Source organism: Zootoca vivipara, chromosome Z1, assembly GCF_965207765.1.
Source record: "Zootoca vivipara chromosome Z1, rZooViv2.hap1.1, whole genome shotgun sequence".
NCBI lineage: Eukaryota > Metazoa > Chordata > Lepidosauria > Squamata > Lacertidae > Zootoca > Zootoca vivipara.
Window position 1 is genome coordinate 3,051,059 of NC_142583.1, and position 144,179 is coordinate 3,195,237.

Consider the following 144,179-nt stretch of genomic DNA (forward strand, 5'->3'; position numbering starts at 1 on the left):
CTCATTATAACAATACCAATTTATAATACAATTATTAATACCAATAGTTCAAATACAAAATTGCAAAATTTAGATAAAGTGGCCCCCCGCATGGTAGATTTGATGGTTTGATTATTTTCTTTATTTCTGCATTCCAAAATCTTATTTATTTTCATTACAGTCTGATCATAATCATAATCCCTTATACAACAACTGCAATATTAATAACTTCTATTCGCGTTGACACGTGATTTATAAAACTGCAAGTGAGGAACTCAAACTATATTTTTGTTCTTTCTGTGTGTGGCAATTATTCTGTCCGTGGTGTTTCTTCCTGTCCTTGTAAGATGTTATGTCTTTCTTTTCCCCAATTGCTGCTGTTATATGTCATGCCTCTGTCCCGTGCTTCATTGTTTCGCAACTTTAAGAACTGCAAAAGTCACTCTGTCCCAGTAAATAACCTGTTTTCACCATTTCCCCTCTCAGCCTGGGAAGAAGAGTGGTCCGTTGAACTGCAGATGACTCAATAAAGAACCTTGGCAGTTCACAGACTCCTTTCATCCTTCCTTCCAACTGAAGATATATGAGCAATTATACTTCCAATTAAATAAAATTAAGTCCTCTTAGCATTATTAAGTTCACTTTGTAAATAATAAAGGATGGGAAAAAGTCGGCTCTAAGTTTCCATTGTGAACCCTTTGCAAAGTAAAGCTTCCTTCCCTTCCCCCCCTTTTTTTACACGCACAGGGTTGACCCTACCAGGTTTTTATTGGGCAAGCTGCCTCATGTTGGATACTTCCCCAATGCCTTAGCCAAACCTACTCTTTCCTGTAATCAATAACGTTGTGGCCTAATTCAACCCAATACCAGCCTCCTGTGTCCATTCTTGTGGCCCTCCCTTTACCTGCCATAGCCATGATGCGACTGCAGTGGCAATGGATTCTGATTTTTAAAGGAAACTAAGCAGAGTAAAATTGGGGGAGTATTTTGAAGTGTTTGTGGAGGATTTGATGTGGGCATCAGCCTGGAACAAACTACTTAATGCAAACTGAAACAAATGAATATGTCCTGTTTGGCTAGGTGGTCAAATCTCAACGAAAGGTTGCAGCACGATATATTGCACAGTGTTAAAAGTAGCAGAGCTTCAAATACTATAGAATAAAAGCCCATTATTTAATGTGATTGCTTCAGAGTTAGCAGTCTAAGTCTCTTTGGACTCTCAGCTTTCCCATTTTGATTAGGATTCGGATAAAAAATGATTTAATTAAGGAAAGCCAAGATTCCTAATTCTGTTCCTCTTATGAAAAAATAAACCCTTTAGTACTTTGATCCTTGACCTGTATTCATACAATAATTTCCACATCATATTTCTGCACAGAGCTCTCTAAGGAGAATCAGGTTAATACTCTCCCCAACAAGAACCGTAGTGGCATTTAATTATATGATAAATTATGGAGTATTTTATATGAACCTTTGACACTTGTTGAAGTTAGGAAAGAGAAATGTGTGTATAGTATCACCAGAGCACATGAAGTAACATTGCTTAGGCAGTGGTTAGAGTTTTAAAAATATTTCTAAAGGTAACATTATTTTTGAACTTATTGTCACTGAATTTCCGGTAGCTGTGATGCTTTTGCTGTGTGCCTGGAGCCAGTTGTTTCATATTCCAGCTCTAATCAACCAGTCCTGGCAATCAGTGTTTCACTGTTTAACAGCTTAGTAGTGAAGCCAATATAGGGTAAATATTCTGCATGGTGTGTGTCCTTTGAAATGTCTTTGAAATGTCACAAAGTGGTCCTGCTCACCCCAAATTTCTTTTAAAATAATAATAATATTTTACTCTTTTTCCATATTGAAAGTTACATTTGTTACTCAGCAGTTTTATTCCAAGGAGCATAGTTCTTAAAACTGCTGCTAATAGGAAAGAAATTCAATATTTATTTGTATTTCATTGGAGACTGCCAATTAGAGCTTCATTGCATTCTACGAACATTAAAAAATGTGCTTTATTTTAATTGAAAATGAAGTTTCAGCAGCAGCTAATTCTGATGTTAGAATTCTGAGGATTTATAGGCTGGAAAAATATTTATAGTTCAAATTCCTGGATGCTTTTCCTTCTTTTCCATTATGCTGGCTTTCTGTTAACATTTCAAATTCATTAATAAAGGTGTGGATGAAAAATATTTGCCAGTTTCAAAATACTCATCCCTACGAGATTCCATTAGTACTTCATTTGTAAAAATAAGAATACAAATGTTTGGGGACACTAACAGTAAACAGTGCATTGAATAATGACAAATATGTTAGATTTTGAAGTATATGGGGGCAAGGAGGTGTCTATTTTGAAGCTCTGTAAGACACCACATAAAACAACTACAGCAGCAGCGCAAGCTGAAATGTGAAGTGTACCTGGAGCAGGTGACATCAAAGCAGTCCCATTACAAGTGTGTTTTTCACTGTTTAAGGGAATCACAAACAATGAAAGAGTGAATGCCATACAGCCTATACATTCTCATACACACAAATGGGGTCCTCCCTAAAAGAGGGCATGTGTTGCGGTGAGACCTGGAGACTGACACCCTGTGTTGTGGGTGGGTAAGATTGGTCAGCCACAACACCCGATTGGTAGGTCCCTCAATGTTGGGGTTCAATCTGGCCAATGGGCGCAGTCCAAACTGATCAAGGGACCTCTATATTCGTATGCACGTGACCCAGAGCTTCGTCTTTTGGTGTGTGCATTCGGAACATCCGCCCACCTCTCCCTACTTTTAGGGCTTGTTGCGCTTGACCTTCCTATGCCATCATGTGTCGCCTGTTGTTGGGACAGGGGCATGGCAGTAATTTTCCCCACTTGGCTGATTGTCCCGTGCCATTTGGGTTTCGCCTGTTGCATAGCAAATCATCACAACTTGTAAGGTTGCGGATAGGCTCTCGCCATCCCTATGTGAAGGGTATTCCGTTAAAGGAATCCAGGGACTCAATGGTTTGGTCAACCCTGTGAGGGGGTTGTGCCCATGCCAGAGTCCAGGGGGACATCTAGGTGGTGGACATAGCCTGTTCCCGGCTTTCCGCCTATCCAGGTGTTCACCCTCGGCTGACCTACGCTGGTGCCCTGGGTCAGCGCTACCTGCAATGGTGCAGGGAGCTAGTTGAACCAGAGCCTATGCAACCATTGGCTTGCTGTAATCAATAAAGTTGTGGCCTAAATTCTGCCAAAAACCAAACCAAAATTTGAGTCATGTGTGAATTAATTTAGGGGGGAGGTTTCTGGGTCTGAACACGCAAACACACACACACACACACACACACACACACACACACACACTTTAACCACTGAGCAGTGCAACAGCCATAAACCCCATCCAGAAGTTAGTGCTTTTTTTGTCTCTTCATTGGCATATGTATTGGTTTCTGTATAACTGTTACCACCACAGCATAATGTGGCATTATAACAATATAAAGAAATTAAGCTCCCCATTTGGTAGAACACAATTAAGGGGAGGTCTCCCCTCCGAATACCTTTATGTGTGGGTTAGGTAAAGTTTTTCATCTGGTCAAATATTAAATGGACTTGAGGTCTCAGCATTGCTGGTAGGTAGTAAATAGTTAATTTTCCCCCTTTTATAGCCAGAATTATTCATTACATTTGGCTATAAAAAGCATAACAATCTCTGTCAGCTTCCATTTACAATTCAATTGCTTCTTTTCCCTAAAGCCCTTTAAAGTGCACAATACTCAAGCACCTGTATTTTAGTAACGTTGGAGGGAAACAGGGGAAAATGCATGTCCAGAGCAAGCCAAAGTTCAATGTATCAAGTTCACACGCTGTGTAAAATTAGCACTTGTGGGCTCATTGCTAGTTGGAACAGGAAAATCAGCCACTTATGGCAGCTGGGAGGCTGTTGCCATAAGGCAAACGTTTCACCCTGTAATGCTGTGGCTTTTGCTGATGGAAAAAAATGGGGAAAGATTTGGCAGATCCTTTCCCCTCTGTTTGTGCACCCATGCCATAAAATTTGTACATAATAGAGCTGAAAGAGAACATTTATTCCAACTTGGCTGGAAACAGATGATAATGGAGTGTTGGAGGTAGTGATGGAAGTGAAATTTAGATCTGGACGGCCTGTGAAATCAAGTCTCCAACATCTCCTAGAAATATTTTGTGAGCTGTTTCCCAGGCTCCCCTGCAGCATTTCTGAGCATGCTTCCAGCTTCTAAGCTCTAGCAATGAGGTCTTGGATACTTAAGAAAGCATTCTATGTGAATCCTCCTTGTGGCTCTCACTGCCTTTGGAAAAGCAAGCTGCTCTGGGTCAGGTAACCTTGCTGAGCTTTCTCCGGAACACTGCAGAACCCCCTCCCCCGAGAATTCTCTGTGAAATCAAAGCGGGGGGCGGGGGAGAAAAACTAATTATGGAGCTGGTGGGAGTGGTATGCTTGTGATATGCATACTCATCCTGCTCTCCATAGCTGCCAAGTTATCCCTTTTTTAAAGGGATTTTCCCTTATGCTGAATAGGCTTCCTCGCGAGAAAAGGGAAAACTTGGCAGCTATGCTGCTCTCATCTCCATTGTTTGTGGTTTTCTGCCTTTTTTCAGTGTTTCAAAGACTTGCAAAGTGTGTTTGACAAGCGAGAGTGTACACTATGGGCAACTTTGCCGCCACCATATCACCATCAATTCTCTTTTTAAAAAAGTATTAAAATCTTTTGTCTAACACTTTGTCTCAATCAAAGACCACAGAAGTTCTCCATATCAAGAAAGACAAACAAAATAGCAATTAATGAGATATTGACTTGAGGAAATGTATGAACCTAGGAGAAAGAGTGCTAGTTCACACGCGAATATTCATCTCTTGCTAACAACAACATTAATTGCATGTGTGAGTTGGGCACTACAGACACCACCTCTTGCAGAGGCATAAGGAAAGGGATGGATTTCAGCAGTAGAAGCAAACCAATTCACATATAATGTCCACATGTTTTTTTAAAAATCATTCTAGAGAACTAAGATGAGAAGCATTCATACCAAGCTTCAATGCCAAGATGAGGACTGATGGGATACCTCTGACTTTCCTAGTTAGCTCTTCCTTGTCTAGGCACAAATAGAAGCCCAGCTTCTTAGTGTGTCTCAGGCCTGAGCAATCCAGTGGCTTCATACGTGTGAAGCTGGTGGTAGTATGATTCAGTTCTCTTCTATACCAAATAGTTTCAACAAGTTCCTAGCCTCAGTTGGATGGAGGGTGAGAAAAGCTGTACCCCATTACAATACAATTTTTGCAGGCAAAGGATCCCTGTCTTCTTTTGACTCTTGCAATCTTTTCCTCTTTAATGACTTGCTTTTATAACAAAAAAAAAGCAATAACAACAAAAAGAGAATGGCTGTGGTGCTACTGATACAATCCACTGAAAGTCACTCATGACCAAGTTGTCTGATCCACCATCAGTGTTCTAGACTGACCCCTTTGGCTTATGAAAAATACTACAGTGCCACGTGTACCTTATACCAGTGGCATATCACAGGCTGTTTCAGGTAGCAACAGCATCCAGATTTACTCCATTGCTACACCCAACAGCTGACAAAATAAGCAGTGTTCAGATGAACAGCCTCATGTTCTGATGGAGAAATGAAAGGCACAAATACAGGATGGGAGACACCTGGCTTGAGAGCAGTACATGTGAAAAGGATCTAGGAGTCCTGGTAGACCACAAACTTGACATGAGTCAACAGTGTGATGCAGCAGCTAAAAAAGCCAATGCAATTCTGGGCTGCATCAATAGGAGTATAGCGTCTAGATCAAGGGAAGTAATAGTACCACTGTATTCTGCTCTGGTCAGACCTCACCTGGAGTACTGTGTCCAGTTCTGGGCACCACAGTTCAAGAAGGATATTGACAAGCTGGAACGTGTCCAGAAGAGGGCAACCAAATTGGTCAAAGGCCTGGAAACGATGCCTTATGAGGAACGGCTTAGGGAGCTGGGTATGTTTAGCCTGGAGAAGAGAAGGTTAAGGGGTGATATGATAGCCATGTTCAAATATATAAAAGGATGTCATATAGAGGAGGGTGAAAGGTTTTTTCCTGCTGCTCCAGAGAAGTGGACACAGAGCAATGGATTCAAACTACAAGAAGGAAGATTCCACCTAAACATTAGGAAGAACTTCCTGACAGTAAGAGCTGTTCGACAGTGGAATTTGCTGCCAAGGAGTGTGGTGGAGTCTCCTTCTTTGGAGGTCTTTAAGCGGAGGCTTGACAGGCATATGTCAAGAATGCTTTGATGGTGTTTCCTGCTTGGCAGGGGGTTGGACTGGGTGGCCCTTGTGGTCTCTTCCAACTCTATGATTCTATGATTCTATGACTACACCAGCCATACTGGTGACTACACAGAGCACTGGCACACACATCAGAGGTGCCCCCCATCAGCTTTGCCTACAGCCAGCATGTGTGAAGCAGCTCCAGAAGCACACCAGCCTTTACACATACAGTACCTCTAGGTAAGGACTGCTGTTGGACCGATTGGGATTCCCCTCATGTTGAATCCTATTTCTCACACTGGTCCAATTCATGCCTGTAGAGAATGGCTTGTGTGTGCAGCCCTACTCATGCATGTTCCAATGTACACCCATAATTTGGATCTGCTTCAAAATCACCAATAAGGGTTGAAAAATGTCTCCATTTCTTTAGATCTCTGAAATCAGGAAAATGTCTCTGAAACAAAGAAAGGTATCTATTTCTATAGGTCCCCTCCCAACCAAATTATACTATTGTAAATACTACAAAATAGTAATTCTACATGACATTTTTATTACCTGCTTAACATGTCAAGTGAAACATTTTATTGGATTTGGTGTTATTTAAACACTTACCCAGTACTCTTCAGTCCCATGATTTCAAATGTGTATTCTGGCTATATTAAGCAAACATTTAAGATAGAGCTGGAGTATGTGTTGGTTCTTTCCGTTTTAAGTGTTTAATCTGTAATAAACATTCAGTATGCTGGAAATGCAGTTCATATATATTATTTTATGTCTTAAATACTGAGTGTATTTTTTAATTCCCTTACTTTAGTTGGTCAGGCTTTCCAACTTTCATTTTTCAGTTTTTAACTTTCCCTCATGAAAAAAAGTCTTGGCATACAATTTACTTGCCCAGAAGTAGTTGAATGTTAAGAAAAAATTGTTTCACCTCCCCACCCATTTTTCCTCTGCAGAGTAGAAAAGGAAAGCTTAACAGTCTGTATATAATTAAAAAAATGGATTATGAGGAATTGTTTAATTTTAGGCAGAGAAGTACAATTGACATTTCAAAAGGAGGAACCAGCCACAATATATTAAGGGGTCACATTTGCTAAAGAAAATTCATTAGTATAAGGCAAAGTCAGAGCAAAGTCTAAGAGTTTAGAACATATGGTTTGGCCCCAAATTTGGTGCTTCTGAAAACTGCCCCTGCCTCAGTACAAAGCATCCACTAACCATTGGGATATTTTCCAAAAATCATTTTAACAGAATTGACTAAAACTTGTAGGCACGCTAAGCCCCTAAAAAGAATGAATAAAGCCAAATTATAGATGAATAGGTTCAGGATATTAAGCAGTGCTAGTGTATAAAACACATAAAAGAACAAATAGGTTCAGGAAATTAACAATGCTAGTGTATAAAACACATAAAAAAAACACAAATGGCATAGTTACAGCACAAAACTTTTTAAAGAAAAGGCTTTTGTCAGGTCAACAGTAGAAAAGAAAGCTGTATAGGAAGCCCGAATTCTTTACTGGTGAAGTCTGGACTTTAGTATCTACCCCAGTGCTGTCTACCCCAGAAATCAACTGGAGAACCCTGGGCCAAATTCTGCCCCAAGATCTATCATTTCCTTCCTGGTTTCCAGAGTATATAGAGATGGGACCATACTTGGCCCAGAGAAGTAATAATACAGTGGTAACTTGGTTTATGAACACAATTGGTTCCGGAAGTCTGTTCATAAACTGAAGCGAACTTTCCCATTGAAAGTAATGGAAAGTGGTTTAATCCGTTCCAGACGGGTCCGCGGAGTACTCAACCTGAAGTGTACTTAACCCGAAGCACGGGTGTAAATGGTTCCGGAAGTCTGTTCATAAACTGAAGCGTTCATAAACTGAAGCGAACTTTCCCATTGAAAGTAATGGAAAGTGAATTAATTTGTTCCATATGGGTCCGCGGCGTTCGTGAACCGAAAATTCGTAAACCGAGGTGTTCATAAACCGAGGTTCCACTGTAGGGGCTTTGTCTTCTTCCTTGTTTCTTCCCATAAGGTGCTGCTCATCTGCTCATGGCTCATCAATATGTCAGAGGCTGTTACTAGAGATCCTCCAGAGAATGAATGAAATTTTACATACCGTTAGTTTACATAATGAACAGACCTGCATGCAAATTTTTGCACAGACAGCTTAATTTTTAAAATAAATTTTATATGATAGGGTTTTGGTTATATATATTTTTCTGTGCCATCTGTCTATAATGCCATCTTTCAGCCTCACTCTTGTTTTTACCATTGCTTTCTGCTCAGTCTCCTCTTCTTTCATTGTAGCTTTAAAGGCCACCCAATTAAAAATGAATCATACAAGTACAGCTTTCAAAACATGCATGGAGAAATGACAGATCAGCAGCTGGTGGGAGGTAGTGGCAGTAATTTCACAGAGTCTAATTTCAGACTTTTGATCTATGTACTCATGTAGGGGTGAAACTTGCAAGGCCTCCTCAAATGTACAGTCTGAAACCATTTTATTATTTTTAATGCTGGTTCAATACCATTCCCTTGCATTTAAAACAAAAGTTTGGCATCTTATTGTTTTACATAATCTAATGTTGTACTACATTTTAAAAATATATTTTTGCACAACATTTCAAAGCCTCCATAGCATATTTTCTTTTTTAAAAAATATTACCTAACCCCCCTGGTTTGAAATATGCTTTAATTTGATTAACATTTTATGCATCATTTTGTAGTCAAAGTTTTAGAGCTACAGAAAAGGCATCTGATGACTTCCACATTTCTATATCTGCTTTTTTTATTAGTATGTGAAATATTTCTGTGGAAGATAGAAATATAGAAGGGAGGTAAAATAGTAGAATTCCGTGACCATTTTACAGGGACAAATATCTAACAGCTGTTTATTTCCTTGAAGTTCTGATAGAATCTAAACTGGGAAAAACTGGAAATATGGCATGGGTGTGCAAAAAATGGACACAAGCACAGGAAGACTCCACTTCAGGGATTTTTGTTGTTGTTAAGTGCTGAATCTCTGCTGTTCTTTCTTTATCTAGCTTTATAGCTCTCACTCTGCAGAGTCTTTGCCTATTCTTGTCTTGCTGCATCTAGCAATGCACACGATCCACCTGCGTTGTACGTTTAGCATGAAGGTGCGAAGGGGGGTTCTAAATGTGCTCGCTTGAATCTTCTTATGAAATTCTTTGAATCATGGTGAGGGCTTGAAAGTGGCAAGTTAAACCAATGGTATATGCAGTGGCATCACAACGGGGGGAGGCAGGGGGCTGTGCCATGTCTGGGGGGGGTGACAAGAAGGCACCCCGCGGGGGCTCGCAGGGGCGTGAGCAGCCATCGCGCCGCCACAGCCGCATGTGGAGGATCCCGCCGGTGGCAGCAAACTGCTATGTACAGCACATGTGCGGCGTTGCATGCATGTGCTGTACATAATGACACCGCACATGTGCTGTACATAGCGGTTTGCCGACGGCGCCACTCGAGCTCCGTACAGACAGCGGTGGGATCCCTCTGTCGCCACTACAGCCGCATGTAGAGGATCCTCTGTTCGTGGGTGTAGCGGCGACGGAGGGATCCCGGCACCATCCGTACGGTGCTGGAGTACCGCCACCGGCAACCCGCTATGTACAGCGCATGTGTGGCATCGCTACATACAGTGCATGTGTCGTACGTAGCAATGCCGCACATGCACCCTACATAGCGATGCCCCATCCCGGGTGTCACGACGCCTTCGTTTCCCCTGGGTATATATACTGAAATGGCAAAACTGACAATGAAACTAAGTAGAAAAGACGACAACAAATTCAAGGAATAACAACAACAACAACAACAACAACAACAACAACAACAACAACAACAATTTATTTATACCCCACCCATCTGGCCAGGTTCCCCCAGCCACTCTGGGCGGCTTCCAACAAAATATTAAAATACAGAAATCCATCCAACATTAAAAGCTTCTCTAAACAGGGCTGCCTTGAGATGCCTTCTAAAGGTCTGGTAGTTGTTGTTCTCTTTGAAGAACAAGGAAGAATGGAAGATGTTTATTGCATATTTACAGAAGCACTGTAGAATAACTTGTAATTTTGTTATGACTGGATAATAAGTAATTTAAATAAGATTTTAAACTGAGCAATGGCACGCAGTACATTGATAAATAATGGGACCAAGGAAGACACTAGAGGGAAGTCAATCTGTTTTGTTTTGTTTTTGTTCTGTCGTTTTTATTGTTTTTATTTTTTGTTGTATTTGGAAAATTGACAAACTGTTATTTTTAAAGGGGGGGGGAGAATGTGTTTTCAGGTAGACACACTTCTCAGCTCTTCTCCGGCCTTTATGTTATACATGCAAAGGTTGAGTGTGGAGCCGGGTCACCTGGAGCCCGCGAACCCTCATTTTTTGCCCTAATGTGTCCTGGTGGAATGCCTAGTTTCTAGCTGCTCCTGGCTCCGTTACATTAATCCCCGCTGACCTGGGATTGGACTGGGTTGAGTGAAGTTGCCTTCCAGCTTCCCAGATGCATTTGGCTGCTGGCTACTGCTGGAAGCAGAATTTGGGGCCAAATAGACCACCATCCTGATCTTCCCTACATACAGTACTTATCCTGGAAATCACGAAGGAGCGTATGAAGGCCAAGCAAATTGTGTCTCATTGTGACATTGCCGACAACAGGCCCACAGATTCCCAATGTGCTTGTGAGGGTTATCAAGAAGGTACTCTTGGAAAGAGGAAATAACACAAAATGTATATCCAAGAAAGGACCTCTGCTCACATTATTTGACGCACTGGAGAGGTAAAGCTTGCAAAGGATTGGGCTTCACATTTTGTAACGATTTGTAACAAAATCCTTGTTTACGAAAAGTCAGGCTTTTGGTGGTTAAACCATTACTAATTCTTTGCAAGCCACAATTATAGTTTGGGCAAGAACAACATTGACTCCCATCCTACAGACTTACATATTGATGTTTTTTGTGGAGAAAATAGATATTTAACAGCAAAACATTCCCCCTTTCCTCATTCATTTTTTACATCTCTGAGGCCTGTTACTGAAGCATGTCTAATGGCTGGAGTCTGAGGAGATGAGGTGTTGAATTTCATGAAACACAAATATTTGCTTTTATGCTTCCCTGGAAAAAATGTACCAAACTGTTTTCGGTGTGAAACATTTAGGAAACCGACGGAAATTTAGAAGGGATGTGTAGGGTAATAAGGGCCTCTTAGAGAATCATGTTGTGTTCTTTAGCTTTCTGTTTGATAAACAAATAACGTACTATTTTTAGACATGGTTCCAAACTGTGAATTTTTTTAATTTATTAACATTGTATAAAATAAATGATGTATTAGGGTATGCCAGCTTCCCAAATGCAAGCTGTTTTAAAAAGCTGCCAGGCTTTTTATGAGGGAGCAGCCTCTGTTCTTGCTTCTCCCATTCTCCCATATAGATCAGTGGCTCTTTGTTCAGTTGAGAAATTCATCTTCAAAAGGTGCCAAATGTATTCTTACATAGAAGCACAACATGTCTTAAGAACTGTTGGTTTCATAGAGAGAGTGCTCATGTTTGTGCGTATCATATCATGATGGTTAGAGACAATATTGATTTTTCTTGAAGTTCTTTTCCTGAGGGCTGGTTTGTGTTTCCCAACCTCAGGCCCATGAAGACATGGGCGAGTTCAGAACAGAATTTGGAAGCTCTGCTTTTATTATCAAGGAAATGTAGTAGAGATGAATGTGCCTACGTTATGGGGGTCTATAGATAAAGTAGTATAAAATTGATATACATTTCCTCAGTAGACGAGTCGACTGCCAGCTTGAACCCCATAGCTACATAGGTCAAGTTTCATGGGATGCTGAGCCTCAGCGGCATAGCTGCCAAGTCTCCCGTTTCCCCCGGGAAATCCCCGTTTTTCCAGCTGTTCCTAGCTGAAAAAACGGATTTTTTTTGTTTTCCCCTGGTTTATTCTGGCGCAGCGGCCATTTTGGGACTGGATGGAGCATGCTCAGAAGTGACCAGTTTGCCCAGTTCCAAAATGGCTGCAGTGCGACTTCTGGCGCGGTGGCCATTTTGGAACTGGGCAAAGCAGCATCAAAAGTCACTTCTGAGCATGCTCCGCCCAGTTCCAAAATGGCGGCAGCGCTACTTCCAGTCTGCTATTTTCGGCCCGGTCCCTTATTTCTCTGACAGCAACTTGGCAGGTATGCTCAGCGGGTGCTAAAGGAACAGGTCACCAACACTAGGTATTCCCCATGGATGTTGGGGACATTGTAGAAACCTGGCCCTGCATGTCAAGAACAATACAACCAGTTCCCCACACCCAAATAGGCATTGGGCTTGAGTTTCTTGAGTAGCATTTCTCCCCACGCTGCCCCCAAATGCTGAAAAGTTGATGGGAGATTCAAAATCAGTTAGTGACATGTCATCGGAGGAGCTAGACTGTTCTTTGTTCATTATCAGACTCTTTTGGAAATCATGGTGACTTGAGCTTGATATATTCCATATTATTTTCATTTTTAAAATTAATCTTTATTACATTTTAAAACCGAAGACAGGAGTGCCTGGCGTGCTCTGGTCCATGGGATCACGAAGAGTCGGACACGACTAAACGACTAAACAACAACAACAACATTTTAAAACACATAAAAATGAAACAGCATTATACATGTCAAAGAAACAAACTGACACAACATAAGATTGGCAGATAATAAAGTACAGATAATAATAAAGAAAGGGAGAAAAGGTAACTAAAACAAAAGTATAATTATTTAAAACCAAAATCAATAAATCCAGAGCTCTGTAATGTATGCCTTATCCAACACATAGTCACCGTGCAGGTATCATTTCTCTTGGAATGGATGAGTTCAAAATAAATTAGAAAGTTTATACATAAAATATACATTAAAATTCTAACTTTTTTTGCTATTTTCAATACATCATGTGAGAAAGAAAGAAAGAGCCTATATCAACCAAACCTGGAAAAGGGGATTGTTCATGCTCTTCAATATTAGTAAATATTATAAAATCAGACCACAACATAGTAAGTCTATCTTTCCTAGTCTGAGCTTGTGCAATGCTCAATTTATTTGTTAATTTTTCTAATAATGTCATTTCCCATTCTAGTTAGTACCAGTTTTATAGAGTAGCACCGGAAAGTTCCTTCCATGCCTAACTAGAACAGTCCTTGCTCCTTGTAGGGTACGCCCAGCCATTTTTGTGTTTTGTTTTGGAGATGATAGTAAAGGTTGTGATCCAGATGTATTTATATATATATTTTTACAATACATTAATTTAGTTTATTTATTTAGACATTTCTTGCCCGTCTTGTGGTCAGTACATAATATGATACAACGATGAAGGACATGAATGTGTAGCAGACTGCAGAAATGTCAAATAAGGCTCTTCTATTCAAAAAGTTAACCCACAAGGTGTGCTCTTTGCTTTCTTCTTCGTGCCTCTCTGTGTGACCTGTTTTATCATGATAAAATGCTTTTTTGCTATTTGTTTTCATCTAGTCCACAAGTCCACTAGATTCTAACAGTGATAGTTACCAGAATAATTCTCCACACTCATGTTCTCTGTAAATGGGCTCCTGTGCCTTACTGTGAAAAATTACCTTTGGACCAGAAGCTGGACAATCTTTTTTGATTATTTATTTAAAGCTAAAAGCAGGAAATGATTCATTTGATTTCTGCCAATACTGGAGTGTTGCCACTTTTAGCTCAGGAAGGGTAGGCTTCCCTTGGCAGTCTTGACTTAGGTGATGATGAATGAAGTTCTATGTTTAGTGCTAGCTAGAATGTTAGAGAGTCAAAAAAAAGCAATCTTTCTAAGATGTTGTAGGAGAAATGGCTGTTGCAAGATTTTTAACTGGTGTCAGAGCAATGCACTTGTATTTACAGACATACAGTTTCCAAAAAGTTATGAAATACATGAATATTTTCTGTTTATCACAATTTGTGCCGAGCTCCTCTCACACTGTTGATTTCATTTTTGCTTTCCTCTAAAGTTGTGTGGGGTGAAGTTTACGTACATTTCATGGCTTAAAAAACACCAATTGTTTATTTTTGTTGAATTCACTGCGCTGTCTGTCAGTAGCACATTGACACCATATACAGGGGCGTAGGAAGATAGGGCAGTGGGGGCGGTGCGTCCCAAGCGACACAATCCCAGGGGCGCCATCGCCGCTGCCCGCCCCACCCCCAAAATGCATGCTCCGCCCCTGCGTGCAGCGCACCCCACCCCAAAACGTGTGCCATTCATTGTGCATGGCGTGCCCCGCCCCAAAATGCGTGCCACGTCATTGTGCACGGTGCACCCTGCCCCCAAAACACACACCATGTCATTGCGCATGGCGCGCCCCGCCCCCAGAACGTGCGCCACATCACTGTGGGCAGCGTGCCTACTCTCCACCCCTATATATAAAACTAGAATCTCCGACCATATATAATATAAAACTAGAATCTCCGACCATATATAAAACTAGAATGGTGTTGTATGTGCTTCAGATTGTCTTGTATGCTATCCTGACCCACAGGTAGGGAGACCACAAAAAAGGATAAACGCCCCCCCCCCAAAAAAAAGAAAAAAGAGAAAAAAAAGAGAGGAAATTCATCACCAAAATGAGGTAAAAAGATGACACAGATTTGCAGGTGCTAACTTATATGTACTGATCCGAATTTAGAAATAATCACTATAATTTAAATGCATATACCAGGGGTCTCCAAACTTACCTGGGCCTGGGCCGATGCCTCCAGCGCTGATTGCGTGGTGGGACGGAGCGCGCGCAAGCATGCACCCATACGATTTCTGGCGCAGTTTCATGTCACCAGAGTGTCAGAAATAGCTTGTGCGCATGCGCCAGCGTAATTTCCGGTGCACTTCCTGGTCGCCGGAACACCAGAAATAGCTTGTGGGCGTGTGCATGGGCCTCCTCCGACCTGGAAGTGTGCTGGAAATAACACTTGTGCATGCACACCAGCTATTTCCGATGCTCCAGTGATCCAGAAGTGAGCAGCCGCACTGCGCCGGTAAGAGTGAGTGGCAGCAGTGGGTGGCGGGGGTCACTGGGGGCCAGATAAATGAGCCTCGCAGGCTGTATCTGCCCCCCCAGGCCGTAGTTTGGGGACCTCTGGCATAGACAGTATGTCTCACAGGGTGTTAGGGGAGGGGTAGTACCTGTGGGTGGGGGGGCACATTGTGCTCCTTCTGGGGTAGTTTGTCTACCTTTGGTCACTACCCTGGACTCAGCTCTCCTGGAAGCTGTCAGCATGCGACAGCGGCCACACTATGGGAAACAGCTTCGATTGGCCAACTAAACCAGGTGAGGGTAGCTGATAGGTCTCAAGCCCTCACTGAGTTAGGGGCTCCCCCTGCATACGAAGAGAGGCTCTGGCATATTGAGCAGGCGAGACCAATAGTGGGTCCAATGGTCAAGAAAGCGGTTTCTGCATGTACTGTAGAGGGAGATGTAATTTGGACATGTGTGTGCTGTAAGCTCCTTTCCATTCTGCCCTGGATTGAGCAGTGATGAACCAAAAGAGATCCATTTCTGATCAGCCCAGACTCTGATGGGAGATCAGTTCCTGATCCAAAATGGATCTGGAAGGCAGATCCCATAAACCCAATATCCAGCAACCAGTGCTTTTTTTCCTGGGGGTGCTCAAGGGTACACAGCACTGGCACCTTTTCTTTCCAAATGTTAAACATGTAGCACTTACTGCAACAACTTCATGGTGAGCACTAGCGCACTTTTTTATTTAAAAAAGCATGGAACAACACTAGATTGCCCTTTGCCTCAGGCGGAAGAGATTAGTGGAAGAGTGCCTTGTGAGGATGGACAAATGTGGACCTCTCTCTCTCTCTCTCTCTCTCTCTCTCTCTCTCTCTCTCTCTCTCTCTCTCTCTCTCTCTCTCTCACACACACACACACACACATTTTGGACTGCAAAGCTTGCGCATGTGCAGGGAAATTTGACGAAGTGTATCTACAAACACTGCACCAACCTCCTTTTCCTTCAAAACATTTCTGAAGAAACCACCTATTCCCTTAAGCATTCAAGCTATGAAAACCAGAGGCCCTCTTTATATATATTTGCTCTCCTTAGCCCTGTGGCTGTGAAGAGTGAACTATTTTGAGCAAGGTATGCTAGGTTGGTTACATTTAACTGTGTGAAGCACAGTTGAAAAACAGGCTGCCCATTTCCAATTACCTGCACATTCCACAAAACCAAGAGTGTGTTTCCAATGTGCAGAGATGAAGGAACGCTAATTCAGTTTAAAAGACAGTCTTTATTAAAGATAAAGAATGTAAAACTGCCACAAGCACCCCCTCCTGCTTTAACAGCAGCAGTAAAATTGTTAAGGCTTAAAAGTATCTTCCTGACACAGCTACGTCTTACTTATTATCTTTCCCAGATACAATCTGTTCTGGAGCTATGTGGGCCTCGCAGTAAAATTGCTGGCAAAGGTGCCTGTGTTGTAAACAAAAAGAGGGAGAAAGCGTTACAGACACTTTCCTTCAAATATTGTTGCACTGTCTTGCTGTGTATCTGCTGGCTTAATCTGCACCGCTTTAATAAAAATTCTATCCCATAGATTTTCCCAGATGTACAGAGGGGATTTTGAGATGCCTCTAGAGAAATCATACTAAAAACATAAAGATAGGCAAATGGGGAAAGCCAAACATTATTACTACTGAATCCAGAAAGTCTGACAGAAACCGAAGAACAATAAACCACTCAGTTCATAAAGAGCCAAAGGAGACAGAGCAGGAGCTGGAAGGAAAGGGGGGGGGTTCAGAATATTTGGCAATAAGATCCATTTGTCACCAGACAAGCTCTTTTGGGATAGGACTCCAGTCCTTGTTCTGGAAAATGATGGGAAGCCCACTGTATCCATGGGACAAAAGGTGAAACATCAGCCAGAGGCTTTCCTTGTATTTGCATGTGTGTCAATAATTTCCCTGCTCCCTCAATTTACCTCCTTCCTGCCATGCTTTGTTCAAATTTCTTTGTTTCTTATGGGAAATAACCCATGGTAATAATAATAAAATGTGTGGAAGCTGTTCCTAGCTGTGTTTTCACTTAAAATGGATAGGGCACGAAAATCTTAATACAGGCAACTCTCAATTTCCACGCTTTCAATGCACATGTGACCCTCTTTGGCACTGGATGAGGGTGAAACGGGGGCGGACTTGCGCACACTCCACTGATGACTTGGAATTTAACCCTCACATAAATAGGGGGTTGCCTGTAGCCCAAAACCTTTATGGGAGATGGCAGCTTTTTTTGTAGCCCTATGGGCAATATTTGGCAAGCCTGCTATGCCACAAAACAGTAGGGCTTTGCTTTGTGGCTTCTGGAGAGACCCTGAGCCAGGTTATCTTTAGGAGGGCATTGGGCAAGGCATCTCAGGCACCTGCTACCATTTCGCTTACACATTCCGTTTGAATAATGCCCCTTGCTTTCAAGAGTCATGAAAGAAAAGTGGCTGGGGAATTTCATGACCCAGGTGACATGCTATTCAAATGGTCACTCCAGATACAAGGAATTCACAGGAGGGTGAGAAGGGGGGCAGGAGACCCACCCCTGATTTACATGTAGTTGGCATAACCAGACCATGCATGCACAGGGCAAGATGTATGCTTGTGCTCTGTGTGGACAATTGGGGTTCCTGCTTCTCATGATGATGTTAACAAGCCAGTGTGTGCCAACACTTTCTGTACATATGTAGGGCCTGTTGCCACAGCCAACTGAACACATGTAGAGCAGAGCAGTGCCAGCTCTTGTAATCCTACTCTCCCCCCCCCCCCGAGTATGTTGTACATTCATTGAACGCAGACAGAGTGCTGCTTGAATCTCCTGGCTGTCCCTCCCCCTCAGCAAGAAGTAAAAACTGGGGGTGGGTAACTGGACCGTTCATAAGGGTGATCAAAGGAAACATTTAAAAAGCAGGTTCTGAGTACAGTCATACCTCGGTTTAACTATGCTTCGGTTTGAGTACTTTCAGTTTAAGTACTCCGCGGACCCGTCTAGAACAGATTAATCCACTTTCCATTACTTTCAATGGGAAAGTTCGCTTCAGGTTAAGTGCGCTTCAGGTTAAGTACAGACTTCCGTAACCAATTGTGTACTTAAACCGAGGTACCACTGTACTCATGAAAACATTAAAAGCCAACTCACAGAAAATGGGTGAAGTAATATAAGCTTCACTTTCATCTGCTGGGCAGTATGGCACTCTGGAAAATAGGACCGGCAGAAGAGCATTACGTTCTCCATTGTGTTTCCCATTCATTTTAAGGAGTTCTCACGGGAGATCTTTCTGCTGAGGGTGTGCCCATAGAATATAAACAGCTATTTTTCAAACAAGTCCAATTATTTTCTCCACATCTGATATCCCATCACACACACACACAGTTGTATTCAATGCTAGTCATACTGAGAACAGATCCATAGAAATTAATAGACATGAATAGCTTGGGTCCATGCATTTCAGTGGGTCTACTCAGAGTAGCTCTTAGCTGGAGACAACTCCTACACTTCAAACATTCCTGTCCTTGTAACTTATATTTCAGAGTAGTCACTATGGAGCCTTTGCAGTTTGAATTGTTGCAGCATTTGTTCCTTTTACAAAAGGGTTCTGCTGAACGCTCACTGTTATTGTTGCTGAGTGTGCTTTACTGTGGTTTTACGACTGTTCCATCAAAAGAAAAGTTAATATGTCACAAAGGTTGCTATTTATTTTTTATTGCTTGTAGATATATTCTGTCATCCCTGTCGTGTTAGGACTAGGCAAACTGCCTAAAACACAACTTACATTGTTATTAAGCTGGTAACTTCTGCGTTTTCTTTGGCATTCTGAAAACACAGCACATGGAGAAGCAGAACCAGATGGGAAGCAGAATGCAACCTGCAAAACCATTTTGGGAAAGAGAGCAGCCATGAGATCATGCACTTCTGCAGAGAGCAGATGTTCCAGCAAGCCTGTGTGAGCTTTGGAGCTATCATGTCCATAAGGAATTTCCATATTAGTTAAAATGCTCTCACAGAGGTCTCATTCATTTTAAGGGGCTTTGTGCAGGAGAACTTCCAACTGGATTGCATATTTAGAAAATTTTTATTTCCTAACAACTAACTAGTAATTAAAATAATAAAAGCAATCCATAGCAATAGGTAAAGGTAAAGGGGGCCTTAAACCATCAGGTCCAGTCGTGCCCGACTCTGGGGTTGCGGCGCTCATCTCGCTCCATAGGCCGAGGGAGCCGGCGTTTGTCTGCAGACAGCTTCCGGGTCATGTGGCCAGCATGACAAAGCTGCTTCTGGCGAACCAGAGCAGCGCACGGAAACGCCGTTTACCTTCCCACCGGAGCGGTCCCTATTTATCTACTTGCACTTTGATGTGCTTTCGAACTGCTAGGTTGGCAGGAGCTGGGACCGAGCAACAGGAGCTCACCCCGTTGCAGGGATTCGAACCGCCGACCTTCTGATCAGCAAGACCTAGACTCTGTCATTTAATCCACAGCGCCACAGCTTCACTTAAAATGTATTTTCAGCATCTAGGATGACATCTTAATAATTATTTATAATTCTGGAATAGGGCAGAAATAGTCTGATATAGATGTACAGACATTTTTGTTTTATCATGCACTGATAAAGATTTTAATTATTATCAGCAGCCCTTTCCCATTTTATTGATTTTGCCATTTGATACATTGCCATTTGAAATATCAACACAATGCAAGGTGGATTTTTTCTTTGGACAGATGTCTTTAATGGATCTTCAGAGCAATAGCTAATATATTTGGGTTAAGATAATTGTTTGAAAACTCTAAAAAAATTGGGCTTTTGATAATTTAATACATATAAAACATAACCATTTCAAACATTAAAATACAAGGTTCTTTTGAACCTCTGGACCTCCCTCCCTCCATGGGTTCCATGTTTAAGTTTAAATTTGCTGCATCTTTTACCATTATCCATCTATTATATAACCATAATCACCAGAAATAATTCCACATTACAAGTGTCATTACATCCCTGCCAAAGATTTTAACTGTTTACAGTGGTCTTTAAAATAAATTGCAAATTTACTCCAGTTTTTAGAAAATACTTGATCTTCCTGGTTTCAGATCCTCTCCATCAGTTTTGCCACCTCCGCTTACTCCATCAGTTTCATCTGCCATTCTTTTGTTGGTATTTCTCCTTCCTTCCATCTCTGGGCTAGTAACGTTCTCGCTGCCATTGTTTGAGAACTTTCCTAATGTATCACAATGCAGCCTTTCCCTCTGGGGTTTTATCCTTCTCTCACGAATCCTATTCTCTCATGGCATATCCTGAGAGAGTGAATGTTTGTGTGGAGAGGTAGTCGGATTATTGCAGGAGCTGCTATGTGCAATTTATGCATGTTCTCTCTCTCTCTCTCTCTCTCTCTCTCTCTCTCTCTCTCTCTCTCTCTCTCTCTCTCTCTCTCTGCAATAGGCGAGAGGAGTGCTAACGTTTCTGTGTGAATGTATGTGAGGGAAAGAAGTCCAGAAGTTGAAAGATCTCAGAAGTAATTGCATGGCCAAACTGGGTAATGCGCAGAAGGCTGAGTGCAAGGGCTGGAAAGAGAGAAAGACCCTGTTTGTTTGAATGCTGAAGGAAGAAGCTGAAATCTTCAAGTAAGAAAAAACTAAGCCCATGCTTGGATAAGCATGTGAATGTAAATACATTGCATATATTCTTTAGCTATATGTTCAGCAAGTAAAAGCTTTTGAATATTTTAACAAGTGTTGGGACTTTGTTTTAATTTCAAGCAAAGAGCCACTATTGCACATGATTTGGTTTCCAATTTAGCTACTCTACCAATCCTCTTGGGGAGACTCAGATACATATCAAGTCCCCTTCTTTCAATAAAGAATGCAGGCCCTTGCTTGTCACAGTGACTGAAAGTATGCTACCTCACTCCTATGACTTTTGGGAATTTCTTCTGGGTTTTACAGGCTGCAGCTTCCTTTATCGTTTCCCACAGGAAACCTCTGAGTGCCACAGTTCAGTACTAAGACTGCACACCCTAAGCCATTTGTAGCTCAAAAATGCAGTTTTTTTGTAACATGGTATCAGTATCATTCTTGCTTTTCCTCACCACACTGTTTTCAGTCTTCAGATGGGTGGCTGTGGTTTATTGACATGCATTTGAAAACCCTCCCTTTGATTAGAGGACACATTTGTTAGGCCTTCTCTTGGTTTTTGATATATGCCCACTCACAACATAATGGACATTGCTGGGAATGCCTACATCTGTTCTCTACAGGGTAATGCAGAAGCAAATTGCAACATATTTTTGGAACGAAACCCGCGTGTTGAGAAGCACTTTTCAGGGGCAAAAAATATGTGGTAGTTCTAGAATGTGTGTGAATGAGGTAGAAAGAATAATAACTCCATCTCCCTTGATTCTAGAATAAACTGTCATGTGTACGCAGGCTTCGTCTGATCTCCAAGACAACAGCAGAATATTCTTCATCCTCAAAGAAAAGTGATAAACTCCACCAATCTACGGTATGCAGCAACACTGGAGGGGGGGGGAGGGAGACACCACGAAAGCTATAAAATGACTTGGAAGTTCACCATCTAAACAATTGTAGCTAAGCAGCAGAGCACGACATGAGATTATGTTCTATTTCCTGTACAGATGTTTAGCCATACCTCAAAAAACAGTGTTAGCTGTATAGCAAATGCACACATATAACACCAGTCAAAAACGTCAGTGTGTTGAAACCTACATAAGTCACTTAAAACAATGATGTAGCACCCACCAAAATGCCTTTTAACAGGAGTTTGGTTGAGACAAACTCTTTTTTTTGGCCGTGCCTCAATATACACTTTAACTCCAGCAGTGTCCTTCCATTCAGTAGAATGTAGTCTGTAAGTGACTGATCTCATGAAGGTGAGGCAAAGCTGGCCCTCAGTGTCAGAGGCCACTTTCAGAACCCCAGGACGAAACCCCAGGTGTCAGCCCTAAATGCTTGCACATGAGAAGAAGTGCTCCATTGTGATAGAACGTCTGCATTTTGCCCAGTAATTCAGCTGTAAACCAATTATGAATAAAAAGAAGAACGGGGGACTCAAGCTGATCTGGAGCAGCGTGAGAGCAAAGCTCAGGTCAGTGTATATAGCACTTCAGCTCTGTGTTTAAAACAAGAAACAAGGACATGGGGAATGACTTCTCTTTGCCCATCAAAGCACTTCGCATATTCACACTGTGATTTACACAAATATTTGTTTAATGAAGTATTGCAGTAGCAGTTAATATTTGTTGCTCTCCAAGAGGGCAGAGGAAGCAAAGATGAAAACCAACACCTCAGACAACGCGAGCAAACCTTTTGCCTCTAACAACCTCCATTTTAAGGTCCCCCATTGACAAGGGCAGAAACTGAAAACTCTGAACCCATGGCAGTTTTCTTACATTAATGTGAAAAAAGGAAGAATCAGGAATGACAAAAGCACACTTCCACAAAACTGTATATTCAAAGAACATTTTGATATAATATTCAATATTGTTAGCCAATAAAAAGTTAAAATAATACAAAGTCTAGAGTACTAAATTCTTATTTTCACTGGGCTTTGAGTACTGGACAATTGAAATGAGGAATTTGCCTTGGTGGTCATCCTATTTAGTTTTAAGTTTGTTTTCTTGCAGTGCAACACCTTAGTTGAAAACGAGGTATTGCAATGAAATCTGGTACACAGAGCAGAGCACATTGTGATTTTCAAAGTGAGGGGATACGAATGTTGGCACGTTAGAATGAAAGGCGATTTGCATTTTCAATATTTCCAGTTTGAACACCAGCTTAGCCCCCTAGTATAGATTTCAGTGTAGGGGAAGGAGTCGTGTAAAACGCACTGTATTGCAAGATCTCCCCTGAAGATTGAGATATCAAAAGTGAATGTGCATTTAGGGCATCATTCTAGGAATCCTGTTCAAAACCCCATTGCAATCTAGTTACAGGTAGGTAGCTGTGTTGGTCTGAGTCGAAGCAAAATAAAAAAAATCCTTCAGTAGCACCTTAAAGACCAACTAAGTTTTTATTTTGGTATGAGCTTTCGTTTGCATGCACACTTCGTCAGATACACTGAAACAGAAACAGTTTCAGTGTATCTGAAACAGAAGTATCTGAAACAGTGTATCTGAAACAGTTTCAGTGTATCTGACGAAGTGTGCATGCACACGAAAGCTCATACCATTGCAATCTGTCGGTCTATTTTCAAAGGAGCTAAGAAAATTGTGGATAAAAATTCCCTGGGTGTACACCCCAATGAAAGGGCATCACTACAAGGAGGAACCTGAATATAGTCACTACCTGTCAAGTTTCTAATGCTATAGTTCGGAAATAAGCACCCAGCCTGCCTAGAATTTTGCCCAGAACAAGTAGCATGAGAAGAAGCCTTTGGCAACTGGGTCACAGACGGGAGGAACTTTTTCTAAACTGATGCTAGAGCAGGGCAGCAGAGAGCCACAGGCTGTTTGGGTGCACCAGTGGAGTACCAGAGTGGACCCTGTGGTGCACTTGTGCAGCCCTGACCTTCCTGCAACCCTGCACACATCATCTCCTAACTGGCTCCTGCTAACCAGTTATGGCCGGCTTCTCCCTCAAGTGCTCTGTTTAGTCAGGGCCAGCTCACCTGTGGGTGGGATGAGGAAGCCACCTTGGGCGGCAGCAGAAGCCCAAATGGTGGCGCTCCTTTGTGTGGCCCATTGCCTGCCGCCACCAGCAAGATCTTGCCAAATTCTTGCAAGATCTTGCAGAGGACACGAGATCTCACCAGAAACCACTGCTGCCTCTTTGCAAGGACCGCTGCATGACCCAGGTAAGGGACGATTCAGTGGTGGTGGAATGGCATATTACCATTTTGCCTCAGGCGGCGAAAAGGGATACTCTGCCCCGTATTTAGTTTGATTTCTGCTGCTTGGTTCTGTAAACTAGACTGTAAGCCCACTGGGCAGGGCCTCTCTCTCATATCCTTTGACTGTGCATTGTATTTTCAGGCTCTTCAATAATAAAAAATTATAAATATATTATATGTCTTACCTTATGCTGCAGGTAAAGGGAAGGGATGGAGGGGGTTTCACTTGATCCTCATTTTTAAATGAACTCACCTAATCTGCATCTTCTGGATTGGAACATACTGTAATTATCCTTCAGATTTTGCATTTCTCTAAATTATGGAATAAAGATATTGATTTTTTAAAAGAATGTGTAAAAAAGTGCATACTTTAGGATAATTTTTTTTAGAAATATATACATTGAGATAAATTACACATTAAGAATGCATTAGGTAAGTATTAGGCATGTGTTTAAATACGATATTTGTGAGTCTCTTTAAAATAAAATAAAATTATATGGGTTTATGAATACACACATGCAAAATTGACACAGACCAGAAGCAGCATGATATGCCCCTTCCCTAGTTATAGGCTTGAATTACAGTAAAAGTCTGCTTGAATGCTGATTATATCTGAAACTGAGGGTCTGCAAACTTCATCACTGGGCATTGCTGAAAGCCTGGTGATAACTTGGGCATCTAAAGCTAGTACAAGCCTTTGGGAACTACTAAGATTTGACTGCAGGCTGACGAACAAACTGATGCTTGAGCAAATTGGAAAATATTCCCTGGTGTTTGGCACAATATAGACTAGCTACCATAAAACCCTTAATTTGTTTATACCTGCTTTAACAAATGTTCCACAGCATTTGCATTGTTTCTATGCCAGCTTCAAATTAGCAAACCATATTCTTTGTGTGCTCTCGGAAGTCATCAGCATTCCATTATATTCTGCATTGCAAAACCTAACTGCCTAAACAGCATCCATTTTTGCCCCAGAATTAATTGTGCAAATCTGTGCATGTATTTTTCCTTATTCGCCTTGCTCTTGTTGATGGACCAGAGGACCATGGTGTTGATGGGAGAGTTTCTCTCCAACACAAACACAGCTTTGGAATTATGTTTTGTATCAGGAAAGAAAACTCTCCCTGCCTGCCTGTGATCCCAATAAACAGTCAATCAATAAATAATTTTCACCATAACCCCACAATTTGTCAAAATGAGTCCTGCCAATTTCAATTTCTGCTGCTGTTGCTGCTGTGTATATGTATTTATGTATGTGTGTGTGTGTGTGCCTGCCATGCATCAGTTTTTTTAAATCTATAGAACTTGCTTAATATTGTACATGGTGCAGAAATTTAGGAAGGCACCTTAATCTACAATGTCCACACCTAGATCCCATGGGAGAATTTATAAGTGCTTTAACTCTTCTGTAAACCAAAGGGTTGTAAAAATATTATTTCTTTAGAATATTTCCAGACTATTTTTCATTAAAAGAGAAAATCTCAGGGGGCTTTACAGTGAAACAAAACAGTACAACAACACCCAAATTGCAGCATTAAGTCAGTTAATTTGGGTATGTCCAGGCAAAAAGATGAGTTCTTAGTCAGAATATAATAGGGTTGCCATATTTTGAAAAGCAAAAAAGAGAGGACACATTTGCCTAGAGATTCACGAGGAACTTAAACAACAACAGCCAACCTGCATTTTAAATTCTCTCTTGCCACTTTGGAAGGTATTGCTTTGAAAGTCAGACACCCCCCCCCCTGAAAAAATATGCCAGGCTTGCCTGCTGACTTTCAACCAGGGTTATGTCTAAGCCTCCCCACCTCAGCCTTCCAGACAACCGCCACTCCCTTTAAAAAGCGAGGCTATTTGGGGAAAGGAAGCTGCATGGGGAAATCGCTGATTAAGCATTTACGATCTGATCAGTGGTGCTGGCAAGGGCACATTTTGTGCCTGTGTGCCACATTGGGGGTGGCGGGGTTAGTATTTATTTTATTTTTCTTTATTTATTGAATTTATGTACCACCCTATACCCGAAAGTCTCGGGCAGGTTCACAGAACAAAATCAAAATATAAAACCACAAAATATATACGGTACATAAAAACAACAACCCAATAACACTCCCCCCTGCAACAAACAAACAAACACATTTTAAAAAGCGCGTAGGATGTCAATCAAATCAACCAAAGGCCTTGATAAAAAGGAACATTTTTGCCTGGAGCCTAACGGTGTATAATGAAGGGGCCTGGTGAGTCTCACCGGGGACAGCATTCCACAGATGGGGAGCCACTGCAGAGAAGGCCCTGTTCTCATGTTGCAACCTCCGGACCTCTCGAGGAGGGGACACACAAAGAAGGACCTCAGAAGAAGATCGAAGGGTCTGGATAGGTTCATATGGAAAGAGGTATTGCGGTCCTGAGCCGTTTAAGGCTTTTTAGGTCAAAACCGGCACTTTGTATTGGGCCCAGAAACTAATTGATAGTCAATGCAGTGGGACCAGGATCGGTGTAATATGCTCAAACCGTCTTGCTCCCGATTCCCTGAGCATGCACATGAAAAAGGGGGAGGCATGCAGGAGAGACACGCTTCCTCCGCTTCTTTTCTTTTCTTCCAATAAAGGTACTTTCCCAGCGATCAAGTCCTTGGACGTCTCACGCTCGATCTCAAAAGCACCATCCCACCTTGCTTGCTCACTTGCTCGTGGAGACTGTGGGCCAGACGTACTTGGACAGCAACAACAACAACAACAACAACAACAACAACAACAACAACAACAACAAAAACCCTGGACATTTTGCATAATTTAAAAAATCCACCCGGACAAAAACTTTAAACCTTAAAAGCAGGACGTATCTGGGGAAATACAGACATATGGCAACCCTAGAATATAAGCCTCTTTTCAGGTGCACCAAACTTTCTAAAATGAACAGCTCTGATTCTTATTCTTGTGATCTAATATTATTTATATTTTAAACATGTTTGCGATGTTGCTTTCTCCTATCCTTACACTGCCATATACTGTACTCCAGTTTTGTTTTATAGGAAGATTTTAAACTGATAAAGAAATAATGGTTATCTAATGGGAAGATTCTTAAACCTGAATGGTAAAACATTTGGCAGATTCTTTTTAGTCTGAACTGAAGACAGCACAAATGAAAAATTGACATGAGGAAAAACACAGGGATATTTATTCTCCTTTCTGAAATCCCTTTGATATTTGTGGTTTTAAAAGCTCAACTCTTTCTCTCTTGTTTCCCTGAGATATTGTATAACTCAATGCATCTATTCTCCCAGATCTCAAGGGCCTGGATTTACCCTAATCCTTAATAGAAAATGAAGTTGTTTTCATAAACCAAGGTGTATACTGACTCTTTCATGCTATACATCTTTCTACTCCTGTGGTCAACTACCTTGCAGTTATTATCGCTTATTTGTTCAAGTGGTGAGGAAATATTAAATATCACAAGTTCTCAGCAGAGACTGGACAGTAATTATCAACAGATGGCTAGCAGCAACAGAGCAAGGGAGATGGAGGGTGGAGGAAAGAGACCTTCTCACTCACAGACGCGTTGGCTACTCATCTGGCTAACTCAAGAGTCAAGTTAACTGCTCCACTATGTCTTTGAATTTACAAGTCTTTATTTTGTGATTAAGTAAAGAAAAAAATAATGTAGTGCTGTATTACTGGAGAAACCCCAAACTTAACTTATGCCATAGAGTAAGTTGTCCTACCAGGCTTAGTTCACTTTAGGAGGGACAATCCTTTGATTCCCTCCAGTCTACTTGATAAGCTCAACGTGTAAAGAGGCCTGAGCTGATTTCTCCAAACTGAGACTACATGGCCCTTACAAGTCTTTCTTGTGATCCCCAAACTAAGGCCCGGGGGCCGGATCCGGCCCAATCACCTTCTAAATCTGGCCCGTGGACAATCTGTGAATCAGCTTGTTTTTACATGAGTAGAATGTGTCCTTTTATTTAAAATGCATCCCTGGGTTAATTGTGGGGCATAGGAATTCATTCATATATATTTTTTTTAAAAAATATATTCCAGCTCCCCCCCACAGAGTCTGAGGGACAGTAGACCAGCCCCCTGCTGAAAAAGTTTGCTGACCCCGTCCTATACCAATAATTTGGGAACTTTCAGCACTGTAACAAAGCCATATTTCACTGCCTGTGTTTTCTGGCTGCTGTATGGGAAAGCATATGAATCTGACTTTTGGAGAGTTTGTAAGTAAATCATTCTAAACTTCCCAAACATGTGGTCTTTTTCTGTGTTAGGGGAAGAGGGGAACTTTGGAAGGAGCTTAGAAGGGCATATATTAAAGGCCTAACAGCCTATGTTTCCACAGTCCACGTTGCTGCATGTTTTGTGATTTTAAATCTGTTTGTTGCATGCTGTACACAGACATCCTGACATGAAGTTTCACAACTATATAAAATTGTATTAGAAATGGACATAGACACAACAAATGTAGTGTAAATGTGTGCAATGGAAGAAATGCAATAATTATGCTTGTTGTTGTTGTTAAGGCTCTACACAGCCACCACCCCCAGTTCAACCTGTATGGGAAAAGGGCTTTGAAACTGAAATAGAGGAAACAAGAATGAAACTCTTGCTTTGTTCCTTGTTACAGGTAGGTAGCCGTGTTGGTCTGAGTCAAAGCAAAATAAAAAAATTCCTTCAGTAGCACCTTAAAGACCAACTAAGTTTATATTTTGGTATGAGCTTTCGAAAGCTCATACCAAAATATAAACTTAGTTGGTCTTTAAGGTGCTACTGAAGGAATTTTTTTATTTTGTTCCTTGTGTTAGTCAACCAGCACCATTGGCTTCACCTCTAACCTACTTTCTTTCCACTCTTCCCTTCCAACCTCACTGAAAGGAGCTAGCTCGTACACCTTGAAGGCATTGTGCAGAGTGGTCTGTGATGATAGAATTGCAATAAATAAATCTGTAACCTAATAATTCCCATTTATTTCAATGGAAGAAAGGATTGAGGCATTTGGTGGCTCTGTTTAAGACAACTGGCTTTAAACCTGCTTGTGGTAAAGCCAAGTTTGTGGTCACTCTCAACAGTAGCTGCCATTTTGCTTGTCAGCATCCACTCATGATTTGGCATGTTTGTGATGCAAAAAAGAATCCAGTTTTGCTCACATTGAATGATTTGGACACTGGTTTCAATGAGCATGGAGCTGAAAATAGCCACCAAAAGTAAAGCAGCTTCATTATAATATTTCTGTTATACAGGTGAAACTCGGAAAATTAGAATATCTTCGAAAAGTGCATTTATTTCAATAATGCCACTTTTCATTTTTTCATTTTTCTTTTAATTTTTACAAATGCTTTTCTTTTGGAAATTCCACAGTAATAAAACAAATAGTTACAATAATACAAAAATAAACATTGCTATTACATTTCATTAATTCCATTCCATTTATAATTGACCTGCCTAACAACAAATAATTATAATTACAACAAATAAAGGCTTGACATATCTTGCATTGCATGTCATGCATCTCTCTCATATATTGGTTTCACCTTTTAAGTTGCGTTACTGAAATAAATGCACTTTTCGACGATATTCTAATTTTCCGAGTTTCACCTGTAATTCAACTTCCACCCAAGTACAAGAATGCAATTATATTCTGGATGTAGCTACAAAGACTACAAATATTCAGATTGTGATATTGGTAGCAAGTATCTGGGACAGAGCAGGTGACGGGCAGAACTGAATGCTTTCAAAATCAAGTAACCTAGACTGAGGGAATGCAGTAAACCTTTTAGCTTTGCAGATGGAATTACGAGATTCACAGACCGGAAGGATTCTGGTCCAGAACTTGAACATTTGTCATGGTAAAGTGGGGAATACAGAACTGGTTCGATCCCTGTTGGGCCTTGCAGGAAGCTGCAAGTAGGTTTGTTTCACTCACTTGTTTCATAGAATTGTAGAGTTGGGAGGGACCTTGAGGGTCATCTAGTCCAACCCCCCCTATGCAGGAATCTCAGCTAAAGCATCCATGATCAATGGCCACCCCACCTCCAGTTCCAAACTCCAAGGAAGGAGAGTCCACAACCTCCTGAGGGAGTCTGCTCCACTGTCAAACAGCTCATGCCGTCAGAAAGTTCTTCTTGATGTTTAGGAGGAATCTCCTTTCTTCTGACCTCCCTTGATTCGAACACTAGACTTCTGTTGGTGTAGCCTAGAATAGCATTCACTTTTTTTGCTGCTGTATCACACTGTTGACTCACGTGAAGCTTGTGGTCATTAATCATTCTAATGGCTAATCGGCTGGAAGAAAAAGAAATACTAACTGATTACTGGTGTAAAGGAAAATAAATATCGCACATACAAGGTCTGATTCCCCCCCACAAAAAAATGAATCGCTTTTGTCAGGTATTTAACTTAAACCAGCAAAACAGACCGTCAAGATGGAGCATTTAAATGGATGCCTGCAGCAATGGGCCATCAAAGACCTCTTTATTTGTTAAATATGGATTATTTAAAATAAATTACAGGGCACTTTCACTGAATAAACAGAGCCTCAGTGGCTGTGGCATGCTGTACATGCTTAATTGAGCCACAGAAATTCAAAATGTCTATGAGGCTATGTAATCGCCTTTGACTCTGCTGATAGGGCCTGATTCTCTTCAGCAAAAGCCAAGCCATTGAGAGCTGTGAGGCAGGATCGTCTGGAGGAATGTAGGCAGTTTTAATGTGGAATATAGATTTATAATATCTCAGAAATTACAGGGACGGAGTGTTCCCGGGTGAGAATACAAAGCACATTCAGAAGAGAAGGAGCCAGTGGCATATTGCATTTACTTCAGCTCAGTAATTTTAATGTGGGAGATTTTCAAGCAAGATTCATTGTAGCCTTTAAAAAATTAAAAGTGTATGGATGGGGGAGGTGTTGATGATGGAGGTGGGGGTATTTAAGAGCTTTCCCACCTCTTCATTGCAAAAGGAAATCTGGATGAGCCCTCAAAGGAGGCAGGAAACTTTAGCAACTTTTGAACCACTGACCAGAACTTCACCAAACCAACAAGCCTGAATAAATTATGTCAGTGGTTGGTGTTTTTGTTTTTGTTTAATCAAAACTGGAAAGAGATATATGATATGCTTTCATAAAAAACTGGGAAAAGAGGACCAAAGTGACAATTGTCAGAACTTTTAAAAGACTAGTCAACAGAAAATGGCTGAGAAGTTGTATACAAAATGCATAAGAAAAAGAATATCGGCTCCTGAGGGAAGAGTTTTGCCCCCTGAGGCAATGGTTTGTAAATAAGATGTGGTTCTCTTTACTGATACTATTTTAAATCTGGCTTATAATGACTAGACAGGGAGCACCTATTTCTTTGAAGTAGATTTACGCACTTGGCTAATTATAATTGCAGGATTAGTCCCTGGTTTACCCTGGCATTAAAATATGACTAGTAAAATGGGTGCATGCAGAACACATTCTGAATTACTATTTTAACCTTGGGCATGTGGTACTCATTTTGACAGGAGCTATGACCTCAAATAATATTACTCCCATTTGTCAATATCTTGGAAAAATGGTTTGACTTTGAGAAGCAGCTCCAAGGCTCTTTTAAATAACAGCAATTACTAGAAAGAATGATGTAGTCAACCACTTTAATAATGGCTGGGTACCTGGGTTTTCTCTTTGGAATTTCAACACTTAACAACTTTCTCTTTAAGCGAGCTAGAAATGTCTGGATTTGAAAAAAGTCCTTCACAATATGACAATGAATTGCCTCAGGAGGCCATCTTGTCATTTTGTATACGAAACAGAGGTGTGAGTGTCATAAATTGCAATAATTCAACAACATGTTTAAATCAGTAAGTTATTAGTTCACAATAATTCAGTAAGAAATTACAAATTAATATGAGGAGAGAATTGCCTTGGGTGGATACTAAAGGGGTATGCACTGGCTGCAAGATTCCGTTCAGATCCCACTTAGCTACTTTGGAAAACAGCCCACTCAAAAGGCTCTCCAGTTCAGCTCAAGGTCTGACTCTGTTTCAGAATAATGAAGCTTCGTTCCTCCTCCCACCCCCACTTCATAATGGGAAAAGCAAAACACCTATAACTTCTTTTTTTTGTTGTAACAGAAGTAGTTAAAATTTGCAGTCACAGTAGCTCCCTCAGAGTAGGTAAGGCCTGGGACATTACAGCGGGATTTGCTGGATACCTTGCTTGCTTGGTTTTGTTTTTAAAGAGAGCCACCTATAACTTTTCCATTTTTTTGGCAGAAGTGGATGAACTTTGTAGGGCTAATATAGCTTCTTGAGTGGGTGAATTCTGCCAAATTACAGAATAATAACTGCATCCCAGGGAGGTGCTAGTAAAGGAAGACCAGGAAAAGATGGGCAAATGCATTGAGGCATCAAGGGTAGGATGAAAGGGGTGTTCCTTAGACCAGCCTGAGTTACCGGGCTTTGAGTGTGTGTGTGTGTGTGTGATTTAGCTGTGGCAAATTGAAACTCCTCACATTTCAAACTGGGTTGTTAGGGGCAGTAAATACTGTTTCTTGATGATTTCTGCTGTGCCTCCCGTTGTCCAAAAGCTTCTACAATTGATTAACACACAATTTCTCAAAGCCAAACATTTAAACTGTAAAAAGAGCAAGAACAATATTGAGGAGTAGGGATGTTGCATTGATGAAAAGAAAGAAAGAAAGAAAGAAAGAAAGAAAGAAAGAAAGAAAGAAAGAAAGAAAGAAATCTTCATTTCCCAGGCAGACATCCTAAATACAGGTTAAGAAAACATAAAACTGCAAGACATGAAATATGATATAATTGGTTGATTTACCTACATCAGGAAACAGAGTTGGACATTAAAATTCTGGGACACAGTTTATGGAAAATAGAGGTTCAAAAGGACACCAGGGGATACAGAGCTATAGGGGCGAGGAAGCACGTTAATCCCAGCGAGAGGAGAGACATGGCTATCTAACTGCTACAGAAAAGGCAACTGATCGCACAGGCAGGGAAGGAACCTGTGAAACAGTTACGAGATGCTTACTGGCCTCCAGAGGGTGATGACAAAAGGAAATCAGAAAACAGATAAGGAAGGCCTGTGGAACTGGTTGGAATACATGATTATAAATTGGGAGACAGGGGAGTATCCATTTACAATGTAACAGAGAAACCATCTGTGAGATTACAGCAGAACATTGTGTGTTCCTAATTTGCAAAGTACCCCAAGGCCGGTCTTGTTCCCCACCCGCTCTTAATGGCAAGTCATAGAAATACAGTAAGGAGAATTGTGTGGTGAAGGTCCGATTCTATTACACATATGGCTGTGAGCTAAGTCCAAGAGTCTGGTGCGACTAGCTGGTTAGGATTCAGAGGACTGCCCACAGTGGCCAGTCACTAACCCTGCTACCATTAGAAGATTCCTGAGCAGTGCCTGGAGCACCTCACACCAAATTACACTAGAAGAGGGAGAGAGAAATGGGGCGAGAAGGTTGAGGCCAGAGCCTTGGAGCTGTGGAAGGTTGGTGGTTGTCTGCTGCTGTGTTCCCACTGTCGCCTGGATCAGGGATATGGAGCGATGCTGGCAGATAGGGAATGGATGTTAGCATTTCCAACAGTAGGCAACAGCCTTTCTCTTGCCGCTGCTTGTCTTTTGGAAACAGGACACAGGTGTCAGGAGCAGGTCAGAAATAGCTCACACGGTGTCAGTGTATAATGCGTGACTTAGCTGCCCTGTAGAGATCTGAGCTTCATCAGTGGAAGCCTTGCACAAGGACTTCTGCCTGTGCAATGGGGCTTCCCCCTACTGTCTTCCCCTGCATCCTCCAAAATTGGTTTTGGGGAGGGGGGAATCGAGCAAAGCCTTGGAACAGTGGGGTGAGGGAGATTATTGCATCTGGCGAGCTGGAATGCTTGCACAGACAAGACATTCATCACAGAGCGACATTCCACCTTTGATCATTATAATTTGTACACTCTGATGTATAAGAACTTACAATATACTTGTTACAGTGTGCCTCGCTAGACGAATTTAATTCGTTCCACTGGTCTTTTCTTATAACGAAAAATTTGTCTAGCGAATCCCATAGGAATGCATTGAATTTTTTTGAATTTTTTTTTGCCCATAGGAATGCATTAATTGAATTTCAATGCATTCCTATGGGAAACCGTGATTCGCTAGATGAATTTTTCATAAAACGCATTCGTCTAGCAAGGCAACCTCCGCTTGAAAAATCCTTTCGTTAAGCGGAAATTTCGTTAAGCAGGGCATTCGTTAAGCGAGGCACCACTGTATATGGGTATAGAACACTATTGTCTGAAGAGAATTCTCCCATCTATGCTAAGGACCAACCTGAACTGGGCAGTAGTCCATACATTCATGTGGGAAATCCCTTTCCTTGTGGCATGTGGGCTTCTCTTCATCAACTGTTTTGGAAAAAAAACAAGCCTATTTATTGTTTTTAAATGGTCTCCCTCTCTGCTGACATTTAAACCCTTAAAGACTACAGTATCTTGTTCTCCTGCACTTCTGGCACAGACCTGAAAACCATGTGCCATTCAACGCTCTCCTTTCTGCCTTGTTATTCTGTTTTGCATTTACTTTCTACTATTTTCTCTCATTTCCAATAGCATGACCTTTTGTTCAGTTCTATAATTTCATTGTTAGCTGCTTGGAGGTCACTTTCTGCAGCAGAGAGCCAGGATAGAAATATGTCCATATATACATAAAGCGGAAGGCCTGCACAGCTGCTCATGGTGCTTGGTATTCCGGAGAGCTTTGGGCTATGAAGGAAGCCCGGGCCACAAGTCTTGCTCTGAGCATACCTTTGCAGGCTGCAAAGAAAGCTCATTTTGCAGCTTCCATGGCACCCTCCAGTAGCCAGCCAGCAGAGTTATTTTGGATGGTTTAGAGCTCATCATCTTCCCCTGTGGGTGAGATACTTCTGGAGCATTTGAAGACCTGCTGTGACCAACTGGCTACATATTTCACGGATAAAGCCTCTTGACTTTGGAATGCTCTTGACTCTACACTTCTGGCGGTTCCCTCGTTGCGAGAAGCCAAGTTGCAGGGAACTAGGCAGAGGGCCTTCTCGGTGGTGGCGCCTGCCCTGTGGAACGCCCTCCCAACAGATGTCAAAGAGGAAAACAACTACCAGATTTTTAGAAGACATCTGAAGACAGCCCTGTTCAGGGAGGCTTTTAATGTTTAATAGATTATTGTCTATTATTGTATTTTTCTGTTGTATTTTTCTGTTGGAAGCCGCCCAGAGAGGCTGGGGAGACCCGGCCAGATGGGCGGGGTATAAATAATAAATTATTTTTATTATTATTACACTTGTTGCAGCTCTGGCTGAAGTACTCAGTGCCAGAATTGAGAATTTCCTGTGGGACCAGTTTCAGAAGTGTAGAATGATCACATCTATGGACTGGGAAACTTCCCTTGGAATCCCCACTCAGGGCTGATGTACCTGTTATGTTACTACTGTGATTAGTATTCATAGTACATGTACGCACACATGTGCACACACACAATGAAATACCCGTTGCAGGCTGGCGGCAGAGGTTGTCAACAATAATCGCACAACTAGTGATAGGAAAAATCTCCAGTCACCCCTCCCACATCTTGTATTTAATTTTTTTTTTTTTGAAACTCAATCACACCATTAACATAACACACAGTTAGCCTCTCAGTTATGAAACCCTCTGGCTGACCATGGCTCAGTCGCCGTCTTTACCTAATCTACCTCAGAGGATTGTTGTTGCCGTGAGTTCCTTAGAAGATGGCCAGGACGAAGATCAGAATGATACACAGATGTTTGGAAGGAGGATCATATGCAAATATGATACATAACATTATTTTTTAAAGGAAAAATACGCAGAGGAACTCCTGACTCGCTTCCAAGAAACCCTGGGGCTTCTCAGCACACAGTTTGAAAATCACTCAAAGAGCCTCGGCTGGTTTCTCATTTACATTAGCAGTTTTCCTGTTCTGCACCACAACAGCTCCCTGGTCCTTCTTCATTACATTCTCAGAACCATTATCACAGATGTTCCCGTGGCCTTTATACAGCATTATCATTCAAATAACAACAGTAGCATGAGGAATTCTCTAGTCTGTACTGAATATGTACAAATGATTGCCTTGTGATCCAAGTCAGGCCTGACTCCGGGTAGCATCCTGCTTGAAACCCTCAGCAATGCAAATGAGCTGATATTGGCTGTTTGTCATAGACTGCTCTCCAGTCATTTCCTTAATGACTTGCTAATGTCCCTCTGTATATCCTGAGCCTCACACACTGGAACTTTGCAACCTCACACAGGCCAGCACAATCGAGACATCGGTTGAAACGGATATCATGTTCATTTATTAATTTATGCCAGCACTTGTTTCTTTATATATTCCCACTTAAGGTCCGATCTCTAAATCTTCAGGTTATTGACTTTGAGCAATTCAGAATATATCAGCGGAATATATTGGCAGAAACAAAAACCATTCCCCTTACAATAAAAATTAGCCTGAGCTTTGCATTTTGACTTCCGAAAGATAACATGATTTACTGGTCAGGATTTTGCTCACATGATCTTCCTATTATGCATTCTCACCTTTCAATATTACGTTTACACTCACTCTCTCACACGAAGAAAGCCCCAAGTCTTTGTTCAACATTGTGTGATTATTTCATATATAGAATATATGAAAACCTTTCTTGGATGTTAAGACTTCAACAAGTTTTCTTTAACACCTATCAATTTCAGTGGGAGAAATTTCAGAATGCACTTCATTTTCTCAGTAAACATTGGACTTAGGCTTTGTTGAATTGTGCTAAATACGGTATTATTTGTGAAATAATATAATATAATAACATTTGCTGTTGTGTATTAAAATATCGGATATTGCAGTGAATCTTCTTACCTATTTTCCAGCTCTCTTGACAGTAGGTATGATGGCTAAGCTGTGACTCAAACCTAACATATGGAATTGTGTCTTGAAAGTGCTTGCCAACTTTCAGTCTCTTTTTTCAAACTTCAAGACGGACATTGCATTTTAATATATGTTAATTTTTCTCCCTAGTTTTGAAAGCAGGTGTGAGGATCAAACTCCTATTTGCACCTGAAATGTAAGATTGTGCTCCAAGTATGTGTACCAAGTTGTATTATTACAGGTAGCTGCTCAGGAGAATTACCGTACTTTTCTGTGTATAAGACACCCCCAGTATAAGATGCCCACTATTTTGGGGGACTCCAAATTAAGAAAACACCCTTCAGCACTACCCATGTATAAGACGAGCCCCAATTTTAAACCTAAATTTTTGTTTAAAAAAAACCTAGTCTTATACACGGAAAATACAGTATGTTGCAAATAAAACATGGAATGTCCAAAGGACTAGTTAAACCAAAGTCCTCGTGTTGCTTGACCAATCAGTTCTTCAGCCAAAATGATATATTTAACAATCTTAAAAAGTTATATTTGATCCGTAATGATAGATATATCCAATATCTATCCTTATTTAAATTAATTGATCTGTAAGTACACAACTGAGATCTAGACGCAGGGCACATTCACTTCAATAGGGATTGTGTAAAAGAACTTCTGATAAATAGTTCCCATTTGATTGGCTGACAATATTGAATGGACAGCACTGCAGAAGCATCAACAGATACCTATAGCTTTGATGGCATAACCGTATAAGCAGGACGCCAAACTTTACTTCACAACCAGTATAATTTTGCCCAGGTTTTGCTTTCTCATATGGTGCAAGCCAGCTGAGCAGTTTCCTTGTACGGTATTCCAGATAATCCCCCCCCCCCACTCTTTGCAAAGGAAGCAACATGCATGGTGTGTCTGATACATTTTACCACTTGTCAAGTGCTCCTGAACTTTGAGTTGCCTCAAAATGACAACATAAGAAGATACTTTCAAGCTGAGTAAGTTTTCTCTTCCTGCACGCATTCATTTATTTTGCACTCATTTCAAAGTGGCTTTGCAGCACTTCATAGACTGCAGACAGGGAAAAACTAATATTGCTCTTAGAAGCTCTGGTCATGTCAAAGGTGAGAATAATTGTACCTGACAGACAGGAAAGCAGTAATTGGAAGGAGGCTTGATTTGAATAGCAGCTTAATTTTTATTTTCTTTACTCTACAAATTACATGTGCTACAAGGTTCATCTCCTTGATTTTTCCACAAAGCACCATCTGTGTGCCTCAGAAGTTATCTATTTATTTAATAAATTTATATACCGCCTCTTAAAAAGAAACTTTCTCAGAAGAGTCCTGTCCCATGCAACAATGTTTGGGACAAATGCGTAGATTTTTATTTATTATTTAATAAATGTATGAAGTTCTTTTCTAGAGAAAATGGCCCCAAACTGTTTAGGGCTTTAATGGTCAACACCATCACTTTAAACTGGTCTGAAGTATACTCTGGCTGCCAACACAAGTGGTACTGCCAGGGCCGGATTTAGGTTTGAGGAGGCCCTCAGCTACTGAAGGTAATGGGGTCCTTTATATGTCCAGCTGTCCTTTGTCAACAACAAATTGTCACTGTTTATTGTGTTGAGTAAGGGACCCAGGTGGTGCTGTGGGTTAAACCACTGAGCCTAGGGCTTGCTGATCAGAAGGTCAGCGGTTCGAATCCCTGTGATGGGGTGAGCTTCCGTTGCTCGGTCCCAGCTCCTGCCAACCTAGCAGTTCGAAAGCACGTCAAAATGCAATTAGATAAATAGGAACCACTACAGCGGGAAGGTAAACGGCGTTTCCGTGTGCTGCTCTGGTTTGCCAGAAGCGGCTTAGTCATGCTGGCCACATGGCCTGGAAGCTGTACGCCAGCTCCCTCGGCCAATAATGCGAGATGAGCGCGCAACCCCAGAGTCGGTCACGACTGGACCTAATGGTCAGGGGTCCCTTTACCTATTCCTATTGTGTTGAGTATATGCTATATGGTAATTTATGGACCTCATAGGTATCTAAAGCCATTTGCACAGGTTGCCATGCAACCAGTCCATGCAGAAGGTAGGCACCCTATATAGAGAAATGAGCAAACCAGTGATATTTTAGGGTGCAGGCTAGCAGGCGGGGCCCATGACTTGCATCCTAGGAGCCTACACAACACAAAACACTGTCGCTGTATGTAGGTTTTATTTTACTTGTTTTTTTAATCTTATATTTTGGAAATGTACATCTAGGGTTTTTTCCTTTAATTTTTTTTGGGAGCCCCCAAGAGAGTGGGGCCCTAAACTATAGCTTGTTTAGCTTACATGTAAATCTGGCACTGGTACTACAAAGGAGTCACATTTTCTGATCTCTCTCCACCCTCCCAATACCTGAGAAGCCACAGTTTACCTGCGTTGAAGCTTCAAACGTATCTTTAAAGGCAGCCCTACCTAGAATACATTGCAGTGCAGCCTCAATGTAAACTGGATCAAGGTCCATCATCTCCCACAATTGGTGTAACAGCTCAAATCGGAAAAAAGACGGAAATGGCCAAATTGACAGCAAGAGGAAGAGATTAAAACAACCGACTTTTTTTTATTGAAGAGTGGAGACCCCTTTTGGACTATGTGAGGAAGTATTATAGCCAAATTCGAAATTTGAGCAACGGAAGGGAAATGACAATAACTGTAATAGCGGAAATAATTATTAGATATAAGTTTGCTACACAATGCAGCAGAAAAGGACAGGTGGAAAATATGTATTAAAGTTGAACGTTAATTTGTTAAATTTTTCTGAAATTTAATAGCTGGCAAAAGGCACATTCACTGGCAGCTTCTTCACTTGGTGCCAAAGGATGACTTCCTCAGGGTTTCATGTAGATGTTAAAAATCATAGGAGGAGAAAATGAAGCCATGGCGGGCCCTACCGTACATGCCAGTGGCCAAGGGATGGAACTTCTCTCCCAGCACCACTTTTGAGACTGATTCTGGTTCCAAGAGCCCCATAGTTTGCTGATGAAATATTGGGCCAGCTCTGTGAAGCAAAGTATCAGCCTGTTGAGTCACAAAGAATGTCCAGTTGCATTCTGAACACAGCGGCATCAGAAAATGAGATGACCTGGCAGAGCTGCTGTTTCCAGTAAATGACATGTGTTTAGTGTAACATCTCTCTCGGCCTTGAGAGTCAGATGCAGAACAATGACAGCTGCAAATGCAAGACACCAATATTGCCTCCACATGCTTCAGTAGCAAAACCTCTCGGAAAAATCATTTGTTTTTCATTAGTCACCACAACACTTTGTATAAAAACCTGCACAAGATCTGCAAGCAGCACTTTAGAAATGTTAGTTTTTCTTTAGACAAAGTTCACCAGCAATTAACAGAGTACTTGTTTATGATCTTCTATAAAGATTATATTTCTCTATGCCTTTGAAAACATAGACCTTTTAATTTCATTTTTATTTTTCTGAAAACACTAAAAATGTGAGTCACTAGCTTTTTGGATTCCCAAAGCAGAATATTTCCTAATCTGGGGAGGAGAGGGGGGGGGGGAAAGAGAAATAAGAAAAGGAAAAGGAAAACAACCAAAATATTATTCTGTATTTTTGTTGCCAATCCTATAAAAAGGATTTGTTTTTATTTAAGGCTCCATGAGCCTGTGCTGTAAAAGTTATATATAATTTTGTCCTGGTTTTGAGTCATTTGGATACCATTTCCCAGGAAATGTAAACTCACATTTCCTTGTGTAAAAGTGTGCACTTTAAGGAACCTGTGAAGCCCACCCTTTTCATATGCAAGGGGGCCAATCTGAACAGGAGAAGCCTAGAACCTTAGTCATTAGATTTACAAGCTAAGAAGCAAGTTCTGTATTTTGTGTGCAAAAAAACTGCACAAGTGTGAAGAAAGATCTCTGCAAAACCGTGTCTGATATTCCATTAGTTGTGAAATTTTAAATAAATTCTGCTTGGGATTATAGTTGTGACTTTTACTTTCTTATGTGGCCATTCTCTAGGTCTATGCTTTTTACCTGTCTTCCATGGAATCAGTGTGTCCTTTGGTAAGAATTCTCCAATTTAAAAATAAAACCAGTCATGATGACTTCCCTGAAAAGCACCTATGTCCTCACTACTAGGCTGGGGTTATTTTGGTCAGCACTATTTTGGTGTGGCGGATGCTGCTAATGTCACTGTCAAGCACAGGGGTAGGCAACCTAAGGCCCATGGGCCACAAGCGGCCCACAGGGGTTGTTTAACCGGCCCATAAGCCCCCCCCCCCGAACTCAGCCGCCTGCTTGGCGAGTCCCCACACACTGCGCTAAAGCAGCGCAGCGTGGGGACTCGTTTCCGCAGTGCCGAAAATCGCAACTGTGTGCGTTCACACATGCACACAATTTGGCCCACAGAGGGATCTCCACTGGAGTGAATAATAGAATCATAGAGTTGGAAGAGACCACAAGGGCCATCCAGTCCAACCCCCTGCCAAGCAGGAAACACCATCAAAGCATTCTTGACATATGCCTGTCAAGCCTCTGCTTAAAGACCTCCAAAGAAGGAGACTCCAACACACTCCTTGGCAGCAAATTCCACTGTCGAACAGCTCTTACTGTCAGGAAGTTCTTCCTAATGTTTAGGTGGAATCTCCTTTCTTGTAGCTTGAATCCATTGCTCCATGTCCTCTTCACTGGAGCAGCAGAAAACAACCTTTCACCCTCTACCATATGACATCCTTTTATATATTTGAACATGGCTATCATATCACCCCTTAACCTTCTCAGTGAACTGGCCCAGATGAGGTCAACCTTGCCAACCCCTGGTCAAGCACCACCAGCTCCTTGCTACTCTTGTTCTGCTTCCAGGCACTAACTATGGCAAAACCACCCCAACTGCAAGTTGTAGGTGGGAGGGAGAGGATGATTTAGTGCAATAATCTATATAAATAAAAATGTAAATGTCCATTTCTACAACATCTTAAATCTCCAAAAGTTCTTGACCGATTGCTTTGAAATTTTGACGCAACATTGCATTCAAATACAGGAGTCTTTTTATATAATTAGATTATATAGATGTCACACCTGTGACAGGTAAAAACATGTTTTTTTTAAAAAAACAGCACCATCTGTTGGACGTCTAAGCAACACATGCTATACTGCCGTCCTTCCGATGTGAGCACGCAGAGGCTGCTGGGAGCGGCTGGCCGGCAGCTCCTTCTGGAAGGGTGTGGTTGGATCCTGACCCTTCAGCACCTCCGCCTCGCCTCTCCCAGCTGCCCTCCCCATGTCCGCCTTGGAGAACCAACTGCAGCTGGCCCACCTGCCCCCTCACTCGCCGGGACCTGCCAGGGGAACCGGCCAGCCCCCACCAATATACACATGGGGTATGCGAGGGGGGGGAGAGAGGGGTCGGGGTGGCGGATGGTGTCACATGTGAGGAAGATTACGTCACGTGTCAGGGGGACCAGAGAGATGGGTGTCGTTATGCCATGGGACTGTCCTGGGAAACGGGGCGGCTGAGTGCAGGAGGGGTATGCCTTTGGGGAAGAAGAATGGGATGGGGCGGGGTTTCCACATTGTTTATTTTGCGGGTGGGTGGGGTGGGGGCATTTTCAAGAACACGTGTGGGTGGGGGAGTATTTTTTTGGGGGGGGCTTACAGACTAAGCCACAGCAACGCATGGTACAGCTAGTTGTTAATAAGAATTTGTATGAAAATCATTTGATGGTAGGATGATGCAGCAATTTTCAGGATTAGCAAGGGTCTGCCTAATAAATAATAGGTTTGCTAGCATTGAATTAAATATACTGCCCCCACTCCTGAAGGGATAAGCTGGGGACCGGGTGGACCCAGTATTTTGGGTCAGATTTGGAGTCAAGAGAGCAAGTTGAAGAACTGGGGCAGAGCCTAATAGGGATAGTTCAAACTGTAGGTGGTGGGAAATATATCTGACCCACGTGTGGGCAATTAACAAAAGAATTAACAAAAGAATTAACATACCTGCCAAGTTCCGGCCTGAGAAATAAGGGACTGGACCGGAAGTGGCGTTGCCGCCATTTTGGAAGTGGGCGGAGCATGCTCAGAAGCGACTTTTGATGCTGCTCTGCCCTGTTCCAAAATGGCCACTGCACCAGAAGTCGCACTGCAGCCATTTTGGAACTGGGCAAAGCAGCATCAAAAGTCGCTTCTGAGCATGCTCCGCCCCGTTCCAGAATGGCTGCCGTGCCAGAATAAACCGGGGGAAAAAAATCCGTTTTTTTGGCTGGGGACAGCTGGAAAAACGGGGGTTTCCCGGGGAATACGGGAGACTTGGCAGCTATGCTGGGCACCTAGATTCAAAACATGGGGCTTTGCACACTCTCCAGTGGGAGAGAGCCCCCAGCAGAGTTTAAAACATTCCTCAGAATTGAGGAAGGCATGGAATATAGGTTGTTAAACTCTTATACCATTTACCCGTCTTTAAAGCTCTTTCTCCCCCCTTCCTCTCCCTTTCTTGCAATGAACAGACCGCATGCGTTATTCCAACCAGCAGCAAGAAGAACACAGGTAGATTACTTTTCGGTGCAGAATACAGCATATAGTTTTAAACATGTGGCCTGAACTTGATCCAAGTTCATCCTGGTGGATTACATGGCGAGGAAAGGAAATAGAAGAAGCTTCACTTCCTGCCTCATGGAGGAGAGGGGAGTGACCCACCTGAGTCAAGGAACAGGCTTCTCTGGTCTTAACTCTTTCACGCACCAACTAGAGCTCACGCATAGTTGTGTTTGACTTCAATTTTTCACACAAACGTTATCCAAACACAGCTTCAGTGAAGAATTTTGATGGGTTTGTTATCTTGTCTCATTATGAAGCAAATACTAGGATTCCTTTTTGTTTATTAGACTGGAGGTGCTACTAGATATGTGCCTATTGTGGAATAAGTAACTTCTTATGCCTACAAGTTCTTTGCAGCAGCATCAAAACAAAGTAGTTGTCACCAAAATGCCAGCCTATATTACTCCCCCCCCCATTAAATTTATATTTACCTTTTTTGGGGGGAATCTGATAAGTCAAAAAGCCTCTTTTGTGATATGTCAGCGATTGGCTTTCCCCATTTGGAAGCACATTGGTTCTATAACATACTGGCTTTGCAAACTCTGAAACTGGTTATCCACCAAGATGAAGTTCCAGACTGGGTGAATGGCAACACAGAAGACAGAACCCTGGATCATTTTCGTAAGGAAGTTGCTTGGCCACATTTTGCCCTGAGAGCTTTATATTTAATATTTAATTGTGCCCTGTGAGCTATATATTTCAATTGTTGTGGGGGGTGGGAGGAAGAGACGAGAGTGACTTTGGTGATTATGAAGTTCCCAGTGCCACAAACTAGCTGAATATCTAACTAGATTACCTGCCTAAATCTCTGATAAAAAAGATGGTAGGACGACTCTACACTGGTGTTAATCCTAGTTACAGGTAGGTAGCCATGTTGGTCTGAGTCGAAACAAAATAAAAATATTCCTTCAGTAGCACCTTAAAGACCAACAAAGTTTTTATTTTGGTATGAGCTTTCGTGTGCATGCTACAGGTTTACCACTCCTATCAGCCCATCACCCATTCCCATCACCCCCACCCTCTGAATATACATAAGGGTCTGGTTTCTTCTGTTTCAGTGTATCTGATGAAGTGTGCATGCACACGAAAGCTCATACCAAAATAAGGTCTTTAAGGTGCTACTGAAGGAATTTTTTTATGGTGTTAATCCTGTTAGGAGATGTTGATAAACTATTAGATACCAAAATGCCATTTCAAATGCATACTGCAGAGCAGCAAATGTTTCCAGAGCATTGGCTAACCCTGAGCAGATTCTTAAATGCCAGACAGTCTGTAGGTAACACCCACAATTGGGCAGGCACAGCCTTGTTCCTTTGGAGCCTGCCAATGACGGCTAGTGGGACGGAAGGAGTATAAATAATGATCTTTACTTTGCTTTTTGCTTTAACCGCAGAATGTGTTTGAGTGCTTTGTCCAATCCAGTTTTAAATCACTCCCTGAGATAGGGCTTCAACCAGAGAAACAAACCCTGTGGGTGGCTTTTCCACAGCCTAATAGATCTCACCACTAGGACATATTTTCTTCTTGCTGTTCAGCTGTTCACCTCATTGCACCCCAGTCCCCTTCTGACACTAAATGCTATTTCTCTCTCCCTCTTTTAGGTATCCACCTTTCCCCCCCAAGTGTGTAAATGTGACAGTGTGTGTTTCCTGGCATGTTTATCAGGTTGCACGAAAAGGGCTGCGCCTCTTTGCCGAGTGTACACTTGGTGGCAACTCTCTGTGTAATGTGGGAAATGGCCCTAAAGCGGCAACCATGTTTGGAAGTAATTCTTATTGAAATGAGCCTAACTATACTTTTAAAGCAGAATCATACCAGTTTAAACAATCATGGCTTCCCCTGGGAACTGTAGTTTTTTAACAATGCTGAAAGTTGTTAGGTAACACCTATTCCCCTAACAGATGTGAAGTTCATTGTGAAGAGGGACTGTTGGACCACTCTGGGATTTGTAGCTCGGGGGGTGGTGGGGTGTCTCCTAACAACTTTCAGCATTGTTAAGAAACTGCAGTTCCCAGGATTGCAGTGGGAAGCCATGACTTTTTAAGGAGGCTCTTGCATTAAACTCGTTGTTGTTGTTGTTGTTGTTGTTGTTGTTGTTGTTGCTGCTGCTATTTGTATTTATATACCGCTGTATACCAAAGGTCTCAGGGCGGTTCACAGAATAAAATCAAAATATAAAACCACGAAATACAAAAACAACACAATAACCCCCTCAAAAACACCACATTTTAGAAGGGCATAGGTTGTCAATCAAATCAACCAAACGCCTGGTTAAAAAGGAACATTTTTGCCTGGCACAGTGCCGGAAGGTGGGTCTTTTCTTCTGAAAAAAACATGAATAAGCTTGGTGTGTGATGTTGTATCTTATGTTGGAGCTTTGTTGGTGCAACGGATACCCACGTGTGAAAGATGAAGCTTTCACTTCCTTCCCTGTCTCCTCCTGTCTCCTGCACATTCTCAAAACCACCTCCAGAGGAGTGGGGGACCCTCCAGAGCAGATTTTTGAGCCATGCAGGGGACAAGAGAAAGTAGAAGTTCCATTGCACCAGCAAAACAGTGTGTACAGAACATAGGAATAAATCTCTTTACTTGCAAGCAAGTCTAACTGAAATCAGTGGAACCTTATCTTCAAGTAAACATGGTTAGGACCACACCGTAAAGGTTTGTTTGCACAAACAGTCCTTCTGTATTCTTAGAAGACCCCAAAGCATGTCTGGGATGCCAGTTGCATGCAAAAAATAAAGCATTCTACAAACAGCCACTTATAAAAAAAACATTTCTTAATTATAAACCACAAACACACTCAGAGAGAGAAACTGCAGATGTCAGTATTCGCCCTCAGTTTCTTGGTTCTGTTCTCAAGCCATCATATCAATTGGTGTGTGAAAGCCTCAGGTGGAAAGGATTCCTTTAAATGGTTTTGTTTTCTCCACATAAATTATAATATATTAACAGTAGCAGCAAAAGAGATGAGGGAAAGTGGGGGCAGGGGAGCGAAGAGAAATTACCCCAGCAGGCCAATTGACTCAAAAGACAGGGTCACTGAATGTCCCATTATTTCTGCCGGTCATGTTTCTTTCCTACCTGGGTTCCAAAGTAAGCTAACTGTGTAAGCAGGGCTGAAATACACAACCCCCTTGTGACTGGAAAGAGCAAAGCATTCTCCACTTGTGGTTTTCTTGAAATGAGCCTGCATGGAATATGTGTTTGAAAACAGTGAAACTCTTTATTAATCAAGTACTTCACTTGCCTAGGCCAGCATGAAGTTTCATTTATGGTTTTTGGGTTTTTTTATATAAAAAAAGAATCCCCTAAAAATGGCTCGGACTGGCGTCTTTGTACGCAAACTACAACAGAAGAAATATTTCTGGAATTATCAGTAGGATGGATGAGAGAAATAGGCAAGCAGTTTGATGGAGGGGGGAAAGCTATGTATGAAGTAAATTATCTTCAACCAGCCACTATAACGTGAGCTTTGGGGACTGATTTCCACAAATTGCCTTACAGAATCTGTCAAAGGTCTCGACAGCCCAACCAAACATGCTACGGAAAAGGAGATGTAGCAAATCTTCATTTATATGAAGTCCAGAAATACAAAATACAGAAATAGTAATCTATGCTGATTACATGGTTGGTGGCAGATAAGCCCTTAGGCAGTGAGTTCAGGACCCAGCAAAATGGCATCGCTATTTCCATTGGAGAAATGTCGGAGGGTATGGTATCTCTGCCTGCTGGCACACAGGTGCTCACAAAAGGGGCACTGAAATGGGAAAGGAATAAATATGGCTCAGCGCTAAATTTGCACAGGGTTTAATCTTGTATTATTATTATTATTATTATTATTATTATTATTATTATTATGTGATATTCAGATGAGGGGTGGTATAATAATAATGACAACTCACAACATAACATTACGACACATCGGGTGCCTGTTAATAAAAAAAATCCTGAGTGGCATTGTGGGTGCTTGAATATCCAAATACTGGAGTTGTATATATGAAGTAAATTGAACTCCTATCAAGAGGAAGAGCACCTATCCTTCTACAACAAGCTTCTTGTAAGTTTTTAATTATTTGCCGGGGGGGGGGGTAATCTTTCAAGGAGTGCATGCTTATAATATTGATTCCAATAAACAGGGTCAAATGCTTTTTCTAGATGTCAGCATTTGTAGTCATTCCTCACCCCTTCAAACATCAGTTAGAGATGTCCATTGCCACCAGCCCAAAACTACTCCATAGTGGTTGGAATGGTAGCAAGTTCTGAATGCTGGTCCTGGATTACTTCCACCACAACCAAAGGTCTTGTAATAAATCAATCGTTTCAAAGTCTTCACAGTTTAAAACAGGGATCAGCAAACTTTTCCAGCAGGGGGCCGGTCCACTGTCCCTCAGACCTTGTGGGGGGCTGGACTATATTTTGAAAAAAATAATAATGAACGAATTCCTTTGCCCCACAAATAACCCAGAGATGCATTTTAAATAAAAGGACACATTCTACTCATGTAAAAACACGCTGATTCCCGGACCGTCCACAGGCCGGATTCAGAAGGCAATTGGGCCGCATCCGGCCCCAGGGTCTTCATTTGCCTACCCATGGTTTAAAACATAGGCTTTGTACTTTCTGTCCCAGGGCCTCATATCCTTACTATACAGTAATGTAAGTGAAATATGTTTTAGCAAAGAAGCTAGTCTTTGAGGCATGCATTATGTGATTTTATGTATAGAATTTTTTTCAGACAAAAGTGATAGTGAAACTTTCTTCCCAGCTCAGTAATATGAAGTTTAGTTGCTTGGGATTCTCTCTGTGTGCAGAGGAATGATCTGGAAACAAAGCCTTACGAAGAACAGTTGAGGGATGTTTAGCCTGGAAAGGAAGAGACCAGGAAGATTGTTAGGGCAAAATTCTGGGTGCGAGAATGCTCAGCCACCCAGCTCATCAGGCAAGGGCCTGTGGTCGTTGCGGAGTAGAAAAGGAAGGAGTCCAGCCACGATCGGGAGCAAACAGCAAGGTTTATTACTGCGCAGCAAGTTCAATGCCAGACTGAACACCGTGAACAGGGCTGCAAGAACTTTTAAAAGTTCCCACCACCATCCCATAATGCACATCGAAAGCATCATATATACATCACTTGTGACAGGGTAAAACATCCGAAAAGGGGAAGGTGCAAGGGGCATTAGCATACAGGTAAACAGGAGGTAAACAGGATTAACATAAGGTAACAATGCACGATGTCCCAGGACATTGATAAGCAAGTCTCAGTAAGTATCTGGGAGGGGATCCTTGAGTACCTGGCGGGGAAAAACAATGGGTCCAGGTGTGTGTATTGCCTCTGGCTTAGGTCGGGAATGGCAGGAGATGATACCTGAATGGATTATGGATATGCAGAGGAGCACCACCCTGGCTACGTGACCTCTCGCTTAAAGGATTATGGCTGTTCCCTGCATCCCTGAGAGCCCTTGGCCAGAGTAGCAAAAGGGGTTTTTATTTAGAAATACAGATACATGGTATTCATTCATAAAGAAATATGGTTACATAGAGTCTCAGGCAACAGAGAAAGGGTAGGAAAGGGAGCCTTTATTACACAGGGCTTGATCTTGAGGGGTTCGTGTTGGTGCGATACTAGAGTGGTGTTGTAGGATCAGATGGGGTCCCCTTGAGGGCATTTGTGCCAATCTTGATTCCCAAATGAAGCCTCGTTTGGGTGTGTTCCCCCCTATAAAATTCCCTAACACAGACCAACCCAAATAAAGGGCAGTTACGTGGAAGATGGAGAAAGCTTGTTCTCTCCTGCTCCGGAGAGTAGGATTCAAACCAATGGATTCAAGTTACAAGAAAGGAGATTCCGACAAAACATCAGGAAGAACTTTCTGACAGTAAGAGCTGTTCAACAGTGGAACAATCTTCCTAGGGATGTTGAACTCTCCTTCCTTGGAGGTTGTTAAGCAGAGGTTGGATGGCCATCTGTCATTGATCCTTGAGTTGAGACTCCTGCATTGCAGGGGGTTGGACTAGATGACCCTTGGGGTTCCTTCCAACTCTACTATTCTATGATTTTATGAAGTACTTCAAGCTCATTGCTGCTGTTAGAGCAGCCATCCTGGCAAGCCAGTAGATGGGCAGATAACATAAGTGGGTGGAGGGAGGTGACTCAGTGCCATGGGACCCTGTTGTGCTCCTAATTACATAATTGGGAGTGTGGTGATGTTGGAATTAGCCTCAGAATAAACAGCCATATTTTCTGAGTTTAGATGAAAACACTCTGATATGCCGAGCCTCATTCCAAGCCTTCTTGGAGGACTTTGCCCTGTCACTACAAAAGATCAGCACCATTCATTCTTTAGCAAAGGTCTGGTGTTCCTTTGAGGGTTCAGCAGAAGCTGTTTCATTGTGGTATGAATTGCTTGTGGCGTCTTACAAAAACAATTCTCATCAAAGCGCATTCAAGACTTATCCTTCTTCTTATGCTTGTTCAGGTGCGGACTATGAATTGGACACCCAGCCCCGGCCCTGTAAGTGATGGAGAGACGATGACACAAACATTTTGCAACAATACGCAGGGGCCCCCAGGAGAAATCTGAAGGGCTAAGGTGGTGCTTTGGAATGTGCTTTCAAGAAGGCTCCGGCTTTTAACGCATTCTTGGAAACTGACAGGACTTATCCTACTAAATACATACTTGCACTACCCAAACAAACAGGTGTACAGTATGAGCTCTGAATGCAGAGGAATCTTTGCAGAGGAGGTGAATGAAGGTACAAAACAGATTATCTACAAACTTTTCTTTTGGCAGGGAGAGTCCATTTAAAGGTTACTTTGCTTCCCCTTGTAAATGGAAATAGAAAGAGTATATAAGAGGCTACCTTTTCCTTTTAGCATAAGCACTTTTCTTTCTGAAGCTGCGAGTTATCTCATACTTATTTCAATAACTTTTCTTCAACTGTTTAGCAGCCCATATAGAGCGCATTAATATAAAATACTTTCAGTTGCAATGCTCTTTTTTATTATCTTGGAGCAACATTATACCATTACAAGCAACTGTGGTATAATAGGGATTAACACACTGTCCAAATGGTCAGTCATTGGGAAATTAGTGATCAATCAATCAATCAATCAATCAATGTGTCAGGCCAATGTCAAATGGTCTTAGTAAAATGGAGAGGGAATTCTCCTCTGATCACACCTATATCATAGGATTGTTGTGAGGCTAAAATGATGCTTTCTACTCCTTGGAAAAATAAATGTCCATACGACAATATATCTCTATCTATATCAGTGAAATTTAGTTTATGGGGACTGTAAATGATTAGTGCTTCACTTACAACTGGCTGAGACCATAATTTGACATAACCATAATTTTAATGAAAGATAATTAATTCTATGTTACTATTGAATTCTAGAGGCTGCTCATTCCAAAAAGAAAATTCAATTCACCATTTCCACAATTCATTATCTTATAGTGGTGACTCCCCACTTACATGAGGGTTACAGTCCAAGGACCCACACACATGAACTAAAATTCTCTGAATGTTCTTTAAATGCCCTCTCTGTTGCTCTCTCTGTAAAATACTACTCTCCAAAAATCAAAGATATCCACAACTGGAATTGAAGATCTGGGATGGGCAGCCATCTGGAGGATGCGTGGAAAAGTGGCTGTGGCTGCTGTGCTGCCACATACACCAGCTGTTAGGCGGGGAGGCTGAGCAGCATAACCAAAGCCTGGCTGCACCTCCAGACTCTTCTCCGCCCTCACTGAAGTCATCTTCAGGCTCCAGGGACAGTCTCTGCGTAAGCCATGAGGACTCTCCAGGGCTGGATCTACACTCACCTTTTAACGATATTAAAAAATACCGTTCTAAAATGCCAAGACTTTTGGTTTCACTTTCACTTTCTTTCTACAAGGTCTACTTGGTTTCTGGAAGGGGGGTTGCTCTGCAGCTCCCTCTGGTGTCACATTTTAATAATGCATTATCAATGTTAAAAGAGAATGTTGTCTGGCTATATGGTTATCAGAACCATTCCTTAACTCTTTTTTAGTGTTAAAAACTATGAGTGTAGATCCACCCCAGCTCTCTCCCTCCATTTCCAGGTATGAATTTAATTAATTCATTATTTCCCGGCACAACATGTACACGCGGTTGTAAGTTGATCGTAAGCCTATGGGGGAAGGTCTGCATTTATATCCATTCCAAAGAAGCTCTGGTATGGGATCGGTGAAATGATACTGTGATGTTGTGTCTGCTTGTAGCTGCAGGAAACCTCAGAGAATGCTGTCCTGTGACTCTATAGAACAAAGTGGTTAAGTGCCCTGAGTTTCAGTGAACTGAGAGCAGAATTCATTTCATTACAAGTAATGCCCACAGGAGTGCCTCAATGATGAAAGTTGTTCTTCCTTTTCTTTCCATTCCTGCTGGCATCTGCTTCTTCCCAGGAATGCTTGCTGTGAGAATGGGAGAGCTGACCCTTGGCTCTTTTTCTGCCTACAGCACCTTACCCCTTCCTCTTACCATGGCTCTCTCTCGCTTTCATCTCCACAGTTGCAAAGAGTGACTCTAAGATTCCGTGCGTGGACTTCCCGGATATATCCAACAACGGAGTCAGGAATGAGAGAAAAAGCTTTATCTTAAAAATGTGACTGCCCAGCTTGGCTAGGCCTAAGCCATCTCCCGTCACTACCTCCAACTTCCTTTTACAGTGGTACCTCGGTTTATGAACACAATTGGTTCCAGAAGTCTGTTCATAAACTGAAGTGTTCATAAACTGAAGCGAACTTTCCCATTGAAAGTAATGGAAAGTGAATTAATCCGTTCCAGATGGGTCCGTGGCGTTCGTAAACCGAAAATTCAGAAACCGAGGTGTTCATAAACCGAGGTTCCACTGTATAGATGCTCTTCCTTCCGCTGGCTACACTCCTGGTGGCTTTCAAAGTGCACTGCAAAATCTCACCAGCATAAAACCAACACTCAGATCACTACACTGTTCTGCCTGCGGCACTGCTCTGTTCTAATCCTGAGGCAGGGAATGTTCCACTCTGAAGCCTCCTTTGACTTAATTATGAACTTTCCCTTCCTCTTTTAAAAATGGTGCTTGGTTTTCTCTCTCTCCTCCCCCCCCCCTCTCTCACACACTCCCCTCCTTATGCAGCAGTTAGTAGCCAGCAATACGAAACAGTCCCAGCGTATACCCCTTAGTTTTGATATGTACTGTAGTGGAGGCATTAAGCAGCATAGGTGAGAGAAGAGTGGAATGTTAAGGCCCCTACGCAGCCCTTTTCTGTAAGAATTTGCAAAGAGAAGAAGAAGAAGAAGAAGAAGAAGAAGAAGAAGAAGAAGAAGAAGAAGAAGAAGAAGAAATAATTACTCAGCCAATGTATTAAAAAAATAATAAAAATCCCCAAAGCTTGTGTTTGGCCAATTGGTTTGGGGCCAAATAAGCTTCACTTGATTTCTGTGAGAATTGCTTCCAATTATGACTCTTTGGGATTGGAGAATTTCCCCACGACTTGTTGAATAAGATGTTTGATTCAGCTTTGTTGCTTGCCCAGATGCTATGTTAGTGTTTGTGGAAAAGCCAGTTTGCCGTCTAATTATATTACAGCCCACAATTACTTTGGCTATGGTTTTTATGTTTCTTTCAAAAAAGACTAGGCTTCTATTCCACCACAGAAAGATAAACAGCCCAGTCATAAGCACATCCATTCGGAGGGAGCTGCCATGGACTTCCATGGAATATACATACAAAGCAAGTGTGGTTAGGACAGGCACCCCCAAACTGCAGCCCTCCAGATGTTTTGGCCTACAACTCCCATGATCCCTAGCTAGCAGGACCAGTGGTCAGGGAAGATGGGAATTGTAGCCCAAAACATCTGGAGGGCCGAAGTTTGGAGATGCCTGGGTTAGGATCAGGTTGAAACCCTGAAATATCAGAGTATGCAGCAAGCCTGTAAAAAATAGACACAAATGTCACTGCAGAATATGCCACTATGGAAGCATTTCAAAGGCAGAATGAATAAGTCCTTAAATATTAATATTTTATTCCATTAAATTTTTGCAGTTGTAACACCTCATCTTTAGCATGAGGCGGCAAGTCAGTATCCCCACTGCACTTTGGTCTGTCCTGTTCACACAATAATTCAGCATTCAATAAACACAATGGGGAAGTAGCTTCATGCCCAGTGCCATTTTGCTGAATATAGAACTGTTTTGTGACCAGGACTTCAGCTAAGGATGGTGCTTTCTGGCATTTTGCAGCCTACCTTCTTAGGTCCAGCTGGAGAAATTCCTCCTGCTATTACGCAGTGTGGTGCTGCGGGGCCCACATGGGTGATTTCCTGAGAAGAACAAAATATCTCAGTATCTTTGGAAGGGTGATGAGAACTTATCAGAAGCCGTGATGGAAGAAGAAGAAGAAGAGTTTGGATTTGATATCCCGCTTTATCACTACTCGAAGTCTCCAAGTGGCTAACATTCTCCTTTCCCTTCCTCCCCCACAACAAACACTCTGTGAGGTGAGTGGGGCTGAGAGACTTCAGAGAAGTGTGACTAGCCCAAGGTCACCCAGCAGCTGCATGTGGAGGAGCGGAGACGCAAACCCGGTTCCCCAGATTACGAGTCTACCGCTCTTAACCACTACACCACACTGGCTCTCTGGAAGCATACCCTCCCATCTTTTCTTAAAACCAGGGGCATAGTGTGGGGAGGACCGGGGGGGGGATCATAGCCCTGGGTGCATGATTTTGAGGGAACAAGATCCAGGTGCCCCCAAGCAGGGCTCCCTCCCTGGCTGCCCCCACACCCCAGGCCCCCTTGCTGAATGTGGCACAGCATGGCCTGTGTACTCTCTATGCCCTGGTCAGCGGATTTTGTTCACCCTCCATGTACAACCCTTGGTCCCACCTGGTGCATGTGCACACACCCCGGGCACCAACAAAAGGCACAATTGCCACGGCTTAAAACCCTCTCTCCTCCCTACATTATTGTGGTCAGGTTTTCACCTGAACACACCAAGAGTTAAGCTGTGGATGGGTCAGGGGTGCAAACTCAAGCATCAGATGTTTGCACTAATGGCTTCTAAGGACACTCAGATGAATACCCTGAGAAACCTCCCCACAAACAGGAGACTTGGGTCATCAGGGTCACAAAAACCATTCCGGCTTCCACACTAACAGTACAATGATCTCAAAAGTAGTCTGAGTGCCCAAGGACATTGGAGGCAAGATTTGTGCTCATGCCCCACCCCATTCGCAGGTTCATATGTTCAGGGAGAATATTCAGGGAGAACAGCCTTTGCCTGGCATTTTTGCTTGTTAGGTTGCCTCCCTGCCTGCCTGCTTGTAATCATGTGTGCCAACCTGGATATCTTTCATGGTTTGTTCCTGTAGATCAGTGCAGCTGGCATAACATTATATCCCCCCCCCCCGGGCATGAGCTGAATTTGACCCTGGTATTAGTCTTTATCTTAAATATTCTGACCTCTTAATACTTAATGTAAAGATCAGCTTTGCAACACACTACTCTTGTGTTGCCGCAAAGTTTGCTTATCACCTCCTGTAAGAAAGAATTGGGTTCCATATAGCCGATATTATTTTTTCCCAAAGATAAACTCATGATCCAGGAAACATGATGATAAAGAGTTATTTCTCACAGGAGTTATATCTTTTCAACTTCAAACTTAGTGAAGTAAACGTAGTAGGAAACAGACTGGAACCTGCAGAGAACAAACCATGGTAGAGAGGACTAAAGGTATTATAACAGTCATGAAGGAAGTTCCCTCTCCATAAAGAGTAGTTAACTGTTTGGTCCCCCAAATTCTTATTTATGAAGCTGGACAGTGTCACCTGTGACTATACAACAGTTGGTCTCAAATGTACGCACCTCAGCTTTATTTTTATTTATTTTATTTATTGAATTTATTTACCACCCTATACCCAGAGGTCTCAGGGCGGTTCACACACACAAAAAATCACAATATATAAAATAAAAACAAAAACAAAAACCCAACAATACCCCCCCCCAAAGAGCCACATTTTAAAAGGGTATATGTTGATCAGGTCAACCAAAGGCCTGGTTAAAAAGGAACATTTTTGCCTGACACCAAAAGGTGTATAGTGAATGTGCCAGGCCAACTTCCCTGGGGAGAGCATTCCACAGACAAGGAGCCACTGCAGAGAAGGCCCTGTTCTCGTGTTGCCACCCTCCAGACTTCTTCTGAGGCACACAAAGAAGGGCCTCAAAAGATGATCTCAGTGTCTGGGTAGGTTCATATGGAAAGAGGCGGTCGTTGAGGTATTGCGGTCCTGAGCCGTTTAAGGCTTTATAGGTCAAAACCAGCACTTTGAATTGGGCCCAGAAACTAATTGGTAGCCAATGCCGTCAGACCAGGATCGGTGTCATATGCTCAAACCGTCTTGCTCCGGTGAGCAACCTGGCCGCTTAACTGTGAAGTGAATTTTCAAACTGGGCGGCAGCAGCAGTTTCAGGGAAAACACATCAGAGACTTTCTCAAGAACTAAAGGATAGGTGTGGATTGTGGCTAAAATCATGTGTACCCGGCTTCTAACACCAGTATTGGGAGCACACTGGAGCCAGAGTAAATGGCAATGTCTACACGGCCACAGTCTGCTGATCAGGTAGAAAAATGGGACTTATTAAATCAATATGGACAAGGGCTAGATGACGCTTGAACTCCCTCCTGATGCTTCATGGCCTAAGGTTGAGCTGTGTCCATGTTGTGCAGACATGGATGTAACTTATAGTCATTCCTAAAAACCCATTCCTTATAGGAGCCATCCACATTGCCGGGAGTAACATTTGTGTTATGTCTGAGCTGAAAGTTAGCAACTTAGGGTGTAACAGAAAAGTGCTCACAAAACTGGGTATACTTTCAAGGAGGTTATTTTTTTATTTTGAAGGTTTTGGGGGATGGAGGCATTACCATTTGGTGGCCAGTAACCACCAAGGAGAGCACTATTGCTGTCATAAGGTAAAGGTAAAGGGACCCCTGACCCTTAGATCCAGTCGTGGATGACTCTGGGGTTGCGACGCTCATCTTGCTTTACTGGCCAAGGGCGCTGGCGTACAGCTTCCAGGTCATGTGGCCAGCATGACTAAGCCACTTCTGGCGAACCAGAGCAGCGCACAGAAACGCTGTGTACATTCCCGCTGTAGCAGTACCTATTTATCTACTTGCACTGCATGCTTTCGAACTGCTAGGTTGGCAGGAGCAGGGACCAAGCAACGGGAGCTCACCCTGTCGTGGGGATTCGAACCACCGACCTTCTGATCAGCAAGCCCTAAGCTCTGTGGTTTAAACCACAGTGCCACCCGCATCCCTATTAATGTCATAAAGGTAAAAGGACCCCTGACCATTAGGTCCAGTCATGACCGACTCTAGGGTTGCGGTGCTCATCTCACATTATTGGCCGAGGGAGCCGGCGTACAGCTTCCAGGTCATGTGGCCAGCATGACAAAGCCGTTTCTGGTGATCCAGAGCAGCACACGGAAACGCCGTTTACCTTCCTGCTGGAGCAGTCCCTATTTATCTACTTGCACTTTGATGTGCTTTCGAACTGCTAGGTTGGCAGGAGCTGGGACTGAGCAACGGGAGCTCACCCTGTTGCAGGGATTCGAACTGCCGACCTTCTGATCAGCAAGCCCTAGGCTCAGTGGTTTAACCCACAGCGCCACCTGCGCCCCATTGCTGTCATGGGTGGTGGCAAAAAATAGAGATGTCTTTGAATCCCCCCCCCATGAACTGGCTCCCACAATTTTGTGTGCCAAAGTCTTTCCTCTTTGTCATACAGACCACCACATGGGTGGCAGTGGGGGCTTTCAGTGGCAAACACTGGGGCTGAATAATGTGTAAATCAATCCTTCGTCAGGAGATTACCCATTGGCTATGTGATAGGACAATTTATTGTGAACAGAGAAAGCCAATTTATCAGGGTTCTAATCCTGACCGTTCTGTTTCGGTCAAGCAGGACGTAAATTGTGCTGCTGAACTTGCAATACATATGCATAGAATTTCTGGTGCATAGTTTATTGAAGCACATAGCTTTTAAACTTTTGGCTCAGGAACAAGGACTAGAAGTCCTGAAAAATGTCTTGAATGGGAAGAAATTTGCCCATTGAAATGAATGCTAGAGATACCAGCTCTGTGTTGCATGTTAAAACCCCTCATCCGGGCTTCAAAACTTCATACAGCTTTAAAATTATCTTTAAAAGGAAGAACTTAAATAGTTTCTTCTGATAGATTTCCTAAATTGCTATAGATTTTAGCCATAAAGCTTCAACAAACTGCTTACTCCAATGAACTGTTCTGTGGCACTCTTCTGCATTAGTGCTTTGCATTTTGCAAATCTAGTGCTAAAAGCTATAGTATCACTTTCCTTCTTTATGAATGCCAGGGAATAAGAGTCAGAAATGAGCAATTGCACCACTTCACCTTCCTCTCTGCATAGAAAAACACAAAAAATATGCATGTGTGTGTATTGCAAATTAAGGTATAGGAAATCACGAGAGTGCAAAGAGCATTAGCTAGAAGCAAATCATAGGACAAAAGGTTTTGACCAGTTCACAGGACTAGGTTTTCACTCAGAGAATATTGAAGGAGGGTTGACTGGACATTTAAAGACCAAGGCTTGGAACCTATACCATACCTCCAACATTTCTCTGATGAAAATAGGGACGCAATGATAATTTTACTATTTATAGCCCACACATCTTACTGGGTTGCCCCAGCCACTCTGGGCAGCTTCCAACACATAAAAAACATAATAAAACATTAAACAGGATTGCCTTCAGATGGCTCGGGGGTTGGATAACTCCATACGCTCCATCATTTCTCCAATGAAAATGGGGACTTCCTAAGGAAAAGTGGGACATTCCAGGATCAACTCAGATACTGGAATGGCTTCTCTAAATCAGGGACATCCCTGGAAAATAGGGACACTTGGAGGGTCTGCGTATACTTACCCTATCAGTATCTAAGCTTTGTCCTGGGTTGAGTTGAAAGCTGGGCCCCTGGTGAAACCAGGTCACTCCTTTCACATGTACAGATCCACTCATACCTCGTGCTTATCCCATTTAGATCAAGCTATGTGAACTTCCCTGGCATCTTGCATTTCAGGACAAGGCATCAGACGTCCCATACCCCAACCCATATAAATAAGAGACCATTCAGACTGGGTTTGGGGTAAAACAGGCCACAACTTTATTGAATACAGATGAAAGAGGTTTGGCTTGGGCATGGGTCAATCGAAATACTTCCGGCCCGCCCGCCGGAAGTGACACGTGGTCAGTCCAGGTGGGGGTTCCTAAGACTTACATCCAATAGGGTGACCCCCCCAGCATCTGGCGTCTGGGGGAGTGCCTTTGGCCCTGCCCCCCCTGGGCGTGCGGACATGGCCACTCCCCCTGGATCCCTTTAATGGGATACCCCCACATTTGGAGGGGCAGGCGGGGACTACAACCATCCAAAACAAGGGATTGCCCCAATGCTCAACCAGTTGTGACGAATCGCTACGAGGTAGGCAAAACCACTGGTCAGTGTCAATTAGCCTGGTGGGCAAAATCCTACCCGGTCCTGTAAAGAACGGCGGCCACCATAGCCATAACAAAGTCATTGCCTATCAGCGTAAACCGTGGGTGGGTGGGATTGGGGGGGGGCTCGGCGCAGGAACAAACAGGTTGTGCCCCAGGTGTGGGCTGCTTAAATGGGCAGGGGGCGGATCCGAGGGAAGCCCACCATCGGCTCTGTCCCCTGGCACAGCCCAGGTCCCAGCCTGCATCTCCATTCGCCAATGCACGGTGGAGGCTAAGATCCAGCTCATGACAGGAAGCTCCTGATAGGAAGGGCACTGCCGTTTGAATTCCACCATCGGGGCCCCAGTGAAGCCTCTTCCATCCAGCAACGCAGCCGCACTAGGAGAAGTGAGTGGACTTAGCGTTTCTGCTTCCAAACATTATCCACTGTGACTCCTTGGAAATATCACTATTTTACAAACTTGATTGAGTCTCGGGGATTGAGCAATTAGGATTTCCAGTAGCAGCTAGAGACATGGATATATGGCTGCAATATATATGTGCCAATTTTACAACTAAACCATAAAGAGGTAAACAATTTCTTGCCAAGAGTTCTTTTTTATTTTGGACCAAAGACAACCCCAAGAACTCATGGTCCTAAAATTATGCCTGTCTGTCAGAGGATATGGCTTCTTTGCTGCTTAATCTGCCTGCCCTGACAAAATTTTATTCCTGACTGAACCAAATCTCACTGTGATGGAAAGTTCTATTTAAGTTAACATTTTCTCCAGTTAAGTTCTCTGGGTGGTGAATAGTCAGCTTCAGAGGCCCGAGGTACTGACACTTCTCAAATAGGTAGCGGAAGAGATTTATGAGATCTCTTTAAATGGGCTAGTGTGGTCTCACTGTCCACTGGAGCTGTCAATCTCCAAGAAGCAGCAAAAGGTGCTTAAATATTTGGGCCTCTCCTAGAGGGTATGAGAGGAAACACTATCCAGAACGTTGCTCTGATTGATGGGGTGAATAGCAGAGCAAACATTTAACTTTTCATTCCATCTCTTCTGGATGTTTGGTTAATGCCCTTGAATATGGAATATTTATCAGACAAACAATGACAGTAATATTTTCAGGGCAAAGAAAGATGGAAAATTCACTCACGTGTCTGGTTTTCATGCACACTTAACTTACAGTAGGCCTCCACTGCATTTTATTCATTGCTCACTGGCTCTATGTACATGAACATTTTATGAAGTAGGTTTTTTTTTTTTTTAAGGGCACAGTCAACAACACAACTCAGCTAAACCTAACTAGCATGCACTAGTTGGTTAACTTTAAAAGAAATATCATCCAACTATTTGGGTGGTTGCTCATGCTATGGTAAATGATGCATGTTTATTCCTGAAGTGCAGTCTACTGAACATATACAGAGAAGCATGTATTATTGCATTCACAATGTGGCCGGCGTATTCAACATTTCATGCCAAACGCAGTTGTGACATGTGAACTATCGTTGGTTCGATAATGAGCACAGCGCAGCAGGGACTTGTTTTTCAAAGCAGCTGTGTTTCCAATGGCCTTGAGGAACATTTTCTCTTTCCAGCTCATGGCACGCTTTAAGAGAGCATACAGAAAGTGAAAAAGAAAGAAAATCTGTGTTTGTTACCTAATACCCTCTCAATGGTAAATGTCCATATTCCTGGGCATAGTAACGTTACTCAAGGCAATGATAATAATTTAGGGCAAAATTCTGCCATCGTTAACTGATCAGAACTTTCACTGCGTCATTTTGCTCAACAATATTGACAGGATTGATCTTCATGAAAACTTTACATAGTAATGAAGTGGCAACAGATTCAGATTTTTTTGTAGTTAAAGTTCTGTGGTCCTTGGGTTTCCAGAAAACAACTATATGAAATGTAACATTTAAAATCAGTGAACAATACTGTATACTAAGAAATGCTTCACAATCCTTGCTTTGTTCTTATTACAAGCTGCCTTAAATGACTTTCCTGTAAAGAAGGGGGTGGGGAAAGGTTTCCTGTACAGAACACCAAGCACATTACAAGAAGGCACAGTGTGGAATTGATACGATTATTTTCACTCATATGAGATAATAACATATGAAAACATGGGAGAAATTATTTCCTTAACAGTGCAATATTTCCCTCTAGTGGCCCTCAGAAAGCAATAGTCATAGTACTTTGTCCATCATCATGACTGATATTTTGTCGGTCAAATTCAATTCAGTCTTTTTTTTTAGCCTACAAGACATTACATACTTACCTGCATCAATGAACTCATTGGGACTTATTCCTGAGCAGACATGTCTAGCTGTGTGCTGTTCTTTCAGTTTTTAAGCCCCTTGTCAATGCAGAATAGCCACATGTTAAACATATGAAAAGCTACTATATACTGAGTTAAAACAATGACCATCTACCCTAGTATTTTCTAGTATTTCTAGAATCATAGAATCATACAGTTGGAAGAGACCACAAGGGCCATCCAGTCCAACCCCCTGCCAAGCAGGAAACACCATCAAAGCATTCCTCACAGATGGCTGTCAAGCCTCCGCTTAAAGACCTCCAAAGAAGGAGACTCCATCACACTCCTTGGCAGCAAATTCCACTGTCGAACAGCTCTTACTGTCAGATAGTTCTTCCTAATGTTTAGGTGGAATCCTCTTTCTTGTAGCTTGAATCCATTGCTCCGTGTCAGCTTCTCTGGAGCAGCAGAAAACAACCTTTCACCCTCTTCTATATGACATCCTTTTATATATCTGAACACGGCTATCATATCACCCCTTAACCTTCTCTTCTCCAGGCTAAACATACCAAGCTCCCTAAGCCGTTCCTCATAATGGATTGTTTCCAGGCCTTTGACCATTTTGGTTGCCCTCCTCTGGACACGTTCCAGCTTGTCAGTATCCTTCTTGAACTGTGGTGCCCAGAACTGGACACAGTACTCCAGGTGAGGTCTGACCAGAGCAGAATACAGTGGTACTATTACTTCCCTTGATCTAGATGCTATACTCCTATTGATGCAGCCCAGAATTGCATTGGCTTTGTTAGCTGCTGCATCACATTGTTGACTCATGTCAAGTTTGTAGTCTACCAAGACTCCTAGATCCTTTTCACATGTACTGCTCTCAAGCCAGGTGTCTCCCATCCTGTATTTGTGCCTTTCATTATTATTTTTTGCCCAAGTGTAGTACTTTACATTTCTCCCTGTTAAAATTCATCTTGTTTGCTTTGGCCCAGTTGTCTAATCTGTTAAGGTCATTTTGAAGTGTGACCTTGTCCTCTGGGGTATTAGCCACCCCTCCCAATTTGGTGTCATCTGCAAAATTGATCAGGATGCCCTCAAGCCCATCATCCAAGTGATTGATAAAGATGTTGAATAAGACTGGGCCCAAGACAGAACCCTCTGGCACCTCACTAGTCACTACTCTCCAGGATGAAGAGGAGCCATTGATGAGCACCCTTTGGGTTCGGTCAGTCAACCAGTTACAAATCCACTGAATGGTAGCATTGTCTAGCCCACATTTTACCAGCTTCTTTACAAGCACATCATGGGGCACCTTGTCAAAGGCCTTGCTGAAATCAAGATAGGCTACATCCGCAGCGTTCCCTTCATCTACCAGGCTTGTAATTCTGTCAAAAAATTAGATCAGATTAGTCTGACATGACCTATTTTTCAGAAACCCATGCTGACTTTTAGTGATCACAGAGTTTCTTTCTAGGTGCTCACAGACCGTTTGCTTAATGATCTGCTCTACAATCTTTTCTGGTATTGTTGTTAGGCTGACTGGGCGGTAATTGTTTGGGTCCTCCCTTTTCCCCTTTTTGAATATAGGGACAACATTTGCCCTCCTCCAGTCTGCTGGAACTTCGCCTGTTCTCCAGGAATTCTCAAATATTATTTCCAGTGTTTCGGAAATCACCTCTGCTAGTTCTTTTAATATTCTTGGATGTAGTTCATCTGGCCCTGGAGACTTGAATACATCTAAACTAGCCAAGTATTCTTGTACTACCTCCTTACTTGTTCGGGGCTGTGTTTCGCCTGCTGAATCATCTGCTCCATATTCTTCAGGTCGGGCATTGTTTTCTTTTTTGGAGAAGGCTGAGGCAAAGAAGGCAATGAGGAGTTCTGCCCTTTCTCTGTCCCCAGAGTTGAAGCAATGATTCTTCAACATCAACTTTGTTGGACTGGTCATGTTGTTTGGATGCCTGATTATCGTCTTCCAAAGCAACTACTCTTTTCTGAGCTTAAAAATGGAAAGCGTAATGCTGGTGGTCAACAAACGAGGTTTAAAGACTCTCTCAAGGCAAATGTTAAAAAATGTAGTATAAACACTGACAACTGGGAAACACTGGAGCAAAGCGCTCTAATTGGAGAACACTCTTTACCAAAGGTGTCCATGGGCTTTGAAGACGCTTGAAAGGGAGAAACAAGGCAAGAAAAAGGCACTTTTGGCAAACCCTCACCGCGATCAACTCCCGCCTAGAAACTGATGTCCCCACCGTGGAAGGATATGTGAATCCAGAATTGGCCTCCACAGTCACTTATAGAAGAAGAAGAAGAAGAAGAAGAAGAAGAAGAAGAAGAAGAAGAAGAAGAAGAAGAAGAAGAAGAAGAAGAGTTTGGATTTGATATCCCGCTTTATCACTACCCGAAGGAGTCTCCAAGCAGCTAACATTCTCATTTCCCTTCTTCCCCCACAACAAACACTCTGTGAGGTGAATGAGGCTGAGAGACTTCAGAGAAGTATGACTGGCCCAAGGTCACCCAGCAGCTGCATGTGGAGGAGTGGAGACGCGAACCCGGTCCCCCAGATTACTAGTCTACCGCTCTTAACCACTACACCACACTGGCTCTCTGTTAAGACTGTGTTCATGGAAGACTATCTTACTTGGCTACGAGTGTTTGCCAGAGAAGAAGAAGAAGAGTACAGTGGTGCCTCGCTTAACGAATGCCCTGCTTAACGAAATTTCCGCTTAACGAAAGGATTTTTCGAGCGGAGGTTGCCTTGCTAGACAAATTCGTTTTACGAAAAAATTGTCTAGCAAATCACGGTTTCCCACAGGAATGCATTGAAATTCAATTAATGCGTTCCTATGGGCAAATTTTTTTTAAAAAAATTCAATGCATTCCTATGGGATTCGCTAGACAAATGTTTTGTTATAAGAAAAGACCCGTGGAACGAATTAAATTCGTCTAGCGAGGCACCACTGTACTGTATTTTTCGCTCCATATGACACACCTTTTTCCTCCTAAAAAGTAAGAGGAAATGTCTGTGCGTCTTATGGAGCGAATGCATGGTCCCTGGAGCAGAATTGCCCAGGGGCGAAAAGCAGATCATGTTTTTTTTTTAAAGAAAGAGCTAAAGGCTAACAAGAGGGAAAGAGAACCCGCTCAGCAGCTGATTGCAAGAGATCGGGAGGGAGATAAGAGAAGCTAGCTCCCTTCCCGGCCCCACCCCCTTGCCCAGTCCTCCATTGTTGTGTTTCCCAAGCAACATGTGACTGGCTGATTAGATTATCTGTCTGGAAATTGTAGAAATGGCTCCCTTTCCTTTCCTTTCCTTAAGAAGCTGCAGAACTGTGAGTTGAACTCCATAAAAACAGGATTTTTTCCCCTTTGCAAGGTAAGCTGCACAACTTTGAGCTAATGCTCAAAAAAATGGAGCTTTCCCCCTTTGCAACAAAGCTGCACAACTGTGAGCTGATCCCCCCAAACCAGGGCTTTCCCCCTTTCCTCCTCTAAAAATTAGGTGCGTCTTTTGGTTAGGTGCACCTTATGGAGCGAAAAATAAGGTATTTTCTTGCATTACTGGCAGCAGTTCTCCAAGATGTGAGGCAGAGTATTTTTATTTTGCTGCCCTGTCACCTGAGGGACTGCACCTGAAGGGACACGGGTGGCGCTGTGGGTTAAACCACAGAGCCTGGGGCTTGCCAATTGGAAGGTCGGCGGTTCGAATCCCTGTGACGGGGTGAGCTCCCATTGCTCAGTCCCTGCTCCTGCCAACTTAGCCATTCGAAAGCATGTCAAAGTACAAGTAGATAAATAGGAACCGCTCCAGCAGGAAGGTAAACGGCGTTTCCGTTTCATGTTTGCCAGAAGCGGCTTTGTCATGCTGGCCACATGACCTGGAAGCTGTATGCCAGCTCCCTTGGCCAATAATGCGAGATGAGCGCCGCAACCCCAGAATCGTCTGCGATTGGACCTAATGGTCAGGGGTCCCTTTACCTTTAGGGACTGCATCTAGGATTTCATTCATGCAAAATAGGTGAACCTACATGTCAGGTCAGTTGTGGGGGCCCAGTGCAACACCTTGTATCTCTGGCTATGGTTCCTCAGGAAATCACATAGCAGCCAAAAGGTACCTTCACTCAACCTCTGAACTGAAGAATATTTTCTTCCTCTTTGCTTCCTTGTGTTCTAAAATTTAACATTATAAAATCAGCAATCATATATTCAGTTTCTTGGGTTTTCTAGTTTGCTCTTGCTTAAAAACCTGTCCTTTTATTAGATGTTCAATTAACACTTCACAAATTGGACCAGCTTAGTAGCTAGCCTGTGTTTTTTTTTCCTTGGTTGCTTGGTTTGCTTCACTTATTTTTACTACTAAGAGTGAGAAAAGAATGAGAAAATAAAGGAAGTCTGGTGTTATTTCCATAGGATCTTGGGGCACACACGTAAGCAGGGAAGCAGTCCTTCCAAAGGCTTTTAGAAATAGTTGTTGTTGTCATCATCCAGTGTTTTGTGACTGTCTGTGGTCTTTGAAGGTGTAATTTACCTCCAAGTGCATTTGTCTCTATACCTTTGGGATTGCAGAAGTGCTTCCTGACAGCATTTGATATCAACAGCTCTCTGAGGGGTCTCAGTGACCCATATAACCTGTGCTCAAGTGGACAGCCAGTCAAATGGCTCTTTACATTCTTGACTTTTGTTTTTCTCCTGTGTTACATGCACAGCAGTGCCACATTTTCATTTTACTTAAGGGAATCCATGGTTTTGTTCACCCCAGTGTCGAGAAATTCACCTCTACTTGCCTTGGGTAGCAAACACTTACCGATAAGCAAAAGATAATATGTGTTGCCGAAAGATATAAGCATATCAACTAAAGTTAAAGCTCATGTAGTATACAACCACAACAGAGAATAAGAACAGTATACAAGTGCACAAATTGTGCCCTTTAAAATGAGAGTGTCATAAAATCTATAAACACCTATTATTATTTTTAAAAATACAGATAATTTGACTTCTATTGTCTTCCTGTTAATAATTGAGATATTGTTTTGATGACAGCAATGAACTTGGCTATATTTTCTATAAACTTAGGGTTGAAATGTGACGATAAAATGGAGGCATAGGATTCATCTGATTTTCATATAGAGAAAATACCAGGAGGATAAAAACAAGGATCTTATACTTTTTATAAAAATTACTGTATAGGAGAATATGGGTACATGGAGAAACCCTCAAGTGCTAAGACAACCTGGGAAATGGAGCTTCCATAACTGCTGATGGCAAAGCATTGAACCTATTTAAGGTACGAGTACTAAGGGTTTTATTTACTCTGCAATTTGGAGTGGGATTTCCTGGTCTGCACCTCCTAACAAATAGATATGTGAATTAAACTACATTTTGAGGGTTCAGCTAGATACCTCTTTATGAGGTGGCTCCATGACTGACTTGAAAATGTTTTTCTTTCTTGAAACAAATAGTCTCTTTTCATTTTTTAAAAAATTTCATTTTATTAAAAGTGTGCGGTTGTTGTTGTTGTTGTTGTTGTTGTTGTTGTTGTTGTTGTTGTTTAAAAGGATTTCCCCTTAGAAACCTGTATGAAAATGAGACAAAACTTACGTGGAAATCAAGATGTGTGAAAGGCACAGAAACCTGACCAAGAAACCTACATACAAATGACAATTACCACAATTCAGCAATGCATCCAATGCACTTAATTTAAGGTTGCATTCTGTGTACAGGTGGGTATAATTGTGCCTGTAAGCACAGTGTATTTACAATATGTTTATTAATGAGAACCCTGTGTGGCACAGTGGATCGAATAGCTCTGACCCTTGGAGGCCTGACTTAAAATTCCTTGTTCTCGCTGGGTGGCCTTGAAAAAGGCCCATCTGTAAGCAGAGATAACAGTGGCCTACCTAACAGGATTGTTGTAGAATTTCAGGATATGCTGATACCTTTTACCAGGAAAAGATGGTCTATGAATACATATATTATTTGAAAGTTAAGGTGAAGCCTTTCCAAGTGAAATCAACCTCACTTAGAAGGGTTGGATTTGGCTGGATCATGCCTCAAATGACTTCAACTCTGCTTGATTTCGGGGAAAGAGAGTCAAGCAATTGCCTGACTGGAATTCGTGGAACTTAAAATGTGGCTTAATTTTTGCTCCAGCATTTGAAACTTATAAGCAGTATTTTTCAATGATCCAGAGGGCCTTTTTAAATAACTCTGTTGGGCTTTTTGTAGCAGCAAATGCCACATATCTACTTTCTTGTAGCAGACTGTGTATATGTAGCGCTTGAGAAATACATTGGGCCAAGAGTAAAGCTTAGTCGTAACATATTATGGCTTTAATATAATTGTGGAAAGCCAGGTTGGAGGAAACCACAAAAGAACCCTCAAACACGTAGTAGTAGTAGTAGTAGTAGTAGTAGTAATAATAAATTTTTATTTATACCCCGCCCTCCCCAGTCAAAAACCGGGCTCAGGGCAGCTCACACCAACAAAACCACAATAAAACATAAAAACAATTAATTAAAATACAGATTAAAATACAGTATTAAAATTTAAAATGCAGCCTCATTTCAAGTAGTCCATAAATCCAGGCCATGAGGAAGGAAAACACATGGGTCAGGCTAAGTCCAACCCAAAGGCCAGGCAGAACAGCTCTGTCTTGCAGGCCCTGCAGAAAGATGACAAATCCCGCAGGGCCCTGGTCTCCTGTGAAAGAGCGTTCCACCAAGTTGGGGCCAATACTGAAAAGGCCCTGGCCCTAGTAGAGGCCAATCTAGCCACTTCATGGCTCGGGATCTCCAGAGTATTGTTGTTTGTGGACCTTAAGGTCCTCCGCGGGGCATACAGGAGAGGCGGTCCCGTAGGTACAAGGGTTCCAAGCCGCATAGGGCTTGGGATGTCACTTGCTGATCGACAGGTGTGCTGCTCACCTGGCCTCCCATCCACAGCATTGCTCAGCCTCGGAACCGCCTTGTCCCAGCAGGTGACGCAACCAGAGGTGAGCGCCAGAGACCCACCACACCAACTGCTGCTGCTGGACAAGAAAGCAGAGAAGCTAACTTAGGGAAATGCAAGTGGTGCAGGACAGAGGGCTCCCTGTTCAGGATTTCAGCCTTTCCTTTTCCCCAGCCCCAGTTTCCTCCATGCACTTCCAACAGCCAGCATTCCATATCTACTGAGCGTGCTCTGTCATCATTAAGGTGCTTCCATGATCCCTTCCCTTTAAGGTTTTCTTCCCCCTTAAGTTTTTTTTTTTTGGGGGGGGTAATTATGTAAACCTTGGGGTCCCCCCACAGCCTGCTAATGCTCCCCTCTTGGGTGTAGATGCTACTGTGTTGTGTGGCGATGACCCTCCTTCCCATGAAATAAGACACAAGACACACTGTGTAGATTTTCATTGGGCGAAAAGGCCACAACTTTATTGGTTACGGATGTTGAGTGGTATTGGCTTAGGCATTGGAACCTAACCACTAAATCTGACTGCAACCCGTGTGTTGCAGTCTGTGAGAAGTTAACCACCAGCAAGGTGCCCAGTGATGTACATCTACCGGAACTGCCTTCTGTGGCTGCCGTTGGGGCGTGCATTACGGCCCTGACCTCCGCAGGCTCAGGACAAGCTCCGCCCCCAACACCTTTATCAGAATATTTCACTACTCTCTGGGCAGATGATGACGTAATTTATGCTAATTTCCAACGCCTAACCGCCAAACCAAAGTTGTGACGAATTGCTATGAGGTAGGCGAAAAAACCATCTTGGCTAGCCCAAGTGGGAAAAGTCCTACCAGGCCCCCTGGCCAACCAAGGCGACCAACCGAAGTCCATAGCAGCGTCAGCCTAGCCTAAAGGGTGGGCGGGCAGGTGGGTGATCCGAACAGCTGAGGGGGAAGCGGGCAAAGAGGCTGAGTTCCCGCCTCCGCTCTGTTTAAAGGGGGTGAGGCCCTGCCCCCTAGCTGACCTTATTGGTCGGCTCGGGCATGACGTAGGCGGGAACTCCCTGCACGCGAGGGGCTGGGCTCCCAGCCCCATCGCGAGAGTGCAGAAGGGTCCCGCCCACAACACCGCCTCCGTTGGGATGTGGAAGTGGTTTTGTCTACATAAGCAAAGCTTGAAACACACACACACATACACACACACACTTTTAAAATGGCATCTTATATATTTTATGGTCATCTGCATAAACACCAACATCTCAGATGGTTGGACAAAGATTTTTTTTGTTTGAAAAAGGCTCATGACGCTGACTACAATAGGTGAGGCTGACGTGATGGCTTCTCTCGGCTCATCTTGAAGTCCTCCTCCTGAGAGATTTCCCTTGTTATTCTCTGTTCAGGATCATTTCTTTTGCCACTCATGGAAGCCTCAATGATTTAAAAATAATAATGGTACAAATACAACATCTGACCTCTAACCTGCTCCCCTTTGATTAAGCCTCATTTTATAGCAAAACTATGACTAATGTCTCTTCCTTTCCCTTCAATAAACTCTCGTATATAATCTGTCTATTATTCTTAATATCCTCTTGCCCCAATAAGACGTTTTGTGTTTTGTTTGGATCCCCCTGAATGGGCTGAATATTATATCTATAACCTACTGGAAAGCATTTCTTAGTAGATATATTGGCAGGGCTAATTTTGTTTTCACAGGTGTTTGTACTTGGAAAGGGGGTTAGCCACAGTCTTGAAAAATTTACCACATGGGTACATCACAGGAGAACAGTGTGCTGTGGGTCCTTGAGCTGTTAACGGTAGGCGAGGGGGGAGGAGAGGGGGAAGGCCAAATTAATCATTTGTGCTTTATTTATATATTCTCTTACTAGTACAGTCCAGACAAGTGGATGCCAGTTTTACTGAGCTGAGGTCTGTCTGTGTGACACAATTTTAGATAACTGGCAAAATGCCATTATGATTAAAACCCTGAGAGCATAAATCTTGGCTTGGGTTTTTTTTTAAAAAGGGAGATTTTTTTTAAAAGAGTCCTTTGACTTAAACAAGCACACCAACAGAAACACCACAACTTGTTATTATTTATTAAATTTGTATACTGCCGTTCTCACAGCATAAAAATGCAAGATAAAAACACAAAATTTGTAATAATTCAATTTGCTCAACAATCCATGTCAATATTGCCTTCTGTACAGTGGCCTGGGGTGTGGGGGACCTAGGTAGCATTCTAAGAAGTAAATCTAATTTATGGCAGTTTTTAATTATTATAATTATGTAACGGATTCAAAGCAAGCACTTCTTGTTATGCCTCTGGAAAAAGCACCTGAATTGAAAAGGAAAGGCCAGAATTAAAATGACTAGTTGCTGTTTTTCACAAAACTTGCAGTGGTTTTCTAACCGAAATCATAGAATCATAGAGTTGGAAGGGATTTCCAAAGGTCATCTAGTCCACCTGCAATGCAGGAATCTCAGCTACAGCATCCATGACAGATGGCCATCTAACCTTCAGGGACACCTTCTGCACCATGCAGCTGCTGCCCCCACCACACCGAGGCCTGTCACTGCCCCCTGCCCCCCTTGCCCCCCCACTCGCCTTTGCCTCCTCTACTTACCTGTGCCTCTTGCCCACCATGTGAAATTTGGCACCCTGGGATGAAGGCAGACCCAGGGCACCTTCAGAACAAGCAGAGATGTCCTGCTTAAAACGAGGCGCTTGGCAGGTGTGGAAGCAGCTTTGTCATGCTGGCCACATGACCTGGAAGCTGCACACCGGCAACCCCAGAGTCGGTCATGGCTGGACCTAATGGTCAGGGGCCCCTTTACCTTTACTCAACGTGAAACTAAAGTCTCCAAGTTTATGATACAAGAAAAATGCCTGCATGAAATCAGGGAGTAAAAAGTGATGTAGGGGTGGGGGGTGGGAAGGGAGAGCCCTGCTGAGGCTGTTTGCGATCAGACAAAAAGATTATCCCTAGATTCTCCAATTCCAGCAGGCTGATAGATAGACCCCTTCAGATTTCTCAAGCTGCAATCATCACAATTTTATTCTTTTGTTTAAAAGAATTTTAAAGATGCCTAGGATGAAAATCCTCAAAGACCTATTTTACCTGTAGTTTCTTAGGATTTTCCATATATATATATATATATATATATATATATATATATATATATATATATATGACTTGCAAATTTCATCCACTTCCATCAGAAGGCAAGAAAAAACAACTGCTGAATGGGAAGCATCAGTTTTTATCCAAAGTGGAATTGCCCTTGGACTCCAAGCTAAATTGAGCAGCCTCTGAAACTCTGAATCAGGGTCCAAAGGGAAGAACGGACACTTTAAAACTAGAATTTTATACCAGCTAAAATTTCTAGATACTTTAAACAGGTAGCCTCATATAAAGCATGTAGTCCAAACTAGAAATTACCAAGACACACAGGAATGTGTCCCAGTCAGTCTTCTCCAGGGAAGGACCTGGTTGGTGGACTAGCTTAAGCCGGCCAGAGGCACGCCTAGAACCTGCTGCCCTGGCCTGACTCTGAGCATCCAAAACCAGAACTGGCTCAAGAAGCAACCCTTAACCGTGAACCTGAAACTTAAGAGGAACCTGGACTGAGTATTCCATTTTAAGTTACTTTTTGGTTTCAGTGAACCCAGTCCTTTCATTATCACCAACTTAGGGCTTCCACTGTCTTTCTGGGGTATAGGCAGTGCTTTTTTCTGGGGGGATGCAGGGGTACGCATACCCCTAAACATTTTGTGAATCTTTGGCCTCACTGAGGGGCAGTCAAATCAAAATTTATTAAACGGTCATAGACCAAATCAACTCATACAGCTATTCAACAAAGGATAACACAGAAATAAACAGAGGACAATTTCAATACAAATTAGGCCATAACAACACTTTAAAATTAAAGGACATAGATAAAATTAGATATTCGCATTCGCCTGCGTATTGACATTGGAAAGCTCTTGTTTCCTGCGTCTGATAGCAGAGACACAGAATTTGGCAACATTGATCGTAATTTCAGGGGACTTTGATCATAATTTCAGGGACTTTGTCTTTTACCAAGGCTCTCAGACATTGGGATTCTGGTTCATTTTTAAGCTTTTGTAAGGCTGGGGTGATAAAGGTCAGGCGTAGATCCTCATAGAGACTGCAGTGCAGCAACACATGCAAATTTGTTTCCACGTCCAATGGGCCACATGGGATTGAGGGGCAGTATTTCAATATGAGTAGGAAAATCAGAGTGCCCCTAAGCATTTTTTAAAGAAAAAAGCACTGGGTATAGGAAAATTAGAACTGGGAGCTGCTGCCATTGGCAGGCTGGTGATATTTCACCACAAACCTACAAATGATCATGGGTGACAGGAAGGATTTCTGCACCACCCTATAAGCCAGTGAGGATGACAATGGTGGTGATGATAAACTGCTGGCTCTCCTCTCCGCTGCTCTGCTGCCTTCCTGAGGCTTCTGCATCTGGCCTGCTATCTCACCCCTTCCCTGGAAGGCTGTGGGAAAAGTCATTACCTCGCCCACCCAAAGAGCTGATGAGCACAATTCCTGCCCTGCCTCCAATACTCGGTCATTACTGTTTTTCTCATATAGCCAGGCCACTGTTTTATCTAGGCTGCAGGTGTGAGGTGCCATTATCAATCAAGTGACTTTTCTTGAATATAGTTATGTTCATCATCACAACTTTTTGGGGTTGGAAATCTAAGCCAAGCTGTCATTTAATTGCATGGCTATTGTGTGTACCCTCCCCCCCCTCCAATAACATGTGTGTGTGTGTGGGGGGGGGGTAATTGTGTTCATTTCACTCCTAGAGAAAACTTGTTACAGCAAATGAGAAGTCTTGAAAACTCATTTCATTTCTAATTTTAAGTGCTACTGTAGGTGAATGTGAAAATTTGCAAGGCTCCGGATGAAACCTGTCCACTTATTAATGCAACAATCAATGTCATAGATATGCCCAAATTTAAAAAAGCATAGATATTTTAAAAACAAACAAACATGTCTCATATGGACTAACATCTGTTGCACACATGTAGCCTTGAGTGCTTTTTAAGCATACTTCCTGGATGGATCTCATTGCTTTGTTGTCTTTGAGTTCCTAAAGTGTGTCTTTTGCCTATCAGAGCATCACTGTGCCCAAGAAGTATTGTAGATCTTTCCTAACTCAAGGAAGCCCAGTGAAATTCCCTAGGTGCATTTATTTCAGATAAAAATATGTCAAATAATTAAAAGACGAATCCTGGAGAAGGAGAAGCCACTCCTTCTATCCATCTCTTGCAGTGATGGGGGGAGTTTGCAGGGTGAAGGGAAATGGCTTCACTGTTGCTCCTTCCTTCCCCCTGTCATGGAGAGTGTGGTTGCTGGATTCTCACAGTGGCAGGGGAGACCCTGCAGCCTTTCAAGAAGACCTCTGTGACTCAACTCTCATAAGATGTAGAGATCCTGTGTCTCTTGAGAATTGCAGTACTTCACCTGTGAAGTCTAGAGGGCAGTAAAGGGACCCCTGACCATTAGGTCAATTTGTGACCGACTCTGGGGTTGCAGCACTCATCTCGCGTTATTGGCTGAGGGAGCCAGCGTATAGCTTCCAGGTCATGTGGCCAGCATGACAAAGTTGCTTCTGGCGAACCAGAGCAGCGCACGGAAATGCTGTTTACCTTCCCGCTGTAGCGGTACCTATCGATCTACTTGCACTTTGACATGCTTTCAAACTGCTAGGTTGGCAGGAGCTGGGACAGAGCAACGGGAGCTCACCCCCATCGCGGGGATTCAAACTGCTGACCTTCTGATCAGCAAGCCCTAGGCTCTGTGGTTTAACCCATGAGAACAAAAGACAAGCCTTCTGGATCAGGCCAATAGCCAGGGCCGTCTCAAGCAGGTCGGGTGCCTGGCGCTGATGCACGGAGATCGCCCACGCCCCTGCCCCCGCAGCGTGCAGCATGGCTTCCACGCGGCTTTGCCGCGCAGCGCCCCCCCTGCCAGCCTGGGACTACACCTAGAGCTGGGCCATCTGTAACCTTTCCTCAGAGGGGAGTTGCCTCGTCCTCTTTATTATTTTGGTTGCCCTTCTCTGAACCTTTCCAATTCTACAATACCCTTTCTGAGGTGAGGCAACAGGAATTTCAAATTTGGAACTCCAAATGCAGTCACACATCATAGATTTGTATAATGGCACGGTGATATTGGCATCCCCCCCCCAATTATTTTCTTTATAGCATGGAAGCATGCAGGCTCTTCTTCAGCAAGGCATGTTCCCCTCAGTGGCATAGCACAGGTTCTCGGTGCCTGGTGCACCACCAGAGAAGGGTCCATGGAGGGTGGCTGCAGCAGCCCAAGCCCTCACCACTGACTGACCCGCCATGGCCTGAACTGGCAGCTAGTGAATCGAGGGGAAAGAGAACAACAACAACAACAACAACAACAACAACAACAACAACAACAACAACAACAACTTATTATTTATACCCCGCCCATCTGGCTGGGTTTCCCCAGACACTCTGGGCGGCTTCCAACAGAAACATTAAAATACACTAATTTCTTAAACATTAAAAGCCTCCCTAAACAGGGCTGCCTTCAGATGTCTTCTAAAAATCTGGCAGCTGTTTTTCTCCTTGACATCTGGTGGGAGGGCGTTCCACAGGGCAGGCGCCACCACCGAGAAGGCCCTCTGCCTGGTTCCCTGCAACTTGGCTTCTCGCAACGAGGGAACCACCAGAAGGCCCTCAGAGCTGGACCTCAGTGTCCGGGCAGAACGATGGGGGTGGAGACGCTCCTTTAGGTATACTGGACCGAGGCCGAGAAAGCAGTTTGAAGCCGCCCTGTGACGAGGGCAGACCTGAAGGCTGTGGCAACCCATCTGCAAAGGAGGAGGTAGCTGTCAGAGCATCTCACCTCTCCTTGTTGGGTGGTGCCAGCTCCCTCCCTCCCTCCCTCCTCCCTCCCTCTCGACCAGCCCAGGAGAGGGGTGTGACTGGGCCAGCCACTAGGAGAAGGAGGCACTGCTGCTTCCCCAGTCCTGAAGGCCAGGCCCAGGTGTGTCTTGGAGAGTGAGGGAGCCTGTTGTGGGGGAGACTGTGGTGTTTGGGGGATTTTTGGTTTTATCTACACATATACATAACCTGAGCTCACAGCATCACCACTCCAGTGAATCTAGCTTACCTGAAGGAGCAGGTGCACAACCTGGGAGTCATTTTGGACTCACAGCTGTCCATGGAGGCGCAGGTCAGTTCTGTGTCCAGGGCAGCTGTCTATCAGCTCCATCTGGTACGCAGGCAGAGACCCTACTTGCGCGCGGACTGTTATGCCAGAGTGGTGCATGCTCTAGTTATCTCCCGCTTGGAGTACTGCAATGCGCTCTATGTGGGGCTACCTTTGAAGGTGACCCGGAAACTACAATTAATCCCGAATCCGGCAGCTAGACTGGTGACTGGGAGCAGCCGCCGAGACCACATAACACCGGTCTTGAAAGACCTACATTGGCTCCCAGTATGTTTCTGAGCAGAATTCAAATTGTTGGTGCTGACCTTTAAAGCCCTAAACGGCCTTGGTCATGTATACCTGAAGGAGCGTCTCCACCCTATCATTTAACCCAGACACTGAGGTCCAGTGCCGAGGGTCTTCTGGCAGTTCCCTCACTGCGCGAAGTGAAGATACAGGAACCAGGCAGAGTGCCTTCTCGGTAGTGGCGCCCACCCTGTGTAACACCCTCCCATCAAATGTCAAAGAAATAAACAACTATCTGACGCTTAGAAGAGATCTGAAGGCAGCCCTGTTTAGGGAAGTTTTTAATGACTGATGTTTTAATGTATTCTTAATATTTTGTTGGAAGCTGCCCAGAGTGGCTGGGAAAACCTTTAAGAGATTGGTCTGACAAGTTTCCTCTTATAGACTTTACCCTCACAGATACAGGATCTTAAGTTTGGAAAGGGGGCACAGTATCATCCAGACTGACCCTCCCCCCAAAAACACACACACATTCAGATGATATAGTATTGGGCATAGTATGATACACTGTAAGTTCCATGAATGAAAACATTTAAATTTTTTCTTACAATGTTTAAAAATGAATGAGAAATTTTTAGCAAACCTGATAGTAATCTGGGACACAATCTGTTATGATTCTCTTCAGCTCCCTAGAATTGCTCTTGACGCAATTTTTGTCATGGTTTGGAGACTCAAGGACCCTTTATCCTGACAAAGCAATAATCTCCACCGCACGACTTTGCAGTTCCCTTAGGAGCTAAGATCTAGCCAAGAAAAACCCACACTTTAAAAATTAACGTTAAATGTTCAATGTGCTAAGAATAACAAAACCATTATGTTTTAAGCCAAGATATAAAAGTGCTTGGCTAGGGACTGTGTAATTAAGCTTCTGTCAGCATTTCCATTAGGAATGCCGATCACTGATCCTCTGTAACAAGGCCGAGATCCTCAAACCACTTTCTGTGGAGTAGCCTCCCTGAAGCTCATGCGAGTTCCAAGTCATGTGGTTTCACCATTACAGCCAAAGACATTCTCCCCCCTTTGAAAAGGGAGACCATGGCATGTATATAGTTGGGGACTTAAAAGCAAACAAACAATATAGTACCAGTATTTTCTTTTTCACTTTATGGCAATAAGAGTCCTCCTCCTCTTCTTGGTAAAGTCATCTCAAATATATCAAAAGCATTTCTACATTTCAAGAGCGCAAAAGCGCTTCATTCAATTAAATATCTATTGTACTTCACCATGCCTACATTGTTCTTCCTCGTAGAAATGACTAAAAGCTATTACACAAATTAAAATAGATGGCTTATGAGGGAGGCTTCAGTGCCAAGTTTCTCACTAAATGATTGTTTTTAGTTACATGATTTTCAATTGGTGTAATGGAAATATTGGCAGGCCTCAGGCAATGTGGCAGTGCCAAGAAGTTTTATTATATAATCAGAGTAGTGCAGCCTATGGATGGAGTTTGCTCCAGAGGCAATAAAAAGCATGGTTTTGGAATGAGATTTTGCTCGTTGCGCCCCCAAACACCAAGATGGCGTGCCACTTTCTTAATGCTAATGCAATCCACCAATCACGTCCCACCTTTGCAGCCTGCGAAACTTTGTGCAAGACTGTGCCCAAAACTGCCTGCACTGCAAGGAGAATAATCGCAAAGACCTTGGCTCTGTACACATGAGAGGACACCAGTGAAATGATTTAGTGCCCTGGTTCCAAACCATCTGTGTATTTCCAAACCTCATGGGACAGATCCTGTAAATAAGCTTGAGACTCAAGAGAGAAGTAAAGCATATTCTCCAACATTTCTCTGATGAAAATAGGGGTGTCCTATTCCATTATAATTATAATAATAAGGATAATTTGCCACAGCCACTCTGGAAGGCTTCCAACATACAGTGGTACCTCTACTTACGAATAACTCTACTTACGAATGTTTCTACTTACGAATGGAGCTCCGTCCGCCATCTTGGATGCGGTTTAGATAGAATTTTTCTACTTACGAATTTTTAGATAGGGTTGCTTCTACTTACGAATTTTTTCTCCCAATGCATTCCTATGGGATTCGACTTACATTTTTTTTCGACTTACAAATGTGTGTTCGGAACGTATTAAATTCGTAAGTAGAGGTACCACTGTATATAAAAACATCAGAAAACATTAAACATTTTTTTAAAAAACTTCCCAATACAGGGCTGCCTTCAAATGTCTTCTAAGCGTTGTGTAGTTACTTAACTCCTTGGCTCAGGGTAACCCCACGCCCTACATTTCTCCGATGAAAATGGGTTCGTCCTACCATAGCTTCCAACTTATGAAAAGTTGGGAAATAAAGGAAAAAAAGAAAAAAAGAAAAAGAAAAAGCAAGAATGAAATTTAAATTGTTGACGGAACCCAGAGAAAGAGGAGGGTTCACAATCCCGGACCTCAGAATGTACTTTGAGGCCGCATGCTGGACTTGGTTGACAGGCTGGATGTTGCTTAGGAATACCGAAGTCTTGGATTTAGAGGGCTGGGAGAAGGTTTTTGGGGTGGCATGGCTACTTATGTCATGATAAAATAAAAGCACATACTATAAAGACTTCATGAACCACCTAGTGAGAAAGGCCTTATTCGAAGTTTGGGAGAGGAATAAATCCAAAGTTATAACAGAAACCCCATGGTGGATATCACCTATAGAGTCAACTGCCATTCATAAGAATAACAGGAACAATAACTGGCCAACTTAGAGAAACTTGGTGGATGAGATAAATTATTGTCCCAAACTGAAAAGGTCCGAAGAACTCAAAGAACTAGGGGTGAATTGGCTAGAATATTACCAGCTTAGGGCATAGCTGCCAAGTCTCCCGTATTGCCCGGGAAATCCCCGTTTTTCCAGCTGTTCCTAGCTGAAAAAACGGATTTTTTTGTTTTTCCCCGGTTTATTCTGGCGCGGTGGCCATTTTGAAACTGGGCGGAGCATGCTCAGAAGCGACTTTTGATGCTGCTCTGCCCAGTTCCAAAATGGCCACCATGCCAAAAGTCGCACTGCAGCCATTTTGGAACTGGGCAGAGCAGCATCAAAAGTCGCTTCTGACCATGCTCTGCCCAGTTCCAAAATGGCAGCAGCGCTACTTCCGGCCCGGTCCCTTATTTCTCGGACAGCAACTTGGCAGGTATGGCTTAGGGCAACCTTTGGAAAAGATAAGACGTTAAAAGGGTTTGATAATAAAGCATCGATCTTAGAGAAGGAGGTTTTACAGAACAACCAAAAGACTCTCTCCAAAATATACAAGCTGTTACAGAATGCTCAAATAGAAAAAGAGGAAAAGGGAAAGGCCATAATTAGATGGGAGTAGGATTTAGGTTACGTAATTGAATATAAAGAGTGGAAAAAAACCATGGACAAAAAATATTAATTTTACAGCATGTTATTTAATAAGAGAAATGCGTTAGGCAGTGGAAGACAGGAGTGCCTGGCGTGCTCTGGTCCATGGGGTCACGAAGAGTCGGACACGACTAAACGACTAAACAACAACAACCTGAAAATGCACTGTAGGTGGTATTTAACACCGGAGAGACTGGCTAAAATGAACAAATTGCTTAGTAATAAGTGTTGGAGATGCACAAAGCAGATTGTAACCTTCTACCATATGTGGTGGAAATGTCCAGAGATCAGAAAGTTCTGGGACATGATCCATGAAGAAATAAAATAGTTACTAAGAACTTCACATAGCAAAAGACCAGAAACATACCTTTTGGGAATATTGAATAGTGATATTTCTAGAGAAAATACTAAATTCTTTCTCTACGCGACATCTACGGGACCGCCTCTCCTGGTATGCCCCGCGGAGGACCTTAAGGTCCACAAACAACAATATTCTGGAGATCCTGAGCCATAAGGTGGCTAGATTGGCCTCTACTAGGGCCAGGGCCTTTTCAGTATTGGCCCCAACTTGGTGGAACACTCTTTCACAGGAGACCAGGGCCCTGTGGGATTTGTCATCTTTCTGCAGGGCCTGCAAGACAGAGCTATTCCGCCTGGCCTTTGGGTTGGACTTAGTCTGACCCCTGTGTTTTTCCTCCCTCATGGTTTGGATTTATGGACTACTTAAAATGAGGCTGCATTTTAAATTTTAATATTGTATTTTAATTAATTGCTTTTTATGTTTTATTGTAATTTTATTGGTGTGAGCCGCCCTGAGCCCGGTTTTGACTAGGGAGGGCAGGGTATAAATAAATTATTACTATTATTATTATTATTATTATTATTATTATTATTATTATTATTATCTGCGGTGAGAATCCTGGTGGCTAAGTACTGGAAGGGTAACCAAAGAGGAATGGTTATGTAAAATTATGTGAATATTTAGAATTGGCCAAATTGACGGATAAAATAAGATTAAAGCCAATGAATACAGTCAAGAAGGAATAGAAGTGCTTGAATCATTATTTAGAAAGATAAGGTTCTAATGTAAAAATTTGCTGTGTCTAGAATGACCTCGTGAATAGAAAAGGGGAAACATATCTATATATACATATCTACCGTATATATTAAGATGAAAATAATACTGATATACAGATAAAATATGAAATGTGAAAGGGAAGTGTTGTGAGAGTGATGGAAGTCTATTACTATTATTATTTTGTAAAATGGTGTTATTGTATTGAAATATTATATTTTTCTTTATTCTTTTACTGTCTACTTTTCTTCGCATTTTTTTCTTTCTTCCTTTTCTTTATATTATTCTTTATGTATGGTTTGGTATTGATGTGCAAGGTGATCAGCTGCAAAAAGATGAAGATATAAAGAAGTAATAAGGACATAATAGAGACAGTTTTATTTATTTATTTATTTATTTATTTAAAATATTTAAATGCCACCCTATCCCCCAATGTAGAGGGGGATTGCAAGCCCCCATGACTTCAAAATGGAGCCTCCAGCCGCCAGGTAGAAAGCCTCGCTTGGCACGATCCCCCTCTACATTGTGAGGACTCGCCGTGGCGAGCGAGTCTCTTTACCAGTCTCCTGCTCGCCGAGCAAGGCTTGGGAGTCCCGGGGAGGGACCATCGCGACGTCAGCGTCACACAATGTCTGTGCATGTGCGCAGTGTCGCACAACATTGCACGCATGCGTCTTACATCACGAAACCCCGCCCTCCGGTTTTGCTGCCCCAGGTGCCACTCTGCCTTCCTCCACCACTGCGTTGGACCCACTCGGGCTCAACTGCTCAATCCACCAGAACCTGTTTTCGCATGCAGGGGAAGCCCCTAACTTACCGAGGGTTTGAGACCCATCAGTTACCTCACCTAGTTTAGCAGGCCAGTCAAAGCCATTTCCCGAGATGAGGACGCTATTGCCTGCTGACAGCTTCTAGGAGCCACAGGTGAGAGATGAGTGCAGGGTGGGGAGCAAAGGTGGACAAACTACCCCAGAATAAGATCCATGAATCAAGCAAAACAAATATTGTGTTTTTCATCTATGTGAAATTATTTGTGTTCTTGTATACCTACCTTCCATGAAAGGCAGGTCACTATTAATCCCATTTACAGGTGGATAACTAAGGCTTAAGTAGCCCAGTTTTCCCCAAAGCCACACAATATTTATAATATCAAAATGGGGACTTGGAGTCTTTAAAGTCAAGATTTTATCCAATGGGTCACAGTAGCCACATAGCACACTTGAGCACTTATTGTATCTTCCAAACTCTTTCCCGCTATGCTACTTTGACACCATTCAACAAACCTGGGGGGGGGGAGGAGTAGCCTGAGAATTCATATGAAATAGTGGGCACATTTACAAAACATTTTGATGCCCAGAATAACAGATCTGCATGCTCTAAGTGTGGCTGCCCTTGAGGATGGTTTGGAAAGTCAATCCAGAAAGAATTGCACTGGCTATCAATTGGCTACTGAGCCGAATTCAAGGTGTTAATAATTATTGCAAAGCCATAAACAACTTGGGATGTTTTTTCCCAGACCGTCTGCCCAGGTGAGGCCTCCCTAGCTGGCCCACAGCTGAGGGATATTGTTTGTGACAATGAAGGAGAGGGCTTGCTCTGCAATGGTGCCCATCTTTGGAGCACCCTGCCCTTTGATATAGGACTGGTGCCCGTTCTGATCAGTTTTCAGCATCGGTTGAAAGCTCTCCTTTTCCAGCCAGCTTGTATGGGGTTGCTTCTTCAATTGCTGCTTTTCAGTTACAGTATTTGTGGATTTCACCTTCTCTTCTTGCTTTCAATTAGTCTAGCTTTGGGTTAGTCTAGTTTTTGGTTTTCAGTGTTTGCTATAACCCATCCTAGGAGCATATTTTGATTAAGATAGAGTTGCCATATTTCAAACAGTGAAAATCCAGACAAAAATGTTGCTGAGCCATTTTTGAGCTATTTTTATGGAAAATTGGCAAAAATGGCACTGCTGCCATACATCCGGATTTTCCAAAAAACTGACGCCCAGACGCTGCTGCCGACTGCAGTATTTCGGATATGTCTGGGAAATCACGGACGTATGGCAACCCTAGATTAAGAACGCATTTAAAAAGTTTTAAACAAATAAATATGTCATCACCCCAGGGTAGCATTTGATCCCAATAGATCTTACTTGGAGGCAATGCACATCTGCAGGTATACAATTGCTACCTAAACCAGGAAAGAATTGTGTGAGCTCGTTCAAGCTAGGTGTAATGTGAAAGAGCAAATCCAGGCTGCTATTTAGACAGAACTAGCCAGGCTATGACATGTATCTTTAAAAGGATGAAACCAACAAGCAGATCCATCTTTCTTTTGGTCTTGCTTCTCAGAGCAGGTTCCACTTGCTTTCGATAATAGGCTTAGATACCCTTTTAAGTTCTTGCTTTTTAAAAAGCCCTGAAAATCAGCCACTGATCTGTTTATTTGAGAGCTGAGGCTGGGGCAGAAAAAATAAACACTGTCAATATGTTTGGTGTTAAGATGAACAGCATCAGGCTTGCCCAGTTTGATTTTTAAAGCCTCGGCAACCCTATTGCCATAACCCTGGCATTTTAGTGGGCTTTAGTCAGGCCTCTGAAAGGGAAGAAGTACAACTTGTTTGTACAGCTGAAAACAAGATGAAAAACCACAGGCCCCCTCTCACACTCCATTAGACCGTAAAGTCCATGGAGTGCTGCACTCAACACATAAACACTCCGTTTGTGGAAATCTTTCTCAATGTGCAAGCAAAAGAAACAAAGCCCCGTGTTTTTAAAAATAAAACACATATTAATGCCTGGAGCAAAGAGCTGGGGCGAAATGAAATACATACATTCATATTAGGATGCTACCTCAAATACTATTGTCATGAGCTGTGCTTGACTGGTGCAGGATTCGCTCGTCATATTGCGCCATTGTTTGGTAATATCCAGCTGCACCCCACTCATCCCGTTGGATCTTTCTGCAGCCATTGATATCATTGGGATCATGGGCTAGTGATGCAGAATCACAGGGCCATCCTTTAGCAACTCTTCTTCTCCGACAAGAGTGATCACTTGCCATCTTTTATCCTGAGCCTCCTGCCTTGGTTCATTCTTTCACCTTTCCTGGTCAACATGCATATAATGCCACTATGGTCCCCATGGGTTATGGCATCATCATTGGGTGGACCAGCAGTTGCGTCTCTTTTCCTCATCTAACCAATAATGAACACAGCCCCTGTTGTTTCAGTGTTTCCCAGTGCCTTCCACGCCAGCTGGCTTCCAGCAAGCAAAATGAAACTAACCAGACATAAGATTTAAAGTATGAGGACCCGAGGGAGCGAGATGGGACACCAATCATAAATGCAGAGTTGCCACCCTCACCCTCAGTTTTGAAGCGCTAGAGAGCTTATGGATCTGCATCTGTCTTGAAAAAAAGGCTTTGTTTGATTCTGACCAAACTAAGATTCCTGGAGCACAATATACAGTGGTACCTCTGGATGCAAACGGGATCCATTCTGGAGCCCCATTCGCAACCTTAGCAGTGTGCCACCTGAAGCGCCAAATCTGCACATGCTCGCCGTGTGATTCGGCGCTTCTGCACATGCGCGTGACGTCATTTGATGCTTCTGTACATGTGCGAATCGCCAAACGTGGAAGTAACCTGTTCTGGCACTTCCGGGTTCGGCACGTTCATATCCTGTGATGTACGCAACCCGCAGTGAACGTAACCAGAGGTATGACTACACCAAGAGGCTAAGTTTGGTCACAATTGAGTTTACATTTCCAGAGTTAATGCTAAATACATTACTTCTGGTACATGAGCCACCGTAGCTGCTAGAGGGCCGTGAAAATTTGTGCCCTGGGCTTTTTGCACTCGTCTACCCATGTACTATCTGAAAGGTGGCAGAGTTTTTTCAGCTCTCCTGAATTTTTTCCAGCTCTCCTACTGCCACTACTCTGTGAAATAGCTTGAGTGTGCTACTAATTTTAATACTAGGGCCAAAGGGATGTTCGGCTATCAATACAGTTGATACAGAAGAGGCATTACTGTGTAGCTGACATAGCTGCTAATATTTGTCTTGATCCTTGTGGTAAGATCATCGGTAGATGAGCTACTTTTCCTTCCTGGAGTTTTACTTGAGGCCAAGTCTCTGTATCTTCTGGAAGGAGTACATATAATATATGTTTTGGCATGCCTTTGGTGACCACAGAGAGGGTTTCGACTTTCATGATAAGTGTATTTTGGTATTTTTGTAACCTACTTGAACCTGTTAATAAGTTGTGATGGTGGTGGAGTAAAACTTTGAATGGGTACTTCCATCTCTGCTTGAGGACATGATGAAATAAATTGGGGAAATGCATTCAGCTCAACCGGGTTTTGTTCTGTTGTTGGTGACATTTGAAAGTGTGTAGCTCTGCTTTGTGCTAGCAGTCTGTCCAACAAGAAAGGAGATTCCAAGTAAACATCAGAAAGAATTTTCTGACAGTGTTGGCCATCTGCCATGGATGCATTAGTTGAGTTTCCTTCATTGCAGGGGGTTGGACTAGATCAGGGGTGTCAAACTCAAATTCATCGGGGGCCGCATCAGCAGTTTGGTCACCCTCAAAGGGCCGGTTGTATCTGTAGGACTATGTGTCCACTCTTTATTATCATAAATTATTGTCACTGCATTCAATTATTACTGTTTTTTGTAATAATGTAAGTAATAACTAGCTCTGAAAGCAGAAACATAGTCAGAATAATGGAAAGTAGATATTCAAATGTACAATTATTGTACAATTTATTGAAAAATGATTTTTGGTAACTGCACTGGGTGGTGGAGGCTCGCTAGGGTTTCATGCAGGACCTTTGCAGAGCTACTACCGGTAGTACCTGGAGATGCTGGGGTCCTTCTGCAGGCAGGACAGATGTTCTGCCAGTGAGCCACCACCCTTCACCAAAGGGACTGGCTGAGGTTGACTCACTGAAGCTGCTCTCCTGGTTCCAGGGTTTAAGGGCCAAAAGTATAAAGCAGCATCCTATGTTTCTGAGTAGAGGGAGAGGGAGAGGGAGGGGAGGGGAGGAAGGAAGGAAGGAAGGAAGGAAGGAAGGAAAGAGGGAGTGGGAGGGAGAGAGGAAGGAAGGAAGGAAAGAGGGGAGAGAAAGAAGAATAGGAAATAAGGAAGAGAATAAAGAAGGAAAGAAAAAGAAAGAGGGAGAGAAGACGGAAAGGGAGAAAGAAGTAAGGAAGTAGAGGGAAAGAAAGAATAAGAATGAGGGAGAGGAAGAAAGTTGGGAAGGACGGAAGGAAGAAAGGAAGGAAGTAAGGAAGAAAGAAAGAAAGAAAAGAGGGAGCAGGAGGGAGAGAGGAAGGAAAGAGGTGAGAGAAAGAAGAGTAGGAAAGAAGGAATAAAGAAGGAAAGAAAAAGAAAGAGGGAGAGAAGACAGAGATAAAGAAGGAAGGAAGGAGAGGGAAAGAAAGAATAAGAACGAGAGAGAGAGGAAGAAAGAAAGAAAGAGAAGGGGTGGTCGCCGCCTTGATTCAGCGCCAGAAAAGAGCGCGAAGGGACCCAGGGGCAAAAAGCATTTCCCCGGCCCCAGCTGTTTGTCGGCGCTTTGTTGGCGCGGCGCTTCAGCAGCAAGGTCCCACTGCTGGGTCCCGCTGGCTGGGGCGCTTGGCGGGCCACATGACGAGGTCTGGCGGGCCGGATTTGGCCCCCGGGCCTTGTGTTTGACACCCGTGGACTAGATGATCCTTGATGTCCCTCTCAACTCTACCATACTCTGATTCTAGATAATCAAAGACAAAATTATTATTTAAAGATATTATTAAGTTATTAATTTGAGTATGTTGGGTGGTGGTGGTTAGGGATTATGGTTGTTTTTATTTTTGTGTGGCTGTTTGCTAGCCACTGTGTATCGCTTTGGAGAGAGAGGTGGGGCAACTTTTAAATGAATAAATAAAATATTTAAATTTATGAGCATTATGTAGAATGCCACAGGGATGTGGTTTCAACTTCCTAATATATTCAGTAATATAGTCAATAAAATAGTCTTTTAAGTTTCTGTTTTCAGCCCTCACTTTTTCCTGTTTGTTTTGAAGCAGTCTCCTTTAAATTCAATTTTTTTATAAAAGGAAAGAAAGGCAAACGAGCAACGCGTCTCAAAGTGTCCCCGATGGGAAGCTTGAAATGACAAGAAAGAGGGGGGAAATCTCAGTATTATCCCAGATACAACTCTATTTTCACACATTGCATCTGTTGCTGAATACTTGGTTCCTCTTGGAAGAACCCCCACCCCCACCCCCACCCCGAAGCCATTTGCTGAATAATGTTCAAACATTTTCTGTCTGCCTCCTTTTATTTCACTGTGGCTGCTATTAAGTCTGCAGCACAGAGTCTCTCACGTATTCCAGATGGTAGCATAAATTGTTTCAGGTCAAATGATATTAAAAATAGATAATGGCCTGGACCTCATGAGTCTCTGCAGAAAGACTAAACAGTCACAATGGGGAATATCTCTGTTTTGGTTTTCTTTATGAGGTTTTATGTACTCAGCTGTTTCTCCACCAAGCTCTCGGTGCGCAGAGACCCGGCTCCTTCTGAATTCCAGTTCCACCTCACTTCCTACCCTTTATACTGTTTAAGCCTCATGCCACACAAGTCAAGAGAATCATCTCCCCACAGCTGTGCCATAAGCCCCTCATGGGCTCTCTGCTGGCTGCATTGCTTCCCTTCACTTCAGAGCACTTACGACTGATAAATGAGTTCTTGAATAACCTCCACTCCCGCAAATTCTTTGGAGGAAGTGTTGTACAACTTTTGGCATCCCCATTATTGTTAATGAATGGAATCGCAGCGAAAAGCCATTAATAAAATGCCTTAATACACTACTTTGAGGGAAGGGAAGCTCTAATGGGCAGGACAATGCATTTAATCATTGCATTCTTGGAGACAAATTTCGGTCTAGCTGGCTGCATTTGATATGCCATGCCCGAATTAGAAAAGTAGATTTTAACCCCCATATACTTGCAAATGGAACTTTGCAAAGTTGATATTAGGGTATTTTTTAAAAAAAAGAAAAAGAAATGTATTCAACGGTGATTTCAACTGAACACACACAGTCACACTGTATAAAGGATTGTTGTAGGACAGAACTGTTTGGGGTCTAAAAGACCTCTGGTAAGACCTATCCCATTTTGTCCTCATTTCAAGAGTTTTGGGAGTAGACATGAATAAACAAATAATGCTTCACATTAGTTGTAATGCCTGCTATAACCCTGTAAGGTAAATTGTGTCCTCCATCGTGGAGATCACCGTAAACTGCCTCCCTGTTGTGGGACGGGACCGTTTGGATAGCCGCAACCCCCCATTGGTTGCCCCTCGGTTGCTGGGGCAGAAATTTGGCTGGCTGGGAAGGCTATTGGCTGCCGAGGAGCTACTTAAGCTGCTGCACGTCACTGGAGAGTTTCCCGCCTTCCTCTCCCTCTATTTAGGGTGGTTCTTTTGGCCTTGCTATGCCTGTCTAGGGGTTGTCTGACCAATGCCTAAGCAACCACTCACATGCTGTAATCAATAAAGTTGTGGCCAAAATTAATGCCAAAAACCTTAAACTAAATTCTGTGTCTATTGTGCCTTTATTTTTTGGGGTGGTTTTGGGGGTCTTCACATGCAAGTCAATACTATTAATTTTCCCCATTAAAAATTTTTTTGCAGATGGGAACACTGAGACTGAGGTGGGCGGGCTCTTTTCTCCAAAGGCATCTATAGAGTTCATTGCAGAAATAAGGGAGACTTTTTCGCTTCACAGGCAGGGTAAACACTTCCATATACAGTGGTACCTCTGGTTGCAGACACAATCCGTTCCGGGGTGCCATTCGCACCCCGAAAAGTCCGCAACCAGAGCGGCGCTTCTTCGCATGCGTGAAGCACAATAGAGTGCCTCTGCGCATGCACACACAGAAAAACCCGGAAGCAAACACTCATTTGCCGCATTCACAAGATGAAAAGACGCAACCTGAAGTGGACGCAACATGAGCTATGACTGTGTTCTGCATCCAATATGCTCCCACTGCTGGTTTGCAAAGCCGTGTACACATGGCAGCAGCTGCGATCTACTTTTTTTTTTTTACATTTTGTTGTCAATCTTTTCACACACACACACCCCAACACACACCTGCTTGCTCCCCACCCGGCAACGGTTGGAGAATTCTGCCTTCTCCTTCCCTGAAGTTTTTGGCAAAATCCCCTCTTTAATTATGCTGCCTGTAAATTGGGGGTGGGGATAATTTAGAGAACTCTGTTTTGAGGAAGATGAATTCAAGAAGGCAAAACACAGATAGGACCATTAAATGTATGTAGGATGGGTAGAGCTGCCCTGATTGAAATGTATTTCATGCTCAAAGGCATATTTATTATTATTTTTTAAAATGCACCCATAACGGAAAAAGTAACACAAACTGACCACACAAAAAATATAAAAAATTCCTTCCAGTAGCACCTTAGAGACCAACTAAGTTTGTCATAGGTATGAGCTTTCGTGTGCATGCACACTTCAGATACATGCACACAAAAGATACATGCATGCACACGAAAGCTCATACCTGTGACAAACTTAGTTGGTCTCTAAGGTGCTACTGGAAGCAATTTTTTTTTATTTTTTGTTTCGATTATGTCAGACCAACATGGCTACCTACTTGTAAACAAACTGACCAGAATACAAACTGTTCTTCAGATAAAAAGGATTGTTGTTGCTGTTGTTGTTATAAAATACATGAGAGCTGTAGACTTGGCACTCCATCTAAGATGCAGAAACATTTGTTTTTGGTTTGTGGTATTTGTATCTACATTTCGTATATTGTTGGACTATAATATATGTTCTTGTTAAATTAAACATTAAATACTTTTGTAAAGGAGAATGAGATGAAGTTTTCTTTTCCTTTATATCTGCAGCTTATGGAAGTCCTTTCTTGAACTCCAGAAGCAAGGAAAATTTGTTTTCAGCCATAAAGGCTCCTTTTCACAACTAGGTAGAGCTGGCAAGTATCCCAAATATGTTCAGCTTTCATATTTACACAGTAATAGAGTTTTGGTCGAAGAACGGGCTTTACAGTTTATCATTGGCCTTTCACATATGTTCCCAGCAATTAGCTCTTGCCATTTTTTTTTCTTCTTCTTCACTTGACTGAATATTTGGGCTCTCTGTGTCAAATGTTTGCAGCGTCTGCAGATAAAATTCTGGACAGTTTGGAAAATATGAATGGACACGAAGCCAGATGAGTTAGAGATGCTGGGAAAATCCACATTGTTAGCAGTTTCACGTGACACTCGTAGTTTGGCTATCTGAGAATCTTTTGTGGGATTCCCATAAGAATTTCAAACAGCCAGAGAAAGACTCCATAGCTTGTGAGTGGATGAGTTCCGTGACTGAGCTCAGGTTGACAGTAAGAAACTTGGAGAAATCAAGTGTTGTTCCTTCATGCGTCTACATAGTCAACAGCTACTCTTTGATTGCCTTTTCGTAAAACTAGGAAGGAGGGATCTTGGAGGTCATCCAGCCCAACCCCCACTGTCCAATGCAGGATGAAGCTGCAGACTCCTGTCAGTTGAATGTCCAGCGTCTATGCAAATGCATCTAATGAAGGATATCTCACTCCCGTCCAGGGCAGTTTATGTTTGACTCTCAAACAGCTTATACCATTAAGAGGTTTCTCTTAATATTAATCTGCAATCTGCTTCCTTTCAATTTCCACCCATTGGTTCGACACAAATGAAAACCGGTTGATGTAGGTATAAAAGAGAACAAATTTGAAGTATACAAATACAGAAAACCCAAGAGGCAACGGCCAAGGAAAATTGAGCATGCTCAGTGACGGCAGAAAGTTTATTGGAAAGGAGCTATGGAATGAAATACTGTACAGTATCCTAAAAGGAGGTGTGGCCGGTTGCTGGAGAAATTCATGTTGCAACATTTTGTCACCCCAATGTTAATAATATAAATCTAGCAAATCAGGGCAGTCTAGTCTTTAACCAGACTAGGTGAGGTGTTGCCCATCAAAGCCCCAATCATGTAGCAGACCATTTACCTTCTGTCTGGCAGGTATTTATCTATAATGTTGCTAAATGCCTTCCCCATCTTCATCTCTGTTCTCTAGCTCCTGACTCTGAAACCACCTGCATGGAAGTCCAGCATGGTTTTTTATCTCCTTTCCCCTGTCTCCCTCCTGACACCACCCCAGTTTACATAATGCCGCCTGTTATATAATGCTCAGGGTGCTTTTCTACTGGTGTGGTCGTATCAGCTTTTGGAACAATGACATCATGATCTCCTTTGATTGTTATTCCCATCTTCTATTTACACATCTCTGTGTTTTGTTTGCTTTCCTAACTGCTACCAGACAGTAAGATGATGGCTTTTAAGTGTCTGTGAACCATCATCACCAGATTCCTTTCCTCGATTGGGGTTTTCTGTCTGTGATTGCATTCAGTACAACACACAGTTTGCTCTTTGTCTGCTCTTCTTGTGATTTGACAGTTTTGTATATTACATGAGGCTCAGGCAACCGTGTTTCTCTTTCCCTCACCTCTGATGTGGACAAGTCTTCTCTCTCTCTCTCTCTCTCTCTCTCTCTCTCTCTCTCTCTCTCTCTCTCTCTCTCTCTCATAAAAAAGCAGTTCTACAAAACCTGTGCGTCACCAAGCTTATTGCAGCCCACCAGCGTGTATGATGAGCCTGCCAGGTGCTTGTAATCTGAGTGAGGAGAGGGGGGGAATATTTATTAAGCTCTTGGTGGATCACCCTGAGTAGTAGGCCTGAGTATGGCTTGGTGTGACAGAGGTAGTACAGATCTGCTTTATTGCCTTACCTTCCAAGTCCCGGACTGCAGAATCTGGGACTGGCAGCCATGTGACACAGGAAGTTGCGTCGACGTAACTTCCGGTGTCGCTTTGCCCTTCTATGGGCACCAAAAATGGCCGCCGCCGGCTTCAAAAGTAGCTTCTACGCATGACCGGAAGTGCGTAGACACAACTTCCGGTGTCGCCTGCCCATCTATGGGCACCAAAAGTGGCCGCCGCCGACACCGAAAGTCGCGTCTACGCACTTCCGGTCATGCGTAGATGCGACTTTTGAAGCCGCCGGCGGCCATTTTTTGTACCCATAGAAGGGCAAATCAGAAAAAAAGGCCGCCGGCAGGAGAAAATAACGGAGAAAAATGGGAGACGAAGTGATACAGGGGACCACTGGGGAAAGGTAAGTAAAAACGGGGGTTTCCTGGGGAAAACGGGAGACTTGGCAGCTATGTTTATTGCATACCTCCAACATTTATCTGATGAAAATAGGGTGACTGGGTTGCCTCAGCCACTCTGGACAGCTTCCAACATATATGAAAACATAATAAGGCATTGAACATTTTTAAACCTCCCTATACAGGGCTGTCTTCAGATATCTTCTAAAGCTGGTATAGTTACTTATCTCCTGGGCTTGTGGGCTGCATAACTTCATACCCTCCAACATTTATCTGATGAAAATAGGAACATCCCAAGGAAAAGCAGGACATTCTGGGATCAAATCAGAAACCGGAATGGCTTCTGTAAATCCAGGACTGTCCCTGGGAAATAAGGACACCTGGAGGGTCTGTTACTGTCCTCACAATGTATCTTGCAATGGCCATTTCTTTGTGGCTCTTCCTTAGCCATTTGATCCTTCCTTCCAATACTAGCTACCTTTGAAGGTGACCCGGAAACTACAACTAATCCAGAATGCGGCAGCTAGACTGGTGACTGGGAGCGGCCACCGAGACCACATATCACCGGTCTCAAAAGACCTATATTGGCTCCCAGTATGTTTCCAAACACAATTCAAAGTGTTGGTGCTGACCTTTAAAGCCCTAAATGGCCTCGGTCCAGTATACCTGAAGGAGCATCTCCACCCTCATCGTTCTGCCCACTGAGGTCCAGCGCTGAGGGCCTTCTGGCGGTTCCCTCATTGCGAGAAGCCAAGTTACAGGGAACCAGGCACAGGGCCTTCTTGGTAGTGGCACCCACCCTGTGGAACGCCCTTTCATCAGATGTCAAAGAGAAAAACAACTACCAGGCTTTTAGGAGACATCTGAAGGCAGCCCTGTTTAGGGAAGCCTTTAACGTTTAGGATTATTGTATTTTAATATTCTGTTGGAAGCCGCCCAGAGTGGCTAGGGAAAACCAGCCAGATGGTCGGGGTATAAATAAATAATTATTATTATCTATATACAGTATATAAAAATGTAGACATTGCACGTGCAGATGTAACAGCCTTTCACCATAACCGTCATGGATCAAAACAGGGTGGAGGAAATCACACTTCAAAAAATTAAAAAATACAAATAAAACTACCAAAACAAACAAACAAACAAAAATACACAATCATAAGAAGACAAACAACAACAACAACCATAAATACAAGGACAAAGTTGAAACATCCGGACAAACAGAATACATCCTACAATTAAAAAAACAATGGTATTAAACCATTAATTTTCAAAATAAAAAGGATTGCAATTCTCTAAAAAACAAAACAAAAAAAAACACAGCAACACGTGGCCGGGTCAGCTAGTTGTTGTTGTTGTTGTTGTTGTTGTCATTGCCACATTTAGTGCTTTCAGAACTATCTATGAAGATGCACTGCTTTCACTGTCCTTGAGAAACAGTCACACAAAACCCAGTTCTAAGTGGTCGCTCATATATAATGCCAAGGTCACATGATCCAAGGAAATGAATAGCTGCAAAGCAGAGCTGGGCAGGGGAAAGCAAACCCTACAGAGGTTCTTCAGGCCCATTGTCTGGAAGTGTCGTTTAGGTAAGATGGGGGGGATCCTTTATGTGAACATATTTGGTAGAGAAATGCTTAGAAATACATTAGGTGAAGGTAAAGGGACCCCTGGCAGTTAAGTCCAGTCGCGAATGACTCTGGGGTTGCGGTGCTCATCTCGCGTTACAGGCCGAGGGAGCCGGCGTTTGTCAACTCCGCAGAGTTTTTACAGGTCATGTAGCCAGCATGACTAAGCTGCTTCTGGCGCAACAGAACACCGACACCAGAGCAGCGCATGGAAACGCCGTTTACCTTCCCGCCGGAGCGGTACCTATTTATCTACTTGCATTTTGACGTGCTTTCGAACTGCTAGGTTGGCAGGAGCTGGGACCGAGCAACGGGAGCTCACCCCGTCACAGGGATTCGAACCACCGACCTTCTGATCGACAAGCCCTGGGCTCAGTGGTTCAGACCACAGTGCCACCCGTGTCCCATAGAAATACATGAGGGCCACTCCAAAAGGTGAACCGGCACACTCGATTTCTATGAGCAAAATCAAGGCAGGGAGTGCAGCTCACAAGCCAACATGCTGATGCTTCATGTTTTGCTGCATGGCATGAAGGTCCCCTCCATGCTGGGTAGGAAGGAAAAAAAACTGCTCTGCCTAAGAAGGGGTCACGATCCTTCTTTTGGCCTCTCAGCTTCCTTTCCTGGGCAATGCACTTTTTTCTATGCCACATCCATCTACCCTTCTCCTCTCTGGTGGGCAGCAGAAACAGAGGCAGCAGACTGACTGGTGAGGGATGGAGCAATCCGTTGCCGCTCTGCCAATTTTCTGCATTTCTAGACAGGCCACTGATTATTGAATATATATGTCAAATGATTAAATTGACGTGTGTCAGAAGCATGGATCCTTTTCTCTCTTATTTGACCTCTGAGATGTGGATGTGTCTATAATAACAGCTGGTGCTTTCTTTCAGTTTAATTTTGACTACGGGCAGTGACTGATTTGCGTGTGGAGTTTCATTCCAGACCCCTGTCCGTGTCAGCAAGGCTAATGTAAGGTGGCCCTTGTCCTGTTCTGCCCCTTCCCTGTTCCCCTCCTTTTAGTGATGTTTTTAGGGTACTTCTGGGTTCAGTGCAATGCACATACTGTATGCACAGTTGTGCACATATCAGACATGCCTAAAACTGTCGCTGCCCGTATTGCCACAGTAGGCCTTAACCTTTAAATTTTGCTGGTAAACTTGTCCCTCAGACTGAAATCTCTCTTCTCCCCACCCACAGTGAAATCTGAAATGGCAGCCTGCTCAGATTTGAAGTGTAACTCTGCAGTCCCACTGAACAGAAGCTGTTGCATGATGCTTCCCATTCATTTCAATGGTGCCCACACCAGATAATTTCTTTGTAGATTCTCTCCAATGCCATCACTGGATCCAATGAAAACACAGCTTCTCTTTTTTTTGAAAAATAAAAACTGCTTACAAATCGTTCCATTTCTCAGCATGTTAGTGGTCTGACCAGGGATTATTTTCAATCTCAACCTCATTCATTTAACCCATCCTTGATCTGCAACACCTTTCATGGATGCATTGAGAATGACGGAGAGATTTAAGAGACCCTGGAGGTGGTGCAGATATTAGTTGCTACTAGCTAAACTTAATGGGGCAAGATTTAGCACACATTCATGACACCTGAAATCTAACATGTGCACCAGAGGATAACCAAACGTTTAAACAGTTATTCCCTATTAACTGCATGTGCAAGGAACAGCACGTGTCTCCATTTAGCTGAAAACTTTGCTCGCCATACCTAGGTAGCTCTGAAGCGTGGACGGCTCCCCATTAAAGGCAGTGAGGCACAGGCAATGTGTTATTTCAAATGTAGATGATCTAAATGCTTATGTGCAGCTATAAAACCCAAAGATTGTGGTACCAGGAAAATGCCACCTACGATATGTACACAGGAAACAGGGTGTTTCGTTATGTTTAAATCTGCTTTTTGTTTTGATACCACAGTCTATATTTTGACTCCAGAGTGTGATGACTGTATAACTTCACACATGAGTTTCATTTCTCCTGTTGGGGCACATTATTTTAAGGGTGACAATAACTTGGCTTCAAATGAGGTGAAACCATTGTGGTGATAAATGGGATTTTCTTTGAGGAGGGAATTCCTATCTTGGGAATATACTTTGGAAGACCACACACCTCTGCTTAACCAAGCTTGTGAGCTTTACAACACACTACAAATAGTTGTTCTGAGGCTGAAGGCAACAAACAGTGTGAGCATGTGGTTTCAGGGGGGGAAAGAAAGTTTGGCATGTGGGATTCAGAATGGTTTCTACAATAGCTTTTGTGACGATCTGCTGTTAAACTGTTAATGTAGTGTTTTCCTCAGCAATTTTACTAGGGATTGGTGAGGTTGCATTTTCATGGGGCTGAGACCACTATCTCTAAGTGAATGTGTCCCCAAGGGAAAATTTTTTTACAATCACTCCCATTTGGAATCAACTTGTGCTTCAATATCACCACACAAGTTACGTTACATTTGCACTTTTATTGCACAATGCTATCGATATTTTTGTTGTTGTTAAAGTGCATCCACCATCATTGGCTTAACATACGTCTGGTAGCTCTAGCCCCCCCCCTTTAAAATAGTTTTTAGTAAAGGTTTTCTTAGTTTACAAAACTACGTACAGTACATTGTCTCTTTTTCAGGTTGTAAAGTCTTTTCTATAGATCAGCTACATTTGATATGAGGCATTAGGGTTGTATACAGTATAAGGTTGGGGAAGAAGGGGGGGAGCTGGGGTGGGGTGGTGAAACTTATATTCTTTTATATAGTGTAAGTGGGATGTTGTGTCAGTTCCAGCCCTTTTTTGATACTAGTATTCATTCATTCATACCATCAGGCAGAAATTAATTATTTTCATAACACAAAACTATTTGATAACCAGAGCTGTTGAAGGTAATTAGAAGCAGGAAGAGTACAAGTGCTATTTTCATTACATGCAATATGGCATAAAGATCAGATCAAAGCTCTACTGATAATAAAAAGATGCTCAAGGTAAATCTTCATCCATTCATCAAATGGTATTCCGTGTTTCTCTTTTGATCAAATGACAACCCTTTATTTGACTCCTGATGCTCTGTAAGAGAAGCATCTGAAAAAGCTTCATCATGGTTTAGTAGGATCTTCTAGAGATGCCAGGCAAGTCCTTGAGCCAGGATTGGATGCAAACCTCAGGCTCTAAACAGCAATCTTTGGAAGCCACTAAATTCTTCTCCAGTTCAGATAGAAAACCAAGCTGGAGTGGAATCCTGGCTTTCCGCTGCTTTTGTCCATGCAGGGGCGTACCCAGGATCAAAACTAGGGGGGGGGCAAGCCATGGTCATTCAGGGGCGGGGCCAAGACACGGGAGGGGAGGGGCCACGAAGTGGGAATGTGGGGGGGCTACGGAGCCCAGGTGAAACTGACCTTTTTTTAGGGAGCCGACACCACGCTTACACATTATCTCTGCTTGGGAAAATAAAACAGGAAACATAAACAAACCTCAGTCAGTAAAGCATGAGACTCTTAATGTTGTGGTTTCAAGCCCCATGTTGGGCAAAATATTCCTGCATTGCAGGGGGTTGGACTAGATGATCCTGGTGGTTCCCATCCAACTATGTGAATGATTCTGTTGTATCTGAAGGGCTGTTCACAGGAAAGATAGAGCAAACTTGTTTTGGGAGAGATGCTTGTGCTGTGATTCCTGCACTGGAGGGGGTTGGTCTAGAGGACCCTCAGGGGTCCCTTCCAACCATCTAGTTCTGTGATCCTATGATTAAAATACTCCAATAAATATAAAAACAGGCTTCTCTGTGGCAGTCACTGGAAAGGGCTCCAGGGGCGGCCATCCCACAGAAAGTTTGGTATGTGCCCTGCCAAACCACCCTCTAGCCCAATCCCCATTCACCAGGTGAGACCTGGTGAGCTGAAGGAGTGCTCTGCAGTGGCAATGGGGCTGCCCAGGAGAGCTTGGCTGGGGATCTATCTATACCTATCTATAGGGCTGATTCATTTTATCTTAGGTAGGATTTAAAGATTAATAAACTGCCAGTGATCAAATCAAACCCAGCTCCTAATTTTAACCCCTCACCCCTCCTGGGAAGAAGAGAAATAAGGGGGGCAGGTGGAGAAGGTCATATGCAGATCTTCAGACATATTTTCTCTCCAGCAAAGACTTGATAGGTGGGGTGCCTTCTGTTCTTACAAAACTTGATTCCCCCCCCCCACTTTAAAACATACAAAAAGTTAAAATGCTGAAATAGATTGAATTTCACATCCACTTAATTGGATATTCCCTGGTTCTAGTATTATGAGAAGGATAAAAATCTCTCATTCCCACCCCCAATTACTTGCCTTTTTTCTAAAAGTTATAATGCCCCAGGTTTTGTAACATTTCCTCATAGGGGAATTGCTCCAACCCCTGGATCATATTGGTCACTCCCCCGCCCCGCCAATAATGTGCTTTGCTGCCATAGCAATAAGTATGCTCTCATAGACCCAACCTTCAGCAACATAGCCTTTCAGTTTTGTTCCGTGTACATGCTGTCAATTACTACCTGATAAACTGCAAATATGGTACTCACAGGTACATGATCCACTGAGTCAACCATTCATCCTATTATTTAATGTAAACTGCTTAGCTGCTTGTTTATAGTTGCTTTATACTAAGTCAATTGGTCAATCTTGTTTAGTATTGTCTACACTGACTGGCAGCAGCTTTCCAGAGTTTCTGACTCTACCTGGACATGCCTGCAACTGAACCGTCCTAGGGCAATGCAAGGCAGTTGATCTATACTGAGCTACAGCCCAGAAAGCATAAACCAGGAACCAGAGGAGCACTTAAGAAATGACAATAACAGTTTGCTATAATTTGGCAAGCTTTGGATACCTAAACCACCTCATTTCTTTGAGGTGAAGAACTGAAATACACAGGTTCTTCCTTTGAAACAAAAGAATGTCAGGGATTTGCAAGATGCAAATTAAATCCCTGCCCCCAGGCAAATCTACTTGGGGTGTGAATTGGATTTGAGCTCACAGCTCCTTCTTTATGTGGCTGTTGAGCTCAAACGAACAACAATGGGCTGGGCACAGGAGGAGCTGCTGCAAAAAAGATATTTTAAAAAGCAAAACTTTTGAGGCCATTTATCATACAGTAATAATTTTCACAATTTGCCAGACCAAAGTGAACTAAAAAGGAGGAAGAAGAAGAAGGAAGGAAGAGCTTGCAGGAAAACCTCCTTCAGTTTGACAGCGAGTCAGGGAGGGAGAGGAACAGCTTTGCTGAGGCTGCTGCTCACAACTCCAGCCGCTGCCTTGCCGGGTGGGGGAGGGAGAGGGGAAGCCACTTTTCTGGGAGGGAAGGAGCCCCGCTGGGGCTGCGAGATAGGGAAGGAGCCAAAGGGAGAACAGCAGCTTTGCGGAGGCTGCTTCTTCCGACTCGAGCCGCTGCCTTGCCCGACAGTCAGGCGGGGAGGGAGGGGCAGGAGCCGCTTTTCAGGGAGCTGGTCGGCAAGCTGCCGTGTCGGGTGTTTATTTTATTTTAATTTTATTGCTTCTAGAGGGGGGCAGGAGCCCTAACCTGCCGGATGCTGGGTACGCCCCTGTGTCCATGTCTAAAGGCTCTAACCACCAAACGCCACCCCAAAGTCTTTCCCCTTCTCCCCTCTTCTCTGGCATATGGAGAGAGAAGAGGACCTTCTGCTCCCTTCCTCCTCCTCTTCCCCTCTCCATTGCTATGACACATTGGGTGAAAGTCAGGGAGAGACTTTCTCTTGTTTGAATGTGCTGGTGTGTGCAGATCTTCCAGGGTTGTACTTGATCTCTTTACCATTCTTGATACAATATGAATATATAAAGATGCAGTTAACTTAGACCAGGCATCCCCAAACTTCGGCCCTCCAGATGTTTTGGACTACAATTCCCATCTTCCCCGACCACTGGTCCTGTTAGCTAGGGATCATGGGAGTTGTAGGCCAAAATATCTGGAGGGCCGCAGTTTGGGGATGCCTGACCTAGACCATTGCTTGTCTCAGTTCTGAAGGCCGGAGATTGACTTATGTGCCACTTTCCCACAAGGAGCTGTGCCCAGAGCATCTTAAAGCAAACTTTCGAAAGATACAAGAGACAAATATATGTAATACAGAGCATGTCAGTAAATAAAAAAAAGACAACAATTAACCAACACAAACACAGAATGAATTCCAAATTACAAAAAAAAACCCACACCCCACAATTTAGATTTAAATACAAAGCAAAAATAAGTTAACTGCTAATGACAATAAAGTTTCTGGTACTGGCCTTGTTGCTCTCCAAGGAGCAGTGGCGTTGCAGTGGGGGTGGGGCGGTGTGCCCTGGGTGCCATGTCTGGGGGGTGACAAGAAGGTAGCCACATGTGGAGGATCCTCCATTTGCGGCTGCAGCCGTGAGCAGAAGATCCAGGCACTGTCGGCAAACCGCTATGTACAGAACATGTGCGGCATCGCACGCATGCGCTGTATGTAACAACGGTGCACATGCGCTGTACATAGCGGTTTGCTGCCGGTGACACTTGAGCGCCGTACGGATGGCAGTGGGATCCCTCCATCGCTGCTACAGCCGGCGCTGGAGTGGCGCCACCCGCAAACCGCTATGTACAGTGCATGTGCACTGCTACGTACGGCGCATGTGTTGTACGTAGCAACACTGCACATGCACCCTACATAGCGATGCCCCGCCCCGGGTGTCACAATGCCTTTGTTTGCCCCGCTAAGGAGCCTGATTTAAATACAGTTCAATCGACACAAGATAACATCAACACGGCAACTCTCTGTAAACAAACAATAAATATCCATAAAAATGGCAAAAGTAGTTTCCTTTCCAAAATAGGTTTTATCTTAAACACTAGCAAACACAGTAAATAAAGAGTTCACTTGTAATAAATCAGTGGTTCGGTGCTCAGACGTCGTTCCGCTAATAAGTCATTTCATCACTAAAGAGCTTAGTCCTCAAGCTGCCAAAATCAATTGTAGCAGAATTGCACTGAATTATCAAGTAGAAGAAGGGAAATTAAAATTAAAAATAAGTTGAGAATGCATAATTAAGACATACTTTTGTAGTAAGTAATATGCAAAAGAAGACAGTATGTAAATGACTTAAAGCAGGGATAGAAATATATTTAAATACATTTAAATATAGTTCAGCAGAGAGGGGTAGGTGACATGCAGCTGGCCCCTGGGATCTTACTCCAGAGGAGGCTGACAGCCACAAAGGGCAAGGGAAGGGCAATGATGGTCAGATGAAAGTATCAGCTTCTGGTTCAGGTCTTGATGCACGCAGGAACAGCAAGAGGAAAGCACCTGTGGATAATCTCAGTACACAGACAGACTGAAATGCTATATAGGGCTTCTTCTAGACACCTGGGTCCCAAGCCCTATAGGCCAGTGTTTCTCAACCTTTTTTGGGCCAAGGCACACTTGTTCCATGAAAAAAATCACGAGGCACACCACCATTTAAAAAGTTTAAAAAATTAACTCTGTGCCGCCCTATATTGACTATATAATTATGACTGTAAGAAACACTTGCCAATTGCTGTGTTGGTTGCAATCTCCTGTAATAAGGCTTCACAAGCCGCTGATTTCTCTGCCAGCACAATCCTTTGCTCAGCAAGTTTCAGGTTGAGCTCATCCAGCCAGCTTCTTTAAGTTTGTCTAAAACCACCCTCCCGTGGTGGTGGCTGTTGAGAGCTGCGCTCGCCCCGCATCGTGACCCGGCCGGCTTCCTTTCTGGCGGATCAGCGCTCCCTATTGGTGGCCGCCAGGCATGTGACAATGCAAATCACCCTTCTTGTCGCCGCACGTCGCGGCACACCAGCCAGCGTCTCGCGGCACACTGCTATAGGCTGAAACGCTGCTATAGGCTGTTATAAGTAATCGGCAGCAGCCTGAATTGGTTTTGGAAATGACTGACAGCAAGTGAAACCGATAGCATATTAGTGGGTTACACCAGTGTTTCTCAACCAGTGTGCCTCCAGATGTTTTGGGACTACAACTCCCATCATCCCTAGCTAGCAAGACCAGTGGTCAGGAATGATGGGAGTTGTAGTCCCAAAACATCTGGAGGCACACTGGTTGAGAAACACTGGGTTACACCATCTAAAGTTTTTTGTTTCGATTGCCATTTAGCATGTCAGAAAACATCTATAACTTGTTAAACTCTGGGCTGAATTTAAAGACCTTTTGGGGCATGGTAGACCTTTCTGAGGGAATAAATTCTGGCAAATTTAAGAAGGATATCTGTTAATTAGAAGATTGTAATGTGTTAAGAAAATTTTTTCTTAAGTTAGGCAGTAAAATAAGAGTCATATGGGGATGTTTAGATTTGGTCAATTAGGAAAATTGCCAAAAAAGGGTTACAATTAGGCTCGGGTAGGGGGGAGCGGGGAAGTCAAAATTATAATAGGGTTATGAATATTAGATTGTTTTTATTATTATTATTGTTTTTCTTTTTTGTGTGCTTTTTGCATTTTTGCATTGTTTTTTCTTTTTTCTTTTCTCTTTTTCTTTTTCTGTAATTTCTGTGGTTTTTTTGTATTCTTTTTCTTTGTATTTCTGGATGTTGACTGTGATGTAAGATGATGACATGAATGGAAATACTAAACTGAAAACGCAAATAAATATAATTAAAAAAAAGAGAGAGATATGCCCCTTGGAAACAAAACTGACAGAGATGAATTTTTTTATTCCATTTCTGTCCTGTTCTTGCTCCCAAAGCAGTTTATATTTCAGAAAAGCTTTTAGTCAATGTGCACAAAAATGAATATAAAGTCTGCATAACTGCATATATTAGTGAACATAAAAAATGCAATAGACTGGGGAAAATGGCTTTGCAAAAATGTGTTTATTGGGCAAAAACACATACATTAGGAGAACTTCACACTAAAATGTTGATAAATCTGTCTGAGAACTATTTTTTTAAAAATGAAAGTGATGTGGAAATGTGGAGAACTGAATTTAAGAATGGCTGAATGAGAAACTTAGAGAAACCAAAATTTACAGACCCCCCCTGTCACAGTGGCCGGAGTGGACTACTTCAGAGTAACGACGCTACGCAGCTCTGCATTTTATTCTTTTATTGGTGCTGCGTATTTACAGTGCTCAAGTCATTGCTATTTACACGGAGCGATGTTGTCAGTCGGTTTCAGAACCTCCTAATGGCTTTTGGCGCGTCTTTCTCCAACACAAAAGCTTTGGCAGACCCATCCTCTTGCCCCTCCTCTTCCTGCGTAATTCTGGAGTTGGGGGGATGGGTCTTCCCCCCTTACTTGCCCCTTCCTGTCCCACCTGGGACCCTGGCTCCTCTACCTTGCCTGAGCCTCGGACACGACTTCCTGCTTCCCCACTGGAATCGGAACTCTCCCTGCTTTCCCCTTTGCTCGGGGACGGGCTTGAACTCAGGAGGGGAGGGACTTCGCGATATCCCCTGTCCCTCACATCCACCCCCCTCCCAAGCTCTCCTTCACCCCTCCCCAGGCCCCCCCCATGTGTCGGTGACGACTGGAAGCCTAAAAACTCGGTGCTCTCCGAGCCCGTTGGTGTGAACACCTCCCCCCAGTCCTGCGAGCCCCCCCCTTCCGCCTGGGAGGACGGGAATCCCAAAAAGTCCGTGGCGTCAGAGCTGGTGGGGGTAAAAATGTTTTGCCAATCTGCTCCTTCCTCTGACTGGGTGGATCTTGGCGACACCCATACCTCATCCTCTGGTTCCTCAAACTCCGCTTCCCAGCGCCATGGTGAGCTGTTCTCCCGTGCCTCCTCCTCCTCCCCCTCCCTTTCCATGTGCCAGGGCTTGGGTCTGTGGGGAAAGAGGGCGTGAAATTCTTCCACCAAGAATTCCTCCTGTATCTGAGTGGCGGGGACCCATTCATTCTGGGACGGTGGAGCATCCTCCCATGCCATGAGGTACTCCAGGCCCCCCACCCCCCACCTTGAATCCAGGATGGCCGTGGCCTCATTGAGTTGCTCCCTGCTTTCCCTCTCCCCCCCTCCCTCGGGGGTTTGTTCGCTGTCTCTGAGCCTGCTGCTTTCCCTGTACGGCGACAGCAGCGATCTATGAAACACTGGATGCACCCTCATGTCCTCTGGCAGTGCCAGCCTGTATGCCACCGGGTTGACCTGTTGCGTGACCGTGAAGGGGCCCAGCCATTTGGGTGCCAGCTTTTTGCACCTCCCTCTGGTGGGAAGGCCCTCCGAGGACAACCACACCTTGTCCCCCACCCTGATGACCTCCCCTTGTCGCCTGTGGCGATCTGCCCCCTTTTTGTACGCTTCCTTGGCCCTCTCCAAGTGTTCTCTGAGCTGCTGGTGCACCGTCTCCAGTTCCTCTGCCCAATCCTCAGCCTGTGGGCCCTCCTCCTCCTCCTCCCTCTCCCTCTCTGGGAAAGATCTGAGGTCGCGCCCGTAATTGGCCTTAAAGGGCGACACCCCTGTGGAGACGTGCACTGCATTGTTGTAGGCAAATTCTGCTAGTGGCAAGCGATCCACCCAGTCCGTTTGCCGCTGGCTGACGTAGCATCTCAGGTACTGCTGCAGAATGGCGTTGACCCTCTCCGCTTGTCCGTTGGTCTGCGGGTGTCTAGCCGTCGACAAGCTGACCTCCACCTGCAGGAGGTTCATGAGCCGCCGCCAGAACCTGGAAACAAATTGGCGGCCACGATCCGAAATAACCCTTAAAGGTAATCCATGCAGTCTGAAAATGTGATCAACAAACAGTTTGGCTGTCTCTTCTGCCGAGACTGCCCTGGCACACGGTATAAAGTGACACATTTTGGACATGAGGTCCACCACCACCAACACTGCAGTCTTACCCCTGGACGAAGGCAGATCTGTGATGAAGTCCATGGACACCACTTCCCACGGCCTGTGTGGTGTGGCTAAGGGCTCCAGCAACCCTGGTGGCGCTGCTCTGACCACCTTCGCCCGCTGGCAGGTGGTACAGCCCCTTACATAGTCTCGAACATCTTCCCTCACCCCTGGCCACCAGAAGTGTCTCATGACTAGGTGAGTGGTCTTGTCCCTTCCAAAATGCCCCGCTGTAGGGTTGTCGTGCATCTGCTTGAGGACCGTACGTCGAAGCTGGGTGGTGGGTAGGTACAGCGCACCCTTGTAGAAAAGCAGCCCTCTGCGTTCTGCAAAGTCTTTTGCCTGCTCCCTCCCCCCTCTCAGTTCTCTGAAGATGCGGTTGGCAAATTCATCCGCTGCCGTCAGTGCTGTGAGTTCTGCCTCGCTCACCACTGCTGCTCCGCAGGACCATGCCGACGGGGGGAAAATGTGCCTTGGGGCTGGTGGCGCCTCCTCCTCCATGTACTCTGGCTTGCGGGAGAGGGCATCCGCCCTGACATTCTGCTCTCCTGGGATGTAGTGTATGGAGAAGTTGAAGTTCGAGAAGAACTCCGCCCACCGTATCTGCCGCTGGTTGAGCACCCTGGCAGTTCTCCAGAACTCCAGGTTCTTGTGGTCTGTGCACACCTGGATGGGGTGCTTGGCGCCCACCAGGAAGTGTCTCCAGTGCTGGAACGCCGCGTGGATCGCAAGAAGTTCCCGATCAAAAACTGTGTAGTTTCGCTCGGGCTGGGTCAACTTCCTGGAGAAGAAGGCACAGGGTCTCCACTCTCTGTTGGCGTCCAGTTGCAACAAAATGGCGCCCACAGCCTTATCAGAAGCATCTGTTTCAATGCGTAGGGGCGCGTCCTGAACCACGTGGAACAGGTTCTGGTCTGAGGCGAACACCCTCTTGAGGCTTTCGAACGCTGCTTGCGCCTCTGGTGTCCACCTGAACTTCTGCTTGCCTCTCAGGCAGTCAGTGATGGGAGCCGTAACTCGAGAGAAGTTCTTGATGAACTTCCTGTAGAAGTTGGCAAAGCCTAGTAGGCGTTGGGCATCTTTGCGCGTCCTGGGGCTGTGCCAGTCCAGGATGGTCTGCACCTTGTCCTTGTCCATTGCCAGCCCCTTGTCTGACAGCTTGTAGCCCAGGAAGTCCACCTCCTTGGTGTGAAACTTGCACTTCTCCAGCTTCACATACAGGTGGTTCTCCTTCAGGCGCTGTAACACCTCCCTGACGTCCTTCACGTGCTGCACTGGGTCGTTGGAGTAAATAAGGATGTCATCCAGAAAGACCAAGCATTTCCTGAAGAGTAGGGACCCCAGGACGTGGTGCATGAAGGCCTGGAAGCATGCTGAGCCCCCTTGCAACCCGAAGGGCATCACCAGATATTCAAAAGAGCCCAGAGGCGTGAACATCGTGGTTTTCCACTCATCGCCTTCCCGGATCCTGATCAAGTTGTACGCCCCCCTCAGGTCTAGCTTGGTGAAAATCTTGCCTCTGCGTGCCGCTGTCAGGAGATCATCCACTCTGGGCATGGGGAAAGCCACTGGCTCTGTCACCGAATTCAGCCGTCTAAAATCCACCACAAGACGGCGCTGTTGCGTGTCTTTCTTGTCCACCCAGAAGACCGGGCTGCCCCCTGCTGCCTTGCTTTCTCTGATGAACCCCCGCTTGAGGTTCTTGTCGATAAAAGCGCGCAGATCCTCCAGTTCCTGGTCTGACATGGCGTACAGCTTGGCTGGGGGTATAGTTGCCCCAGGCACCAGGTTGATCTGGCAGTCAAAAGGCCTGTGTGGGGGCAGGTGGTCGGACTCCGCTTCACTGAAGACCTCCTGCAGGTCCCAGTATGGTTTGGGTATCGCCTCACCCCCTTTGACGTGCATGGTGGCCACCGTGGCTATCGGAGGCCCCTCCCCTGGTTGGTGCTGCATGCAATGTTCCAGGCAAAAGTCCGATCCAAAAGTGATGCATCTCTGATGCCAACTTATGGAGGGGTCGTGGCGCGCCAGCCAGCTCATGCCCAAAACGATTGGGGGGTCTGAGATGGTGGTGACGTTGAATGCCAGTGTCTCTGAGTGCCTTCCAACCGTCATTCTCATGGGGGGGGTTTGATGAGTGATGGCCCCTCCCAGCAGCTCTCTGCCGTCAATGGTTGCCACGTGCAGAGGAAAATCCAGCTGCAGAAGCTGGATCTGGTGCTCTTCTGCAAAGTTTCTCGAGAAGAAGTTGGCTGAGGCACCACTGTCAATTAGGGCGAGGACCGTCAATGGATAGCCATTTGGGAGCGTGAGCGTCACTTCTAGAACCACTCCTGCTCTGGGAGGGGTGGGCTGGCTCTGCTCCTCTCTGTGCGGGTGGGTGGGCTGGGGCTGTTGTCTGCTGACTGTGCCTGGCTGCCGCCCCTTGTCTCCTGCAGCCAGGCTTTCCCGTTTCCCTGCTGTGGTGCTGCGTCAGTGGGGGAGGGCACAACCGTTCCCGCCTTTCCTTGCCACTCCCTGCGATGTGGGCAGTCTCTGACGAGATGCTGGGGGGAGTTGCAGAGAAAGCAATTCCCACCCCTTCCCTCCTTGCGTCTTGGCGCCGCTGGGGTTTGAAAAGCCCGCGCGCGCTATCAATCTGCATGGGTTCCTGGTCCTGACTGGCCCCAGGCGTGGCTTGAAAGGGTTGTTGAGGGAGTGGCTTCTCCTGCGACCGTGGGAACCAAGCCCGCTTTGCGCGCGTTGCTTGCTTGTCGCTCCATCTGGATTCCTGCCTCACCCCCACCGCCAGAGCCGCTTTGCTCAGTTGATCCATATTACTGGGCTTTGGACCTCTCGAGAGCTCATCCTTCACCTCCTCATGCAACCCCAAGTAAAACGCCGCTTGCATTGGGGCAGACTCCAGATCCCACCCCAATCTGTGCACCAGCATGGTGAATTTCGCCCAATACGCGCGAACTGTCATATTTCCTTGGCGTAAATTATGAAGTTCCTCCTTAGTCTGGTCCATATGACTATCGGACGAATACATCGTTTTCAAACCTTCTAGAAATAGTTTGACATTCTTCATGCAAGGATTCCTTGTTGCAATTAACGGTCTTAGCCACTCCCTGGCCGCCCCTGTAAGGTGCTCCACAATAAACGCTACTCTGTGCTCATCATCAGGGAACTCATCGTGGTGCAGCTCAAGAGCATACACAATCTCAGTCTCAAAGCCCTGAAACTCCTTCGGGTCTCCATTGAACTTGCTTACTAGGGTCCCGGCTCTCCTTCCTGGCAGCACTTGGACTTGGGGTGCCCCTCCCGCCTTGTTTTTCTCTGCATCCAGCTTGTTTTGGAGGTCTACCGCCACCGCCCTTAAATGCTGCTCTTTTTCCTGGAGCTCTCTCACCTGTTCCGCAAGTTGTAGCCGGTCGTCCTGGACCTTCTTAGTCTCCTCTTTAGCTGCCTTCAATTCTCCCTGCGCCTGCAGCGACAGCTGTTGCAGTTCTAGCTGGGCTTGCTCAGCGATCTGCCGCCACTTCTCCGCCTCTGACACGCTCATCCCGGCAACTCCAAAGTAGCCCAAAAATGATTAGGAGGTTGCTGTCACAGTGGCCGGAGTGGACTACTTCAGAGTAACGACGCTACGCAGCTCTGCATTTTATTCTTTTATTGGTGCTGCGTATTTACAGTGCTCAAGTCATTGCTATTTACACGGAGCGATGTTGTCAGTCGGTTTCAGAACCTCCTAATGGCTTTTGGCGCGTCTTTCTCCAACACAAAAGCTTTGGCAGACCCATCCTCTTGCCCCTCCTCTTCCTGCGTAATTCTGGAGTTGGGGGGATGGGTCTTCCCCCCTTACTTGCCCCTTCCTGTCCCACCTGGGACCCTGGCTCCTCTACCTTGCCTGAGCCTCGGACACGACTTCCTGCTTCCCCACTGGAATCGGAACTCTCCCTGCTTTCCCCTTTGCTCGGGGACGGGCTTGAACTCAGGAGGGGAGGGACTTCGCGATATCCCCTGTCCCTCACACCCCCCATCCTTTTGCCTAAATCCCAGTAAAAGAAAGCAGTGAATCAAGGCAGGGCCAAACTAAGTATCATGGGAACAGTCACATGTATACATTTATTTATTTTAGTATTTAGATTTCCCTACTCACCATTCGCTGTAAGGTTCCAGCACTTACGGCAGCTTAAAAATGAAATACTAATAACAGCTAAAACAGCTGCAAATCGGGAAAATAGAGTAGGTCCTGAAATATATATTTGGTGTCAAAGGCCCAGAGGTTCAGCATTTGACAAAAGCTACAAAATGATGATACCAGACACACCTCCAAGGGGAGGGAATTCCACAACTTAGAGGAGATTCTTCTCCTGGGCCAGTGATCTTCTCAGGACAGCAGAAGTACCAAGAATCCCAGCATTGACAACCTGAACGCCTGAGAGGGTCTGCAGAGAAGGCATTCATGTGCCTGCTCAGTTCACATCTAAAACAGGGGAGTATGTGAGAGAACAGGAACCCTCTCCCCCCAGGGCCAGCCCATCCACAAGCAAGACCAGTAATGGGGCCCTTTATATGTCCAGCTGTCCTTTGTCAACAACAAATTGTTGCTGTTTTTTGTGTTGAATATATGTTATATGGTAATTTATGTATCTAAAGCCATTTGCACCTGCAGAATGTAGGCACCCTATAGGGGCAAACCAGTGATATTTTAGGGAGTCAGGCTAGCAGGCGGGGCCCATGACTGACATCATAGGAGCCTACACAACACAAAACACTGTTGCTGTATGTAGGTTTTGCAGGGCAGTCTCGAGCAGGTCACATGCCCTGGCGCTGAGGGGCGGAGACTGCTCTGGCGCCCTCGCCCTCGCAGGGCGCAGCATGGTTTCCGCCCGGCGCCCTGTTTACCAGCCCGGCGCCCTGGCGCACCGCACCACTGGGGATCTACCTAGAGCCGGCCCTGAGGTTTTGTTTTATTTATTTTTTATCTTTTATATTGGAAATGTACATCCAGTTTTTTTCCTTTAGTTTTTTTGGGGCTCCCCAAGAGAGTGGGGCCCTGAGCTATAGCTTGTTTAGCTTATACCTAAATCTGGCACTGCCCATGAGACAAGGTGAGTGGCAAGATCCACAGGGGCAGGAGATCTTTATGAGGGCTATCTTCAAATGTCTAAAGAGCTGTCACATGGAAGACGGGTCAAGGTTCTTTTCTCCTGCTCCAGAGCACATGAACGACCTGAACAAGTGGTTACAAGAAAGGCGATTATGACTCAACATCCGGAAGAACTTTCTGATGGTAAGAACTGTTCAACAGTGGAACAAACTCTCTTGGGGGGGGGGCTCTCCTTGATTGGAGGTTTTTAAGCAGATCTTTGCTTGGATACTTTACTTGAGTTTCCTACATTGCAGTGTGTGTGTGTGTGTGTGTGTGTGTGTGTGTGTGTGTGTGTATGTGTGTGTGTGCGCACGCCTTCTACTCTACAATTCCATGGTTCTCCTCTTGTTTTTGTTCCTGATCTAGATCTGCAGTCACTGCTTCTTACCTGGTGGGGCAGGCCCAGTGCCAGATTTACGTATAAGTTAAACAAGCTATAACTTAGGGCCTCATTCTCTTGCCCCCCCCAATTTTTCACTATTAATATACTTCTTAATTGTATTTCAGTCCAACAATTACTTTGATAAAATACATATTTTGCTGTGTGCAAATGGCTTTAGATACCTATTAGGTCCATAAATCACCATGCATGTACTCAACACAAAAAACAGCGAATATTTCTTGTTGACAAAGGACAGCTGGGCATATAAAGGGCCCCATTATTGAGGCTTAGGGCCTCATCAAACCTAAATCCGGCCCTGGGCAGGAGGCACCATTTTGTTGTTCACCTCAGGTGCTGTTCCCTCTGTCTTAGCCCCTCATGCTCAATGGCTTTGGGTCTTTCCCTCCCAGCCTGACTCTCACCCGGTATTGGCATGTGAAGGGGCGAGCAGGGATGTCGGTTTCCAGCAGAAACAGGAACAGAAATGGCTGATATTTGCTTATTCACCTCATGTCTGGAATGGAAATTAATCCAGGGTTGTGGCTTTCAGATGATATTTCATGACACTTCCCAGATTTGCATTGTGTTCCCTTTGCACTGAAATGAATGGTGTGGAATTACATAAAAAGAATTCAATTAATTAATGCCGTTAATCATGTAAATTCCACCACAGCAGAGAACGGGATGAATAATGTAGCTTTTGTTTAAAACCAAATGGGAGTTCAACAGAGACAGCTCTGCATGCTGGCAAACATGAGTCAGGAAAGAAATTGATGCCTTCATGCAACCCCCCCTTTTTTTAAAAAGAAGAACTTCCATCCCCTATTTTAGGTATAAATGGGATTGACACAGAATAGCAAATGATGCTTCCTCTTCATGTCCAGTTTGGTCCTGAGTCACAACTAGCTAAAGTCCCATTATTGTCAAGGGGATTTCTTCACAGCTCATTTTAGTTGGGTTGGAGGAGGGGGAAACCATTTAACTCTGGTTAAATGCACAGTGTGGAATCTAATATGGATTCATTTGTTCCAAGTGCTTCTGCACAATGGGAGACATCCAATGATATCTGCTCACTTGTGCAACAAAATCCCACTTGTGCAGAAGCACTTCCGGTTTCTCTACTCACCTTCCCAGTCCCTCCCCCCCCCCCACCATGTGACATACTTTACATAGTACAAACCATCCAAAAGAATATTCTGTATTTTAAAAAACAAAAACATTAAATCTGATCCATACAGTACCACACTGATTTTCCATAGCTTTCGCTTTAAACGTTTAGTTTATAAAAGCCCAAGGAAAAACTAACAAAGAATAATAATATTTAAGCTCTTCTGAACAATTACATTTACGCTACAGTCCTATATAACTTGAGAGGTGTCACCAAACTCTTATGAGTTCTCTTAACTAGTGGAATTTGCAACCTTATATTTTTCTGAGCCTGGTCTGCCCTCTAGTGGGCTTTATTACAAAGCTCACTTGGGAAATCTTTAAAAGCAGGTTCTTCCTTGTTTTTATTATTCCAAAGTTTCTATAGTTAAAGAGCTGTAATAATGTTACTGCCACACACTAGTCATGTAAAGCCATACCCACATCATGCCTGTTTTTAATTGAGAACTTCAAAGTTTTCTCTCTATGTCATGGGTAGGCAAACTAAGGCCCGGGGGCCGGATGCGGCCCAATCGCCTTCTCAATCCGGCCCGTGGATGGTCCGGGAATCAGCGTATTTTTACATGAGTAGAATGTGTCCTTTTATGCATCTCTGGGTTATTTGTAGGGCCTGCCTGGTGTTTTTACATGAATAGAATGTGTGCTTTTATTTAAAATGCATCTCTGGGTTATTTGTGGGACATAGGAATTCGTTCATTCCCCCCCCCCACACACACACACTCAAAATATATTCCGGCCTCCCACAAGGTCTGAGGGACAGTGGACCAGCCCCCTGCTGAAAAAGTTTGCTGACCCCTGCTCTATTAGGGTGGGTCATAAAAAAAATAATTCGGAAATGTTTCCTCCCTTGATCTTATCTCAGGCGTATGGTATAAACATAGTCACATTTCAAATTTGGGACAAATTGGTTAATATTTAGACCCTGCTCCTACAGATTGACATTTTGCCTCACTACGAGTGATAAAAACATAGGAATTTGACTCCTTTAATTCTCAGTATGTTAAATTGTGAACTAATAAACATAAATTTTAGGTTTTATGTAGAGCAATAATAGTTGCATACTATTTTTTCTGCAATATTTATTTATTTAAGGTAAAACATGTTGATAATTTGCATGAAAAACCAATGGTTTTGAAAAAAATTATATGGAACAATTAAGCAAATTTATGTTTACTTTTACTAAACAAGTAAACATAAACAATAAAACGCCACTCATATTATGTGTTGCGTCAAAACATCACATTATACTCAATTACTTGGTATAAATTGTACTAAATGCTTACATTTGGTGTAATTAATAAAATGAAGCCTTATGCAATATATACATTGTACATGTACACCATATTATATCACGCTAAAAATATGCTTTCATGCATTACACTAAATATCTATTTTGGTGCAAAGTCCTTCTTTGTCTCTTGTTTTGGGAATTTAGAGCGATTGTTCATTGTTGTTTTGATGGTAGCATCACGTCTTTTCTCCCCAATAACTATCCTAGATTTTCTAGTAACCTCCTTCACTGCACGTTTGGTCTATGTTTATACCATACGCCTGAGATAAGATCAAGGGAGGAAACATTTCTGAAATATTTTTTTTATTACACATCCTTTTCTGTGTACTTTTCCTGAATCTGGCTTACTTCCTTGACATCGCCTAAATTAGCCTTTCATTTCCCCCCAACAGCCTGGATGAATTTTTCCTGTGGTGGGTTCATCTGAGATCAGGTAGGCACTAAAAGCTTTTCCCTTGCAACCAATAAGTTTACATGAATGTTGAAGAATACCCCTTCCCAAAAGACAAATGGGGAAATGTTGTGAAGTTGTTTAGGCTTGCCTAGGCTGTGGTTCTGAGTTGGTGATGGGGGGAAACAAGATTCTTGTGCCTTCAACGAGCTATGTAGCCGGTAGAAATTCAACCGATTAAGTCTAGTATGGAAATACAACTATTAGAAGATGCATAGGATCCTTGAGCCTCCTTGAGTCCCATCAGGGGGAAAGGTGGGATAATAATAATAATAATAATAATAATAATAATAATAATAATAATAATAATAATAATGTGGGGTTAGAAACACAGGAATGCTTTCATTGTTGAAATATTTGCTTTGCTGCCTGCTGGCATGTGGAACATGTGGAAAGATAGGGCAACCCTTTCTTATTTCTGCCACACAGCAGAAATTGTACCAAAGCTTTTGGGGTGGGGGAGGGAGGGAGGGAGACCAGTGCACCACTATGATTATTGATACCTTTCCCCTGATTGCTCCTACTTTGTGTTATGGAGGAGGGAGAAAGATTGTTTTCTGCTGCTCCAGAGAAGCGGACACGGAGCAATGGATTCAAACTTCAAGAAAGAACTTCCTGACAATAAGAGCTGTTCAGCAGTGGAATTTGCTGCCAAGGAGTGTGGTGGAGTCTCCTTCTTTGGAGGTCTTTAAGCAGAGGCTTGACAGGCATATGTCAAGAATGCTTTGATGGTGTTTCCTGCTTGGCAGGGGGTTGGACTGGATGGCCCTTGTGGTCTCTTCCAACTCTATGATTCTAGGTGGAAACCCATTTCAAAGGCATTATTGCCACCACCATTTCCTCCTGCTTAGCATGGCCCCAACATGCCATATGGAGCATTTTCTTCCACATGAGCTTCACCGACAATTAATATTTTTGTGGGATGCCTTCTTCTACAGTCTTCATCCTTCTCAGTCATGGCACCTTGCTTGTGGAACTCCCTTCTTCAGGACATCTGCCTGATAGATGCTTTTAGGTATTTTATAACACTTTTATTCCTAGGCAATCCTCAGGGAATCCCTGGCAACTGAACATATATGAAGGTTCTCTGAAAAACTAGATAAACAATCCTCTGCAATGGAAACACGCAAAACGGGGGTTTGCCCATCTAGTGGCAATAAGATTTAGTTTGATACACAACATTATTTGCAGAAGATTTTGATGAATCTCTCCGACTGAGATTTCTCAGCCTTTCCATGGAGCTATAGATGGTGCTAGACCCTTATGTTTGAGCATAATATGAGGAAGAACTACTTATAATACAACAAAAATGTGGGTTGTTGTTTTCTGCATGGTTTGCTGAAATGTAAGGCATTATTTGAAACAAAAGTGAACGACTAGCTGGATGAATATTACCGCTTCTGCTGCTGGAAATGAATGCCAGACGAATCCTATTGCAGATTACCTGTTTGAAAAAAGTTTGAAGGTTATACTGATGATGAATGGCTCATAATGACCAACTGCAATCATATGTAGCCTGAATTGATCATCAATTCAGTTTGTAGCCTGAGTTGTGTAGCGCTGATGAGAGAGGGCAGAGTCGCTATGTCCCTTTCTTGCCCCTCTTTGCCAGCACTTCTCAGCTGCCTGCTAGAGTAAGCTGGGCTTTAGTGTTGCCTCACTGACGGTTGGGAAATGAGCTGGGGAAAAAGAAACCTCCACCAATTGGGAGGATTTTGACATAGTGCTATGGCAGTTTGTTTATTCAGCACAAGCGTTTCTGCTTGCCAGCCTGAATGATTCCCCCGTCTCCTCCCACTACATACTGTTCTGGGCCATGATCTGGCTCAGAAAAAGGCAGCTTCCGAATTTATCAAATTTTGAAAGCATGGGACGATTGAACACAATGCAAGATAACTGAGTAATAACAGGTTCCACCCATGCCCTTGGCAGAGTGATGGCAAACCTTTTAGAGACCGAGTGCCCAAACTGCAACCCAAAACCCACATATTTATCGCAAAGTGCCAACACAGCAATTTAACCTGAATACTGAGGTTTTAGTTTAGGAAAAAACAACTTATACATTAACATCTTTTATCTTAAAAGAAAAACACAATAACAGAGCTTTCAATGATACAAACAACTTCTGATTGAAAGGTAAAAGTTTGCATTATCCTTTTTTGGGAAATCATGAAAAGGGCATAACTGCCAAGTACCCCGTTTTCCACGGGAAACCCCCGTTTTTACTTACCTTTTCCCGGTGGTCCCCCGTATCACTTTGTCTCCCGTTTTTCTCCGTTATTTTCTCCTGCCAGTGGCCATTTTTTTTTTCTGATTTGCCCTTCTATGGGCGCCAAAAATGGCTGCCGCCAGCTTCAAAAGTAGCGTCGACGCATGACCGGAAGTGCGTCGACGCAACTTCCGTTGTCGCTCTGCCCATCTATGGGCACCAAAAATGGCTGCCACCAACACCGGAAGTTGTGTCAACACACTTCCGGTCATGCGTAGAAGCTACTTTTGAAGCCAGCGGCAGCCATTTTTGGCGCCCATAGAAGGGCAAAGCGACACCGGAAGTTACGTCGACACAACTTCCGGTGTCACACGGCTGCCGGTCCCGGATTCTGCAGTCCGGGACTTGGAAGGTAAGTGAAAAGGGGAATGACAACATGGCCGTCTTGATCATTTCCCTTCAAAAAACTCTTCTTTGGGAGATTTCAAAGCAGAAGTTGAATGGCCATCTGCCATGGATGCTGTAGTTGTGATCCCCGCATCGCAGGGGGTTGGACTTAGATGACCCGCGGGTTCCCTTCCAACTCCCCACAATCCTATGAAACAAACCAAACAGTCTCCTTTGCCTCCCACTGTGTGTCCCCTAGCAGGGAGGATCTTGCACTTACTCGTGGCAATGGGAGACAGTTCAGCTTGAAGGTTTGCCTCGGTGCAGAACTGCCAGTAAGCCTGGCAGTATTTTGCTCCCTCTTGCACAAGCGGGCTTTAGAAGTGCAGCCCAGCGGGCTAGCCAACAAATTGTGGGGAGTTGTGAGGGGAGACGGCACGTGCGTCCACAGAGAGGGCTCTGAGTGCCCCCTCTGGCACGTGTGCCATAGGTTCGCCACCACTGCCTTAGCACTACCCCTGAGCTTTCCAGCTGTGCTGCAAGGCCCAAGGTCTGAGGTTCATAAGACTCAGGGTTTTCCGTGGAACTGTACCGGGAGGACGGACCACACTGCCACTTTCCCTCTCTACTGCTGAGCTTTGAGTGAGGCACCAACCAGTAAGCCAGAAGCCTTCCAGCACAAGTACTGGGTGGTCAAGAGAGGCCCCACTCATGGTAATGGGGCAGAAGGAGATTATGCAAAGCGCTTCTTCACCCAGCACATAGTTGACATGCAGAATCCACTGCCAGGTTCAGAGGCCGTGAACTTCTGAATATGGTGGGTGAGTGGGGGCAATAACAGAGGAGGAATATTGCCTTCATGCCTGGCTTCCGTGCTTTTCAGAAGCATCTGGCCAGTCACTTTTGAAAAGGCCATAGCTGCCAAGTTTTCCCTTTTCTCGCGAGGAAGCCTATTCAGCATAAGGGAAAATCCCTTAAAAAAAGGGATAACTTGGCAGCTATGGAAAAGGCTGAAATAGAATCATAGAATCATACAATCATAGAGTTGGAAGAGACCACAAGGGCCACCCAGTCCAACCCCCTGCCAAGCAGGAAACACCATCAAAGCATTCTTGACATATGCCTGTCAAGCCTCTGCTTAAAGACCTCCAAAGAAGGAGACTCCACCACACTCCTTGGCAGCAAATTCCACTGCCAAACAGCTCTTACTGTCAGGAAGTTCTTCCTAATGTTTAGGTGGAATCTTCTTTCTTGTAGCTTGAATCCATTGCTCCGTGTCCACTTCTCTGGAGCAGCAGAAAACAACCTTTCACCCTCTTCTATATGACATCCTTTCCTATATTTGAACATGGCTATAGATGGGCTTTGGAGCTGATCCAGCAGGAATTGTCTCAGGTTCTGGTGATTGACACCCCACATGCCCCCCCCCCCGCCCTCCCCTGTAAAGGAGTCAGCAGAGGTAATACCTTTTCTCCACATAAGCTACGTTACAACAATTTCCCTCACGTCTACAGGAACCAATCCTCACAATTTAAAAGAACACAGCGGGCAGAATTCTGCAAAAGAGCACAGTTTATGCTTCAGAGGAGATGGTGATTCTGAGTGGAAAGGGAATTAACACATATTTTTGCCAGGAGTGCTGTGCATAAGTTATGTGCCAGCTTTAAAAAGGGGGGAAAGAAAATCCACAGAGGCAACAGGTTCTGTGTCTGAGCCTGAAAAAATATGGAATTGCTTTGTGAGGACAGTGTGGCTCCTTCTTCAAAAGAGGGTGAAAACTCAACATCTACGTTTGGATGTACAAAAATGAATAAATAATCTGTTTACCTCAGGCCTGGTGGGCATGGTAGCTACCCACCACTCTGAAACTCCAGCAAAGTTGGCAAGCTGCATTTTCCAGAGGAAAGGGATGTTTTTTTGCTGCCTGTTGATACATTCATTGCCTGTCAGTCAAAGGCTACTCTTGGCATTGGGGGCCTGTTTTCCTGGCTCCAATGGAAGGGAGCCAGGTGGCAGCTGAAGCAGAGGAGAAAGAAAGGAAAAGGTGGGTGGGAGACAGAAAAAGCTTGCAGAAACTTTTAGGCAAGTAAATGAGTCTGAAATTCTCTTCTTCTGCCTGTGCTATTTTCTGAAGTTTTGGGGATTGTTTGGGTCATTTTGCAAACAAAGTATAAAAGAAGAATAAAATGGATTATGTCCATCCGTCCGTCCGTCCGTCCCCCCCCCCCGGAAGAGTTTAACCTTTGGTAGGAAAAATGGAAATGAATATAATTAATCTCCTTTTTGTTTTGTTTCCACCTTTGCAACCATGAGGAGGCCTATGACCCTGGCCTTGGCAGGCATGTTTTAAATAAACATCTCCCAGAAAGGCCATAAGCCCCTAGTACATTGTCGCCACAAGGGAACTGACCCGGTATAGCAGCCACCTTCAGGAAGCTCGGTTGCTGTAGAACAGATTATTTTTCAAAAGGCACACACCCTGTAGCAAAGTAATGTAAGCAGAGCCAGTTGTTTGTATTACAAAGTTTATGCTCCACTGATGTCATTCGATCTTTCTTATGAATGGTAGAAATATAACCGTAATGGTGCATGATTTTGTACCAGCAGCTGGCCTGCAATGCCTCACATACTGTGATCCATAGCTGACAAGTCTCCCGTATTCCCCGGGAAATCCCCGTTTTTCCAGCTGTTCCTAGCTGAAAAAACAGATTTTTTTGTTTTCCCCCGGTTTATTCTGGCGCGGTGGCCATTTTGGAACTGGGCGGAGCATGCTCAGAAGCAACTTTTGATGCTGTTGTGCCCAGTTCCAAGATGGCTGCAGTGTGACTTCTGGTGTGGCAGCCATTTTGGAACTGGGCAAAGCAGCATCAAAATTCACTTCTGAGCATGCTCCGCCCAGTTCAAAAATGGCGGCAGCGCTACTTCCGGTCTGCTACTTTCGGCCCGGTCCCTTATTTCTCCGACAGCAACTTGGCAGGTATGCTGTGATCCTGCCACTTGCAAGCGTAGCAATTTCCAGTTATTCTGGTAGGCTATCTCCCAACACAGACTCCTCACCCCATTGGACAGTAGTGAGTCGTCTTATGAGGCTGACCCCACCCTACCCCCACCCAAAGAGAAACACAATTTAATATAATACAAATGGTGAACTTTGGTAGTTTAAAATTCTCCATGGTTGCTCAGTGGTAATTAACACAGGGGATGCTAGATCTTTATCACTTAGTCAAGTATCATCACCAGTAGCATGCATGATGGGAATTTCAGTCTAACAACATATGCCCTCAAGCACGGTTTCCCAAACTTGGGTTTCCTGCTGTTTTGGGACTACAGTGCCCAGCATCCCTGACCACTGGCCCTGCTAGCTAGGGATGGTTAATAATGTAGGGGTAGTGGAAAGACACAAATGAACTGAAAGTTGTGGCAAATTATGTATACTCCAATCCTGAAACTGATTTTAGAAATACTCCAAAATTTGACAGAAGAGGACTTAGGCAGAAGGAATCAACAGAGGGTTCAATGAATAGAATAGGTGAAATTCACTCATCTGTAGTGGTGCTGTGCTCAGCTGCTGGGAATAAACCTCACTCTGTTGTTGTTGTTGTTGCTGCTGCTGTTCCTACTGTTTTGCCTCCTTTCCATCCTCTCTCACAGACGTGTATACTCCCTCCCTTACATGGTTATACACAGGCATAATTTGCCTGGACCTGGGCAAACTGTGGTTTCTGCTAACCAGAATGACCTTCAAACCGTTTTTGAAAACTCATTTCACTCTAATAATGGCTTGCCTGATTTTAATATTACGGCAACCTGTGTTTTTTTAAAAAAGGAAAGGAGATAAGAATCTATTAATAGGAGGGGGGAGAGAGTCCACAGCCCATTCCTGACCCTCCATGCCAGGGGTTCCCAAACTAAGGCCCGGGGGCCAGATGTGGCCCAATCACCTTCTCAATCCGGCCCGCAGACGGTCTGGGAGTCTGCATGTTTTTACATGAGTAGAATGTGTCCTTTTATTTGAAATGCATCTCTGGGTTATTTGTGGGGCCTGCCTGGTGTCTTTACATGAGTAGAATGTGTCCTTTTATTTAAAATGCATCTCTGAGTTATTTGTGGGGCATAGGAATTTGTTCATTTCCCCCCCCCCCAAAATATAGTCCGGCCCCCCACAAGGTCTGAGGCACAGTCAACCGGCCCCCTGCTGAAAAAGTTTGCTCCATGCTATGCTGGGAGGAAATGTCATAGAGTTGCACAGAGTAGAGATTTGGACTAAGAATCAACAAACTCCATTTCAGAAAGTCCACCTCTAAATCACCATTTGATCAGCTCATACCACAGAATTCCCCTCATCCCCTTGCAGAAATAAATGAATGTCTCAGGATGCCCCAGGGAACTACTGGATGAGGAGACAACTTGGACTCTGCCTCACACTTGGGCAGCTACATCACATGGAATAGTTGGTTGCTGGTGGCACAGTGGAATCAACCTTCTGCATGTGTCTAAACCATCATGGCGTTTGATACTCCTGCCAGCTTGAATTAGTAGTTTATCAGAGACCAGAAGGATGGGAACCGCTGCTGGAGGAAAGGATGATGAATCGCTTGACAGAGAGCAAATGCAACTGTGATTAATGGGACATAGCAAATCAACAAAGAGAAAGCCAACTGTGCAAAGAGATAACAAACCCCACAAAGAGCGAATTATTGTCTAAGGTGATGTAATTAACTCCCCAACTCTCCATGGTTTGTATGGCCGATTCTACTGAGGCCGGCTGTTGTAATGACAAGATTACGTGGGGGTGGGTGCGGGGTTCGGGTTAAGAGCTCGTCTCTGAAACTACATTTCTGCCTAGTACATGGAACGAATAGAATGTCAAAGTTAAAGATACTGCAATTTGTAATAGAACAGTTACAATAAACTCTCACGATTCTTTTGACTTACATTCTCCACAGAAGAGACAATGGGAAGAAAAGCAAATATATAATCCGCTTTGATTTATGAGGTTCCTCAAATATTTAAATCTGGTAGGACTCGTTCATTATCCTTAAAAAAAACAACCCACCAGTGTTTCCCAGAAAGTGTTTTGTTACAGTAACTGTGATTAAAAGAGCTTTTTGTTCTTAACTCTCTTCCTCAGTAATATATCTTGCCCAGGCAAGTACTATCTATCTTGTCCCTTTAAAGTAAGTAATTGGCTTAGGCTCCAGAGTCCGTTCCTGGCTATTCACACACAGATATGTCAGATTGCAAGAAATCGCCTTCATTGTTTCAGCTACACCAGCTCTTAATTCATATCATTCTCATTAGCAGTGCATATCCATCTGCTTTCAACAGTTTAAGAATGAAAATTCCATGTTCCATTGAAGGGTTTACTTTTTAAACAGCAAATACAAATCAGATTGAAATAATAAAAACCCAAAGAGTGGACATCCAATGAAGCCAAATGTTGAAAGATTCGGGACAGATAAAAGAAAGTGCTTCTTCACGCAGCTCATAGTTAAACTATGGAACTCCCTCCCTCAGGAGGCAGTGATGGCTAACAACCAAAGCGGCTTTCAAAGAGGATTGGACAAATTCATGAAGGAAAGGCCTATCAATGGTTACTATGATGGCTCTGCCCTGCCTCCACAGTTGGAGCCAGCAAGGCTTCTGAATACCAGTTGCTGGAAACCGCAGAAGGGGTGTATGTTCTTCTGCTTGAATCCTGCTTGCTAGCTTCCCAAAGGCATCTGGTGACACTGTGAGAAATTGTGTCCTCCCTAAAAGAGGGCATGTGTTGTGGTGAGACCTGGAGACTGACCTCCTGGGTTGTGGGTGGGTCTATTGGATAGCCACAACACCCGATTGGTAGGTCCCTTGTTGCTGGATTTAATCTGGCCAATGGGGTGCAGTCCAAATGGATTGAGGGACCTATATAAACCCATGCACGTGTCCCAGAGCTGCCTCTTTCGGCTCGTGCTTTGGAACACCCACCCACCTCTCCCTAATTTTTGGGCATTTTGCGATTGACCTTGGTATGCCATCGTGTGTCATCTGTCGTTGGGACAGGGGCATGGCAGGAATTTTCCCCACTTGGCTGATTGGCTGTGGCCATTTGGATTTCGCCTGCCACATAACAAATCACCACAACTTGTAAGGTTGCAGATAGGCTCTGGTTCAGGTGATAGGGATGGGAGAACGGACTCGCCATCCCTGTGTGAAGGAATTAAAGGAATCCAGGGACTCAACTTGGTTTGGTCAACCCCTGAGAGGGGGTTGTGCCAATGCCAGAGTCCAGGGGAGTATCTGGGGAGTGAACAGAGTCTGTTCCCAGGCTTTTCACCTGCCTCAGGTGTTCTCCCTTGGCTGACCTATGATAGAGCTCTGGGTCAGCGCTACCTGCAAGGGTGTAGAGAGCTAGTCAAACCAGAGCCCATGCAACTTTACTGTAATCAATAAAGTTGATAAATTCTGCCAAAAGCCAAAACTAAAATTTGTTTGGGGGGGGTCTCTGGGTCTGAACACACAACAGAATGCTGGACCAAATGGATCGACCTTTCCATCACTGAAGACAGTGCTCTGGCACCAGAGCCTCCCCAAGCTCCTCTGATCCAAGTAGTGTTGGAGCTTGAATTCCAGCAGGACCCAGAAGAGGACATAGCAAGGGTGTCAGTCATGCATAGTGTGCTAATTGCAAATACTACCACTTTTTAGTTTTGCAAAGCATCACTCAGTGTACAGTATGATCATGCATCTATGCACACAATTGTTCTGCTTCAAAATAGGTTGTGTTTAATAGCCTAGGCTTCAACTAATCAACCTCAAATTGTTCCAAAATGGCCCCATCGTATTTATGAGAATAATAAATGCAGCATGTAAAAGAATAATTAAGTGGACCGATCTTTCGTGCCAATATTTAAAATGCTTTTATAGGCAATGATGTGTAATATGCAAGTGAAGTGGGCATTTGGTGCAGAAAATGTCATCTTATTTTATTGCAGCAAAGTCTAAAACCCCCGATTCAGCTCTCTCTCTCTCTCTTTCTCTCTCTCTATAATTTAATTTAAAACATCTCTTTATCAACCTTCAATTCATAATTCCCAAGGCAGTTTACATTAACTATTAAAAACCAACCACCCCGAAACCTTTCACACACTCACAGCAGGGGGGGGGGAAATGCAATAGAGTTGAAAAGCCACAGAAAATAAAATGGCTTTGTCTGGCATCTTAAAGATGCAAGCCTGTCTGGAGAGAGAGTTCAATGAGCAAGTTGCAGATATGAAAAGGCCTTTTAGATGTGACTGCAGCTGGAGAAAGACTTCTCAGTAAAGGCAGGTTGCTGTGGGAGAGGAGTATCTGGGTCTCAAGCCATGTAGGTTTCTCTCTCTTACTTACACACCCCCTGGCTTTGACAGCTAAATCTCAGTTGTTGGGCTCACTTGTTCTCAGGTGGGATTATCAGGTGAGTTTCTTGCTCCTTACACTTGATCCCTCCACTTGCTGAAAACACTGTACTTTCTTTGAAACCTAATTCTTGGGTCCCTTCCAACCTGACATGCTCAGTGCCTGGCCTGGGGGGGGGGATGCTGATTCCTCTTCCTTGCCTTTTCCTCCCTCCTCTTCCCGGGGGTGGGGGGGGGGTGCCGGCACCCCTGGCAGGCAGTGCTGACATGGTTTCATGTGACCATCGGTCGGATTTGCGTGATCTGCGGGTGTATCTGTTTCGCTGCCAACCCTGCCTAAAAAAAGGTCAACAACTTTGGGATACCCTCCCTAGAAACAGCTCAACAACTCTGGGCAATGTTCCCCAAAATTGCAATGTGGGGGGAGGGTGACCAAAAAAAATTCACACCGGGTACCACCTGACTTTGCTACGCCTCTGCCTGTGTTATTGTCTTCTTCTTCTTTTATAAAGCATTTTATTAAATTTTCCAAATAAACACATTTAAAACACTAAACAACACAAACAAACATTCAAAAACAAATACAACACACACAACTATCTTTTTAACAATTCTTTCCAAATTTCTCCTTCTCGATGCTCTGCCAAGCTTGACTTCCCTCCCTCCCCTCATTTGGTTTTCTATTCAGCTCTTATCTCGCAGTTCCTTTATTCCATCCATTTAAAACCAATTCGTAGGATTTATTTCAGTCCTGCAAGTGTCTTTAAACTTCTACAATTCTTTTCCATATAATCCACAAATTTACTCCAGTCTTTTTGGAACCTTGTTTCCCAATGGTTCCGGATCCTGCTAGTCAGTCTCGCTAGTTCCGCATAGTCTATCATTTTTGTCTGCCACTATTCAATCATCGGTAAATCCTGAGTTTTCTATTTTTGGGCTAATAAAGTCCTAGCCGCGGTTGTCACATACAAAAATATTATATAGTCCTCTTTTGCAATCTCTTGTCCAATAATTCCTAATAGGAATGCCTCTGTTTTTTTGGGGAAAGTATACTTAAGAATCTTTTTCAGTTCATTATAAATCATTTCCCAAAATCTTTTAACTTTTTCGCATTTCCACCACATATGATAAAAATCTCCTTCCTTCTCATTACATTTCCAGCACATTTTATTATTCATCCTATACATTTTAGCTAATTTCTGTGTTATTGTCTTCTTACCACTCCTCTCCCCCTCTCTCTCCCTGGGCTGCTTTATGGAGGTAGCCACATTCTCCAGCCCCACCACCCACATGACCACAGCTGATCCAGGCTAGCCAAAAGGTGAGCAGCATGTCTTGTTTTGATTCTGCCACTCTCTGCAGTCCCTGTGGGGTCGAGCACTCACCTCCGGCGGCAGAAATGCAAGAGGCGGTGCTCTGCCCCCACCCCACTGCTACGAGGGTGGTGTTCTGGCGCGTGGCATTGCCGTTCATCTTCTCTGCCCCTGGTGGCAATTCCTGTTTCGCTTCAGGTGGCGAAATGGGCTGGCCCTGGCAGCCAAATTGTAGGAGTGCTGCTCACTTACACAGTGCCACACAAATTTGATGGAGGAGGTGAAAATATTGCTGTGGCAGCATGGGCTGCAGCCTGCTATGGGTTGTAGTTAGGCAATGGATTAGATGGCTTTGAGAAATTTTTAGAAAAGACAAAACAACAGAATCATACTTATAAAACATTCAAAAGTTAAAATACTGAAACAGATTAAAATTACCTCAGCTTTCTAAGCATCTGAGCAGGATTGTCTAAATAATGGTTTCAGCAGGCACCAAAAAGAGCGTAGTGAAAGCTCCTGCTTGATCTCACTATATAATAATAACTTACTTGCCCTGTTCCAGCAGGTACCAGGGTGGGTTACAACATTTTAAAATTCAATATTTAAAAAAATAAAGCATTTTTCCAGCCCCAGGAATAGGGTGGGGCCTGTCCTAATGAAGACCCCCCCCCAACCCTCTAAATGTACAGAAAATATTTGTGGTTGGAAAACTTTGACTCTCAGAGGATTCTGCATCTGCTTTGTGACAGAATTGAGAGGTACTTTGAGGGTTTGGAGATGCCCTGTGGCCTAAATGTTGTTTCAGAAAATGTGCATTTTTAATAAATACACTGTCTTAGCATTGCAGTGGTTAGACATTGTGTCACTACCCACTTTGAGGAGGGTAGTCTTGTCACAGTCTCTGGGTTTTAGTCTGGTTGGAACTTGGCAGAGCAAGTAATCTGCTTGGGAACTGTCTTTGGTCCTACAAAAGCAACCTCTGTTCTTGTTTCCTGTCTGTAGTTTGGTTCTTGGACTTTTGTAAGATGTATTCTTGGTCATTCAATTGATCTGTTGCCCTCTCGTCCCCCAGTCAGCATTTTGGGGAACTTAACCCAACTGCATCTTCTAGTTGCAACCAGGTAGAACCAAACTAGTGGTTGTATTTTTTTCCCTTTTAATCAAGCTGGAAGGTAACTTGATATTGGCAGTTTAGACTTTTAACTAAAGGTAAAGGGACCCCTGACCATTAAGTCCAGTCATGACTGACTCTGGGGTTGCGGTGCTCATCTCTACTGAGTACAGCTTCCAGGTCATGTGGCCAGCATGACAAAGCCACTTCTGGTGAACCAGAGCAGCAAATGGAAACACCGTTTACCTTCCCGCTGTGGTGGTACCTATTTATCTACTTGCACTTTGGCATGCTTTCGAACTGCTAGGTTGGCAGGAGCTGGGACCGAGCAACGGGAGCTCACCCTGTCGTGGGGATTTGAACTGCTGATCTTGTAAATGTTCATTGTCAAAGAGTATGTGGACAATTTCTGAAGACCACGGCTTCTCAAAAAGTTTCACTGAAGACAGAATTAACTACAACATTAATAAATATCCACTATTTACAAAATTCTAACTCCAACTATCTCTGCTGCTGTTATTGGCATCCAGAGGAATTCAAATGTCCTTACACTGGGGGTGATTTGGGTCGATTATGTTTCTTCTTGGTTCATGTTTCTTTATATTTAATAAGGCATGAAATCTTCATTAGTGGCATGTATCATAACATTTAATCTTGCAGTGCCATTTTTTAATTAGGCACAGAGGGCATCTAAATGGATCCGGTTCCCACAGGATGTGATTATCTAGTGATAAGAGAAATCTTCCAAGTTATCTTATTGCTTTTATTTATTTAAAAGAAAAGCAGCCTTTTAAGTAATGCCTATTTTCAGAATTGCATTAACTTTGTGTGTTTATTATCTAAACTGCAAAATTAAGTATATCAGTGCTTTTTTGGGGCCAGGACTCATTAGGACGCTGCATGAGAACCCATTTTCACTGCCAGGGCTCATCTCAAGAATTTATGAAGCAATAATGAAAAGAAGATTGCCTCTTTACACAGCCACCAGCACCAAATGTTGCAAGGAGAGGTGATGGCGGATGAATCCTTGCTCCCACCACAGCAGATTGGAGCAAAGATGGAGGAATATGTAGCTTTGTTTGTTGTTGGACTCCAATTCCCATCAGCCTCTGCCAGCATAATCAATGGTCAGGGATGCCAGGAGTTGTAGGCCAGGAACCTCTGTTGGGTCACATCCCTGGACGAGACCTTTCATCCAAGTTCATCTATAGCCAAATTAAAATGAATATCATACCCTGAAGGGGATACTGGTTAGGATAAATGTTTTAGGGATTTTGATTTTTTTTTAATCAAGAGAAACCATTTTTATCAGCAAAGCTGTCACCAAAAGTTGCCACCAAGCTTGGCAATTTTTAGGTGGCTTTGAAGGATATTGGTAGATATATATATTTGTACAAAATTCTTTGACTAGATCCATTTAGTTTGCCTTCACGTTTGGGATGACTTCAAACATGTAAATCAATGTTGCTGTCTTAAATTGCCTGGTGCTTTTCAGCTTTTCACATTGTCACAAAACAATATGACACTTTGTGAATAGAAGGTTACAGTCTAGATACAGTATATGCTTCCTTCAAATTTCTGAAGAGTTTGCTACTTGTATTCAGTACTGACACAATTTATAAGATCAACCAAGTTGAAATCTCACATAATTTGACCAAAAGCAGAACCAGAAGTAAATGTGAAGGGTTCTCTACTTGAGTAAAACATTTGAAGAATTTTGAGGGAATATAAACGAGTTTTGATAAAATTAAAAAAAAAAACTTGTAGGCCCAACAACAGTCAAGAAGGCATGGTTTGAGCTGCAAAGGCATGTAGGTGAAACAGTTTCTCTAGCTGTCCTTCACAATATAAAATGCAGTGCCCTTGAAATAATAGCTCCAGCCAGCATGGGCAATGATGGAAGTTGTGGTCCAAAGCCATCTGAAGGGCACCACATTCACTACCCCTGATCCAAATATTCCAGATACTTCCAAAGGGTTACTAGAATCATAGAGTTGGAAGAGACCACAAGGGCCATCCAGTCCAACCCCCTGCCAAGCAGGAAACACAGATGATAAAACAGCTATAGGGCTTTTGTGGGAAAGATGCATGCAGGTGGCTTCCTGATTACGCACTTCTGTTGAAAAGCTGTGTCAAGCTCAGCTGTTCATGAGGGTTGGACTGAATTTAGCCTCTTTGTCTTCCCCTTCCCCTTAAGACAGCTGATCTGTAGCAATCCACATTTCCCAACATTTTCCTCTCAGTAGATTGATGATTTCTATTAGATAGGCGTGGTGATGATTATATTTAAAGAAATGTTTATTTCTTTGGCTCATACCCTCCTCTCTCTCTAGGTAGTCTCCCAGCTAGGCACAATTCAGGCCTGGACCTGCTCAGCAGTACACCGATGTCAGGGACTGGCTGGGTGAGGAGGAGTGGTGAAAGCCAAGAGCCCCCCAGGGAAAGCACAGAGAGAGAGGATTTGGATCCTGGTGGTGGGAAACCGGACACACCTGTTGTAAATTTTTGGGATATATATATATATATATATATATATATATATATATATATTCATAAACATGCACATGAATGTACAGGCACATGTCTGAAGCAGCACAGGAAGACAGGCCTGACTGACACCATTTTGACTCTCTCTGACCAGAATCACACACACATTTCCACATGACTTATCAACTTGGGAGCCATAATCCTGTAAGCCGGAGGCTCTGCCAACTGGACATTTCCCCATCAATGGTGCCAGACTACTAGCCATCTCATTCACAATGGAAGACTCCTCCGAACAAAAGGTAGTGATCAACTTTTAGGAAACTGTTAATTTCTCTTTGTGTTTAGGAATTCACACCTGGGAGGGGTAAGAGGAGGACTAGGAGAGGTGTCAAAGGTGCTCAGATTTCTACCTTGAACCCTCCCTTTTTGTGAGGTATTGATTATGTAGCTGTGATGTAGGAATGATGTATTTGGGGGGTGTTTCTTGGTGATGGGAAAACTGATAAAAGTGGAGGTTCTCTTTTGTTCTGGGTTCCTTCCTTGTTCTCCTGCGTGAGGGGAAGGACCCTGTTGCAACAGCAAAAATAAAAGGCTTTGCTTCTCAAAATTCTCTGGTTGGCCTCTGTTATATTCTCCGACCGATGGAGAACCCCATAAGGGCAGATTTTTGCTTATTACACACCCGGGGAGGAGGGGAATAGCTCAGAAGTACTGGAGGCTGGGAGTTTGGAGGATGATGAAGAGGAGGAAACAGGCAAGTGCTCCAGCACAGAGCAGAGACAGGAATCAGACTTAGGAGCTAAACCACAGAACCACCCTGACAGCTTCTCTGCTGAGTCTGCAAGCCGCCCCCCCCACCCCCGCCCCCCAATAAGGCATCTATTGCATATTACAGAGCAGAGAGCCAGGCAGAAACCGAGAGGGTCCCTTGGGAGAGGCCTGACACAGAGGGATAGGGAGTGAAGGGGGGACTACAAGCCAGTCTGAGCAACTGCTTCATCTAGGCAGGAGCAAGCCTTAGAAGTCTCTGTGTGTTCTCTGTTCTACTTCCTTCATAAAGAAACTACAGTGGTACCTTGGTTCTCAAACTTAATCCGTTCCGGAAGTCCATTCCAAAACCAAAGCCTTTCAAAACCAAGGTATGCTTTCCCATAGAAAGGAATGCAAAATGGATTAATCCGTTCCAGACTTTGAAAGACAACCCCTAAAACAGCAATTTAACATGAATTTTACTATCTGGCGAGACCATAGAATGAAAGCAGCAATCAATGTACTGTACTATAAAATAAATAAGACAGTATTGTAGATGATAAAAATTAAACCTATTTTTTTTCTTACGTGCACTGATGATAGTCACTGTTTGGATGGGGGCTTTTATCTATTTCCACAGTTAGACAATCAATCCATCAATAGCTGAACTGGGTTCCACATAGTCACAAGAACAAATTAACCAAAAAGGCCTCAAAAAATGCAAAATAAATAGCAAAAACAAAAGCGCCAAACTAAATCTTTTCCGGAAGTCTGTTTGACTTCCAAAATGTTCAGAAACCAAGGGGGCGGCTTGTGATTGGTGCAGGCGCCCCGGAAACAATAGCCGACAGCCACATCAGATGTTCAGCCTCTGAAAAACATTCAAAAACCGGAACACTTACTTCCAGGTTTTCGGCATTTAGGAACCAAGGCATTTGAGAACCAAGGTACCACTGTAACTGCAAGTTAGCAGGAGTTTCCCTGTCTTTCTCTGGTCTGTGAACATTTTGTTCTCCTTGCCGGCTCCTGTGAACACTCTCTGAACTATTTCACTTGAGGTTTTTATTTTAGCTGCATTTCTTAAAACAGCAGAATGTGTGTGTGTGTTTGTTTGTTTATAAAAAAGAGCTAAAATGATATACTTTTTGTGGAAGTAAACCATTTCTGGGACACTGTAGGTGTTAGATATTTCTACATACCTGTTTCAGAATGCCAGCTCCTGTTGTGGGCTCATCCATTTTATTGTGCTTTTTAATGCATTAATCACAGACATTTTCTTAATAAGTAAGATGCGAGTGAGTATGTTGTTGGCTCGACATCTCCCTGAAGAGTGCTAAAATGTAAATTCCAAATATTCATTACACTTGACTAGCTCCCCTCTGCTTCAATATTGGCACTAAGTTTCTTTCATTATCTTCCTACAAGTAATTAAGCTACCTAAGGACTCTCAACAAATAATAATTGGCTGTGTTTAACCAGCAATGCACTTGCTAAAATTATTGTGCAAACCAGAAGAAGGCAATGAGTTGGAACAAATATTTAACCAGCTCTGATGATTAAAAAACCCACATTTTCTCTATTGGTAAAACCCAACAAGTTACATACTTTCCTTTGATACAGATTGAGCAGATACTAACTTGTATTTTCCTAAATTATATCACCTGGGGAATAATGTTTCTTAACACAACAACAACAACAAAGCAATCTTATACATGTCTAAGAATTAAGTCCCATGGAGCTTATTCCCTGGTAAATTGTAAAGGATCGCAACCTTAAGGACATTAACTTTTATGAAAAGTTTGTGAAAGCCATGTGTATAAGAGCGGGTGAAACTGGATTGGGAACTGACAGTATTCATGAAATCTACAAACTGAATTTGAATCTTAGCATCCTTTGGCAATTAAAAACATGCACATTACCATGTGAATTTGTGAAAAACCCTGCAATCAACATTTAACATTGTTTCATTTCAGATGTTTATTCCATTATCCTTGCTTTGCAGCATCCCATCTCTGAGTTGCTTTGATATTGTGGAATGCAAAGGAAGAGGTGTAATGGAAAGACATAAATGGGTGGGATTCACCTAACCAGCCCCTTCAGCGGGGAGGGGAGTAACAATCTCCATGTCGCTAAAGTAGTTCTTTGGATCTAAGCCAAAAAATTTAAATCCTTCTAAGCAAAAAGAAAAGAAAAGCATGATTTGCAACTCAGTGGGTGAGAAACTATTTCTTGATTTTGAGTGTATAAATAATGGACTTTGGAGATGATACAGGAAAGGTGAAAAGTTTTCACATACCTTTTCAATCTTAATAAAATATCAGTATTTATTGTGCCTCCAACAACTTATGGAGGCAGCTGGTAACTTAAATAGTTTTCTTTAAGGAATTAGACACATTAGTGGAAGAACATTCATATTAGCAGCAATGCAAATGCCTTCAGGTTTGCAGGCGGTGTCCCATTTGCTTGCTGGATTCTGAATGAACACAACAGAGAAGTGCTCTCATAGAATCATAGAGTTGGAAGAGACCACAAGGGCCATCCAGTCCAACCCCCTGCCAAGCAGGAAACACCATCAAAGCATTCTTGACATATGCCTGTCATATGCCTCTATTTGTTTGTTTGTTTGTTTCAGAAAATGTTTATACTGCTAAATTATCACTAAAAAATTGCAACCATCATTTAAAACCTACTGAAAGCTAAAATGCAATAGAACAGACTAAAATATGCCAACTTTCTAAACATCTGAGTAGGCTTGTAAGAATGTCTTTAGCAGATACTGAAGAGTGAAGGCAAGTGCGTGATATCAATAGCCAGGGAGTTCCAAAGTGTCGGTGCTGCCACACAAAATGATTGAGTTCTTACAATATATTTCTCTGAATTCAGTCTTTCCATAGTTTCTATTCCCCTTCATGGATCACTGCCTTGTCGTGGTGAAGGGGCGTGAATAACCCAGAGATGCTATGAGCTATGCCCATAGCTGCCAAGTTATCCCTTTTTTAAAGGGATTTTCCCTTATGCTGAATAGGCTTCCTCGCGAGAAAAGGGAAAACTTGGCAGCTATGGCTATGCCATGAAGGGCCACCCAAGATGGACAGGTCATAACCGAGAGTTTAGACTAAATGTGATCCCCCTGGAGAAGGAACTGGCAAGCCACTCCAGTATTTTGCCCAGAAAACTCCATGGACATAAAAATGGAGAAGCTTTGAGAAGAAAGTGAGAGTTTCCAAGGCATGCTCTGGTTCATGGGGTCATGGAGAGTCGAACACGACTAAGACGACTAAACAACAACAACAGTTTCTATTCCTAAATTTTAAAAGTTAACTGAAAAATACAGCTAAAGCAATTTCTGTAAAAGTGGCCAGTTTACTTCTTAGTATGTTTCCCATTAAACTCAGCAATGGCCAGAGGATTGGAGAAGATCAGTCTACATCCCAATTCCAAAGAAGGGCAGTGCCAAAGAATGCTCCAACTACCGCACAATTGTGCTCATTTCACACGCTAGCAAGGTTATGTTTAAAATTCTACAAGGCAGGCTGAAGCAGTATGGGGACCAAGAACTCCCAGAAGTGCAAGCTGGATTTTGAAGGGGCAGAGGAACCAGAGACCAAATAGCAAACATGCGCTGGATTATGGAGAAAGCTAGAGAGTTCCAGAAAAACGTCTACTTCTGCTTCATTGACTACGCAAAAGCCTTTGACTGTGTCGACCACAGCAAACTATGGCAAGTTCTTAAAGAAATGGGAGTGCCTGATCACCTCATCTGTCTCCTGAGAAATCTCTATGTGGGACAAGAAGCTACAGTTAGAACTGGATATGGAACAACTGATTGGTTCAAAATTTGGAAAGGAGTACGACAAGGTTGTATATTGTCTCCCTGCTTATTTAACTTATATGCAGAATTCATCATGCGAAAGGCTGGACTAGAGCAATCCCAAACCGGAATTAAGATTGCCGGAAGAAATATCAACAACCTCAGATATGCAGATGACACAACCGTGATGGCAGAAAGTGGGGAGGAATTAAAGAACCTTTTAATGAGGGTGAAAGAGGAGAGTGCAAAATATGGTCTGAAGCTCAACATCAAAAAAACCAAGATCATGGCCACTGGTCCCATCGCCTCCTGGCAAATAGAAGGGGAAGAAATGGAGGCAGTGAGAGATTTTACTTTCTTGGGCTCCTTGATCACTGCAGATGGTGACAGCAGTCACGAAATTAAAAGACGCCTGCTTCTTGGGAGAAAAGCAATGACAAACCTAGACAGCATCTTAAAAAGCAGAGACATCACCTTGCTGACAAAGGTCCGTATAGTTAAAGCTATGGTTTTCCCAGTACAGTAGTGATGTATGGAAGTGAGAGCTGGACCATAAAGAAGGCTTATCGCCGAAGAATTGATGCTTTTGAATCACGGTGCTGGAGGAGACTCTTGAGAGTCCCATGGACTGCAAGAAGTTCAAACCTATCCATTCTGAAGGAAATCAGCCCTGAGTGCTCACTAGAAGGACAGATCGTGAAGCTGAGGCTACAATACTTTGGCCACCTCATGAGAAGAGAAGAATCCTTGGGAAAGACCCTGATGTTGGGAAAGATTGAGGGCACTAGGAGAAGGGGACGACAGAGGACGAGATGGTTGGACAGTGTTCTCGAAGCTACGAACATGAGTTTGACCAAACTGCGGGAGGCAGTGCAAGACAGGAGTGCCTGGCGTGCTATGGTCCATGGGGTCACAAAGAGTCGGACACGACTAAATGACTAAACAACAACAACAAATGTTTCCCATTCTTCCACTGGCAATGTACCTTTTTCTCTTACTAGGTAGTGGAGTGCTCTCAAACATATTCTTCCCTTCTCAAGATGGAGTGCATCAGCTTCTGTGACCTCTTTTTAACTGAAAGTTTTTCTGTAATGAGAGAGCTGCGGCCCTTGAGAAATGGTATTCAGGCAATTCTGGAGATATAATATTTTTGAAAATGAAGTTTGTTTCAGCTTTAGGTAGTGCTTCTGGCTCTGTGGAATATCAGTGTAATACCTTGTGTTTATCTTGAGTGTTTCCTAAGAGCACTTTTTTTACTCCTAAAGTCTTGAGGAAAATGGCTGAACTAAGCTGAGATGTACATGACTGAATGTTCCTACAAAACAAAACAAAACAAAACAACCTAACAAATGGGGGGGGGGGTGGAGAGACCACATATAAAAGTAGAAAAATGCATAGCTGATTGGGTGAAACAGGGTAGCCACAAAGGGAACTAATTGCGTGTGTCAAAGGTGTAAACTGCAAATTGGTTAGTGTTGCAGAAATGATGCTTTACAACTGTGTTGAACTAACATAATGAATGGACGGGTTTAGTGATTTTATGCTGCTGTATATATGCTTGTATTGCATTTGAATTATTTGTCATGCCTTCTACATTGGGGTTGCTACCTTGCACATGCAAAATAAATGTTATTGATTATTACCTTATTATTGACCTCCAGTTGTTGTTTAGTCGTTTAGTCGTGTCCGACTCTTCGTGACCCCATGGACCATAGCACGCCAGGCACTCATGTCTTCCACTGCCTCCCGCAGTTTGGTCAAACTCATGTTTGTAGCTTCGAGAACACTGTCCAACCATCTTGTCCTCTGTCGTCCCCTTCTCCTAGTGCCCTCCATCTTTCCCAACATCAAGGTCTTTTCTAAAGATTCTTCTCTTCTCATGAGGTGGCCAAAGTATTGGAGCCTCAGCTTCACGATCCTGTCCTTCCAGTGAGCACTCAGGGCTGATTTCCTTAAGAATGGATAGGTTTGATCTTCTTGCAGTCCATGGGACTCTCAAGAGTCTCCTCCAGCACCATAATTCAAAAGCATCAATTCTTCGGCGATCAGCCTTCTTTATGGTCCAGCTCTCACTTCCATACATCACTACCGGGAAAACCATAGCTTTAACTATACGGACCTTTGTAGGCAAGGTGATGTCTCTGCTTTTTAAGATGCTGTCTAGGTTTGTCATTGCTTTTCTCCCAAGAAGCAGGCGTCTTTTAATTTCGTGACTGCTGTCACCATCTGCAGTGATCAAGGAGCCCAAGAAAGTAAAATCTCTCACTGCCTCCATTTCTTCCCCTTCTATTTGCCAGGAGGTGATGGGACCAGTGGCCATGATCTTGGTTTTTTTGATGTTGAGCTTCAGACCATATTTTGCGCTCCCCTCTTTCACCCTCATTAAAAGGTTCTTTAATTCCTCCCCACTTTCTGCCATCAAGGTTGTGTCATCTGCATATCTGAGGTTGTTGACATTTCTTCCGGCAATCTTAATTCCGGCTTGGGATTCATCTAGTCCAGCCTTTCGCATGATGAATTCTGCATATAAGTTAAATAAGCAGGGAGACAATATACAACCTTGTCGTACTCCTTTCCCAATTTTGAACCAATCAGTTGTTCCATATCCAGTTCTAACTGTAGCTTCTTGTCCCACATAGAGATTTCTCAGGAGACAGGTGAGGTGATCAGGCACTCCAATTTCTTTAAGAACTTGCCATAGTTTGCTGTGGTCGACACAGTCAAAGGCTTTTGCATAGTCAATGAAGCAGAAGTAGACGTTTTTCTGGAACTCTCTAGCTTTCTCCATAATCCAGCGCATGTTTGCTATTTGGTCTCTGGTTCCTCTGCCCCTTCAAAATCCAGCTTGCACTTCTGGGAGTTCTCGGTCCACATACTGCCTAAGCCTGCCTTGTAGAATTTTAAGCATAACCTTGCTAGCGTGTGAAATGAGCGCAATTGTGCGGTAGTTGGAGCATTCTTTGGCACTGCCCTTCTTTGGAATTGGGATGTAGACTGATCTTCTCCAATCCTCTGGCCATTGCTGAGTTTTCCAAACTTGCTGGCATATTGGGTGTAGCACCTTAACAGCATCATCTTTTAAAATTTTAAATAGTTCAGCTGGAATATCATCACTTCCACTGGCCTTGTTATCAGCAATGCTTTCTAAGGCCCATTTGACTTCACTCTCCAAGATGTCTGGCTCAAGGTCAGCAACCACACTACCTGAGGTGTACGAGACCTCCATATCTTTCTGGTATAATTCCTCTGTGTATTCTTGCCACCTCTTCTTGATGTCTTCTGCTTCTGTTAGGTCCTTACCACTTTTGTCCTTGATTATGGTAATCTTTGTACAAAATGTTCCTTTCATATCTCCAATTTTCTTGAACAGATCTCTGGTTTTCCCCATTCTATTGTTTTCCTCTATTTCTTTGCATTGCTCATTTAAGAAGACCCTCTTGTCTCTCCTTGCTGTTTTTTGGAAATCTGCATTCAGTTTCCTGTATCTTTCCCTATCTCCCCTGCATTTTGCTTGCCTCCTCTCCTCCGCTATTTGTAAGGCCTCGTTGGACAGCCATTTTGCTTTCTTGCATTTCCTTTTCCTTGGGATGGTTTTCATTGCTGCCTCCTGTATAATGTTACGAGCCTCCATCCATAGTTCTTCAGGCATTCTGTCCACCAAATCTAAATCCTTAAACCTGTTCCTAACTTCCACTGTGTATTCATAAGGGATTTGATTTAGATTGTATCTTACTGGCCCAGTGGTTTTTCCTACTTTCTTCAGTTTAAGCTGGAATTTTGCTATAAGAAGCTGATGATCTGAGTTACAGTCAGCTCCAGGTCTTGTTTTTGCTGACTGTATAGAGCTTCTCCATCTTTGGCTGCAGAGAATATAATCAATCTGATTTCAATGCTGCCCATTTGGTGATATCCATGTGTAGAGTCGTCTCTTGTGTTGTTGGAAAAGAGTGTTTGTGATGACCAGCTTGTTCTCTTGACAGAACTCTATTAGCCTTTGCCCTGCTTCATTTTGAACTCCAAGGCCAAACTTGCCAGTTGTTCCTTTTATCTCTTGATTCCCTACTTTAGCATTCCAATCCCCTGTAATGAGAAGAACATCCTTCTTTGGTGTCATTTCTAGAAGGTGTTGTAAGTCTTCATAGAACTGGTCAATTTCACTTTCTTCAGCACCGGTAGTTGGTGCATAAACTTGGATTACTGTGATGTTAAAAGGTCTGCCTTGGATTCGTATCGAGATCATTCTGTCATTTTTGAGATTGCATCCCATTACAGCTTTTGCCACTCTTTTGTTGACTATGAGGGCCACTCCATTTCTTCTACGGGATTCTTGCCCACAGTAGTAGATATGATAGTCACCCGAACTGAATTCACCCATTCCCTTCCATTTTAGTTCACTGATGCCCAGGATGTCAATATTTATTCTTGCCATCTCATTTTTCACCACATCCAGCTTACCATTATCCATGCTTCTTACATTCCAGGTTCCTATGCAATATTTTTCTTTACAGCATCGGACTTTCCTTTCGCTTCCAGGCATATCCGCAACTGAGCTTTCGGCTTTGGCCCAGCCACTTCATCAGCTCTGAATCTACTTGTACTTGTCCTCCGCTCTTCCTCAGTAGCATGTTGGACGCCTTCCGACCTGAGGGGCTCATCTTCCAGCGTCATAACTTTTATATGCCTGTTGTCTTTGTCCATAGAGTTTTCTTGGCAGGGATACTGGAGTGGCTTGCCAATTCCTTCTTCAGGTGGATCACGTTTGGTCAAAACATAACTTCTCTAAGTTATTTAAGCCCCTTCGCCACGACAAGGCAGTGATCCATGAAGGGGTTGACCTCCAGTAAGCAAACCTAGTTATTCCCTTACAACACCAGGGAGAGACAGGTTAGTTATAAGCCGAGAAGAGATTTTAAATGTAATTATGCTTTTAAATGAGGATTTAGGGTGATCAAAAATGGGAAGAAGGGATAGGCAAATTTGTTGATTGCAGTTTCTCTAAGTTTCTCATTTTTTCAATCTTCAGTTTGGTTCTCCACATAGTCCCACAACAGTTTAGGTTGTTGTTGTTGGTGGTTGCTGTTTTAAAAGTGTCTGTATGAAAATTCAACAGCATTTAGTGTGTTTTTTCCCCATAATTAAAGCATTTTTTGTATGCAGCTTTGACTAATATAACACTACAAAAAGAATTTCCACATATATAATGCATTTTTATATGTCATTTTCACTAATAAATCCATTTTGCATACTTTAATATAGGCATTAGGCATTTTGTATATGTTACTTGGTGGGAGAACTGCATTGCAAAATTCAGATAAGTGTGAATTTCTAAGGGTGGTTGTGATTCAGTTCCCATAAAGGTGAAACTAGGAAAATTAGAATATCGTCGAAAAGTGCATTTATTTCAGTAATGCAACTTATTATTTTTACAATTTTTACAAATCCTTTCTTTTGGAAATTCCACAGTAATAAAACAAATAGTTACAATAATACAAAAATAAACATCACTATTACATTTCATTAATTAATTACATTCCATTTATAATTGACCCGCCTAATGACAAATAATGACAATTACAACAAATACAATTACAACAAATAAAGCCTTGAAATATCTTGCTTTGCATGCCATACATCTATCTCATATATTGGTTTCCCCCTTTAAGTTGCATTACTGAAATAAATGCACTTTTCAGCGATATTCTAATTTTTCGAGTTTCATCTGTACAGTGGTACCTCGGGTTACAAACGCTTCAGGTTACAAACGCTTCAGGTTACAGACTCCGCTAACCCAGAAATAGTACCTCGGGTTAAGAACTTTGCTTCAAGATGAGAACAGAAATTGTGCTCCAGCGGTGTGGCGGCAGCAGGAGGCCCCATTAGCTAAAGTGGTGTTTCAGGTTAAGAACCGTTTCATGTTAAGAACGGACCTCTGGAACAAATTAAGTTCTTAACCAGAGGTACCACTGTATTGTTTTGGGAAACGTGAATTTATTAAGCTAAATGTGAGCTGAGGCAAATTTCTCCACCATCACCAATGGACAATCAAATTCAGATGGTTCTCCCCTCTTTTACAAAGATGCTAGGACAATAACAAGAGATAAAATTCACAGGTAACAAAAGAGCTAATTTCTTTCCAAGTGAAAAGTACAATAATGAGTGATGAATTCTATTAGTTCTTAAAATTCTGAAAAGGAAGCTGATTAAAGCTGAAAACCTCCTTCACATATGGTAACATAGGAATTCAGTGGGATTTAATTCTGAGTAGACATGGTTAGTATTGCAGTCTTTGCTGCCTTTGCTAACGAACACTTCAGAAACAAGAAAAGGAAAGAGGCACCGGCATACATCAGTTACGGTAATTCTGTATGTAAATAACTTATATTGCAAAATAAAAAAAATTCCTTCAGTAGCACCTTAAAGACCAACTAAGTTTTTATTTTGGTATGAGCTTTCGTGTGCATGCACACTTCTTCAGATTATATTGCAAAACAATGTGCACATCTATTTACACATATATGTGCATGTTAAAAATCTAGCAGCATTCACTATAGAGAATTATGGTGAATAGTTTTCACAGGAAGATTCCACGCCACAATGGAGGTCAAATGGGCAGATTGAAGAAAATCCACTTAATAGTCCATTTTCAATGGGTTCCTTTGACACCCCAAGTTCTGATCTGTGTCCTGGAAGTAAGAATCAGGTCAGTTCATTTTTAAGTATGGGCCAAAATCTTCAGGCTTCCCTTCTAATATGTTTCCTCTTCAGTCACTTTCCCCTCTATAATTAGAAAGCCTTTAGCACGTTGATTTTTCGTCATAGAAAAGTTGATCTAACAACTTTGATAATTTTAGTTTCTCTTTTCTAGTGTACAATTGATTTTTTTTTAGGTGAAAATGATTTTTAGGTGTGCACTGTAGAATTGTAACATGTGAAGGGACTCTTAATTAACAGTATCTTCCTCTTAATTAACAGTATCTGAAGAAGTGTGCATGCACACGAAAGCTCATACCTATGACAAACTTAGTTGGTCTCTAAGGTGCTGCTGGAAGGATTTTTGTTTTGTTTTGTTTTGTTTCGACTACGTCTTCTGAAAGGTGTCACAGGATACCCAGAAATCCACACCAAATTTAAATCAACCCTATCTGGACTGACCATTTGCTTGTACTCTGCAATAGCCATTTGCATTTGTGCATTTAAGCATTAGTTCCAGGATTTGAATTCAAGCAGTAGAGCCTGTTTCCTCTGGCAGAAGACCTCAACTGAACATCAGCTGCAGGAGGTCTTCCCCCCCCCCAAAATAATATTTATTGAGTTTTGAACATTCCAACACAAAAACAAAAGCAAAAAAGCAAAAAGAAAACATAATCAAAAAATGAAAGAAAAGAAAAAAGAAAAAAACATATCAATTCTTACATTAACTTGACATTGTGGACTTCCTCGGTTCCCCCCACACTGGGTCCATTTATTAAATCTAAATTAAGCAATTTTCCTTTATCATCTTAAAACATTCTAACACAATTTTTTCCATTATTTCACAACCAATTCTAATCTAAAAAGGTAAAGGTAAAGGGACCCCTGACCATTAGGTCCAGTTGTGACCAACTCTGGGGTTGCGCGCTCATCTCGCATTATTGGCCGAGGGAGCCAGCGTACAGCTTCCAGGTCATGTGGCCAGCATGACAAAGCCGCTTCTGGCAAATCAGAGCAGCACATGGAAACACCGTTTACCTTCCCGCTATGGCGGTTCCTATTTATCTACTTGCATTTTGACGTGCTTTCGAACTGCTAGGTTGGCAGGAGATGGGACCAAGCAACGGGAGCTCACCCCGTCACAGGGATTCGAACCGCCGACCTTCTGATCAGCAAGCCCTAGGCTCAGTGGTTTAACCATAGCGCCACCTGGGTCCCTAATTCTAATCTACTCAAAGGAAAAAAAACATCGACTATCCTCAACCTATAATTAATTAATTAATCCAAATCTAAATTTATTTTCCCATCCATCTCTAATTTTTCCTTTAGCCTCACAATTTATACCCCAATTTTTTTTTCATACATTCAAATATTATTTCTTCTATCATAATAACCTTTAACCACTTTTATCTAATTCTACCCCCCTTCCCCCTGGACTCCAGATCTCCCATATGCATCAACCAGCTCCATAAAACGTTCCAGTTTTGGACCATCTTAATCAATCAGAAAATAACCCATTGTTGCTCCTCACCCCACTCCCACTCTTTCGCCACCTATCCACCACTCTCCCTTCTTTGTCCCCTGCTGCCCCTCCCAATTTTCTAACTGTAGCACAGTACCATTCAGCTATGTTTCCACTATTCTACCTTATCTCAATTTTCCCCCCAGTTGAACTCAGACCCCAGCATGGATCCTGCCCTCCCTCTCTCACTGGGAGGACATTATTCCATGCTGGTTCTTCTTTGAGGACTCCTTGAATCGAACATGTCTTGTTCCCCCTCTCCCACTGGGGGAACAATATTCCATACTTCTTCCTCCTCTTTTTTAAGTTCAGTTATATTGTCCAGGACTGATGGATCTTCCTCCTCTTCTGTAAAGTCATTTACAATGTCCCCAGCTGGTGCTTGTTCATCTTGCCTCGCTTCATTCTCTACTGAAACCAATCCACCTTCACTTTCCACACAGTTCTGTCTTATTTTGCGAATCTGTATATTGTTCTGCCGCAATTCATCTCTCACGTCCAACATCAGTTCCAGGAATTTTTGATAACCCACAAAATCTAAAGAGCCAGATGATGTTGTGTCTACTGACATCCTGTTTGTCTCAAATTCCATGGGAACTGCACAGATTACAATGCAAGAAGTGGCGCTGTTCGTATTTCCAAACCTCAGAGACAAAGTTTACGTCCGATATGGTTATCAGCTCACATTTCTAATTTTTGTTCAAATTTTAAAAATCTTATGTCCATTTCTGAAAAGAGCATTATCAAACTTCTTGTACACAGCCTTATATTTGCGCTCTCTTCAAAGTTAACAGTTCTCAGCCTCAAAGAGGCAAACAAATTCCTTCCTATTGTGATGTCATAATGGCAGCTGGCTGATCCCTCCAGGGACCTGACTCCAGTTCCTGGGGGGCTTTCCCCAGTCCGAGTGAAAATTTTTTACAGGGATTTTAATGTAATCAATCCTTCTCCCCTTTACCCTGCCTCAGGGGGAAGGTTTTAAGTCCAATCCTTGGAAGTTATTAAATTCCTGTCAAACTCTCTGGCTGCAGGCAAGTTAACTGCATCACCGTGCTCTCAATGAGGGAGACCGACTTCCTGTTTAAATCTCCTCCTGTGGCCAATTCTTTTCAACTGAAATTTTTATTTATTTATTTCTGTTACTCATTGTGTCCAGTGTCTTCAATCCTTTTTTTTTTTTGTGGAAAAATCCACCGCTCCTCCACTGCCGGCACAGAGCTTCGCTCTGTGAGGGTAGCGGTATGCTCGGAAATGGCGCCCGCCACTCTGACTCCGCTCTCTCTCGGGGCTCTTAAAAAGAGCTTGCCGGGGAGCAGAGGAGTCACTTTGGGGCACAGTCAAGTTCTCATGCCCCCAGAAAACTCAATCTGGGGTTCTTCTGGGGGGCCGCTTTGCTCTCCCTCACAGCGCCAGGAACCTCAGAGCTCGAGGATTCCTTGCCGATCAGCGCTGGTGGTAGAGCGGAAGTCTGCAGGAGGTCTTTCTGAGTACAATGAGAAGAAATGGAGGAAACAGTTGATTAATGGTATATTTGCAACCAAGTCTCATATACTGATGTTATGACAGCTAAGTAGCTTGAATTGCAACACCAGGGAATTTTGAAGCACTAACAATTCCCCACAGAATTTCTAAGGCTGCTTGGCTAGAAATTTTACTGCCCAGATACTGCATGGAGTTTATGCCAGCAGGTGCTGAAAGTATTATCCTGCTCATTAGTAGGAGATTTAGAACCTGACAGCCATTAATTTTATGATATGATTCTGTCAGAGATTAATTTAAAAGCTTTAAGTTCATAAATTGCTCTTGTCGCCAGCAAACATCCCATTAACTTGAATGTGAACAAGGCCTTATCAGCAAAAAAATCAATGCTAATTTGTCTCTTGAGGTTGAATAAAGTTCATATCACAGGCAGCACCAACAAATAATTTACAGAGGATATAGAAATTTTTGGCTTCTTGTGCAAAATACAGCAGCTTGAACTAAATCTGGAAAATTTGAGGATGAAGCTACATGCTATTTTTCTTAAATTAATTAGAGTTTGGGGGGGGGAGGATAATAATCAGGATCGCAATGAATGAGAAGAGAAGGTTTAATTCTTCTCCCCAGCCACAACTTTTCCAAATCATCGCCCACCCCACCTCAGGCTAGAATGCTGAGCAAAAGAGCTGGCACCAGTGCGAACTTTTAAAGTATTACCTGTACTAAGCTGCACATGGGGCAATTATCACTGAGGTCATGGCTGGAAAGAAATGGATCATACTCTGCATACTGCAATCCCAATAATTACTACACAAAGATGGAAAGATGGAAAATAATGTTTATTTTTGTATACTTCCCCTTTATTTATATTAACATTTTCTCCTCCTTTTTCTAATTGCAAATATCAGATCCTCAAACCGAATCTTACATAAACACATCTGCTTTTATACTCAGCAGATATAAGCTTACCTTCCAAGTTCCGGACTGCAGAATCCGGGACCGGCAGCCATTTTACACCGGAAGTTGCGTCGATGTAACTTCCGGTGTTGCTTTGCCCTTCTATGGGCACCCAAAATGGCCGCCGGCTTCAAAAGTCGCTTGTACGCATGTCAGGAAGTGTGCCAACGCAACTTCCGGTGTCGCTTCGCCCATCTATGGGCACCAAAATGGCCGCCGCCAACACCGGAAGTCACGTCTGTGCACTTCCAGACATGCATAGATGCGACTTTTGAAGCTGGCGGCAGCCATTTTTGGTGCCCATAGAAGGGCAAATCGGAAAGGAAAAAAAAAAGGAGAAAATAATGGAGGAAAACGGGAGACGAAGTGATACGGGGGACCACCGGGGAAAGGTAAGAAAAAAAGGGGGTTTTCCCGGGGAAAACGGGAGACTTGACAGCTATGGATATAAGGCAACCAGCCTGCTTTGTTGCATAGTTGTTCTGCTGGGATTTTTAATATACTTCAACTGAGAAACTAGATGCTCAGCTGAGCAATTTGTGACCATTAATGTTAAAAATCTGGCAATTGAACATTTCTGTGGTGCACCCCCTCCCCTTGATGCCCTAAACCAGTGTTTCCCAACATTGGGTCTCCAGCTGTTTTTGGACTACAATTCCCATCATCCCTAGCTAGCAAGACCAGTGGTCAGGGACGATGGGAATTGTAGTCTGAAAACAGCCGGAGACCAGAGGTTGGGAAACACTGCCCTAAACCCATGCTAATTTTGCTGAATGGTTAAGCCAGACCTGCATATCACCTTTCCCAAGTTCACATTGTAAAGGCACAAGTTTAGTTTTTACATGCATCCTGTTTCTAAATAAAAGAATGTGCCCTTTAATATCAACCTGCAAGAGGCCAACCTGCGTGTCCTAGCAGTTTGTGATTACACGTGAAAGCAGAACCTACACAATGCTTTTTCTAAAGCTTGCAGTCAGATTCACCTTAGCTCAGGTCAACCTGCTTGACATTTAACTCGAGCAAAGTTCATATCTTTTTTAATCCTTAACTAAATGGGAATGGGAAATGTTGGGATGAAGAAGAAGCAGGAAGCAGGAAATGAGGTCAGCAGCTCTAAGAGTATCAGTCTGCACCAAATACTAGGAAACCTAGAGATGCTGACCTCATTTCCTGCTTCTTCATCTTCACATCGAGAGAGGAGGAACATCTTTCGTGTCTTCTGCTGAGATGCAAGAGCTAGCATGGCTCAAAGCAACTCCACCGTCTATATAACCATGGTTCTTTCCTATCAAGCACATATTTCCTTTGATAATGTAGCTTTCATATATTCCCTCAACTCAGCCTCAGTGTGATTATATCAGTGTGCTCCTTCAACAGAGATTCAGCATCCAGTTCAGCTTCTGCTGAGCATTTTAACTCTGAAAACAACAGCAACACCTGGGGGGGGGCAAAGGTTCCCCACACCTGCTTTGCAGAATTATGCAAACAAGAATAGGCAAGTCCCTGCCACTGAGAAGCTCACACTCTAAAACAGTCAAGGGAGGTAAAGGGTAAAGGGACCCCTGACCATTAGGTCCAGTTGTGACCAACTCTGGGGTTGCGCGCTCATCTCGTGTTATTGGCCGAGGGAGCCGGCGTACAGCTTCCAGATCACGTGGCCAGCATGACAAAGCCGCTTCTGGCGAACCAGAACAACACATGGAAACGCCGTTTACCTTCCTGTTGTAGCGGTACTATTTATCTACTTGCACTTTGATGTGCTTTAGAGGGAAGGACAATTACAT